This window comes from Schistocerca cancellata, chromosome 3 (genome assembly GCF_023864275.1).
Source record: "Schistocerca cancellata isolate TAMUIC-IGC-003103 chromosome 3, iqSchCanc2.1, whole genome shotgun sequence".
NCBI classification, from domain to species: Eukaryota; Metazoa; Arthropoda; class Insecta; order Orthoptera; family Acrididae; genus Schistocerca; species Schistocerca cancellata.
This window is the reverse complement of record NC_064628.1, coordinates 463,785,553-463,929,731: the sequence shown is the minus strand read 5'-3', so window position 1 is coordinate 463,929,731 and position 144,179 is coordinate 463,785,553.

The window sequence follows — 144,179 nt, the reverse complement described above, 5'->3', positions numbered from 1 at the left end:
ACGATTTAGATGTGGAAATATTTAATATGATGATACGTTGTTCTTATAAAGTGTGCAAAATATTACATACTTATATTATAAGAAATATTAAAATTTTCTTTTGCTTCAATTTTCGTTGCGATATGTATTAATACTTGACTACTACAATAAGCATCCTACAAGTGAGATTATTTGTGTGTGTTGTCCTCTAAAGCCGCGCGGAGTGGCCGCGCAGTTCGGGGTGTCATGTCACCGACTGCTTGGCCCTTCCAGCCGGAGGTTCGAGTCCTCCCTCGGGCATGGTGTGTGTGTGTTGTTATTAGCATAAGTTACTTTAAGTTAGTTTAAGTAGTGTGTAAGTCTAGGGATCGATGACCTAAGCAGTTTGGTCCCTTAGGAATTCACACACATTTGAATATTTTTGTACTGTATAAATCCTTAAATATTATGAAAAACATATGCATGTTAGACGTCTCCTAAACAACTCAGCCGACTCAGTACATACATCACCTGTTTGTAAAAAGTCACTATGGGGTAACAACCACCTAACTAGCAAACGAGTGGGGATGGAAGCGAAAAAGGATTGCAGTCCATGAGGCACGAATACCAAGACTTGATTCATCCAATATTTGGGATTGAGTGCACTTAATGACTTGCAACAAACTTTGCCCATAATTTCAAATCCTTAAGGGAGCTTTGCTAGCATACAACCCCCTCAAGATAATGGAAGGAAAAATGTTCATCGCTTACAACGTTTTTGCTGTTTATGCAGTAAAACTGCAGCATCAGGCATGACATTTTAATTTATTACCTCTTTAATACTAATTGTGTCCGCAACAAATTTTGCAGACAGTGTTCACATACACTACTGAATGTAGGTGCAAAAATACTTCATTGCACGACGTATAATTCACGAGACATAACTTCATAAAACTGAGATGAGTGAAAACACTGCTGCATTAAGCATGACGTTTAAATTTAGTACTTCTTTGGTACTAACTCTTATATATAACACATTTCATAGATCATATGAACATATGCTTCTGAATGTCTCTACAAAATTGTATCATTGTACACTACATAGTTCAGGAGATATGACCTCGTTAACATTGAGCTACATGAAAACGAAACTGCACTTCGAAATTCGCTAGAAATTTAAGTAAACTATAGGTACAAATGCGTGTGAAATATATTCAGTATGTGTGAAATATGTATGAACAAGAAGGAGTAGAAGGAGAAGGACTGAGGGGAGGGGGAAATGGACAGATTGGGAGATGGATAGGGAAGGGGAAGAGGAATAGATGGATAGCCAGAATTGAAAGAGGAGATGGACGGAAAAAGAACAGAGGAGGAAATGGACAGAGGGCGGAAGAGGTGGACAGAATGAAGACGGAGGAGGAAATGAGCAGAGAGAGTTGGGAGGAGGATATACTCCTTGTAAGTAGTGAAAAACTTGCGTTTGCTAACGGAGTACAACTAACGAATTAGAAATTATTTGTCAAACGTTAGTGAGGAGATACGGAACGGATAGGATGGGGAAGATTGAGTTAGAGGCGGAGGAGGAGATGGACAGAGGGCAGAAGAAGAAATGGGCAGAGAGTGGTGAGGGAGGAGGACAGAAGCAATGAGAGGGGGAGGAGCAAATGGACTTAGAGAGCGAGGAAGATACGGACGCTGGGGTTAGGAGCAGATGTACGGAGGGGGAAGTAGGAGATAGACTGGGAAGTGGAGGTGGGGAGGAGGGCATGGATAGCGAGAGGGGGAAGGAGATGGACGAATATGTGACTGGAATAAATACATACCAAGACAATGCCATGTACTCACCTAGTGATAAATAATTTTATCAAAGAACTTACTTTCGAGGTGTCGATCAGGGCATTGGCTTGAGATCTCTGTAAATATATTTCGTCGCGTTGTGTGGGGATAAACAAGGCTTCCACTCTCCAGTTTAAGTGGTGTAGCGTAATAAAACTTCTTTTTCTTCCTTTCTAAAATAGTGTTGCACTTTATATGATAAAAACTCCTTTCTGCTTCTGTACTAAAATCGTGTTTCACTATGTTGTGTGTGACTGAATGCGCATTTTCACATCGCGCATTTTTATTACATGTCGTTGTTGTTTAATAGTTGAGTGTAGGAATAACAGTCTCTAAAAGTTTAAGAGAGCCTTAGCACAACAGGCGATTGGTAAATATTGGAAACAGCATCGAAAATTTTTGTTGCACATAACCTACAGTAGGCCTAACCATTTGTAATGAAAGCAATAATTCCAAATTACAATTTTATTTCAGTTCTTAGACAAATATGACATGGTTTTCAATGTTATAATTTTAACTTAAACGTTTGAAGCTAGTTTTGCATAACAATGTTTATTATTCCGTGCTCTCCTCAAGCATACTACAAGTGTTACGTAAACAAGGGTAGTGCATTAGCTGTACGTTTCAATAACGTTCTGGGCAGCAGTGTTGCACTTCGTGTGTATATGGAGAATAACATTGACACACTTGATACAAATATTGTACTTTTTTGTTTTTCTGAACATTTTCCTAGAGATTTTATACTAGAAAAGAAAATTTTGTCACTTGACAAGAATCATAGATGTGGAAAATAATAATTTGAGGGTTTATTGTGTCCTAAAGTAAGCGGCGTATGCAGATCAAGGCATGACAGTGACCACTTGTTGGCGAGGACAAGCAGCAGGAACTTACAGCAGCAGTTGAATTTCTTTCGCCTTTCTGACGTGTTGCGGAATATTATTTGACGTAAAACTCGTCTTCGACAACTACATATCACTAATTCGTTAGTAATAGTGCATAAGCAAACGTTACGCTCTAAATATTTGTGGAGAGTGTATTTTTTATTCGTTGGCATATTCCATGGGAAAAAGCACGTTAGTTTAGACATGAAATCATGAAATTAGCATACTTTAAAGTTAAAACCTGTTTGCTGGCACACGCACAGACACACACACACACACACACAGACACACACACACACACACACACACACACACACACACACACACACACACACACCACCGACCGTGGAACGGGCCGGCGAGTCCCAGACACTGGACAAGCAGGCGTACACCAGCATGCAGCATGCTCATTGTTCCAACAGCTGCACCTGATGATGGCCGAACTGTTATTTACCGAAATATCGTGGAACATCGGCGACTGGATCCGTCAGTACAACAGAGAACCTTAGAAGAAACAAGGGAGGACTTCATTATCTACGTGAAAGTTGAGTATCTCGAATTATATTAGAAAGTGGATGTAGACCCATCTCATCGATTGTGCCAACACCAGTCGGCTGAACGTTCGGATGGTTTCGGGAAAATTCCAAGTACTTTTTTCGTATGGTTGGAGAAAGTATGCGGGAGGATTGGGAGGTTTTATAATATTTTCTGGTACTGTGGTTACTTTCCCGTATTTATTTTTCTTCGAGTAGAATAGGCTTCCTTAGTTAATTCAGACGATTACACATATCATTATGCTTATCGCCAGGCACTATGGCCGTTTCCTTAGTCTTAAAGCTGACCCAACATGTAGCCAACTACATGCTGCCTTGTTACAAGAGGTGGGATGCTAGGTCCGGCATGAAATTTACATGGCGACGGAAGGTAACTGATACTGAGAGTCGAGAGTAGTTTCATGCAGAATAAAATTTTCTGGTACATAGAGTTAGCCCCTAGCATGCATTCAATGTTGTTGCTGTTGCGGTAATCGGTCCGAAGACTGGTTTGATGCAACTATCCATGCTTCTCCAGCCTGTGCAAGCCCCTTCATCTCTGATTAACCACAACAGCCTACATGATTCTGAATCTTATTACTGTTTTCGTCTCTTAGTCTCCCTCTACGATTTTCGTGCGCTATACACTATCCTCCAGTACTAAATTGGTAATCCCTTGATGTCTCAGGATCTGTCCTATAACTCGATCCCTTCTCTTAATCAAGTTTTGGCACAAATTTCTTGTCTGCCAAATTCTATTTAGTGCCTCCTCATCAAATGGCTCTGAGCACTATGGGACTCAACTGCTGTGGTCATAAGTCCCCTAGAACTTAGAACTACTTAAACCTAACTAACCTAAGGACAGCACACAACACCCAGCCATCACGAGGCAGAGAAAATCCCTGACCCCGCCGGGAATCGAACCCGGGAACCCGGGCGTGGGAAGCGAGAACGCTACCGCACGACCACGAGATGCGGGCGCCTCCTCATCATTTATGTGGTTTACACAATAAATTTTCAGCCTTCTTCTGCAGCACCACATTTAAAAAACTTCTGTTAATTTCTTGTCTAAACAGTTTATCGTCCACATTTCACGTCCATCTGTGTCTACATTCCAAACGAATACTTTCAGAAAAGGATTCCTAACGCTTAGGTCCATATCCGATGCTAAGAAATTTTTTTCTTCAGAAACACTTTTCTTGCAATTTCCAGTCCACATTTTATATCCTCCCTACTTCGGCCATCGTCAGTCATTGTGCTGAACGAATAACAAACCTCAAGATTCTATTTTTTAGAAACGCTTTCCTTGCCATAGCCAGACTATATTTTATGTCCTCCCTACTTCGACAGTCATCAGTTATTTTGCTTCCCAAACAGGAAAACTCATTTACTACTTCAAGTGTCTCATTTCCTAATCTAGTTCCCTCAGCATCGTATGAGTTAATTCGACTACATTTTACTATCCTTCTTTTGCTTTTATTGATGTTCATTTTACATCTTCCTTTCAAGGCACTGCCCATTCCGGTCAACTGCTCTTGCAAATCCTTTACTGTCTGTGGCAGAATTGTATGGTCACTGACAAAATTTAAAATTTTTTTTCGTCTCCTTGAACTTCAATTTCCACTCCAAACGTTTCTTTGGTTCCATTTACTGCTTGCTCAGTGCACAGATTGAATAACATCGGCGATAATCTGCAACCCCGCCTCACTCCCTTCTCAAATACTGCTTCCCTCGACACTTATGCGAGGGCAAATCAAGTCTGCCGTGTGGCTTCTGTACAAGTTGTAAATAGCCTTTAGCTCCATGTATTTTATCCCTGCTATCTTCAGAATTACAGAGAAAGTAGTCAAGTCAACACTGTTAAAAGCTTTCCCTAAGTCTACAAATACTATTGGCGTAGGTTTGTCTTTCTTTAACCTATCTTCTGACATGAGTCGTAGGTTCAGTATTGTCTTGCGGTTTCCTACATTTCTCCGAATTTCAAACTGATCTTTTTTGTGGTCGGCTTCTAGCAAGTTTTTCCATTCTTCTGTATGGAATTTGTGTTAATATTTTGTAACCATGAGTTATTAAACTACTGCAGTCTTAAAGGCTGTTAGGTATTTAGGGATACAGCTAAACTCATAGATGGACAACAGATAAGCAGGTGCACTTGTTGTTTAAAACATTCCTAGTGATGAGATTTTCAGGGGTATAGAACATACATCATTTAACGAAAAATACGTAACACATCTTAACGAAACAGGAGGTATGTCAATGTTCGTTTCACATATCCGTAGCGAAATAGGACTCAAGGACGTGGAATAGGTGAAAAACATGAAACAAATTTTCATTTAGAATTTAATGGTAATCGATCAAAAGCATTTGACTACATTAAAAATAATATGATACGTACTGTGACCGCATCACTGCACTGAAGTTGTGGAAATGTCAGATTTACGTTAACACTTGAGTTTATTCTATCAATAAGATATACGTCAATTCACCGTTGAAAGTGACTGTTTCACAATAATAGATACTTTTCTGCATCAAAGTAAGTGACCTTAATTGTTGTTCTCGTTTCTTATTCTTATTGTTAGCATTGCTTCCATGATCTGCGCTGTTGATTTGAAAGAGAGAGATATTAATTATGATAGATTTCATTAAGGGAATAATATGCAGGGAAGGAGTTGTTAGTATTCCAAGTTCTTGAATTCACTTGATATATTAGTGATCTTACATGGCTTGGAGTTCATAAAATTTACGATAAATTGATGAGTAAATCCAGAACGCGCTCCCATTGCTGTATTACCTTGTTATCGGAATTCGAGTACAATACAACACACATGCTCAGTGTTACACTGTAGTAAAACGAGAACAGAACAGCTGACCGTGCCGTCAATAGCCAGCTAAAACGAAGTCCACGATGAAGTTCAAAAAAGAAATATATAAACCAGATGCAGATCAAATGTAGGAGAAGGCACTGGGTATTGAGCGCTATGACGTGAGTCGGGAGAGTACATTTTATTGTACCGTGTATCGTACTAGAGTTTATAACCATTATGTTCATGGTATGAGAAGTATGACTCTCCTTAGCCCTCTGACCGAGCAACTGTTCGCTTAATTTTGTCAGCAGGTACATAAGGGTCACCTTTTCCTTGGCAGCGTCCTTCCGAAGATCCGAAAGGAGATCATCGTAATACTCTTTCAATTAGAAGCTACATTTCTTAGACACACACTGGGTTTCTTTAATGCATTGGTTTCCATTGCTATCTGCATCCATATGCCGTTGAAATTGCTGTTTCTTCCGAACACACGGTGCTTTGCACATCCGTCCCACATTTCGCCCTCTTTGAAAATTCCGATGGCAGAACGGAGCTAATTCCTTATATTAGGAATCTTCGGCTGCCATCGCTGATGATTTTTACCAATGATGTAAGTAGTGGCTAGGAGCCGATCGCGGGATCCACGATGTTTTGCTCGTTAGTCAAATGTACCAACCCTAGACCACGACATCAGGTCTACAGTGTGTAAGAAAATAATTAAAATTACGTTGTTGAATGTTTTAATTTCAATGGTCAGCTACTGATGCCACAAAGGGACCAATATTGTATGTGATTGGCTATTTAAAAGGAATGTACAGAAAGCACACATCTCCGTTCTTTCATCGCTTGTAATCCGAGCTGTATTTTACGCAAAAAATTGGCACCAGCTTGTAATACAAAGAGGAAATTTTAAACAGAGTTAAAATTCACAGAAATGTTCATCTAGAGTGGACGATGTGACTATATTTCCTGAAAAGTTTTTCTAGCTTGGACGATAAGAAGGTAGAAATTTACCTAAGAAACTAGGATATAGCTTCATTTTAAATACTCCATAAGACATACAAAATAGCATGGCAAGGCAATGTACTACTATATGCGAATTAAGGAAACATAGTCCTCATTGGGAAGCAACGTATACTTCAGAGGTCAAAGGCACTGTTAAATGTGGAATTCAAAGTAATAAGAAGACCAATCCCACGCTGATGTAAGCAATTGCTAGAGAAGTGAACAGGAACCTATCAGACTTACACAATGCCTTATAGATCAATACAGTATACAGTAGCTTATTGTAAGGGGATAATTAGTGTAGTATGTGGTACCAGAACAATAGTGGGATTAACAGGCTGCACAATGCATTCCATCAGATAAGCCACAATAACTTACTCTTAACAGTAATTTAGATAGGCCTCTTACAAGAAATTTGTAAAGTAAAAGATTAAAGCCACAAAGTTCTGTAAGACATAGCAGTCCATTATCAGTTTTCCTACTCATTTATCACATAGAAGATTTTGTTACTAAATTTAAACATCAAACTCCCGCCTATACTTGTGAAGAGCATACTGTCTCAACAGTACTCACATACCATGTAGGCATTACAATAAGAGAGGTAAAGCAAACACAGAGAAATTAAGGAGATGTCGGAAAATTTTCGTAACATAGTGATACAAATGTAAACGAAATTGTAACTAACATTCCGGCTAAAACAGATTTGGCTCTCAAACTTAGATAAAGGAGACAGAAAGTATCAAGTGACTGAGAAGAAATTTAAATGCGGCAGTGTATAATTGGAACATTCAGGTACGAAAAGTAGGGTCATTAATACAATAAAATAGGCGCAGAACTTCAAAAAGGATATGCAGAACGTATCTAGACATATATGCTCTAAGAAAAGTATTTTATTTCGCTAGTACCGAAAAAAAGATAATTTTAAACAGAAATATGAAATCAACGTTGTACAAGGCTGTAGGTATTGTGCCTAACTTTAAACCTGTAATTAGACTTGTAACCTAGCTAATGCATGTACAGCATAAAAAATAAAACTAGGTGTATCATTTAACCGGACAGAGAGGGGTGAATAGAAACGGCAGTGTTAGCCTTATTATTCATTTTCTTCTATCATTTCCCACACAAATTGCACATGTGATAATTCATTGAGTGAGTGTTTAGAATGAGTTTCGTAGGAAATATTGCAAGATGAGGATCTTTGACGATTGTGCTTTGCACAATAGCGCATGCTACGCGATTTTTAAATTAATGACTACGGTGTAGCCACTACCAGAGACACACTTAAAGAATGGGTAATGCCTGCAGCCGGTAACGTGAAAAATAAAAAGTTTTATACACAGTCTGGTGGAAGTATTTTGGACCTACGAGAATAAAAAACAAAATTGATCTGTTCTAAAAAGTTTTATTGAGTGCAAAAACTAAAAATATCGTATGGATTGCGTTTTATTCTGTTTCCTAAATGAAAATTGTTATAGTTATAATTACGTTATTGTAACATTTGATTGATGGACTTGGTTGGTTCGTTAACATGTTAAGTCGCTAATATATGGTATAGAATTTCGCTAATATTTTAATTCGTGCCAAATTTCATTACTCTAGGTCAAGGGAAAGTACCCTATAGGTTTTGAAGAGTGACGTTGTTAGTATAGCAATATGTAACGTAAGCAGCCGTATCTTTTGATCCTTTCACTCAGAAGCTTACATGTATTGCAGAACCAAGAGAAGATAGACCTCAGTATGTGATTAAAATTTCAATGTGATACGTCTACACTTTCCAGAGAAATAAGGAGTGTTAGCAGACGAACGGACTGACAGACAGATTACAAATGACAAAAAAAAAATAAAAATAAAAAAAAAATAAAAAAAAATAAAAAAAAATTGCCTGATGTAATTGACAATCAATAGTTTTCGAACAGTTTTCCTTTTCTTTTCCTGTGAAATCTTGCTTCTTGTCAAATTTCATGATTTTAGTAGGTCAACAGGAATTACCCTCTAGATTCTGATGAGTGTGTATGTGAGTATCAATATAAGTGACATAAACAGTTGTATCTTTTGACTGCTATGTTTTAGTAACTTCACTATTTCGAGTTTCCAAGGGACCGTAGACCTTAATACGTGACATAAATTTCAACTTGACACGTTTACCCGTTCCTGAGGAAAAGGGCTTTTGAACAGTCGGACAGACAGACAGGCGGCGAACAACAGCTATGTTTTTACTGACTGAGGTACGGAACCACAAAAATGATGTTTTTGAATCTACAGCCGCAAACGCAGTAGTAACGAAGAGCTAGCGGACAACGTCTCGTCAAGTAAAAAAAATGACCATATTTAAAAATAAATATGTTTAAATAGCCTTGTTGCCTGGTAGATAGTACACTCTCATGCATACAATCTAAATTACTGCTTACTTTTCCCCGTACTTCAATCACATCTTCGCCTGGGTTGAGAACTCTGACAACTGGTTCTTATTTCCCACATATTTTCGCTTTTCTTGTTCAGAAATACTGACGATCATTGTTTCTATTCCGAAAACCCAACGCCACATTTTCAATTAGCCGACGCACGGTCAGACTGAAGTATATTTTAAAATGAACTTTTGGTGAAAGAAGGGGACCTGCAAATTTGCCTACAATGCACTTACACTTAAAAAAAAGAAAATTCAATTGAGATTGGTACTTACAGATAAAGTTCGACATAAACAAATTCAACCGGCATCCGATGTTTGTCATAGGGTGAACAAAATATTAACTGACAGTGTCACAAAGTTTGAAAAATGTAAATTCCCTGTCGTAGTAGTTCACTAGCAAATTAGACAAACATTTGACTGATATTCCCATCTGCCTCCAAACACGATAGCATAGAATTTTTCTGGAAGTTTCGTTTCTGTTTACTCCATTGTCTCTGTTCACCCCGTCTTACGGTGTGCTGCCATTATCTTAGGAAGCCAGATAGCATGAGAATGGTCCGCTTGGAGAGGCGAAGTGGTTATGGTCAGGTTAAACACGGTCACCACCATCCCGCCCAGTAACATCACACGAAAGTACCGATTAGGGATAAACAGATGGAATGGCAAACCAAGATTTCCGCTTTTTTGGAATACCAGTTTCCTGACTGGCTTTTGCTCCCAATGAAAATGTTATGTGACTTCAAGGTGAAAGCAAATATATTGAGGACCAGTTAATAAAGACAGTAATACCTCACTGCCTTGGACATCTGTTCACGTGAACAATATGAGTTACCAAATTTAATCATTTATTCTTTTAGTATTGCTGAATGCAAGGTGACAATAAAAACAAGAAACTGTAGCACAACTACAATTCACGGAGATATGTCAAATTATGAACAAAGGTATGAGATGGAGACAAAAATAAGACTTCTCCCACTTTCACGGCTAGTGTGTTTTGTTTTTTTGTTAGTTTGTTTGTTTAGTTTTGTTATTTATATCGACTGGTTCGAATTAGAATATGAGTGGTGATCATCTTATACACTTCACATAACACAAGTATTTGGGCGTAATACTGAGAAGCTAAATGATCTATGATGATCATGCAGTCAGTATTAACGAAGGCGAGTGGGAGATCTAGGTTTGTTGATGCTTTCTGGAAAAATGTAACGCATCTGTAGAGGCAGTTCCATACAAGCCGCTGGTGCAACCAGTACTAGAGTATTGTTTCAACGACGGCCGGCTGGGCCGAGCGGTTCTATAGTGCTCAGAGCCATTTGAACCATTTTTATTGTTTCAACGTCTGTTACCGGTATCAAATGTGCTTTACAATAGAGGTCGATAAATTCGAAGAAGTGCTACTTGCATCACAACAGATCCGTGCATCGCGAAACTCTGCTGGATATATTTGGGGGATCTGTATTCAAGCCAGAGTGCGACTCTTCTCCTGCCACCAACGTATTCGTTTAATTGAGAATAAGATAAAAGAGATTAGGGAGCATTTAGAAGCAAATAGACAGTCGTATTTTCCTATCTCAGTGCAAGAATATATTAGGAAAAGAAATCCACAATTTGGATTCGATATACCATCCACTGCACACAATGGCATGCGATCTGTATGTACACTATGTGATCAAAAGGATCTGGACATCCACACGTAAGGGGGATTTGAGCATCAGGTGTCACGATAGGCGGATCAAATAGCATAAAAGGAGGCTGGGAGTGTTGTGATGTCCGTAGACTGGCAGTAACAGCAGAATGGGTCAGTCAGGAGAGCTCACTGACTGTCGAACGCAGGCTGCTTACTGAGCGCCACCTGAGTGAAAAACCCTCCAGGGACATTTCAACCCTTTTAAAGCTGCTCACGTACGCTGTTGACGTTGTGATTGTGAAATGGAAGCTGCTCAGGTAGACTGTTCATATTGTGATTGTGAAATGGAAGCCTGAAGGAACAACTACAGATAACCAAGACGAAGCAAACGCGTGTACTGAAGTACAGAGACCGTCGAGCATTGTAGACAATAGTTGTAATAAATACCATGAAATCGACGAAAGTAATTACTTGTGACTGCTGCCAGCAGTCCAGCTCCCACAGTGGTCATGTAAGAAGTTAAAAGCAATAGGATACAATGGTCGAGCGGGGCCTCATAATCTACACATTTCCGTAGTCATTGTTCAGTGACGCTTCAGATGACTTAAAGCGCAACACCTACGAGCAGTGGAAGACTTTATTTGCAGTGATGAATTACGCAGTACCCTGTGACGATCAGTTGTAAAGTTTTGAGTTTGGTGGATGCCTGGAGAGCGTTACCTGCCATCATCTGTAGTGCCAATTGTAAAGTATGGGAAAGGTATGGTGTTACACCATGGCGGTGTTTTAGGGTGTGGCCCCTTACACAAATTTAAGAAAACACTGAATGCAGACAGGTATGAACACATTTTCCTACACTGCTTACAACAGAGGAACAGTTCGGAACAACGATTGTTATAAAGCAGTATCTGTGAGGGAATGGTTTGTGGACAGTTATACTCCTGAACTGAAATAGCCTGGCTAGAGTCCCTACTGAACCAAATGGAACACTTTGGTCTGAGTACCAGCGTACAACATCACTACTTTGTTTGGTCTCGGCTCTTGAGGAAGAATGAACTGCCATTCCCCCACAGATATTCAGATACTTCGTTCAAAGTGTCCCCAGCAGAGTTCAGGGTGGACATACCCCGTGTTGATGTCCGCTAGCAGGTGCTCGGATACATTTGATCAGACGGTGTGGATGTAAATACAGACGGAAAATTTCTCTTCAACTGTTTACTGTTGTCCCTATTCTCCGGAGCATACGTCCCGCTGATCTGTCTCCTATTCTGGCAAAAAGTGGTTCAAAAGCTTATTCCGTCAGCTATATCTGTACCACTGTGTAAAGGCATGTCGCTGTCCATTATTCTCTAATTAACATTCAGATGGACTGAAGCTATATGTTTTTAAACAACAACAGGTTTTCTGTTAAAACGGACTGCAATAAAGAAAATGCTGTGCTGTGATCTGCTGCGCTTTGCAAATGTGCGGTTCCTTTATCTTCCTCGCAGTTTCAACAACAATAGCAGGGTTCTTAAACCATTAGAAAAAATTTTTCTCCCGTACATATTCGTTTTCATTATACACTGAAGCGCCAAAAAGCTGTCATAGGAATGCGTATTCAAATACAGAGATATGTAAACAGGCCGAATACGGCGCTGCGGTGAGCAACGCCTATATAGGACAATAAGTGTTTGGCGGCAGTTATTAGATCGATTACTGCTGCTACAATGACAGTTTATCAAGATTTAAGTGAGGTTGAACGTGGTGTTATAGTCGGCGCACGAGCGATGGGACCCAGCATATTCGAGGTAGCTGGAGCCGGGATAATATCTTTACTAGAATGGAACTAACGACGACTGAAGAAAACTTTTCAACGAGTCAGAATATCAACCCTTCCGTAAATTACTGCAGATTTCAGAGCTGGGCCATCAACAAGTGTCAGCGTGCGAATCATTCAACGAAACGTCATCAACATGGGCTTTCGGAGCCGAAGGCCCAATCGTGTATCCTTGATGACTGCGAAGCACAAAGCCTTAGGCCTCGCCTGAACCCGTCATCACCGACATTAGGCTGTTGATGAGTGGAAACATGTTGTCTGGTCGGACGAGTCTCGTTTCAAATTATATCGAGCGGATGGATGTGTATGGGTATAGAGACAACCTCATGAATCCATGAACCCTGCATGTCAGCAAGGTCTGTTCAAGGTGGTGGAGGCTCTGTAATGGTGTGGGGCGTGTGCAGTTGGAGTGATATGGGACCCCAGATACCTCTAGATACGACTCTGACGGGTGATACGTACATAAGCATATTGTATGATCACCTGCATCCAATCGTGTCCATTGTTCATTCCGACGGACTTGGGCAATTGCATCAGGACAGTGTGACACTCTACAAGTCCAGAATTGCTACAGAGTGGCTCCAGAAACACTCTTCTAAGTTTAAACAGTTCCGTTAGCCACTAAACTCCTCAGACATGAACATTATTGAGCATATCTGGGATGCCTTGTAACGTGCTGTTCAGAAGAGATCTCCACCCCCTGGTACTCTTGCGGATTTATGGACAGCCCTACAGGATTCATGCTGTCGATTCCCCCCCAGCTCTACTTCAGACATTAGTCTAGTCCATGCCATGTCGTGTTGCGCACTCCTGCGTACTCGCGGGGACACTAGACGATATGCGGTAGGTGTAGCAGTTTCTCTGGCTCGTCAGTGTATACAGTTTTAAACAAAAGTTGTATAAACGGTAGAGCGCTGTTTTGATGCTTAAAGCTTGTTAGTTGGCTTCCGCCTCAGTTCACTCAAATATTTCAAACAAATTTTTACCAGACTGAAGGTTGTAAGTGTCCCAAATTGCTTTTTGGAGCGGCACAATAGAGAAAGTGGAGTGAGGGATTTCAGATCATATATCGCTATTTTGATAACCGCTCTGTACTGTATGAATGATTGTAAAATATCTCGGAATGAATGCAAGCTCCGTCGTAAGGCAAGCTACAATGAACATTGAAAATTAATAATAAAATCACACTAATGGCGGATACGTGCCACATCGAAATGTTGGGTCTTACCCGCTTCAAAATCTGAAACATAGAGTTGTAACACAATAGATAGCTAAATGATAAGGGATCTATCTTTCTATGTATTCGCAGCACATTACACTTGTCTGCATTGAGATTCATTTTTCATTTCCTGCACAATGCGTCAATTCGCTGCAGATCCTCCTGCATTTCAGTACAGTTTTCCATTGTTACGACCTCTCGATATACCACAGCATCATCCGAAAAGAGCGTCAGTGAACTTCCGATGTCATCCACAAGGTCATTTATGTATGTTGTGAATAGCAACGGTCCTACGACCCTCCTCTGCGGCACACCTGAAATCACTCTTACTTCGGAAGACTTCTCTCCATTGAGAATGACATGCTGCGTTCTGTTATCTAAGAACTCTTCAATCCAATCACACAATTGGTCTGATAGTCCATATGCTCTTACTTTGTTCATTAAACGACTGTGGGGAACTGTATCGAACGCCTTGCGGAAGTCAAGAAACACGGCATCTACCTGGGAACCCGTGTCTATGGCCCTCTGAGTCTCGTGGACGAATAGCGCGAGCTGGGTTTTACACGACCGTCTTTTTCGAAACCCATGCTGATTCCTACAGAGTAGATTTCTAGTCTCCAGAAAAGTCATTATACTCGACCATAATACGTGTTCCAAAATTCTACAACTGATCGACGTTAGAGATATAGGTCTATAGTTCTGCAAATCTGTTCGACGTCCCTTCTCGAAAACGGGGATGACCTGCGCCCTTTTCCAATCCTTTGGAACGCTACGCTCTTCTAGAGACCTACGGTACATCGCTGCAAGAAGGGGGGCAAGTTCTGTGTAAAATCGAACTGGTATCCAATCAGGTCCAGCGGCCTTTCCTCTTTTGAGCGGTTTTAATTGTTTCTCTATCCCTCTGTCGTCTAATTCGATATCCACAATTTTATCATCAGTGCGACAATCTAGAGAAGGAACTACAGTGCAGTCTTCCTCTGTGAAACAGCTTTGGAAAAAAGACATTTAGTATTTCGGCCTTTAGTCTGTCATCCTCTGTTATCCTCTGTTTCAGTACCATTTTGGTTACAGAGTGTCTGGACATTTTGTTTTGATCCACCTACCGCTTTGACATAAGACAAAAATTTCTTACGATTTTCTGCCAAGTCAGTACATAGAACTTTACTTTCGAATTCACTGAACGCCTCTCGCATAGCCCTCCTGACACTACATTTCGCTTCGCGTAATTTTTGTTTGTCTGCAAGGCTTTTGCTATGATTATGTTTGCTGTGAAGTTCTCTTTGCTTCAGCAGCAGTTTTCTAACTCGGTTGTGTACCACTGTGGCTCTTTTCCATCTCTTACGATCTTGCTTGGCACATACTCATCTAACGCATATTGTACGATGGTTTTGAACTTTGTCCACTGATCCTCAACACTATCTGTACTTGAGACAAAACTTTTGTGTTGAGCCATCAGTTACTCTGTAATCTTCTTTTTGTCACTTTTGCTAAACAGAAAAATCTTCCTACCTTTCTTAATATCTCTATTTACGGCTGAAATCATCGATGCAGTAACAGGTTTATGATCGCTGATTCCCTGTTCTGCGTTAACTGTTTCAAATAGTTCGGGTCTGTTTGCCACCAGGAGGTCTAATATGTTATCGCCACGAGTCGGTTCTCTGTTTAAGTGCTCAAGATAGTTTTCAGATAAAGCACTTAAAAAAAATTTCACTGGATTCTTTGTCCCTGCCACCCGTTATGAACGTTTGAGTCTCCCAGTCTGTATCCGGCAAATTAAAATCTCCACCCAGAACTATAACATGGTGGGGAAATCTACTCGAAATATTTTCCAAATTATCCTTCAGGTGCTCAGCCACAACAGCTGCTGAGCCAGGGGGCCTATAGAGACATCCAATTACCATGTATGAGCCTGCTTTAACCGTGACCTTCACCCAAATTATTTAACATTTCGGATCTCCGTCAATTTCCTTCGATACTATTGCACTTCTTATCGCTATAAACACGCCTCCCCCTTCATTGTCCAGCCTTTCTCTGCGGTATACATTTCAATCTGAGTTTAGGATTTCATTACTGTTTAGGTCCGGTTTCAACCAACTTTCTGTCCCTAGTACTCTATGGGCATTGTGACCGTTTATTAATGAGAGCAGTTCTGGGACCTTTCTATAGACGCTCCTGCAGCTTACTATTAGCACGTTAATATTGTTATTTCCTGTTGCATTTTGCCTACTCCTACCTTGGCGCGGCTCAGGAGGCGGCTTGTCGAGCCTAGGGAGGGAATTCTCTAACCTAAAAAACCGACATTTGCACTCCACACGTACTCCGCTACCCTTGTAGCCACTTCCGGCGTGTGTTGCACGCCTGACCTATTCAGGGGCACCCTACATTTCTCCACCCGATAGCGGAGGTCGAGAAATTTGCACCCCAGATCTCCGTAGAATCGTCTGAGCTTCTGGTTTAAGCCTTCTACTCAGCTCCAAACCAGAGGACCGCGATCGGTTCTGGGAACGATACTACAAATAGTTAGCTCAGATTCCACCCCGCGAACGAGGCTTTTCGCCTTCACCACTTCCGCCAACCACCTGTACGAACTGAGGATGACCTCTGAACCCAGACGGCAGGAGTCATTGGTGCCGACATGAGCAACAAATTGCAGTCGGGTGCACCCAGTGCTCTCTATCGCCGCCGGCAGGGCCTCCTCCACATCTCGGATGAGACCCCCCGGCAAGCAGACAGAGTGAACACTGGGCTTCTTCCCAGTCCTTTCCGCTATTTCCCTAAGGGGCTCCATCACCCGCCTAACATTGGAGCTCCCAATAACTAATAAACCCCTTCCCCCGTGTGCCTGCTCGGACCTTGCTGAAGGAGCAGCCACATGTCCACTCACAGGCAGAGCGGGCGATGCCACACGGCCCGCGTACACATTGACCCTCCGCCTCGTGCGCCGCGAACGCCGCTGAACCCACCACTCCCCTTAGGAAGAGGGTGGCCCAACCGCGCCCGGTACCCGCGAAGATGTCTCGACAGCAGGGACAGTGGGTGAAGCATGTAACACCTGGGGTGTACCATGCGACGCACCAGACTCCCCACTGCCGCTACACTCCGAGGCAGCAGCCTGAAGACGGCTGATTGCGGCCATTAATACGTTCAGCTGTTGACGAACAGTGACAAGCTCCTCCTGAGTCCGTACACAGCAGTCACACATCCTATCCATCCTATGAAATCAGTTTACTGTAGAATCAACTTTTAACTAGACTGCTAATTCACTAAAGGCGGCTGATAGCTCACTAATCTGTGGTTACTAGACACTTCTTGTTGAAAACAATGAAAATAAGCACTACCTGTCTCTGGACTGTATTCAAAGCAAACGCTAGCACTACTGGCACTACAGCTGACTAAAGGGACACTCTGACTGTATTCAAAACAAACACGAAATCTATGGAACACTATTACTAGCACTCGACAGTTAAAGCTTCCTAAAAGCAAAAACACACGGAAGAAGAAGTGACAAGTAAGAAAAATCAATGCACTAAATCTGAACACAAAAATAAACTTTTAAAATGGGCATTACAATGCCTTCTAAAACAGTACGAGACAGTTTGTTGCTTCATTGTGAGTATTCAGTATACATTTATACATTTGGAAAGAAAATTAAGAAGCGTACATTTCTTTTACTTGTTCGATAAGAACAGTTTCCGTAAGTGTACAATTCGTCCATTATGAATTCCTTGGCGCAGAGTTGTCTATTTGTATTGCACTGCATCGAATGCCTTTTCCGTATGAAAGTGGTCTACTTGTCGCCTCCACCTACTGTAAAGACACATGAGGAAATTTAGAAAAATTTTTTACTTGGAAACATGTAAAGCTGTAATTGAAAAATTGTCTAATTAATCGATGTTATCCAGCTCGTGGATGGCTATACGCTGATAGTATTGCAGTATTGCAGTAAAACAGAGAGAGTGCAGTGGATATACACTCCTGGAAATGGAAAAAAGAACACATTGACACCGGTGTGTCAGACCAACCATACTTGCTCCGGACACTGCGAGAGGGCTGTACAAGCAAAGATCACACGCACGGCACAGAGAACACACCAGGAACCGCGGTGTTGGCCGTCGAATGGCGCTAGCTGCGCAGCATTTGTGCACCGCCGCCGTCAGTGTCAGCCAGTTTGCTGTGGCATACGGAGCTCCATCGCAGTCTTTAACACTGGTAGCATGCCGCGACAGCGTGGACGTGAACCGTATGTGCAGTTGACGGACTTTGAACGAGGGCGTATAGTGGGCATGCGGGAGGCCGGCTGGACGTACCGCCGAATTGCTCAACACGTGGGGCGTGAGGTCTCCACAGTACATCGATGTTGTCGCCAGTGGTCGGCGGAAGGTGCACGTGCCCGTCGACCTGGGACCGGACCGCAGCGACGCACGGATGCACGCCAAGACCGTAGGATCCTACGCAGTGCCGTAGGGGACCGCACCGCCACTTCCCAGCAAATTAGGGACACTGTTGCTCCTGGGGTATCGGCGAGGACCATTCGCAACCGTCTCCATGAAGCTGGGCTACGGTCCCGCACACCGTTAGGCCGTCTTCCGCTCACGCCCCAACATCGTGCAGCCCGCCTCCAGTGGTGTCGCGACAGGCGTGAATGGAGGGACGAATGGAGACGTGTCGTCTTCAGCGATGAGAGTCGCTTCTGCCTTGGTGCCAATGATGGTCGTATGCGTGTTTGGCGCCGTGCAGGTGAGCGCCACAATCAGGACTGCATACGACCGAGGCACACAGGGCCAACACCCGGCATCATGGTGTGGGGAGCGATCTCCTACACTGGCCGTACACCACTGGTGATCGTCGAGGGGACACTGAATAGTGCACGGTACATCCAAACCGTCATCGAACCCATCGTTCTACCATTCCTAGACCGGCAAGGGAACTTGCTGTTCCAACAGGACAATGCACGTCCGCATGTATCCCGTGCCACCCAACGTGCTCTAGAAGGTGTAAGTCAACTACCCTGGCCAGCAAGATCTCCGGATCTGTCCCCCATTGAGCATGTTTGGGACTGGATGAAGCGTCGTCTGACGCGGTCTGCACGTCCAGCACGAACGCTGGTCCAACTGAGGCGCCAGGTGGAAATGGCATGGCAAGCCGTTCCACAGGACTACATCCAGCATCTCTACGATCGTCTCCATGGGAGAATAGCAGCCTGCATTGCTGCGAAAGGTGGATATACACTGTACTAGTGCCGACATTGTGCATGCTCTGTTGCCTGTGTCTATGTGCCTGTGGTTCTGTCAGTGTGATCATGTGATGTATCTGACCCCAGGAATGTGTCAATAAAGTTTCCCCATCCTGGGACAATGAATTCACGGTGTTCTTATTTCAATTTCCCGGAGTGTAGTTGATTCCAGAGATCGCGCACCGGCATCACATTCTGTTCGTTACATGAAGCTGTGTCAGCCATTACTTACAATGATTGCATCATTGCAGCATTACAAAACTGATGCATGTTTGTCTCGAAATACAGATCATGCTTAGATTGAATGGAGATATGAACAGTTCACTTTTTGCCACGAACCAAGGCAGTTAGTCTTGTAGAGAAGACGTTTGTTAAGTATTATTCGACCTGTGTGATAAGGCTAATTGCGCTTAGTGAATGTGGTTAGTAAGTTTTGAGCAATAATGCTCCCTTGGAATTTTGGTCTGTTCCAGGAAATTTGGTTGTGGTTATTGTTCGTAGGGAAGTTAGTTCTGAAATGCTTTTGCAACCACTAGGGAGAGCCATTATTTACATGGTGGTGAGAATAACTGAATTTGAAGGAACGAGTAATCTTATGTAGTAGCCCTTGAACCTTACTTGGTGGAGTATTAGTATGTGAATTTGTTTTTGTCGAACAGTAGATGCGATTGTTTCCTATAGGTAAAGCTGGTGGAACTTTTCGCCTGCTCTAAGGTATTTCAGTTATGTTTTATTTAGTAAGTGATCAGGACGTGTTATACCGGAGCGAGGTGAAGTCGCGAGGTATAGTGATTATTATTGATGTGGCAGTCTATAGTGAATCGTTTTCCGGGAACACTATTATTTTGTACTGCATAGAGCACCTAGTATTTGGAAGTTGAGATCTACCCTAGCGTATAAAACGACTTAGACCTTGCAAATTTGGAACCATCTTGAAAGACGACGGGCAGCTATTTTCTGATTTCGGGAATCAACTGTGACGAGTGAACATTATGAAATTAGTTTTTAGGAACGGGTTCATGAAAGTCAGCGTCTGAAGGGGCTGAGCTTTGATTTCCATTGTGCAGTGGTTAAGTGAAAGTGACAATGAGATATAGGGTTTTTGTTTTGTTTTCGTTGTTTGACGCGATTGCGATGAAGGGGATTATTTTTTGATGGCACTCGGTGACATTAATTATGAGAATATATGGTTACCAGATGAGTAATCAATAAAGTATAAAAAAAGGATAATCGAGGGCTGAAGTCAAAGAAAAATATAAAGAAATCATTTTCTCATTTTGTAGAAGGAATCATTACGAGTATTACGTGAAAGACGAGGGTTAACTAAACTGAGAGTAGGTGTTGTCTGTCCTATCCAACCGTAATTAATTAAAGACAAACACCATAGATGAATTGCCTCCAACGATACGACCAGCGTACACTATGAGTGGCAATGAATATTTAAAGTGAGAGCGAAAAACAGAAAGAAACCTTTTATGCTACTTGCAGTCTACATTTAATAAAAGAAAAGAGAGAAAAGGAAGAAAAGAAAGGAAGGGAAAAAGCTTTAACAGGTGCGTTCGTCCTAAAGAACAATGTTTAAGGGAAGTTGAAATCTTTCTTAAATCCATGACTGATAGACTCAAAGGAAATAAACACAAATGTAAAACGAGAGATTAAGAAAAGTTCAATTATGAAAACTAATTCAGATTAGGACAAAAAATATAACTTCAAATTATTTATTTGAAGACGCATTTAGAGATCACAGATAAGGTTGATAGACTACCGGAGGTGGTAAGCTACGCCAATAGAATCCCAAGAATAAATAGAGTCAGAGAAATACAATCCGCTGAAATAATAATGAAGGTAGAAAACAAGGGAGGTGTCATTACGTCCCAAACTTGTAGCCTACGCCCGGCATCTTATACATCCAAAAACATTTATACCTCCGTGGTTCACCACGATGGTGCTTCCCTGAGACGTCACTCTTGAAGTGCCCGTGCAGTTTCGACGGTTGTGGATATCTAGCGACTCTCGTGGTGGTATCTTAAACAACATCTGATGTTTTGATTGTGTGGAGACGTAGTTGTTTCGTCAAAAGTGCCAGCTTGCGTCAATTACGGGTGTGATAATCGATCCGATTGCAATTCCTTCCTCATTGCACACATTCATGGGATAACAAAAACCGCGTTAGTAAGTTTTTTGCAAACTTGAACGCTAAAGAAGCTGTGTCTACGAGTTGAAATCTTACAATATGACGAACAAGTAGTAACACCTGCAAGTTACTGAAACGAGCACTGCTTTCGCGTTCAGCTTCATTTACTATCGATACAAATACAGCAAAATTGTAATTAAATGGATTACGAAAGCATCCTTTTCACTATACATCCTTCTCTTCTTGGTTTTAGAAATACATCATCGAAATCCAAGTTACATAAAAGCGGCCAAATCTGTTGTATTACTAGAGCAAATACGCATTCAAGACCAGAAAAACGTTCGAAATTGTCTTCCTGACACTATGTTATTCATGTAAGCACTTTTAGTATTTAAAACAGGTGTTGCATACGACATAAATAATGAGCGAGAAGAAATCGTAAAAAATAGTCTGCTAATGTTTTGGGCTACTTAAATGGCGGAAGGCCCTGCCCACTCTGGATTCAAAACAACGTACGGCGTTAAGTCTACAGCGCCATCGAACTTCTTCTTTTGCTTCCATGAAAATAATAAGAGAAAAGAAATATCTGTGAGGCGAGCATTGCGTTCTGCGTATTTTGTCTACATTGTGCTGCAATTGTCACATGATTTCGGATCGACGCTGTTTCTTTAAGGCCAATTCACATTCGCTCTCACGTCACATGTCACGTCACGTCGAAACGTTCCACACTGCATTTCAAACGGCAGCGTTCACGTGACAGCACGTCAGGGTTTCTCGGTAAGAACGTTTTGACCATGAGTTAACCCATTTTTACCGCATTCACCCGTGTTATAGCAATGGAATTAGTGCTTTTGTTTCTTCGCAATCTTTATTTGATTACTGTTCTTTGTTTTCGTGGCAAATTGCAAATGTTCCATGACGACTTGGATATTTTCTGAATTGAGTGTTCTTACACAAGCGATATCAGCCGTCTGAAAGCGAAAAATTGTTCAGGTTTTAGAATAGGAGAGTAGAGTTTACATCCACAATGTGTACAAATAACGTAAGATGAAGAAAGAATATTCCGTTAAATGGCATTTTAGATGAAAGGATCATCAGCTTTAACAAAGGCAAAAATACAGTTGTTTGGAAAGTTATTAGTTACGTAAGCGGGGAGTGAGAGGGGTGGGGGGGGGGGGGGGGGGAGCGTAATGGATAAGGTAAACAGGCACCATTTGTTTCTTTACAACTTATTACATGTGTTTTTATGTATATCTCCATCAAATAAATGCCGATGCTTTGAAATGCTGTTTCACTTCTCAGCACTTTGCCAAACAAAATTGATCAGGTGCATACGTTATGAAGTTTGCTTTGCCCATTAATAAACTTTGTTGTAGCTAGTTCCTCAATTCCGATACCACACTCTGACTTTTTGTATCACAGATAGTGACTATAACCTCAGTTTCGCCGTTAGGTACTGGACTGCGTAAATTGACGTGACCTAGCAGACAGTGTAAATACACCTGTTGTGACGGTGTCGTAACGTGATTGCTGTTCATTTTGCTCTTCAAAGCTAAGAGTCCAATTTATGCCAAGTTATCAAACGCAGATTATATGAAATCCACAGCATCTACGAAGGGAATCTTACTAGCTATAAGGTGAAATTGAAAGTTCATAGGACGCATTCCGGACAAACTTACATTCTCCCAAGATAATGTGACCATGGTGACAATGTTTGTTGACCAGATCAGTTCTACGCACGTGCATGCTCACGCCAGAGATATGTCTACTGTATGGAAACGACTGAAGACTTTCTATACAAGTAGTGCAATCTTAAACTACGAACGTTATTTACTTTATTAAAGAAAGAGATGAATTTCACAAAGTAACTGAAAGAATATAAAAACGACTTATTAGTTGGTATATAGCTGAGAATTATTGATTATTAGCGACATGACATTCCTGAAGGATACAGGTATTCTAATCTTATACTTTTACTGTGGATTATTGTCAAAGTTTCACTAATAGTATTTACTGTGTAATATAATTTATTAAACGAATCGCGAGGCAATAAAAACGGTTTAATTTGTTTTTTGTTCAAGAAACTACTTTCGAGTGTGTAGATTAATCTGACATTCAAAAACAGCTGCAACTCGACAGTATCACGTCTGCCGTAGATACATTTCCTGATCGATATTGAAGGATATTAATTGATGTAAGAAGGGAAGTTTTGCACCATCTCGGTTCCGAGAGTTACGGAACCAGTATAGAAAATTTGAATAGAGATCAACATAATCATTTCCGCCGTGTTTACTGCTCATGAAAATCACAGCATGTTGTACCACCACACATCGAGACCTTCAGAGGTGGTGGTTCAGATTGCTGTACACACCGATACCTCTAATACCCCGTAGCACGTCCTCTTGCATTGATGCATGACTGTATTCGTCGTGGGACACTATCAACAACTTCATCAAGGCAATGTTGGTCTAGATTGTCCCACTCTTCAACGGCGTTGCGGCGTAGATCCCTCACGTCGTCCATAAACAGCCCTTTTCAATCTATGGGGGACCGAATTGTCGTCCATTAAGACGAATGCCTCGTCAATATGCTGCCGATATGGTCGCACTATCGCTCGCAGGATGGCATTCACGTATCGTACAGCTGTTACGGCGCTTTCTATGACCACCAGTGGCGTACGTCGCCCCCACACAATGTCACCCCAAAACAGCAGGGAACCTCCACCTTGCTGCACTTGTTGGACAGCGTGTCTAAGGCTTTCAGCCTGACCGAGTTTCTTCCAAACACGACTACGACGATTGTCTGGTTGAAGGCATATGCGACACTCATCGGTGAAAAGAACGTGATGCTAGTCCTGAGCGGTCCATTTGACATGTTGTTTGGCCCATCTGTACCGTGCTCCATGGTGTCGTGGTTGCAAAGACGGACCTCGCCATGGACATTGGGAGTGAAGTTGTGCACAGTTTGAGTCGTAACACGACGTCCTGTGGCTGCACGAAAAACATTATTCAACATGGTGGCCTTGCTGTCAGGTTTCCTCAGAGCCATAATCCGTAGGTAGCGGTCAACCACTGCAGTAGTAGCCCTTGGGCGGCTTGAGCGTGGCATGTCTTCGACAGTTCCTGTCTCTCTGTATCTCCTCCATGTCTTAACAACATCGCCTTGGTTCTCTCCGAGACGCCTGGACACTTCTCTGGTTGAGAGCCCTTCCTGGCACAAAGTAAAAATGCGGACGCGATTGAACCTTGGTATTGTCCGCCTAGTCATGGTCGAACTACAGACCAGCCGTGTACCTCCTTCCTGGTCATTCGACTGGAACTGATCGGCTGTCGGACCCCTTCTGTCTAATAGATGCTACTCATGCATGGTTGTTTACATCTTTGGGCTGGTTCAATGACATCTCTCAACAGTCAAAGGGACTGTGTCTGTGATACAGTATCCATAACCAACGTCTGTCTTCAGGAGTTCTGGGAACTGGGGTGATTCAAAACTTTTTATGATGTGTGTATTATCCTCAGCCTGTCCTATGTCGTAGTTATTAAACTGCTTTGTCAAGTATTGGTGCTCTGAAATAGTCAGGCACACGTATACAAATTAGTTGTTCAAATATTCTATTTTGGTGTCTGTTTTGCATCATATTGAGTGATTATCAGTGTTACTGTTTAGTGATACCGACATTAAAATCAGACTAGATACGTCATATGATCGCACTAAAATTAAGTAGGGCATAAGCATAGCACTCAATACTCAGGTCAGAAGGGCAAGTGACAGCATGTTTTACCATAGAGCATAAGCAACAAAACGTTCTGAGGCTGGGTATTGATTCCTAACACTTGTCAATTTTCGTACACAATGCAATGTTAACTCTGCGTCCATTGGAGGAGTGACATCAGACACAGATTTGGACGATGCAGGATTGTGGCGTCAGACACACATTGCATGACGTCAACCAGGTGGCGTCAGGTCGGCTGGTCTGATTTCTTCAGTACAGCCGCAGTCCACGCACAGGATGTGATCTTACTGGTTCTATTCATCATTTGGATTTGCAGCTCCTCGTGTTTCCCGTGTTTGCTGTTAAAATTGTAGGATGTGTTGTCCACCAGATATGCAAAACACCGTTCTTTCATGTACCCAAATATGTTTCAGCACCACTCTGCCATCATCAGTGTATTTCCGTTTTATTTAATCTTAACACTTGGTGTGCATGATTTTTCAAGACCATTTGTATGTTTTCATGTTTTCGTGTGGCAAGCCCTTTTGTTCTAAGCATCATGGTGAGGTGTTGTGTTGCACACGGGAATGTAATACGTATTTTCGCAAATGCATCACGACACCTCACCATGATGCTGAGAATAAAAGGGCTTGCCACATGAAAACATGACACGCTACCTGTAATAAATAACCCACATGTGATCCTGAAAAATCATGCACATTAAGTGTAACGACTAAATAAAACGGAAACCCACTGATGATGGCACAGTGGTGCTGAAACATGTTTGAGTACTTGAAAAAACGGTATTTTGCATAACTAGTGGACCTCACATCCTACAATTTATTACTGATTCTCCCTTAAGTGTCTGCTCAAATATTTGCATCACTGCTGATGTTCCATGATACATGAAACATTTGTTCCGTGACATCAGTCTTTTGAAAGAATGCTCTAATATATTGCACATACAGATAAAATTTACAGATAAATACATACACAACATATAAAAATTTGTATTTGTTTCTTAAGAAGAGATAAGAATATAAAGTCAGGATGTACAACTAAAAATTCTTTCATCAGATTTCTGTTGACTGTAAAGACATGAACATTGCACTTTGTATAAGAGTAATGTAAACTCAGACAAAGGTGGAAGTTCGTCGTTGTTTGGATAATAAAATGCTTATTTAAAAAGATCAAAATTTGTTAAATTCACACAAATATCAACGTGTGCATAATTTTGTTTACTTACATGCATATGAGTGTCTGCATATGAATGTTCAATAGTGTGCACTGTACAGATGTCCGGCGACAATCGTATTTTACTTCTAGCAAGCCCATGGCTTCGTTTAGACGTGACCTTTGGATGTGGCACTCCGTGTTTATACAATATGTGGAGTTTTCTCATCAAGGATTGATGGTGTAGACGCAAATTGATTTCTTGTGCAGTGGAATCCACTGACACTCCTTTGGTAGCACACCCTCTTGGAGCAAAGAGATTTAGTTTTTTCATCAGGTAAGTACCCACCTTTGTAGCTGGCAACGACTCTGTTTACTTATCCTGATGTTCGTTCAGAAACCTACCACGAATCAGTATTACACACAATACACTAATTCTCCACACAACTGGCCGCTGTTTATCATATGCACATCACTAGTTCGCTTTCCACCATAGAAGGAGTCTAGTTACATTCATAAATAATTTCTTATTTACTAAGGGATTTTGTATTTAATGATCTCTGTTCAAGTCGTTTAATCTACTAAAATTTTTCCATCAGCGTCACATATTTTTACAAACTTCACTAAACTTACATTCAATCTTTAAAATATGTTGGAATCTGGGCGTAGGATTCATATATCATGAAGTAAATATTGTATCTAATTATATACGCATGGAAGTTAGGTCAGAGAGAAGTAGCTACAACACATCACTACCCAAAGTACGTCAGTGCAAAATAGCAAATTACGTACTTTCAGAAATGATTCACCTACAAAACTAGCAAATGCTTAACCAAAAGAAGCAGAAGCAAGAAACTTCTAGTTACAAGTTTCACGTCAGCAGTATACTACCATTGACATTGCTTAGGAGTATTTTGTGTGAGCGTGCCATTGATGTTTACTTTGTGGATAGGCTAATACCTTACGTACATGCGTGTGATTTTGTTGCGTTTGGATGGTACATGGCAGAAAGTGCGGTGTATCTGCATAAATGTTTTCATTTATTGACAGGCCATCATTCTCTGACATTTTATCATTCGCTTATTTTTATCACTTCATGGCCATCTTTAACTCTCTCCATTGAATAAATGTCATAGTATTAAAACGCACTAAGCAGGGAAGGTGGTCAGTAATCATGCAGTCTGAGGTGCGCCTTTGTACACAGAGAATACAGGCTTATACATACACAGGTGAAAAAAAGTAGCAATTTGATAATCATAGAAATACCACAGATAAAAGTAAGCTGGTGAAACTGCACATCTTCAAATTAATGAATGACAGACAAGTACAACCTCCAGCTAAACCAAATCTTGTGTCACTGATCAATAAACTACTGGCCATTAAAATTGCTACACCAAGAAGAAATGCAGATGATAAACGGGTATTCATTGGACAAATATATTATACTAGACCTGACATGTGATTACATTTTCACGCAATTTGGGTGCAAAGATCCTGAGAAATCAGTACCCAGAACAACCACCTCTGACCGTAATAACGGACTTGATACGCCTGAGCATTGATTCAAACAGAGCTTGGATGACGTGTACAGGTACAGCTGCTCATGCAGCTTCAACACGATACTATAGTTCATCAAGAGTAGTGACTGGCCTATTGTGACGAGCCAGGTGCTCGGCCTCCATTGAACAGACGTTTCCAATTGGTGAGAGATCTGGAGAATGTGTTGGCCAGGGCAAAAGTCGAATACTTTCTGTATTCAGAAAGGCCCCTACAGGACCTGCAACATGAGATCGTGCATTATCCTGCTGAAATGTAGGGTTTCGCAGGGATCGAATAAACGGTAGAGCCACGGGTCGTAACACATCTGAAATGTAACGTCCACTGTTCAAAATGCCGTCAGTGCGAACAAGAGGTGACTGAAACGTGTAACAAATGGCACCCCACACCATCACGCCGGGTGATATGCCAGTATGGTGATGACGAATACACGCTTCTAGCGTGCGGTCACCGCGATGTCGCCAAACACGGATGCAACCATCATGATGCTGTAAACAGAACCTGGATTCATCCAAAAAAATAACGTATTGCCTTTCGTGCACCCAGGTTCGGCGTTGAGTAGACCATCACAGGCGCTCCGGTCTGTGGTGCAGCGTCAAGGGTAACTGCAGCCATGGTCTCCGAGCTTATAGTCCATGCTGCCGAAAACGTCGTCGAACTGTTTGTGGAGATGGTTATTGTCTTGCAAACGTCCCCATCTGTTGACTCAGGGATCGAGACGTGGCTGCACGATCAGTTACAGCCATGCGGATGAGATGCCTGTCATCTCAACTGCCAGTGATACGAGGCCGTTGGGATCCAGTACGGCTTTCCGTATTACCCTCCTGAAACCACCGATTCCATATTCTGCTACCAGTCATTAGATCTCGACCAACGCGAGCAGCAATGTCGCGATACGATAAACCGCAATCGTGATAGGCTACAATCCGACTTTTATCGAAGTCGGGAACGTGATGGTACGCATTTTTCCTCCTTATACGAGGTATCACAACGACGTTTCACCAGGCAACGCTGGTAAACTGCTGTTTTTGTATGAGAAATCGGTGGGAAACTTTCCTCATGTCAGCACGTTGTATGTGTCGCCACCGGCGCCAACCTTGTGTGAATTCTTTGAAAAGCTAATCATTTGCGTATCACAGCATCTTCTTCCTGTCGGTTAAATTTCGCGTTTGTAGCACGTCATCTTCGTGGTGTAGCAATTTTAAAGGCCAGTAGTGTACATACATACATACACACAAATGGTTCAGATGGCTCTAAGCAGGATGGGACTTAACATATGATGTCATCAGTCCCCTAGAACTTGAACTACTTCAACCTAACTAACCTGAGGACATCACACATATCCATGCCCGTGGCAGGATTCAAACCTGCGACCGTAGCGGTCGCGTGGTTCCAGACTAAAGCACCTAGAACCGCTCGATCACTCCGGCCGTCCACACACACACATGTGTTGCAAATTTGATGTTCATTAGGATGTGTGATGTTTGATGTATTTTAGTTTATTCGGCAATCAGTGTGACGAATATTCTCGTAGCTGATACATTTTGGAGTATTTATTTAATGGTTTGGTGTACTTTGAAACTTCTTCAGACTCTCTGTGGATACAAACCTTGAATCCTGTTGATTATAGGATTTTTGAGCAAATAGCAACTTAAATGTGGAATGCTTGGTGACACCAGGTCGTTCATAAAGTGGCTCCCACTTGCTGTTGTTTTTGTTTGAGTTACGGATATCTACGAAGATCTGCAGTGAGCTGTGAGTAAAACACTTTGTGTGCTTCTAACACTTCATTTATACTGCGATTTTCTAAGACACGGTTGATGAATGAGTGCAAGTAACACGATTCTTATCTTTTCTTGAAAGATTCTGATTGTCTTTGAAATTTCGGAAGAGGGTCTACCAACTCGTTGCTTTATTGGACATTCAGTATCAAGTCTGCATGAATATGGTTCACTATCTGCTCAAACAAATTAAGATACTGCACATACCACATGTGTTACTTGTGTATATGAATGTGTATGAACATGTCTAACGCGCGGGATACCCATCTGTAAGGATCTGCTTGGGATTTAAAGGGTGATATTAAAATTGTTTTTATGCCACTATTTTACAAGAACTGTCCCATTTATAAGCAGTGAAGTAAGATGCTTTGTCTGTTAGCAGTGACTTTGATTTTCCTCCTGTGGGAATATAAACATTTGAAATTCCTTTGATGATTACGGCCGCCTTAGAGGACTTAGCATATAAGTTTACAAACTTGAAAAAAATGTCTTATAATGAAGTAACACATGTGATACCTCGACGGATGGTTGGGTATGGACCAAAAATATCTGCACCTACGATTTCACATGGTTTGCTAGGCAAAATAGAGCAAAATTCAGGCTTAGTGGTTTTGCTTTTAAAATTTTCTTTCTGATAGAGGACACATGTGCTTAGTTATCGATGTACTTTTTGTCGCATATTGGCAGAGTAGTTAAATAGGAACGGGAATTCTATCACTCCATTTCTTAGTCACAAGAACCTGCTTCCTAACCTCACATGACTTAACGCTTAGATGCGCTCAAAATGCGGCATTTCGCTACAAGAAAATATGGAATCGGGCTTAATTCCTTCATTCTCTTACACAAATTGTGTTATCTAGCACGTATTACTGCTCTCGAATTTATGACAATTGTGGTTGGTACACCACCTACTACAGCGTGTACTGTGACTTGCATCATTTCATTCTTTGGGCCATGACATTTCGTATTTTCTTCGTTTAACTCGTTACGAAGATCTATGTTTTCATTGCACCTTAATAAGAATACAAGATGTACGTGATTAATATCTAGTGTGTTCTGGTTCTTGAAATAAACTTTCGACAGGGTGTTGCCCCCATTACTGTTACAGTTGAAGCATATAATGTGTGATACTGTGACCATATAATGATATTTATTTTCTACTAGCCGTGGATTGGTGACACTGTCTGCTGCAGTTCGGAATGTAGCAGAGTGCAATGTTGTCAGAATGAAAGCGGAAGTCCAGCTGATACTGCCTATTCTTTCTTCTTCTTCTTGTAGTCAAACGGGCCATGAGTTATTCACGTATGATTGCAACATCATCTAGGAATAATGCTGTTTGAACTTCGTTTCAGATCTGAACAGTTAATTAGATGTGTTTGATCAGAATGTTGTGGAGCATGGAAATATGTGGAAGTGTCATTACTATCCGTGTACTATGCAACAGATGATAGGAGAGTGTATGTTAATCCTCTTGCCATGCGTGCTGTTTGGTTGGTTGATGTCTTGTACAGCGGTAACGGAACATGAACTTATTGAAAAAACAAGAACTGCCCACAGATCGTGGATCATGTTGTTAAAAGATACATTTCCGTATAACATATCACTATAATGCTTGGTTTCAAAATAGTCTACCGCGTTTAGTAAAAAATTATGGAAATTTGGGCGCACAGTGTCGAACTGACTTAAGTTAGGACTTGGACCAAATCAATTTTTTCTGTACTATCGATATCACCTGGCAATTCATTTGTGGCCAACGGTAGGATAGAGAAGTCATTTCTGCTACTTTCTACGATATGTTCACTCAGCTATTCAACACTTTCAAAAGGTAATAAGGAGAAGTCACGTATAGTGTTCCCTATCTGTTTGTTGCGATACTTTTCTTTACTACAATGACCACTGAGGTCATTCCATTTTAGATATCATTATTAAGAGTAGTCATATCAGTTCCAAGCATGGACATTTTATATTAAGAGTGGATATCTTATCTTTACTGGTCGTACTAGTTACTATTTCTTGAACATTTATCGGATATCAAGTTGGCTAGAAGCTCCCATTGGTGGGAATGCAAGGTCGGCTGAATGTCGAACCATTGCCTTCATGATCTGTGATGGTTGAATATCTGGCCGAAATGTGTCATAGTCAGACTGCATATTGGTTTGCATAATGGAGTAATGGAGAGAAAGGGTGGAGTTTCTGGAAGTGGCTGACAAGGGAAACTCTCCATTGCAACCTCCCTCCCCCAACCACTCAACCCCACCCCTCAGATTTAGTGGTAAGATGTCCCAGTGGATATCCCGTCGAAAACTGAACGCAGATCAAGCGTGAAAACTGGAAGGTGTACTAAACTGTGACGCAAGAAGCAAAATAGAGTGAACGGTCGTAGCTGATGAGCAACATCGAGAAAAGTGCAAGATCAGTTGCGTCGTGTTGTGTGGTTACGGTGTTGGAATGCAAAGCGGGAGATCCGAGTCTCCCTGGTGCCTTTTTTTTCCATAAAATTATGAACTGTCCTTCCGGTCACTGACGCGTCTATTCGCTGTATTCAAATCTGTCTCTGTGTCACGGTGTAACGTACATTTGCAACAGCGAGGTGTAAGAAAGGGACCTCCAGACGTACGTACCTCCCATTTATTCCAAGTATTATGACTCTTGCGTCCATTTTGGACGTTTTGACTCTTGATTCGTTTCTTGTAATATAGCTCACACCTATTTATTTGTTGTTTTCATTTCTGTGAGTGGTGTATGTGACATCTCGCCTGTTCTCAGTAGTTATCACATTTACTTAAGACGGTAATATATTCTTACCACATAACTCATAGTCTATAACAAATGCACAGTGTGACAATGGCCAAGATTACAGAAGGAGAACATATACGTTAGTTGACCGGACAGACAATTCATAAATTTGTGAAAAAATGTAATATAATAAGGAATGAGGAACTGTGGCATAAGCTGAACTCGCTGACATCTAAAATATCAGGTCACGATCTGTAAGCATACATGGCTGAGATCCATTCAAGGTTACTTAAGGCCCTGACAGCCATCTCCCAATCTCTACATCTTTCGTGACACAGCAACACAGCCCCAGTGAATGCTGAGTTGCACCTAAGCGCGCTGGGGCCTAACTATTCACACAAATGAGAAATCCAACTTGGATCTGACACCAATCACAGTAGTGCTGTGTATTGTAGTAATGTGAAGTGTATTGTTGTATAGTAGTGTAGTTCTGCATGATTAATTACAAAAGTAGTAATCTGCCAATGCTGAATAGAGTAACAGACCAGTAGTGTGTGCCTACTGGATTCCGAATGAACAAATATTTGTGCGCCAGATGGCTAAATCGTGATATGCAGACTTTTCGATTTTCATTTTCCATTTTAGTTACTTTTATTGTTTTCTAGGCATTGTGTGTAGATTTTTCCACCTTAAATAGTGTAATGCATAGCTAGTACTAACACAGCTGAAATTATGTTAAAATATGATGCGCTATACTCATGCAAGTTTAAGTGCAACATTCGGTTTGCCTTTTTATATAGACAACACACTAAAAGAAAATAGCAAATAAATAAATCAATCATGTTTTCCCTCATAGCAGCATTAATATGCCTCATGTTTAAATTAATTGTACCTCATCAATTATTTCGGCTGAAGATGAGTTACAAAAATTCGTTTCTGAAATTTTTGGTTTTTTATAAATTTTGACCATAATAATGAAAGACTGTTGAACCACAAATGAACCGTTTTATTATAAATGACATTAACTGGCATTAAGCCCGCCTGGTTAGCCGAGCGGTCTAACGCACGGATTTCCGGAGAAGGAAGGAGTGCCTGGTCCCCGACATGAATCCGCCTGGCGGACTTGTGTCGAGGTCAAGTGAGCCGGCCAGTCTGTGGATGGTTTTTAGGCGGTTTTCCATTTGCCTCGGCGAATGTGCGCTGGTTCTATTTATTCTGCCTCAGCTACACTATATCGGCGATTGCTGCACAAGCAAGTTCTCCACATATACACATATACATACACCACCATTACTCCACCACGCAAACATAGGGGTTACACTCGTCTGGTGTGAGACATTCCCTGTGGACGAGGGGGTCGGTGGGGGGGGACTTCCACCGGGGGCCAACCGGCACAATACCCCTGGAACCCTGGGTTCGGTGTGGGGTGGTAGAACGGTGAAGTGGACTGCGGTAGTTGTCGTGGGGTTGTGGACCACTGCGGCTGCGGTGGGGATGGAGCCTCTCTGTCATTTCTAGGTCCCCAGTTAACATACATACATACAACTGGCATTATCTGAATGGACACAGAACTAATGGCCTCCACTTTAACTACTGAGAATGCCATTACGTCCCAGATCAACATGATCGTCCATCTTGGACTACACTGCGTTTGTATAGTTTGTTACTGTTAGCTGTACCGCCCTGTATGGAAACAGTTGACTAAATAGGAAGTAATGTACTGCTGAGACATTTAAATGAATTTACCTTAAATTCTTCCATCTTGGTCGCGCATTGTTATTGTTTTCTTTCCATATTTCCTTGCTTTTTTTCATCTCTGTCTGACGACTTCCAATTTCAGGTTTCCCTTTACTATTTGGGCATAAAATGGTACCGTGAGCAAACGCTCGACTACAAAGAAAAAGTAAACACCTAGAACAATTAAAACAACTTCAGTTTCGTACAATAGACGTTATTCAATAATTGTAGGGGCCAGGTCACCCGTGTGAATTGGCTTCCACCTCAGGTCACTCAAATATTTGAAATAAAACTTTACAGAGTAAGTGCCCCAGATTTAATATTGGAGTGGTGCAACAGAGGATGGCGACCGTTTGAATTTTAGAGAATGTAAATGGCACATCGCGCTTTGATAACCTTTGTATACCATGAGATTGCTTATAAAAGATCTCTGACTTCTCCGAACGACTGCAGGGTCAGGTCGCACGATAAGCAAAAATGAAAATTGTGAATCCGCCAGCAGCGGATCGTTGCCACATCGAAATGTTGCGCCTTCCCCAGGAGAAAATCTGAAACATATAATTTGTAGCACAATAAATATTGGCATGAACATGTTATCTAATGGATGAATCAAGGTAAAATATGTTAGTAAGTTAGACTTCTCCTAGCTCCTCTCTAAGAAATTTAAAGATCTCGTCTTAGTAGTGGGGTAAGGGAGATTCTGTGCTTCTTTTGAGATCAAACTGATGTCGTAATTAATTAAATTGATGATATAATCCATTAACCTATTGCTATGGTAATTGACTTATGACACCGTGGGGTTGATTTATGACCCTCTAGAGATAATACATCCTTCTGAGAAACCCTACACCTTCCTTTATCCCTCCCTCCTCCTTCTCTCCCACCATTCTGTAAAAAGGGATACTAATCCTGGGATACTTTTCTTGCCAACCCCTCTACTGTTTAGTTCTGAGTCACTTTTACCCTGCAGGAAATCTTGCAGCCTTGCTCCCTCTCTACCGCTGCCTTTTCCACAATTGGTAAATGGTCCATTTTAACACGGGTAATGTATCATGAAGCAAATACCGTTCGCACTGGCGGAATGTTACGTGATACCACGTACTTGTACGTTTGAGACTATTACAGTGCCATCTATCACAAAGGGAAAAAAGTGGTCCAACTAAAACTTTCAAATTTCTTTACATACTACACGAATATGTAATAAAAATGGGGGTTCCTGTTAAAAAAAAAACTAGTTGATATCCGTTTGACCTATGGCACCGCCATCTAGCGGGCCAACCATAGCGCCATCTGGTTTCCCCTTCAAGCTAGACAAGTTTCGTTCTTTGTAATTTTTTCGTTTGACGCATATTTCGTGAGATATTTGGCCCAGTCACGATCAAGGGACCACCCTGTACATATCTTAGCAATGGTACTGTGTGTATGCAATATGCTGCTGATATTTAGCGGTGAACGAGTTTGCTATATTTTATTTTTGTTAAAAAATTTCTTTCTAAAACTTCATTATAGTGCTGTATAACCTAAATATATTATTAATTGGTGAACAGTGTGCCTGAAGCACATTCCCTGTTGTAGATGATTTCAAGGACCAGGAGGAGGGAGGGACAGAGGTTGTTATACGATCCACATTATAGTTATTGTGTAAGTTTATATTGTAAAAAAATTTATCTACCCCACAGCTATCTGTGTTTGTACATTTTTTTTATCAGTATGTTGCAGGTGACGTTGGGGAGATGGATCGATGGATCCATGATGGTTTGGGTGATAATGCCGAAATGGGTGGAGGAAATGGAAGGGAACCAGTGTCACTGTAAGGAGACGTGAGAGATGATTCCCAATGACCTGAGGGATACATCATCAGAGCAATGGGGGAGATTTATAATACATTCATGCTCTGCTGTCATATAATGATCGTTCTTTCTTTCCTTCAGGTAGCAGTAGCCAAGATCTGGAATGTTGTACTTACTCTTTTTCCTCGTAATTCTTCCAGCACTCATATCGGTGGGAGGAGAGCCATCTCCACAATACGCCATGCCGTGACTACTGGGCGTCATGAAGGAAAAGCCATCTAGACAAGTACCTGTTCAGTATACCCTGCCGTGTAAGATGGTCAACGTCACTGGGTGGGAAGCCTCAGCCACAGACACCACTGCTGCCACCAGCCCACTAGCTCTCCAGCAACTGGATCAGGGTTGCAGCAACAGCTGCAGCCGCAGCCAGGCTGCACAAACTAGGGCAAAGCACCATCTCCTCCCACAAGTTCTCGCCCAAACTGCAGGATACACTGCGGTTGGTCAGTCAGTGCGCTCCCTGCCGCCGTTGGACAAGCAGCTGCAGCAGCAAGTCGTATACTCCTAGCTCACTCATTTGTTACATAGTTTAATTCTTAATTTCTTTGCGTGTTTTTGGTACTTGCATTGTTTAATTCGTAAATTTCGGGCGTATTATAGTATTTGAGAGTTGCAGCATCGCGTTTTAGTACCTAAATAGTGTAAATTCGCGTAGTCGTCTGTCTTCTGTTTTTGTTTTGAACGGCCAGTGTCGGTTGGTCAGTCAGTGTGCTCCCTGCCGCCGTCGGATAAGCAGCTGCAGCAGCAAGTCGTATACTCCTAGCTCACGCATTTGTTACATAGTTTAATTCTTAATTTCTTTGCGTGTTTTTGGTACTTGCATTGTTTAATTCATAAATTTCGGGCGTATTATAGTATTTGAGAGTTGTAGCATCGCGTTTTAGTACCTGAACAGTGTAAAATCGCGTAGTCTCCTTCCGCCGCCGAGCAGTGTGTCAGCAGTGCACAAGTGGCAGCATTACTGCATTTACTATGCAATCTTGTATTTTAATAACCGTTTAAATTTTGTGTCGATTTGCTTGCGCTCTCTGTAGATTACTTCAGACGTTCTTTGCACAACAGTTTTTAGCATGGATAGGGACTGCAACTGCTGTGTTCGGATGCAGGCTGAGTTGGCATCCCTTCGCTCCCAGCTTCAGGCAGTGTTGGCTTCGGTCACACTGCTTGAGGCTGTTGCCAATGGTCATCACTGTGGGGGTCCGGATGGGGGTTTGTTGGGGACGGCCAGCTCGTACCACGCATCCCCCGATCGGACTATGACTGTGGTTGCCCGGGATACTGACCGCATTGAGGCAGATCCCTCACCTGTGGTAGAGTGGGAGGTCGTCTGAAGGTGTGGCAGGGGGCGAAAGACATTCCGGAGGGCTGAGCGGAAGGCCTCTCCAGTTTGTCAGACGAACCGGTTTCAGGCTCTGTCTCAGGCTGATACTGATCTTCAGCCTGACATGGCTGCTTGTCCTGTTCCAGAGGTTGCCCCTCAGTCTGCAAGATCCGGGCGGTCGCAGAGGGTGGGCTTACTGGTAGTTGGGAGCTCCAACGTCAGGCGTGTAATGGGGCCCCTTAGGGATATGGCAGCAAGGGAGGGGAAGAAAACCAAAGTGCACTCCGTGTGCATACCGGGGGGAGTCATTCCAGATGTGGAAAGGGTCCTTCCGGATGCCATGAAGGGTACAGGGTGCACCCATCTGCAGGTGGTCGCTCATGTCGGCACCAATGATGTGTGTCGCTATGGATCGGAGGAAATCCTCTCTGGCTTCCAGCGGCTATCTGATTTGGTGAAGACTGCCAGTCTCGCTAGCGGGATGAAAGCAGAGCTCACCATCTGCATCATCGTCGACAGGACTGACTGCGGACCTTTGGTACAGAGCCGAGTGGAGGGTCTGAATCAGAGGCTGAGACGGTTCTGCGACCGTGTGGGCTGCAGATTCCTCGACTTGCGCCATAGGGTGGAGGGGTTTCGGGTTCCGCTGGATAGGTCAGGAGTCCACTACACGCAACAAGCGGCTACACGGGTAGCAGGGGTTGTGTGGCGTGGGCTGGGCGGTTTTTTAGGTTAGATGGCCTCGGGCAAGTACAGAAAGGGCAACAGCCTCAACGGGTGTGGGGCAAAGTCAGGACATGCGGGGACCAAGCAGCAATCGGTATTGTAATTGTAAACTGTCGAAGCTGCGTTGGTAAAGTACTAGAACTTCAAGCGCTGATAGAAAGCACCGAAGCTGAAATCGTTATAGGTACAGAAAGCTGGCTGAAGCCAGAGATAAATTCTGCCGAAATTTTTACAAACGTACAGACGGTGTTTAGAAAGGATAGATTGCATGCAACCGGTGGTGGAGTGTTCGTTGCTGTTAGTAGTAGTTTATCCTGTAGTGAAGTAGAAGTGGATAGTTCCTGTGAATTATTATGGGTGGAGGTTACACTCAACAACCGAGCTAGGTTAATAATTGGCTCCTTTTACCGACCCCCCGACTCAGCAGCATTAGTGGCAGAACAGCTGAGAGAAAATTTGGAATACATTTCACATAAATTTTCTCAGCATGTTATAGTCTTAGGTGGAGATTTCAATTTACCAGATATAGACTGGGACACTCAGATGTTTAGGACGGGTGGTAGGGATAGAGAATCGAGTGACATTATACTGAGTGCACTATCCGAAAATTACCTCGAGCAATTAAACAGAGAACCGACTCGTGGAGATAACATCTTGGATCTACTGATAACAAACAGACCCGAACTTTTCGACTCTGTAAGCGCAGAACAGGGAATCAGTGATCATAAGGCCGTTGCAGCATCCCTGAATATGGAAGTTAATAGGAATATAAAAAAAGGGAGGAAGGTTTATCTGTTTAGCAAGAGTAATAGAAGGCAGATTTCAGGCTACCTAACAGATCAAAACGAAAATTTCTGTTCCGACACTGACAATGTTGAGTGTTTATGGAAAAAGTTCAAGGCAATCGTAAAATGCGTTTTAGACAGGTACGTGCCGAGTAAAACTGTGAGGGACGGGAAAAACCCACCGTGGTACAACAACAAAGTTAGGAAATTACTGCGAAAGCAAAGAGAGCTTCACTCCAAATTTAAACGCAGCCAAAACCTCTCAGACAAACAGAAGCTAAACGATGTCAAAGTTAGCGTAAGGAGGGCTATGCGTGAAGCGTTTAGTGAATTCGAAAGTAAAATTCTATGTACCGACTTGACAGAAAATCCTAGGAAGTTCTGGTCTTACGTTAAATCAGTAAGTGGCTCGAAACAGCATGTCCAGACACTCCGGGATGATGATGGCATTGAAACAGAGGATGACAGGCGTAAAGCTGAAATACTAAACACCTTTTTCCAAAGCTGTTTCACAGAGGAAGACCGCGCTGCAGTTCCTTCTCTAAATCCTCGCACAAACGAAAAAATGGCTGACATCGAAATAAGTGTCCAAGGAATAGAAAAGCAACTGGAATCACTCAACAGAGGAAAGTCCACTGGACCTGACGGGATGCCAATTCGATTCTACACAGAGTACGCGAAAGAACTTGCCCCCCTTCTAACAGCCGTGTACCGCAAGTCTCTAGAGGAACGGAAGGTTCCAAATGATTGGAAAAGAGCACAGGTAGTCCCAGTCTTCAAGAAGGGTCGTCGAGCAGATGCGCAAAACTATAGACCTATATCTCTGACGTCGATCTGTTGTAGAATTTTAGAACATGTTTTTTGCTCGAGTATCATGTCGTTTTTGGAAACTCAGAATCTACTATGTAGGAATCAACATGGATTCCGGAAACAGCGATCGTGCGAGACCCAACTCGCTCTGTTTGTTCATGAGACCCAGAAAATATTAGATACAGGCTCCCAGGTAGATGCTATTTTTCTTGACTTCCGGAAGGCGTTCGATACTGTTCCGCACTGTCGCCTGATAAACAAAGTAAGAGCCTACGGAATATCAGACCAGCTGTGTGGCTGGATTGTAGAGTTTTTAGCAAACAGAACACAGCATGTTGTTATCAACGGAGAGACGTCTACAGACGTCAAAGTAACATCTAGCGTGCCACAGGGGAGTGTTATGGGACCATTGCTTTTCACAATATATATAAATGACCTAGTAGATAGTGTCGGAAGTTCCATGCGGCTTTTCGCGGATGATGCTGTAGTATACAGAGAAGTTGCAGCATTAGAAAATTGTAGCGAAATGCAGGAAGATCTGCAGTGGATAGGCACTTGGTGCAGGGAGTGGCAACTGACCCTTTACATAGACAAATATAATGTATTGAGAATACATAGAAAGAAGGATCCTTTACTGTATGATTATATGATAGCGGAACAAACACTGGTAGCAGTTACTTCTGTAAAATATCTGGGAGTATGCGTGCGGAACGATTTGAAGTGGAATGATCATATAAAATTAATTGTTGGTAACGCGGGTACCAGGTTGAGATTCATTGGGAGAGTCCTTAGAAAATGTAGTCCATCAAGAAAAGAGGTGGCTTACAAAACACTCGTTCGGCCTATACTTGAGTATTGCTCATCAGTGTGGGATCCGTACCAGATCGGGTTGACGGAGGAGATAGAGAAGATCCAAAGAAGAGCGGCGCGTTTCGTCACAGGGCTATTTGGTAACCGTGATAGCGTTACGGAGATGTTTGACAAACTCAAGTGGCAGACTCTGCAAGAGAGGCGCTCTGCATCGCGGTGTAGCTTGCTCGCCAGGTTTCGAGAGGGTGCGTTTCTGGATGAGGTATCGAATATATTGCTTCCCCCTACTTATACCTCCCGAGGAAATCACGAATGTAAAATTAGAGAGATTAGAGCGCGCACAGAGGCTTTCAGACAGTCGTTCTTCCCGCGAACCATACGCGACTGGAACAGGAAAGGGAGGTAATGACAGTGGCACGTAAAGTGCCCTCCGCCACACACCGTTGGGTGGCTTGCGGTGTATAAATGTAGAATGTAGATGTAGATCCCTGCTCCTCGTTGCAGCCAGCATCAATATCATCATCATCTATTTGCACTTATACTAATAGTAGTAGTAATAACCCTATGGGTAGCCTGAGTCCCTCCCCCATATTTTTAGTGAAGGACGTCAGACTAGTATTACTATACTGCAGTTAGAATACTTGGTGACTGCGGGTGCCTTTGAGAAGCGAATCTCGTTCACTAGGATCGAAAACCAAGCAGGAGGGTTCTGTGACCCAGTTGGTTTCTGAAAGCGTGGCTACCTGTCGTGGAAAAGCTCCTCTGGGTTGTTAATTATCAGTCGTATCCCGCCATTAAATGTAGAACTGTGCTGTGCATCGAACTGTCGCATCCCTCCAAACAGGCCTCTGGCATTGAAGAGATAAGTCTTCATTAACTTAGGAGAGAAAATGACGTGATATAACAGAGCACATCAAAGTAGTTTCGTGAGTCCTCCTTGAGTGATAGTCTGGACCGATTTTCTGGTATGGAAGTTAGAGAGTGAGCAAAAGCACTCAGCCAAATGCTAAATCTTGACATTCATACACACGTCTATGATTCAATAAATGGAGCGTCAAGATTTATCAAGTTTCCTATGGATATAACTGGTAACAAGACATATATTAATGTCTAAAATAAATCTAACGATGCTTAATTTTGCCTTGTCAGTAGTGTCTTGTGAAAGAAATTATAATTTCAAGGAATATCCGCCTCATCCACTTCGATATGTCATTGGTATTGACATTCGTAGATGTTATACCTCTGAGTGTATTGAGTTCCCCATTACGCTCCAAAACATACACAAAATTGAGCCGCAGAATACCAGAATATCGAGTCATTTTTATGGCCTGGAGAAACGCAAGTGAGATAAGCAGAACAAGCAGGATAACGTACAGTCGTCGGACACTTCCATTTCTCGAAACGTTCTGTTGGGTATAACATGCTTGTGAACATGCTGCTGTTCTCAGATGGAGAAAATAAGAAGAAAGACAATTACTGTTACTGCTGGATTAGGGACATGTTCCGCCTCCTTTCCTCCCAGCTGAGTACACACAAGTGTAAAAACAATATTTGTTTAAAGTGTTTCTATTCCTTTTCCTCAGAAAGCATCTACTTCATTGTGCTTCAAAGGACCTGGTACGAGCTACTATGCCTACAGAGGAAAGGAAATTTATAACGTTTAAGAATCCTCACCACCAGGAGCGTTGCCCCTAGATGGTGTACGCCGATGTAAAATGCCTTGTCGCTACTGTGGTATTGTTCCAAGTAGTATCGTCGTATCATTCGATTCTTAACCAATACAAATATTATGTCTGCGGGTAATCCTGCAGTTTGGCTTCTCACTAAGCTTGAAAATATATCGTGGGAGGTTGATAAGCTTTATGGTGACAACATTCCCATGACCAAATCGAAGCAGAATGAAAATTTGTACATGAAGGCGGTTGACTGGCATACTTGTGGGCTGTCGTTCGAAATAAAAAACTTCTCACAGGAACCACTGTTATCATTCACGGAAGTTCTCTGGCGCAGTGCACAATATATGAAACTTGAAGTATCAATTACCATGACACATACCCGTTTCCTTTCATGATTTAAGCGGGTACGACACTCACTTTCTTGTACAGCGTTTGGCTAATTTATGTATTGTGAATGATCAGGTCAGTGTCCCGCCTGAGAATATCAGCCACTTCGGACGATATGTCTAATTATTCACCGTGGCACTTCATTAATCCATGTGGATTGCACCCCTCCATCCACTAGATGAAGCTATCTGTATCCATACGAAGTATCATAGGATCTGCGGAAACAATGTTCACAAAATGAGAACGGAATCGTACATGTGGAGCTTGGCCAGTATGCACACGCCAACATAGATAGGTTTCATAAAGTCTGTTGTTGTTTGTCTTGGCGTGCCTATGGACACACTGCCTAAGTTCTACAAGGATCTCTCGTCCAAAGAAAAGAAACAAGTCAGCATCAGTCAGTATTTCTATGCTGCACTTCCTTTTTTTGCGAATAGTGTCATAAGACAGGTGATGCTTAATAAAAGGCGGCTTCCAGAGAATATGTGGTCATGAATAGACTCTGGCATTTCTCGAAAACATCCAACAGCAATTGCACGTCTGTGTCCATGTAAGGCTGTGTGTTCCCTCCTAAAGTGGAGGTTCACGTCATGTACGTACTTTGCATCCGTTACAGCATCGCCTGTAAGGTTGCTGGAGAATGCAATTATGTTGGCCTGTTTGAGTTTTGCCGCACCATTCAGATACTCGTATGCGAAAACCCCTTCGTTTTCAGAATTTGAAACTTTTCCTCATTGGGAATTGCAGCTGTAGTGTTGTGCGTATCTTTCTGAGGCAGAGTTTCAAGTTTCTAGGCGGTGCCTGCATAAAACGTCGTCCTTGGAATCGTTCAGTTGGAGAACGAGAGGTATTTCTCGACGCTGTGAGGCGGGACACGGTCGTCCATCATACAGGAATTAGTCAAGTGCTTTAGAAGAAAGTGGAGCGTCATACCCGCTTAAATTATGAAAGGAAACGAGTATGTGTCGTAGTAATTGACATTTCAAGTTGCATGTATTGTGAGCTGCGCCAGAGAACTTCGTAGTAAGGTGACAGTGTTCCCTATGAGGAGTTTCTGGTTTTTTTTATCTACCGTCAGCTCCCAAGTATGGCAGTCAGCCGCCTTCATGTACAAATCTTTATTCTTTTTCGACGTGGTCATGGCAGTGTTGTCACCATAAAGCATATCAACCTCCAAATGAAATGTTTTTAAGCTCAGTGAGCAACTAAATCGCAGGATTACTCCCGGCATACTGCCTGTATCGGTTAAGACTCAAATGATTGGACGATACCAGTTGGTACACTGCCACATATGATGATGATGATGTTTGGTCTGTGAGGCGCTCAACTGCGCGGTCATCACCGCCCTTACAAAGTCCCAATTTTTTCATAGTCCAATTTTTTCCACGGTCCAATCTAGCCACTGTCACGAATGATGAGGATTATTATGAAATGATGAGGGCAGCACGAACACCCAGTCCCCGGTCAGAGAAAATCCCCACTGCCGCATATGGTAGTTGCTTTTCTGTGAAGGGAGTATGCGAGGCTGAAGGATCAGTTTCCTTGTGCGCCACAGGGGGAGGAGGCATTTGAAGTCAGCAGAAATCACAATGGAACATCGCTCTTTATGGTGAGCATTCTGAAAGTTTATGAACTTATTTTCTCCAGTAGGCGTAATAACACCAACTGCGTCTTTGGAAGTGCAGTGTACTAGGCGCTTGGCTAAGAACTTGTTTGAGGAAAACGCATTCAGACATCTTAAGTAAATATGGTTTCTACTCTTGTTTTTACTCATGGGAGGAAACGCTTCGCGGTGTATTTTGCAGCATCAGGGGATGCAGCAGTAATGATAACTGTCATTATTTTCGTCATCTGAGAATAGCAGCAAGTTCACTTGCACTTTACTCTCACCGGCAAACTTTTAGAGATGGAGGGGTTCGACGACTATACATCCATTGGTTCTGCTCATCTGACTTGCGTTTCTCCAGGGCCTAAACGTTAGTTGATATTCCGGTATTCTGCTGTTCCAATTTATGTATGTCCTGAAGTCTAACGAGGAACTCGATAGCATCAACGTTATAAAACTTATGAATGTCAATACCTACGTGGCATCCAGGTGACTTTGCGGTTGAGCCTTGTGATTGTAATTTCTTTCGCAAACCATGATTGACCATTCAAATACAGCCTGTCGGTTTTATTTTCGGCACTAATACATGTCTTCCTATGAGTTATCCTTAGGAAGCTTGATATAGTTCAACCATTCATTTACGGGATCACAAACATGTGTGTGGATGTGAAGGTGTAACATTCGGCTGAGTGCTTTAGCCAACCCTCTAACTTCCACCTCAAAAAACAGGTCCAGTATGGCACTCTAGGTAGCCTCACGAGACCACTCAGCGATTGATGTGCTCTGTGATATCACTCCATTTTCCCCACACCAAAGAGAGTGTAGACTTGTCTCTTCAATTCCAGAGGCCTGTGTGGGCGTGGGTGCGACTGATAGACTCTCTTCACACCGCTACATTTAATGCCATGATACCGCGGATCATTAACGACCTCGAGTAGCTCCATTTACAGAACAGGTAGGCACCCTTTCGGGAACCATAAACGGTCACGGTGACCTCTTGCTAGGTTCTCGACTTTGTTGAACGAAACTCGCTACTTAAAGGCGCCCGCAATCACTGAGTATTTTGATTGCCATATGGAGTTACTAACCTGATGCCCTTCATTAAAAAGACAGGAAGGGAACTCCCACTAGCCACAGGATCACTATTAGTACTACTGCCATAGCTACAACTAGATAACTACGATGTTGATACTGGCTGCGACGAGGAGCAGGGAGGTGCACGACCCTTGCAATTCAGACGAGAAAGTGGGATGAGGAGATGGTGCGTTACCCAATTTTGAGCAGCCTGGCTGTGGCTGCAGCTGCAGAGATGGTTGTTACCACAACCATGAGCCAGTTCCCGGAGGTGGGGTTGCACATGGACGCCAGAACAGAGCTGGTGTGGTGGCAGCGGCAGCGGGGTCTGATGTGGCTGCAGCTGCGGCTTCCCGTGCAGTGACGATGTCGGTCTTACATGACAGAGCGTGCCGCACAGGACCTGATTTGGATGCTTGTTTCTACGCCACCTACGATATCCACGCCACGGCGTACTGTCGGGATGCTTGTTGTCCCAGAGGCGCAAGTGCTGGAAGAATAACGAAGCACAACGTTACTGCTGCCTCAAGGAAAGAAAGAAAACTGATTATCCGTAAGCAGAGTGAATATGTGTATAAATTGCCTATACAGGGTGAAAAGTATTTAAACCGACAAACTCTAGGAGTTTGTAGGGGACATCAAAACAAATATTTTTCCCTGATGTCATTTAAACCAGTGGAGGTCATATTAAGCTCTTCAGTTGCTAGAGGCCGTATTACGGTTGTTAGAGGGCGTATTACGCTCTTCAGTTGTAGGCAACTCCTGTTCACCAGTGTAGTAGTGCAATGTCTCTGTTTACTAATGGATCGATACACCTGGAGTGAGTACACTGATATGATTGGTGAGTACTACGTAGCACACCACAACGGACGAGCTGTACAGCGGATTTATCAACAACAACATCCTAATCGTCGTATCCCGCATCATAAGATCTTTGCTGCTGTGTACCAACGTCTGCGTGGGACCGGGTCATTTAGCAGATTACCTGGATAGGGACGCCATCGCACGGCAAGAACGCTGCAATTTGAGGAAGCTGCTGGAAGATGTCTCGCTCGCTACAAGACAACACATGTGGTTCCAACACGATGGGGCGCCGGCACATTTCAGTCGTCGTGTGCGCCGATTCCTGGACCGACCGTTCCCAGAAACGTGGATTGGCAGAGGTGGTCCTGTATCATGACCTGCTCCATACGCCTCTGGACTTTTTTGTGTGCGGAGAGACGCGCAACCTTGTTTAAGCAACTCCTGCTGCATCAGACGAAAGGTCTGGTTGCCTGGATAGTACCAGCAGCAGGAACAATTCAAGATACTCTTGGGGTTTTTGCCAGTGTCAGACATAACATGATCCGACAGTTTAACCTTTGTTTACGTGTCAATGGAGGCATTTTTGAAAATCTACTGTAGGTGAAATTGGGTAGTGTTAATGTGTTGTCTCTTGGTCATAAAAAATGGAGAACTGTTTGTTGGTTTAATTAATTTGCCGCCAGATAAATCTTCCTCTACCGGTTTAAATACTTCTCATAGGAAAAAATGACGTTAGGGAAAAATATTTGTTTTGATGTCCCCTACGACCTCCCAGAGTTTGTCGGTTTAAATACTTTTCACCCTGTGTACTCTGGCTCGTGACATACACTATTGAACCAAAATATTATGACCACCAGGTTAATAGCGTCTCTGTCTTTGGGGCGAAATACATCACAGATTCTGTGTATCGGAGATCAAACACAATGTTCATAGGTTTGTGGAGGGATGTGGCAGTAAATTTTTACACACAAGTGTTGTAATTCGCGTAAATAACGGGCCAAGATGGGTTCCATAGGATTTACCTAAGGCGAATTTGTTCGCCGAGACGTCAACGTGAGTTCACTATAAAGCCTCTCAAACCACTGTATTGCGTATCTGGTTCCGAGACACGGACAGTTATACTGTCGGAAGATGACAATGCGGTCAGGGAAGACATCAAGCATGATGGTATGCAGGTGGTTCGCAGCTGTCACCGTGTTTTCGGTTACAACCCCAGGTGTGATGTGAGCGTGGGAAAATGTGTGTCGTAGCATAATACTGCTCCCAGCAGCCTGTGCGCATGGCATGCCATACGCTCCGAGCCGCCGTTCACCATAATGACTGCGTTTGTGGAGACGACCGGTTGCCCAGTGTAGCAAAAATGTGATACGCACGAGAAGCCATCACGTTTCCATTGGTCGACCGTCCAATTGCAATGGTCCCGTGGCCATTGCAGTCGTAGCTGACAATGTCGTTGGGTCAGCATGTGAACACATAGGGGTGGCCTGCTGCGGAACTACATGTTCTACAATTTTCGACGAACGGTGTGCTCCGAAACAGTTGTGTGTTCACGAACACTGTGTTCTGTCGGCCGAGATGCCACAGATCACCATCTAATCTACTCTACGGACCAGACAAACCTCCGAACCCCACGTTTTGTGAAGAGTTGTGGACGTCCAACTGTTTAGCCCCTAGTGGTAGTTTTGCTGTCCTACCTCTTTCCTTAGGTACTGTCGACAGTAGCACATGAACATAGAACCATCTTCGCCATTTTCGAGTTACTTGTTCACAGGCTCTGCGTAAAAATAATTTGCCCTTTGGCAACATATCTCCTCTAGGGTTACTTCCATTCGTGTTTGCTTCGTTTACCTTCTTTTTTTAACAGTCACCAGGTGATATCCAATGTTGCGGTGGGCCATCAGTGTATCCCTCAGGTCGTTGGGAATCACATCCTGAATCTCCTCACTGCGACGCGGATCCCCATCCATTTCCACCACCCATTGCGGCATCTCATCATTCACGCTGAATGACCGTGTATCTATCGATCCAGCCCCCCTACTAACCTATAAAACAATAACGTAATAAAGAAAAACTATACACAGTACAGATCAGCATATATACTACTTTACAGACCAGACAAACCTCCGAACCCCACGTTCTGTCAAAAGTTCCTATGAGGAACAGAAATTTTAGAATATGCACTTAAACTATAGCTGTGATGTGGACGAAATTACACCCTCTGTCTCTCCATGCTCAAGACCCTCGAAATCATCTACAACAAAGAGAATTTGTCTCAGATCTGTTGGTTGCGAAATAACAGCAACATATTTCGTCAACAGCGTACTATGATGAAATTTTAGAAATTTTTTAATGAATACAGTATGCTTCAGAGACATTGAACACTAAATAACAGAATCATACTACGTATACACAGTAGAACGACGAAGAACAATACGTATACTTACGATGATACACTCATGGAAATGGAAAAAAGAACACATTGACACCGGTGTGTCAGACCCACCATACTTGCTCCGGACACTGCGAGAGGGCTGTACAAGCAATGATCACACGCATGGCACAGCGGACACACCAGGAACCGCGGTGTTGGCCGTCGAATGGCGCTAGCTGCGCAGCATTTGTGCACCGCCGCCGTCAGTGTCAGCCAGTTCGCCGTGGCATACGAAGCTCCATCGCAGTCTTTAACACTGGTAGCATGCCGCGACAGCGTGGACGTGAACCGTATGTGCAGTTGACGGACTTTGAGCGAGGGCGTATAGTGGGCATGCGGGAGGCCGGGTGGACGTACCGCCGAATTGCTCAACACGTGGGGCGTGAGGTCTCCACAGTACATCGATGTTGTCGCCAGTAGTCGGCGGAAGGTGCACGTGCCCGTCGACCTGGGACCGGACCGCAGCGCCGCACGGATGCACGCCAAGACCGTAGGATCCTACGCAGTGCCGTAGGGGACCGCACCGCCACTTCCCAGCAAATTAGGGACACTGTTGCTCCTGGGATATCGGCGAGGACCATTCGCAACAGTCTCCATGAAGCTGGGCTACGGTCCCGCACACCGTTAGGCCGTCTTCCGCTCACGCCCCAACATCGTGCAGCCCGCCTCCAGTGGTGTCGCGACAGGCGTGAATGAAGGGACGAATGGAGACGTGTCGTCTTCAGCGATGAGAGTCGCTTCTGCCTTGGTGCCAATGATGGTCGTATGCGTGTTTGGCGCCGTGCAGGTGAGCGCCACAATCAGGACTGCATACGACCGAGGCACACAGGGCCAACACCCGGCATCATGGTGTGGGGAGCGATCTCCTACACTGGCCGTACACCACTGGTGATCGTCGAGGGGACACTGAATAGTGCACGGTACATCCAAACCGTCATCGAACCCATCGTTCTACCATTCCTAGACCGGCAAGGGAACTTGCTGTTCTAACAGGACAATGCACGTCCGCATGTATCCCGTGCCACCCAACGTGCTCTAGAAGGTGTAAGTCAACTACCCTGGCCAGCAAGATCTCCGGATCTGTCCCCCATTGAGCATGTTTGGGACTGGATGAAGCGTCGTCTCACGCGGTCTGCACGTCCAGCACGAACGCTGGTCCAAATGAGGCGCCAGGTGGAAATGGCATGGCAAGCCGTTCCACAGGACTACATCCAGCATCTCTACGATCGTCTCCATGGGAGAATAGCAGCCTGCATTGCTGCGAAAGGTGGATATACACTGTACTAGTGCCGACATTGTGCATGCTCTGTTGCCTGTGTGTATGTGCCTGTGGTTCTGTCAGTGTGATCATGTGATGTATCTGACCCCAGGAATGTGTCAATAAAGTTTCCCCTTCCTGGGACAATGAATTCACGGTGTTCTTATTGCAATTTCCAGGAGTGTACTGTAGTTGCTGCTGCTGCAGCCGTGATGTCTCTCCGTTTCTAACTGATTGATGATTTGGTGGATATATGCTGAAATAATAATATGGCATGTTTTAAATACTAGGAAATTCTTAGTGAGAGAATTGTGAAAGAAAGTTCCAGTAATCGATTTGAATATGCACTTACCTGGCAATTCCTATTCTTCCGATTTCCTAGGGAATTTGCCACTGGAACTGCTGCTGTTGTTTGCTGAACGCTTCCATCATCCAACAACTATTTAATAAAGTTCAACAGTTAGTGCACAAGAAAAGAGACAACTGCAGACCATGGTAGAATGAGTACGACTGGGATGGGTAGGTTTTATATGCCTCCACAGCTTCAGCATTATCCAGTAGGAACGCAGCAATATGGGAGGATAATGAGTCGCTCTACGGGTTTGTCGCTCAGGTGTTACACCAGAAAATAACCACTAGAGAGAGAGAACGGGAGAGAGAGAGAGAGAGAGAGAGAGGGAGAGAGAGAACATATTTTTCGATAGGAATATCCCAATCGAATATCAAAGGGTAGCCACCATCCTCTGCTTTCCCGAACAGGATGTAACCACTTGAGAGAGCAGACTGTTCCAAAACTAGACACAAATATCAATTTCCCAGGTATCAAATTTCAAAGGGATGCCGCCATCCGATGCATTGTTCAGGGTCACAATATAAAAGGAAGCCGACATCCACTATCACGCATTCCTCGTGTGGATTAAGTCGTGGGCTGGCTGGGGGGGGGGGGGGGGCAGTCATAAGGAATTTAGTTTGTGCCCTCTGTTGTGGGGACAGCTCTTGCCAGTGACGCTCATGGCGCACTCTGGGTGGCAGAATAGCGAACTAACCATTATGCTGGGCGAGCGGTAGCAGAAGCAAAATGTGTTGTTTGCATTACGAGCAGTGCATGGAGGAGGGTGACTGCGCCCGCATACGTCGGTGCATACAAGACCTCATTTATATTTGCCCTATGGTGAGGGTTTTTTATTTCGAAACTTAATTATGTGATTTGCAAAATGTGTTTGTGATTCTCTTGTGTGTATTTTATTTTGATATCCTATGGTGAGGTTTTCTTATTTCGAAACTTAATTATGTGATTTGCAAAATGTGTTTGTGATTCCCTAGTGTGTATTTTATTATGATATCCATTGTTTATGAGTAGCGTTTTTTTTCCATTTCGGTGTATAGTTAGAGCAGTGAAACATTTCCCATCACTTGCGGTAGTATGTGTTGAACGATGATGTGTGTCTGAAGCACCAGTACTGTAGAGTAATTGTCAGTTCCGCTACGAGTGGTAGGAGATTTTTAAACTAATGATCTGTGAGCTTTGCCTGCAGATTGGTATGAGAGACGAATGCTGTGTTCCCGCCAATTCTGAGCCGCTCATAACTGGCGGCCATGGCGCGCGGAGCCTACGGGAAAGGATGTGCTACCCCAGGCCTCTCCCGGCCGCCCCAACCACGGTTCCCGTCACTCCTGCCGTCAGTGGAGGACGGCACAAGCAATGAAGAGAATGTGTGTTTGTCTTTTTTTTTTCGCTAAGTGTGTTTAGTGGCGTTGAGTGTTTTAGTCAAACAAATAGTCAGTAGTCAATGAAATAGTCAATCAATTTAATGAGATAATTCCCACCAAATATGCAAATGAGGTATAGCGATCAATCCAGTCAAGACCATCAGTAAAAACGGTGTCAATTTTTCCAGAATTAGGTTGGGACGCAAGGGATTGTTAGATTGAGACAGTAAAGGATTTTGACCTAACTGCACCATTATCCACGAACAGGTATTAGTGGTGGTACCGCACTTGAGCTATTTCCCACCAATTTTTTTATATCAGAATTGGTGCAGGGTTTCTGGGAGGGAAGAGGGAAGGGTGCTTTGGGAGGAAGTCGGGGGTATTACCTGGAGAGGGGTAAGTGTTTCACAACTGTACTGGGGAGGAGCGACATAAAAGTGTCCCAGGAGCGATATCTCCTTTCCCAGAGGAGTAGGGGAGAAGAAGGGGAGGGGCAGGTTTAGTGGGGGGTTTCATTAGAGAGACAGTGAGACACCCTGCTAAACCCACAGGACAGGACAGGACAGGTAGTTTAAGTTGTGGAAAGGGGCCAAAATAAATGGCCGTCAGTTACACTCGAACGTACAATCTTTTATTCGATCAAACATAACAAGAGCCAAGGAATTTTTTTTTAAACACACAGCTTTAGTTTTGGAACTTAATTAGTGGCTGAATGCGCCTTTAATCTCATGCCTAAAGGGCAAGACCACTTTAATTTAAAAACGGCTGAAAGCCAATAACTTAAAGCTAAACCACAATCAGAAATTTAAAAGCAAAGCCTTATCTTAAAACAGTTCCTTAATTAGGCTAAACGACCAAACCATCTGAAGCTTAAGAGCAGAACATCTTTAATTCAAAATAGGCTCACACTTTGAGAGCAAAACAACTTAAATTCAAAATCGGCTAAAGGCCCAACACTTAAGGCTCAATAACATTAATTCAAAAAATGCCAAAGGCTTGACGTAAAACAGTTCTTCAACTAGGCTGAAGGCCCAAAAGATCTGACGCCTTGAGGGCAAAACAACCTTAATCTAAAAATCGGCTAGAAGCCATACAAGTACAAACTACAAGAACAAACAAGAAAAGGCAGTACACCCAAGGGCGCTCAGAAGTTCCGAGGGTCGGCCTGGAATTCAAACACTAATGCTCACTTGGGTGAGACAGTCAGTCAGCTCAACCATTCTCGATCCGACGACAACCCAACCGACAGACAGTCAACGGACGCACCAACAAGATATCCTCCACTTCACCCGACCAGCACACAACAGGGACTTCAATGGAACAACGTCGGAGGTATTGGCGCCCACAACCAATTATATACATTGAGCAGTCAAACTACAAACCGTGCTGGACAGCAAGAACACGATGAGGAAAATACACTACCTGAAGTTATGTCAATGGCCAGGGCAGGTAACCGGAACGTTAAGAGCCACAGGGCAGAAGATACCTCTGGTGCACTTCAATTCAAATAACCAACTACAGTAAAACTACACCAGAGGTTGCCTAAAATTTGCTAACTTCAGAACACACGTTGTTGCTCGCGGGAATATCAAAACAGCCGACAACGAACTCCAAACGACACAATGTGAACAGTCGTGACTTGCTGGTAGATTGAGTCAAAATTCAACTTTCATGTCCAGGATCAGTGAGCCACAAACCTCGTAGCAATGGGAACAGCACCACACATTCCGACACTGCATAGAGGGCACCAGTGGGCCCGGCCAAACTACCTCGCTGCTCCACGCGAACCGACCAAGTGCCCGCACACAGCCCAGCCGCAAACTATAAGCGCCAGGCCAAAGATAGTCCAAGGGGCGAATATCTATATACACTGCTGCAGCCACCTGCAGAAAGAGAGGATAACAGCATAATCGCGATAACCGCGGGAGACTAAACACAGATAGTAACCAAGGCTTAATGCAACACATATCGCCCGCATCTCGTGGTCTTGCGGTAGCGTTCTCGCTTTCCCCGCCCGGGTTCCCGGTTTCGATTCCCGGCGGGGTCAGGGATTTTCTCTGCCTCGTGATGGCTGGGTGTTGTGTGCTGTCCTTAGGTTAGTTAGGTTTAAGTAGTTCTAAGTTCTAGGGGACTGACGACCATAGATGTTAGGTCCCATAGTGCTCAGAGCCATTTTTTGAGCCAACACATATCATGAGCCAGCCACGGCTCGGACATTTTATCCCCAGTGAATCATAAGTCAACCACCAGGAAGTCTTAAATCAGTAAGCATAACAATAGATTATGGGATTACACCATCAACTTAATTAATAAGCATAACAATCTGATAACAAAAGTGGTGCCCAATCCCCTACCGCATTACTCGCTTTGTTATATTATACAAGGATTTACGAAATTTGATCAGAACATGAACTTATTTTTGTAGAGAGGTGTATTACGAACTCTTCCGGGTATTGTACCACATCTTTGTGTAAAGCACTTTAATTATAAACTACAAAACTACGAAGATGACATTGCTGTTCAGGAAGACATGGGGCATGAAGGGATGCAGGTGGACTTCCTCAGGTAAGCTCTGATTTTGGCCATGGAATATAACAGACTAGACATGGCGAAAGGGAGACAGTAAGAAAGAAACTATTTATGGACTATCAGTCTTGTCAGTGATTGGCGACAGTTTGAAAATCAGCACTTGGCTTCTGGTTGGCATGTTTTCTTTCTGTTGTGCACGGAATTGAACTCACAGTTCCTCAGTAGCTGTTTATTTAGGCTGTAGCATTCCTGCCCATAAAGTAATTTACACCATGAATAAGTGCAACACCCGCAAGAATTTTTATCATCGTGACACCGGCTGTGGATGCCTACATAGTACGTCAATGTGTTGTTTTGTTTTCTTCCTCACATACGGTTTTAACAGAAAATATGAAAGTGGCTTATTGGCTTATGATTCGAATGCTACTATGGAATCTGAATCGTCTGAAACTTGGGAATCTTACCAGTGTTCATATTAAAACTACGTAAAATACTGTCACTGTAGCTACTATCCTCACAGAACAGCTGAAGAGATCTCTCATTCATAACCCCTGAACCAATGATACGAATCGATTTACCCATTCATTTTAAGCTACTCTATTTATCAATCAAGTTGTCGTTTGCAATAACAATAAACAAGGCTCAAATTTAGAGAGAGAGTGTAAGAGGAGGTGAACAGAGAGTGGGGAGCGAAATGAACATAGGGGGAGTGGGGGAAGACGGACAGGGAGAGGAGGGAGGAGGACGAGATGGACAAAGTAACAGGGGAGAAAGACACGGTAGAGGGAGGACACAGAAGCAAATCAGAACGTATTTCCATTACTCGTACGTGTTATCAAACACACGGCACTACTGGGTTCTCTAGTCTAACATTTATTCATCTGATACTTCATTGCTCTCTAATAAACTTATTAAAAAAGCTCCCGTTTACTTATTTCCATATTTCCACTCCCCATATTTATTAATAATCTTTTCCTCAATTTGATGTCAATATTCTGTAAATATGAATCTCTTTTGCTCTAAATAGCTTTACCATGTGTGCTAACGAGCTCATGTTGTCTCCTGTGAACGTAAAACTTGAGTTATCTTGGCAGCCAGTTCCTCACTTGCTGTGTCACTTTCCGTATTTAGACTTATAGCAACTCACTTTTCACTTTCCCAGTACTCTTATTCGTCTTCGTCATACTTTTACTTAACACGATTCTTATTTTAATCCGATTGCCAGCTCTAAAATTTTTACAATGTCTCCTTTATTTACAGGGCTACATGAAATCGTATATCTTTGCGATCACAATGGACTTCATTTATTCCCGAGTGGGATCGAGTTTTTCTTTCTATTCGTTTATCAGTTTTCTTCATATATGTGCACTGACGATCATTTAAATTATACATAGCTACCGTACTGATGAAAGACTGGGAGTACGCTTCTGCTGTCACAACATGTGACGCTCCCTATGCTGTCTGTCGGCATATTAGTCGAGGGCTTGGTAGGGAAGACAATGGATATCAGCCATTTGAATTGGGGATAGAGCACATGTGCCCGACGCAATGGAGCATTTCATCTCACAAACTGTATAGACTCTGGACCAGCGTGTCAGCCGTGTATCTTTGACTAAAGGAAAATGGTCCCAGTGAGAATCGCCTGCTGTGCTTAACAACTTGTTGGTAGGGATCGCCGGTGTCTGTCATTGACTGAATCAGTGGTAGACAGGAAATAGTATAGCAACTTGTGAACATCAACCACTGGTTAGCGGCTACACCAGCCAGAAAAACAACTCCTCTGTATAGCGTACAGAATCCACCACCGTCATTCTATACCTCAGCTCACCGCACCTCACTGGACATGGAAAATGGTTCGGATAAAGGACCATCTCGACTGAATACTCCAAGCATGGTAAAATTTCTTCTGTGATGATAAATCGCATGACAAGTCGGTGCACGAGGCTGGCAGGGTGAATGTACCACTGCGCTTGAAACTAGGAGCACATGAGGCAATGGCTTCTCCTTGCAAAAGAAGTCGCTGTTCACATTTACTGTCGACTCTTAGGATTTTCTTGGGGAAATGAGGTGGGGTAGGGGAGGGGAGAGACAAAATATTTATATTTTGTTTTGGATTACATCGTCTATTTTCTTACCAATTTTCTGCTCAGCTGTGTTTGATGTTTAGTTATTGATTTTTTACTTCATGTTGAGACACTTGACTGCGCGTAAGCGCTAGAAGACGTTACAAATCTCTGATCGATGGGGTATTACGTTACAACACTCCCTTAGCGTTCGCAAGACATGTATCACTCTCAATTTGCACTAGAGCGATTGTACACAGCGATGTCGTCATTGGCGATGTGCGTGTTCGTCACATCTCGCCGTTGTTGATATCAAATCTACTAACTTGCTTCTTTCAGATTATGTCCCTTTCGCTGTAGTCGAGGCGCTCGTCGTGGTGTCGTCAGATCCAGTTATGGCGATATGACTGCAAAGGTGAATTGAGAATGGGATTCTCAATTGCTGTTGTTGGCGGTAAAAAGCGTACAACGACTGAAAAATTTATGCCGCACAATTATCCTGTTATCCTGTAGTGTCTTCATATAAACTGCATTCTACACTTAATTCGTCACATTTTAATACCCTACTCTGCAACTGTGGGGAGATTACACAGACGACTCTTGTTATGCACGTACGCTACTTCACAATAACTGACCGTAAACGTGTAAATACGTGTAAACACCAAAGTGACTATAATTACCGAGAACACTTCCGATTTATTGAGGCCGCCGATGCCGATTCCACTTTTAATGCAAGAAAATCAATAATGAATTAAATGAGCAGGAGGCAGAATCGACACACGTATTCTCGTTATGGCTTCGTGACTAATTTGCCAGGTCTGACCTTAAAGCTTCAACACAAGAGCGAGATCTGCTGCCTTGTTTTTCGGCCAATAAGCGCCTCCAAAATTTTGTTTGACTATATACATTGCTCCCTAGCTCAGCCGACACCGCTTTTCTACGTGCTGATGACAACCCGCATCACCCAGGTGCCACGCAGGAAATGTCGCGCCATCCAGCGAAATCCTTCCTCTGTCTCTCTCTTACAATGGGCTGGTATTGTACACCATTATAGAATAATACCTACCATTTATTTTACATAGATGTTACACTGTATGTTAGAGAACAGTGCAATATGAACCTAGGCGTGAGGTTTTGTAAACGTATCAGAGCATGTACACAGACTTTTCCCGTAAAACAGAATCCACCTTTCCAATCCAGCACAACTTTTGCCGAACACGGCAGCCGCATAACATCAACAATGGCTCTTGGAAATCGATGATGACGGTGTGATCGTTACCCAATTCCCGTGTATCATGTCATGGCTTTTGAAGAAAATGACCAACATTTTCTTGGTCCTAGACTTTACGAGGAGACACTTTGTGGACGTCTAGAGGCCGGTAAACGAACTTCCACTCATTGTTTCATAGACTGTGGGTCGCACTAGTAATATGGTTTGTAGAATAAATTAATCTTGCCCACTGATTTTGAAAAATCTTCATCAGTTTTTATCCACGTTGCGTTCTACTGTTCAGACACTTTCCTCACCACATCTCCTTATCCAGACTTTTTTGATGAAGAACAGAATCAGTTGATTCGCAAAAGATCGTCACAGAAATCTCAGAACTCATAAAATGACAGGCAGGAACCTGTCCACCTCCCCCCTCCTTTAACAAATGAATATATTCACTTCATAAACGTTTATTCAAGCTTACGGCAGTTGGACAAGAGCAAGGATTCGTTACTTATGTTCAAAGGTTGCTATGCTGTTAAAAATCTTATGCCTACAACCACTCCATGCTGTACATCTAATAACTGAACAGAATTGTATTTAGACTCTTGAATAATAATATAATTTATTCAATATAGTTGATGTTTATATCACTTACAGCAATTATAACACGTCTAATTAAGGTCACTTCTTAGTTAAACAACACAATTGTCACTTAGCCCTGTAGTTAAGATCCTTTCATTAAGTTCGTGTAGGGAAAGTATTGTTTCGACGTCTGGCATTAATTTGTTTAAGAGTTCTTCCAGTATCCAAGATTTTAAACATGGTCACCTACGAAGCATATAAGTTTGCATGTGGAACCAATGGCCGGCGCAGGTACATCGCTTCGCGGTATATTGACAATAACTCAGTAATCTCCACAATTATTTTCATAAAAATACTTTCTGTGAAGTCTGTATTATCTTTACGACTCGAAACACTTCTTCTCATCACCTATAATCTTTTCCTTCCAAGAAATTAACATTTTTTACGCGAGCATCTAGGCCAGAGCCTGGCAGCCAGACTTGATTGATCATCATCAACTGTCTTTCTTCGCCGAATAAACGTGTACGCAGTCCACTAAGGAATTTCCGATCGTCTACAGTCGAGAACCATCTAGAATATCAACGACATCGCAGCCCCGGAAATGAGCTGCTATTATCGGTTGTTACTGTTTCGATAAAGGTGGCCTAACGAGACACTTAAAGAGAGACGTCAAGTATCCACGGAAAGCCTTTCTGAAAATTTTCAAGACCCATTGTTAAGTTAGGACTCTTGTATCGCATTGCAGTCGTTCTCGTACCACTCTCATACAGACCGAAAAAAGATAAGACTATTCACAGCGTGCACAAACGTACCTTAGCGGTCATTATCACCGTGTATCATAGACAAATGGAACTTATAATTGATACAAAGAGAAAAGTATCCTGTGCCATGAACTTTACAGTGTAGAGTGCGGATGTAGGTGTCACTTGTCAGTCAACAGTCAGATACGGTGTCAATGTCGAGTTGATACCTGGGAAGATAAAATCTGCATTTTCGTATGATAGCCTTATGAAGACATCAAGTATTTCCTTTAGATGTATGTGGAAGAACATAGCTACTTTCGAACCGTATTGACCATGATGACGTTGACGGCAACGTTGGAGCGTTGGAATTTACTTTCACTGCTTCTGTCGCCTCTTCTCAAAAACATAATTGTGTGTTAGTGTCATAACAGTAACCGCTTCTAACTGCAAATAATACTGTTGCACTTTAATATAGGGCAGATATTATGCAAACTATTTGTCTTCGACACTAATTACATCTTCAGGAAGAAGAGTTCGTCGTCACATCATGTCAAACAATCGCTATACGCCAACAAGGTTGTTTGCCAATCAGTGAGCCACCCGACGCTTCACTATACCAATAACTGCACTAAACGCAGCTTTACAAAGGCACGGCACCATTTCTACTGAACTCGACTGGTGTATCTACAGGGAAAAGCCTAATTCAGCATGGCAAACTCAGGCGCCTCTAATGGATGACTGCTGAGGGTGGCAGATAAACGAATATCACCGTTGCAGTAAGGGACCTAGGATTGATCTTTCACGGGATGTGCTGTAAATATGCTTGTTGGAGCTCAAATACATTCGTTGTAGGAGGTCATTTGACCGTTCAATGCTGATGTAAGTGAAGTGGAGTAGGTACTCCAGTCGGTTGTACAGAATCTGCACCGTAGGATGGGTAGGCATGGAGACGTGACAAGAGGTCTACCATCTTTGGACGTGCCCACTGCAAGTGGCCTTTGGACTTGCCCATTACAGTGAATGAGGTTTCACGGTAAGCGGAAACTGTGTCTCACTAGCAGCCATATAATTCGATGTAAGAACAGTGTCACTCTTTTCCAGCTCGACATTAATTGCTGCTGTCAGTGATTGCAGGTCTATCTAAATCACTCTCGGAACGAAAATTGCGAAGCGTACACAATTGATAGTCGGATCCGGGTACCTTGCAAAAGGCCATTGTTCACAGCTTCAAGTGAATTTGTACGTATTCAATTGACGAAACAACACAGGTACTCGACAGCAGCTCTCTGGAGGCAGTCGAAAAGTCACGAATCTTCTTGTTTTTACAAAAGAAGCAATGCAACGAGTGCCTCAACATTCCCGGATGTTCGGGACACCCGCCCAAGTACCGAATCGAGATTAGCGAACGGGAATGACGGGGTGTACAAGCCGTACTGTCAACATCCCTGAAATTTGGTTGCCCTAAGGGTTCATTTAATCAGTTTATGGTTTTAGATGGAAACTGAATACCCGAAAAAAACCTTTTTGTCGCCATATCATGGCCGTTATCAAGGACAGTGCGGAAGTTACAGTGTCATAGCGTTCTCTCTTTTGTCGACGACTAATTTTTTGTGCTTAGACAAGACACGTTCCGTAGGGAATGTGTATGACGAAATCGCTGTCGTTACAGGAGCATCGAGGTGACGTCGTGTTGTGGTGCTGGCTGTTGCAGTATCAGAACGGTCTGAAGTAACGGTGGCGACAGCCCGCCCACACACGGCTCGCAAGTCCACCGCGGCCAGTGCTTTCCTCAGGCACTGCTTGTCGCGGCTCAGAACATGTGCCGAGGTCACCGCTGCCTATTCAACTCCCAACACTCCGGAACTTCCAAAATGCCGCTCTTTTGGTCTATGGCCTGTATTGAAGTGGCAGGCGCCGAACCGAGAGGACGTGCAGCTGATAAACAGTAAATTAATTTAGTCTTTGCTTTTTTTCACGTGCTTTTGCAAGGAAGTGAACTATACGTGTGTATTTTACTGCGTAGACTAGTGGTTAGAAAATTAATCGAGGTTTTTGTTTTTGCTTAAGTCTTGTGAATATCCTTGTGTAGGGCGGCTTCCTTGTGTCAGAAACTTCGTCACGCCACTAAGTTTTAATTGTGTGCTAGTAGACAGCATACAGTTCAGATCAGTGCATTCTAATTTGAATATTTATCTCGTGCAGTAAGTTTTCGATAAACAGGATTTCAAATAACAGGTACCTGTAAATACATCATCTTCAGTACAGAAATTTATTTCTGTTTAATAGCTTGCGGTTTCAGAGTACACTGAGAAATCTGTACAACTTTTAGTGTTACTTTATTATCCTTTGGTATATTCTGTACACATTTGAAACTCAGTAGCGCCATTTGAGACCTTATATCTATTTTATACACAGTACGGTATGACTAGGAACTGTGGTTGTTGTCAGCGGACACAGAGTCGGCTGCTTTCCTTAAACAGATGTAAGCTGCGTTGACGGCCGTCTACAAGCTTCTAGCTAATGTTCAAAGTTGCTGCGATGTCGGGGCGCCAGTGACGAGACCTGCGACACCTATGCTGCTAATGAAATCCCCTGGTAACCCGGACGTCGCTGTGGCTTATGATAAGCAAAATGTGATAGGTCCGTCCTCACTCCAGAGTGGGTGGCACACAGTAGTGGGTTCACATGTCACTGGGCGGAAGGCGAAAGAGGGGCCAGGCAGTGCGTCTGGCTCCCTTCGTCTTAGCAACACGTGCGAGATGCTACCCAGTGTTGATGATAACTCTGAGCCAGCACTGGATGCCTCTCCTGTTGGGCCAGCGGTCGATTTTCTTGCTCAGTCCGGACAAGCACAGAGGATAGCTATGCTAGTCATTGGGAGCTCCAATGGTAGGCGGGTATTGGAGCCCCTCCTGGAGATAGCAGGCAAGGCAAGAAAGGATTCCAATGTGCATTCAGTATGTTTGCCCCGAGGTAGAATCCACGATGTGGAAGAGGCCCTGCCGGCGGCTATCGAGCACAGTAGGTGCAACCGGCTGCATGTCGTGGCACGACTCTGCGACTGTATCGGATGCTAATTTCTCGACCTCCCCTTTCGGGTGCAGAATTGTAGGGTTCCCCTCAATAGACCGGGCGTGTACTGCACGCAGGAAGCGGCTACTAGGGTAGCGGAGAACATGTGACGTGCACATGGTATTTTTTTAGGTTAGATAACCCCTCACTTGGGATCAAAGACAATTTGCCTGTTAAATCATCCACAGTGACCTCAGAGAATCTTGGTCCTTGCAGATCAGATATAGAAAAGATAAATATGAATTTAGTGAACGGCAGGAGCATCCAAGGATGGGTCTCAGAATTAGTATCGCTTACTGAAAGTTACAATGCACAGATAGTATTGGGAACAGAAAGCTGGTTGAAACCAGACGTCAATGACAACGAAATCCTAAGTTAAGAATGGAATGTTTATCGTAATCATAGATTAGTCGCCAATGGTGGTGGCCTGTTTATTGCAGTAAAAAATTCGATTAAATCTAGCAAGGTTATCACGGATGCCGAATGTGAATTGGTTTGGGTGACATTAAGTATGAAAGAATGGTTAAAAATGGTGATAGGATGCTTTTATACACCACCTGGGTCAGGATCTGTAGTTGTAGAGCTCTTCAGGCACAAATTGCAGAATATCATTAGTAATGTTCCCGATAATGCCGTTGTAATAGGGGGTGACTTCAACTTACCAGCCGTAGATTGGGAGTGTTATGACATCAAAACTGGTGCAAGAGACATGTGGCATTGTTCTGGATGTCTCGTCCGAAAATTACGTTGAACAGACAGAGAACCAACTCGTGAGGGTAACGTCTTAGACTTCCTGGCAACAGAACTGAACTGAACGAATCAGTTAACATAAAGGAAGGTATCAGTGATCATAAGGCTGTGACAGTATCTATCAGGATGGGTCCTACAAGGAATGTTAGGAAAGGTAGGAAGATATGTTTTCTCAGAAAGGATCATAGGATACAAATTTCAGAATATCTCAGCAATCAGCATATTCGGCTATGAGGACGATTATGTGGAGAACAAATGGAAAAAGTTCAAAGGCATCATTCAATATGCACTAGACAAGTAGTTCCGAGTAACGTTTTAAGAGATGGGAAGATTCACCATAGTTCAATAGCCGTGTTAGAAAAGCGCTAAGCATACAAAGAGCACTTCATATCAGATTCAAGAGAGGTAAAAACCTAGCTGACAAGCAAAAGCTGAACGAAGCGAAAATGAGCGTAAGGAGAGCAATGAGAGAAGCGTTCAATTATTTTGAAAGTAAGACGCTTTCAACCGACCTGAGTAAAAACCTTAAGAGATTTTGGTCGTATGTAAAATCTTCTTTCCATCGTCGTACGAATGTCGAAACGGCAGATATTGATATAACCGATGGCGGAATTGAAAAGCAGCTAGAATCGCTTAGTAGCGGAAAGGAGTCAGGACCAGATAAGATACCTATAAGATTCTATAAAAATTATGCTAAAGAACTTGCCCCGCTTCTAGCAGCAATTTATCGTAGATCGCTTGAGCAACGAAATGTACCTAATGTCTGGAAAAAAGCGCAGGTCATTCCCGTTTTTAAGGAAAGCCATAAGACAGATCCACACAATTACAGACCTATATCATTTGCGTCAATCTGTTGTAGAATTATGGAACACGTTTTATGCTCAAGAATTATGACGTTTTTGGAAAATGAACATGAAAATTTAGAGAACCGGAATTTGATAGTTACTGCTGAACGATCCTATTGCCGTTAAATTGCATTTCATGTAGGGGCCACGAACGTAAGATAAGAGAAATTAGGACTCGTATGGAAGAATATAATCGTTTTACCGTCCTTGCGAGTGGTACGACGTACATTCCGTCACGTACGATATGTGGCTTGCGGTTTATGAAAGTAGATGTAGAGTGTTTGGTAGCATATGAAGAAATCCATCTATATTTTCACGGCCAGAGACAGACAAGTTTTATGAAACTTCGGAAAAAAGTTAAGGAACGATTCTCCAAAAAAGTTCTGTTCAGTACACAAAATTTCAAAAATGGTTCAAATTGTTCTAAGCACTATGGGACTTAACATCTGAGGTCATCAGTCCCCTAGAGTTAGAACTACTTAAACCTAACTATCCTAAGGACATCACACACGCTCTTCCCAGAGGCAGGATTCGAACCTGCAACCGTAGATTCGAACCTGCAACCGTAGCGGTTGCGCGTTTCCAGACTGTAGCGCCTAGAACCGCTCGGCCACTCCGGCCGGCAAAATTTCAAATTCATTGCATCAGTAGCACTTATTCGATCCAATACAGTGCTATGACAATGTGACAACGGACCACTACGTCAACGAGTGGCTTTAAGTTACAGGAAACGATTCAGTATACAAAGCAGTAAAACAATATTATACATCCGACATCAGTAGCATATTTGGAAAAGCTACCTTCTGTCGTGATTTTGCCAATACGTGCTGTAAGGTAAAAAAATATATATTAAAGGTCTCTCGGACAGAATTCCAAGTAGCTAGTAATGGAGACAAAACCTCAATTGTAATCTGCAACGAATCACTTTACAACGGGTTGTACACTGTTCTGAAACTTCCTGTCAGATTACCTCCGCCATTCGTGGGCGATGCTCTTGCTAACTGCGCTGCAGAGACGCACGGTATGTCCTGACTCGTAGCTTCCGTCTGCCAGCTCTCCCCATCTCTATTGCTTACAAGGTGAAGAACTCGCCCACAAGCGAAACAGGAAAAGTGCAGTAAATGGCAGGCTAGAGGACAAATTTTATCTGTTTCATAGAGAAGAAGTCTTTAGCAAACTCCGCTGTGTGTGGATGACTGTTATCACGTTTAAACATATATACATACAGAATTATATTCGCGGTAGATTATTAAGCCACTTCCACTAATTTCCGTAATTTTACGTCTCCTTTGAGATTAAATACGAGGGGGTGATGAGAAGTAATGCCTCCGAATTTTTGTAGAAGCTCTTAAAACTTTTTAAGTAGAACAAAGTACATCTTTATTGTTCACATCTACCGGGTGATCAAAAGGTCAGTATAAATTTGAAAACTTAATAAACTACGGAATAATGTAGATAGAGAGGTAAAAATTGACACACATGCTTGGAATGGCATGGGGTTTTATTAGAACCAAAGAAAACAAAGTTCACAAAATGTCCGACTCATGGCGCTGGACAGCAAAACTTCAGTAACTGCTACCGTGACGGGTGAGAGGTACGCCGATATGTTACAGAATCGCATCACCCCCAGCCCGGCTGATAAACGCCTGCTGTAACGTACGATGTTTATGCAGGATAGCGCTCCACCCCATATTGCTAGACGCGTGAAAGATCTCTTGCGCGCGTTGTTTGTGATGATCGTGTGCTCAGCCGCCACTTTCGTCATGCTTGGCCTCCCAGGTCCCCAGACCTCAGTACTTGCGATTATTGGCTTTAGGCTTACCTGAAGTCGCAAGTGTATCGTGATCGACCGACATCTCTGGGGATGCTGAAAGACAACATCCGACGCCAATGCCTCACCATAACTCCCGACATACTTTACAGTGTTTTTCACAACATTATTCCTCGGTTACAGATATTGTTGAGGAATGATGGTGAACATATTGAGCATTTCCTGTAAAGAACATCATCTTTGCTTAGTCTTACTTTGTTATGCTAATTATTGCTATTCTGATCAGATGAAGCGCCATCAAAATAAAAAATGGCTCTGAGCACTATGGGACTTAACATCTGAGGTCATCAGTCCCCTAGAACTTAGAACTACTTAAACCTAAGGACATCACATACATCCATGCCCGAGGCAGGATTCGAACCTGCGACCGTAGCGGTCGTGCGGTTCCAGACTGTAGCGCCTTTAACCGCTAAGCCACTCCGGCCGGCGTGCGAAGGTAACAGTTCGTACCAATAAATGAAAAGTCTTTTTTGAATTCAACTAAATATAACTACGAATAACGTAAATTGAAACTGTCGACTAGATAATGTTCTGGAGAAAGCTATTCAAAGACTGCGATTTAATGGCAGAACACTTAGAAAATTCCGATAACGGCCTTGCCGCAGTGGAACCGTTTCCCGTCAGATCACCGAAGTTAAGCGCTATCGGGCATGGCCGGCATTTGGATGTGTGACCAACCGGGCCACCTTGCGCTGTTGCCATTTTTAGGGGTGTACTCAGCCTCGTGATGCCAATTGAGGAGCTACTCGACCGAATAGTAGCGGCTCCGGCCAAAGAAAACCGCCATAACGACTGGGAGACGCCTCTCCTATCCGCATCCTCATCTGAGGATGACACGGCTGTGGGATGGTTCCGATGGAGCACTTGTGTCCTGATGACGGAGTGCTTTAGAAGATGCTAAGGGTCTACTGAAAATTCTGCCTACACTTCACTTGTCCTTTCTCTTCTGGAATACTGCGCCGTGTACGATCGGCATCAGATATTATAAACAGAAGACATGATAAGGTCCAAAGAAGAGCAATTTCATTACACAGTCCCGAAATATTGGCTGTGGAATAGTGACCAATACAGTACTGAAAAAATATTTATTCGTGCCTACAGCCGCAGTTTATTTATTTTGACTACCGGCTACCGGTTTCGATACATGGTACCATGCTCAGGCCTTCCCCAATTTTGACACACCAACGCAGGAAGCAAGTGTGACGACTGTGTGCCAGGGAATTACCCGAGGATGGTACTTCGTACCGAAACCGGTAGTTAAGGCTCAATAAATGAACTGTGGCTGTAGCCAGAAAGGTATATGTTTCCAGAAGGGTTGTTCGTTTTGTGTTACCGCGAAATAGGGGAGAGAGTGTCACCGAAGTGATAAGCGAGTTGGGGCGGCAGTCATTAAAATGAAGGCATTTTTAGTTGTTGCAGGATCTTTTCAGGAAAATACAATCACAAACTTTCTCTTCCGAAAGCGAAAATGTTTTGTTGCTGCCCACCTACAAGAGCGAAACGATTAGTGCAATAAAATAAGAAAAATCAGAGCGCGGGGATCGAAAATGAAATTGTAGATAAGCAGCTTGAAGATGGTTCGATGTAGAGAGCCGATATAAGGAGAGAATGGCCAATCGGCCCGTGGCCGCCATGTTTTTAACAGAGTGCGCGCGGGTAAGGTAACGACACAAGCAGAAAGCTAGGCACTTCACGAGTAAAATAAGGGATGTGTTTGACGCATGAGACCAAAGCAGATCTTCTAGCTTAATACTCGGTACATGATTAAAACAAATGCCTTTCGTCTATGTTTATAAAGGCCTAATAAATTTGTGAGCAAATGGAAATATCGTGAAGCAGTGTGTATGTCTGCCGAATTTCAACAGCTGTATTTTATGATGCTATATAATCATTGACAACTGATTAATAAGAAAAAGAAGTTTCATTTAATGTATCTCAGAGTACGTGATGCTATTTCGGATTTTTACTTGCGGATATTCATCGCTGAAATTGCTAAACTCTTGTCTCTTTCCGTCCCCACATAATGCATTTTAAGGGTGTGTCGATCTTATAACATTATCTTATGCTGGCAAAACACTTCATTCTGTTCGCACTTTTACTAACTCTATACCACAGAAAATCAGAAAAATATCAATACTTAGGTACTCTACTGAAACAGCAGAAAGAAATTCAAAATAGGAAACTGAATATCCACACGATAATTATAATTTACAGGAATGTGAATAGCCAAGACTACAGAGCCAAGTGCGAGGCGCCAGTCGGAGGTACGTAGACTTAGGGTTCTGTACACATGTTAAAACACATCGTGGAGCATGAATTGTCACTCAAGAACCATTAAAAGTCTAGAAAATAACGTTTAAAAAAGTAACAAGAAAAGTAAGCAGAACTAAAGAATAAGAGGACAACAATATGGCTAATTATGCAACTTTACTATTCTAATGAGCAAGGATATTTATGCACACCTATGGATATTTGTGTGTATTTTACTGTATAATGTTGCATTACAAAATGCTTGTAATTATTCTTACAATTAAAAAGAAACTGAACTACTTACATGCCAGTTCATTTTATTGTTCGTATAGAAAGGCACTATTTAAGTAAACAGCCTGGGAACCTTCCAAGTAAAACAAAATGTTATTGCTTGCGCCTTACTAACGGCATATCACAGGAGAAAATTACTTTCTTCACACAGAAAGGAATAATTTGTTTTTTCCCATAAGTCGCCTTTACGATCCCCGCCTTCTCGGTTGACTTTCACTGCTCACTGTTTACGTCTTTCTTCATTTCTTGGGAAAACGAGCCTCATGTATCCATCTTCACTTCGTTTTTTGAACCCAACAGCGGAGCAACCAGGCATTCATCTTCACTGTCCTTGATGATTTTGTAACTCATATTATTAGTCACACTCAGTAAACCGCTTTAAATAAAAATTTTGCCTCTAAAATTGCTGTGAAGTTCAAAAAGTATCGTCATAGATCCGAGCAACAGAGTGACCGTAAGGTAATTTACGTAAATAGAGCCGGCCGATGTGGCCGAGCGGTTCTAGGCGCTTCAGTCTGGAACCGCGCAACCACTACGGTCGCAGGTTCGAATCCTGCCTGGGGCATGGATGTGTGTGACGTCCTTATGTTAGTTAGGTTTGAGTGGTTCTAAGTTCTAGGGGACTGATGGCCTCAGATGTTAAGTCCCTTAGTGCTCAGAGCCATACGTAAATAGAACCGACAGAGAACATGCAAAAGTCCTTCAATACCTACCGTATTACAACCTGTACCTAATTGTACAATGGAACTTGCTTTCGAAGCGTTGAAGAGAACCAATAGTACACAATCACACACAGTATCTATTTATACTCGTACCAAGTCAGCGTCAGTTTCGTTAAAACATGGCGTCCTCGGCTATCAGCCAATCAGCGACGCTGTCAGCAATGGCCACTCTCTCCCCCTATATAGGCTCTCTAGTTCAATGAACCCTCTGGGATGTACTTAATTGTAAATTGTGGAGTAGTCACGTAGATATAGATGCGTCTATGTCGCAGCTTGTGATGGCAGAATATTGACTCTCGCGAGAATTTGATTGCTAGTGTAACCGTTGGTATTTTTTCGCTGGACAAAGTCAAAAATGGTTCAAACGGCTCTGAGCACTATGGGACTTCTGAGGTCATCAGTCCCCTAGAACTTAGAACTACTTAAACCTAACTAACCTAAGGACATCACACACATCCATGCCCGATGCAGGATACGAACCTGCCACCGTAGAGGTCGCGCGGTTCCAGACTGTAGCGCCTAGAACCGCTCGGCCACCCCGGCCGGCGCTGGACAAAGTCCTCTCATTTGAAGAACACCAGGAGCTTTCTGCGCAGTAACGCCTGCTACTCATCGGCAGTCCAGTCCGATATGCCTCGCCTACGTGCTGACGTTCCAGATTGGCTAAACGGCAGACATTAGCGTGACATTAGTGCGGCCGGCCGCCGCAGGCTCGCTCACGTGAGCGCCCACACAAGCCGTACCGCGAGGGCCGCTGCTTGCCGCAAGTGGCTGGCGTTATGGGCCGGAACGGCAGCGGCTATTGCGGACCCGACACAACAACGGCGCCGCGTCCTTTTTACCATTGTGCACAGCCCCGCCGTAATTAGCGGAAGAGCTGCCGCACAGTAGGTGGGTGGTTTGGGGCGCTGCGGAGCGGTGCGGTACGGCGGCGTCCGAGTTTCTGGAGGCGGCCAGCGCCGGCGGACTTCCCGTCGTTAGGCCGCAGCCTGCCTGCAATTAGCGCAGCACGGCCCTGCCTGGCTCCGGGCAGCGCCCCAGCGCCCCCTGCCGTCCGCCCCTCACAGAGTCCACGGCGACGCTACGACAGGGGCGCAGCTGGCAGCCGGAGGGACGCCCCACTTGCTGCCGCTCCCACCTCAACTTCAGGAACAAGCTGCGCCCGAACCTCGGCAGCACGCTCTCCATCTACGCCATGTGGCCAACAGTCACTTGAAACCCCAGTGAAAGCGCGCCGTCGAACTTCGGGCCATGTTTTCGGGGCTGTATAAAAGAAGGGCAGTGAGTCCACATTAGAATGCAATGATGAGCCGATGGAAACAGTTCAGCGAATTCCGACAGGGTATATCGACCCGGCTCTAAGCAAAGAAGGGAAAGCAGAAAGGTGGAAGGAGTATATAGAGGGTCTATACAAGGGCGATGTACTTGAGGACAATATTATGGAAATGGAAGAGGATGTAGATGAAGATGAAATGGGAGATACGATACTGCGTGAAGAGTTTGACAGAGTACTGAAAGACCTGAGTCGAAACAAGGCCCCGGCAGTAGACAACATTCCATTAGAACTACTGACGGCTTTGGGAGAGCCAGTCCTGACAAAACTCTACCATCTAGTGACCAAGATGTATGAGACAGGCGAAATACCCTCAGACTTCAAGAACAATATAATAATTCCAATCCCAAAGAAAGCAGGTGTTGACACATGTAAAAATTACCGAACTATCAGTTTAATAAGTCACAGCTGCAAAACACTAACGCGAAATCTATACAGACGAATGGAAAAACTGTTGGAAGCCGACCTCGGGGAAGATAAGTTTGGATTCCGTAGAAATGTTGGAACACGTGAGGCAATACTGATCTTACGACTTATCTTAGAAGAAAGATTAAGGAAAGCCAAACCTACGTTTCTAGCATTTGTAGACTTAGACAAAGCTTTTGACGATGTTGACTGGAATACTCTCTTTCAAATTCTAAAGGTGGCAGGGGTAAAATACAGGGAGCGAAAGGCTATTTACAATTTGTACAGAAACCAGGTGGAAGTTCTAAGAGTCGAGGGTGGTTGGGAAGGGAGTGAGACAGGGTTGTAGCCTCTCCCCGATGTTATTCAATCTGTATATTGAGCAGGCAGTAAGGAAAACAAAAGAAAAATTCGGAGTAGGTATTGAAATCCATGGAGAAGAAATAAAAACTTTGAGGTAATTCTATCAGAGACAGCTAATGACTTGGAAGAGCAGTTGAACGGAATGGACAGTGTCTTGAAAGGAGGATATAAGATGAACACCAACAAAAGCTAAACAAGGATAATGGAATGTAGTCTAATTAATCGGGTGATGCTGAGGGAATTAGATTAGGAAATGAGACACTTAAAGTAATAAAGAAGTTTTGCTATTTGGGGAGCAAACTGATGATGGACGAAGTAGAGAGGATATAAAATGTAGACTGGCAATCTACATCTACATCTACATCCATACTCCGCAAGTCACCTGACGGCGTGTGGCGGAGGGTTCCTTCAGTACCTCTATCCGTTCTCCCTTCTATTACAGTCTCGTATTGTTCGTGGAAAGAAGGACTGTCGGTATGCCTCTGTGTGGGATCTAATCTCTCTCTGATTTTATCCTCATGGTCTCTTCGCGAGATGTACGTAGGAGGGAGCAATACACTGCTTGGCTTCTTGATGAAGGTATGTTCTCGAAACTTCAACAAAAGGCCGTACCGAGCTACTGAGCGTCTCTCTTGCAGAGTCTTCCACTGGAGTTTATCTATCATCTCCGTAACGCTTTCGCGATGATCCTGTAACGAAGCGCGCTGCTCTCCGTTGGATCTTCTCTATCTCTTCTATCAATCCTATCTGGTACGGATCCCACACTGGTGAGCAGTATTCAACCAGTGGGCAAAGGCAAGCAGTGGGCAATGGCAAGGAATGCGTTTCCGAAGAAGTAAAATTTGTTAACATCGAGTATAGATTTAAGTTTCAGGAAGTCGTTTTTGTAAGTATTTCTATGGAGTGTAGCCATGTATGGAAGTGAAACATGGGCGATAAATAGTTTGGACAAGAAGAGAATAGAAGTTTTAGAAATGTGGTGCTACAGAGGAATACTAAAGATTAGATGGGTAGATCACATAACTAATGAGGATGTACTTGAAAAAAGAGACAGCATTGGTCGTATATTTTTTACTATTGCAAAATCGATTTTCTGTCACTGAGTGACCATCTTCAGTGCTATATTGTATAACTTAAATTAAGATGCACTGTTGTCACTAAGCTTACGGCAATCACATAGACATGGTCTATGTGATTGCCGTAAGCTTAGTGACAACAGTGCATCCTAATTTAAGTTATACAATATAGCACTGAAGATGGTCACTCAGTGACAGAAAATCGATTTTGCGATAGTAAAAAATATACGACCAATGCTGTCTCTTTTTTCAAGTATACCTGTTATCTGGTCGTAGTGCAAAAGGCAACATGGAGTCGCCAATCAATAATGAAGGTGTATTGAATAGAATTGGGGAGAAGAGGAGTTTGTGGCACTATTTGAGCAGAAGAAGGGACCGGTTGGTAGGACATGTTCTGAGGCATCAAGGGATCACAAATTTTGCATTGGAGGGCAGCGTGGAGGGTGAAAATCGTAGAGGGAGACCAAGAGATTAATACACTAAGCAGATTCAGAAAGATGTAGGTTGCAGTAAGTACTGGGAGATGAAGAAGCTTGCACAGGATAGGGTAGCATGGACAGCATCATCAAACCAGTCTCAGGACTGAAGACCACAATAACAACAACATATCTGCAGGGCTCTTACCGGCATTCCAAGAGAGAGATATCGCGTGACTAACTTGTGCCAACAACCACCGTGTCTTCCTCTTCATTTCAGATATTATACAAATTTCTTGTTGCAGTGCTCATCTCTTGTATAGCATTCCTACATTTCTTCTTACAGTACATTTGTGATTGATTGCCTTTAACATCTTTTTCCACAAATGTGGTCTACATGTTGTTTCCATTTTCTCATGCCGTGACGGAGAACAAAGAGCGAAACGAAAAACTAATTACTGAACCGTGATGAAATTTGGGGAATACATTTGTCTGGGAACATTCAGGTGATTTACATTGCAAGATCACACGTCAACGTAAGACCGAGATCGGCCATTGCTTATGTGAAATGCTGGTACATTAGTAACAGGTGTAACCGCCAGAATGTTGAGTGCAAGCTTGCAGATGCGCATGCATTGTGGTGCGCAGATACCGGACGTCAGTTTGTGGGATGGAGTTCCACACCTGGCGGACTTAGTCGATCAGTACAGGGACGGTTAATGGTGTTTGTTAATGATGATGGAATTGTCGTCTGATGATGTTCCATATGTCCTCGCATGAAACAGATCTGGTAATAGAGCAGGCCGAGGCACCATACTGACACACCGTAGGGCGTGATGGTTTATAACAGCGAAATGTGAGCTGGTGTTCTCTTGTTGGAAAACACTACCTGGAATGCTGTTCAGGAATGGCAGCACAACAGGCCGAATCACGACTCTGGCGTACAAATTTGCAGTCAGGGTGCGTGGGATAACCCCGAGAGGCACCCCAGACCATAACTCCACGTGCACGTCCATTATGTCCAGCTTGCAGACAGGTTGGTTGCAGGCCCTCTGCTGGTCTCCTTCTAATCAACACAGTCATCGCTGGCATCGAATCAAAACCAACTTTCATCAGAAAACAAACAGACCTTTACCCTGCCCTACCCAACAATAAGCTCCTGCTTGAAGCCACAAAGTTGCAAATGTCGACGGTTTCGGATCAGTGGAACCTAAGCTATAGAGCGTCTGGCTCGGAACTGTCCTCGAAGAAACCGATTTGTAACAGTTCAATTATCAATGTGGTACTGACTGCTCAAATTGCTGTTGAAGATGCAGTACCATCCTCCGGAGCCATAAGTCAAACACGATGGTCTTCCGTATCGGTAGTGTTTCGTGGCCGTCCGGAGCCCAGTCTTTTTGCCACCGTATGTTCTAGTGACCACCGCTGCCAGTAGTCATATACCGTGGCTGACAACCCTTTATGCAGTAACGCAGAAGAAATATCCAGCGTCTCGTACCCATGTTACACAACCTCGATGAAACGCAGTGAGGTGATGACAAAGACGTCTTTGTCACCTTAAAAGCATTCTCGATTAACATCAACTCACCAACTCCATCTCAAAGGTAAGTAACGCTCACGAATGTTACAGGATGTATTTAAACCAATGTGACTTGCATCTTCAAAGTGGCACCACTAACGCCACTCTTATGTGACTGGCTTCAAATTTTTCAGATGTGGAATCACTCCAACCAACTTTCGTTCATATCATACGACTCCTTCTGTGTGTTGCAATTTTTTCCATCACTATACCTTACATAAGTTTTTCGTTTAGATTATATAGTGGGGTCCAAAAAAATGTATCCACTGTTTAAAAGTCCATAACTGGATAACTAATTGACGTAGTTGTCTCATCTTTCGTAGTGTAATAGTTTGTAGTTCCGGCAATCACCACACAAGCGTTGTATTGCGTTGTTTTGTTTTGCCAGATGACAGTAACCAGACAGTCAGTGTTTTGTTCTTAGTTGCACCTAGTTACTCGAGTAAACATGGCTGGCGCAAGGCTTACATTCGATGAAAGGAAGTCAGTTTTGAGGTGGTATTTCAAGTACGAAAACAATGAGGTTCAACGGCAATGGCAAAATGTGTAACAAACAGAGCCACCGACATGTTTAACGATTCGTCGCATTCGAGACAAATTTAAAACCGAAGGCTGTGATAAAGATGTACACAAACAACGATCTGGACGACCTGTAACAGTAACAAGTCCAGCTAACTCCCGTCGTGTGTACAACAATTCACTCGCTCACCACAGAAGTCCGTGAGACAGTGTGCTCGTGAAACTGGAGTGAGTCGCTCAAGCGTTCGGCGAATTTTGAAGACAGGAAAGTGGAAGTGCTACATCCCCCGACTGCTACACGCAGTGAACGAGGACCACCCAGATCGTAGAATGGAGTACTGCGAGTGGTTTACTAACATGGTGCACAACGATGAAGAGTTTGCAGAGATGATTGTGTGGTCTGATGAGGCACAGTTCAAACTCACTGGTACAGTAAATCGCCACAATTGCATCTACTGGGCCGCCGAAAATCTGAACGTCCATGTTGACAAAGCCGTGAATTTGTCAGGAATAATGTGTGGTGTGGTTGTCTCACCGCGGCTTCATTGGGCCATTCTTCTTTGACGGCACAGTTCCCGGTGAGGTGTATCTTCAAAAGCTTCAGACATCCATTTTACCTGCCATCCGAGACTTGTATGGAGACGGAAGTGTTTGCTTTCAACAATATGGTGCCCCAGCCCACTACAAAAAATCGAGTTAGAGCATATCTCGACGAAAATCTACCAGGAAGATGGATAGGCCGTAGAGGTGCTGTGGAGTATCCACCACGTTCCCCAGACCTAACTCCTCCGGACTTTTACCTGTGGGGAACACTAAAGGACGTCGTTTATCGAGAAAAGCCAAGCACATTGGATGAACTTCGAGAATCCATCGTACATTCATGTGCAAATATCCAACTGAGCACGTTGCAGTCAGTAGTTCGTGCTGCAGTTCGGAGGCATCGTTTGTGTGTGGATGTTAATGGTGCCATTTCGAACACCTACAGTGATATCTTTAAGTTGGCTTTAAACTACACTTTCACTAAAAATGAGACAACTCTGTCAATTAGTTTGCACGTTATGGACTCTTAAGCAGTGGATACCTTTTTTTGGACCCCTCTGTATATTCCTAGATTTTCCTTTTTTTTTTCACCTCTGTTGCGATTTTCTGTTGTACATCCTTTTACACTTCTCAGAAATTACATTTCTTGAGACTATATTGTTCACCGTGCAACGAAAGTGGAGGATTACTTTGCCTCCCACTGTTACGCACAAGTTTAAAATTGGGCTCAAAATTGCCTACAACCTTCGTCTCTAAAGGTGCAAAAGCGTGGCCCCCATACAGCTCGGCTCGGCGACGCTTTAAACAGCAAGATGTCGGCAACGCTCAGAGGTTCATGTGAGCTGTAAGACGGGTTAATGATGTCGCGTTGGCACCAAACTTCACCGCAATCCTGGCCAAAGCCACAGAGGACCTACAGCAAAGGGAAAGATCGTCACACCCCTAAAACTTGCATTGTACTCCTTCGTTTCGCATCTCTGGGATAGAGGTTAGAGCCGCTGCCCTCAGCGTTGAATTCACTCTGTTTTCTTATGTGTGTGCGAGGGAAACATGTCGTATACAACGCCGCTCAGAATTGACACGAAAAGGTCTCACCGGTTGGCATAAAGGACATGAATGAAACCACCAGTACCTTGGGGACGTTGATTCCCATACATTTCGCCATCTGAAAAGACAGTGTGCAGTGCCGTGAGATATAGGGTAATGAATAAGCGGACATCACCCATTGGTATTTGTTTGTGATCTCTCGAAGGCCTTTGATTGTGTAAATCATGGAATTCTTTTAGATAAGCTAAATCATTATCGTTTGAGGGAGGCAGTGCACAAATGGTTTAATTCATACTTAACTGGAAGAATGCAGAAAGTTGAAATAAGTGGTTCATGTAAAGTTAAAACAACAGCTGATTTCTCAAACGGGGGGGGGGGGGGGGGGCTATCAAGTACGGGGTCCCACAGGGTTTGGTCTTAGGTCCTTTACTGTTCTTGATGTACATTAACGACTTACCGTTCCACATTGATGAAGATGCAAAGTTAGTTCTTTTTGCTGATGATACAAGTATAGTAATAACATGCAAAAACCAAGAACTAAGTGATGTAATTGTAAATGATGTTTTTCACAAAATTATTAAGTGGTTCTCAGCAAACGGACTCTCTTTAAATTTTGATAAAACACAGTATACACAGAGAAAAGTGCTGGGAATTTTGCATTAATATAAAGTTGTACTTGTGGAGTTATAATTAAAAACTAAAGATAATTCTCCTATTTGACCTATTCAGAAAACCTCATGAGAGAAGCTTACAACAGATAAAGAGATGAAACAGAGAAATTTTTGTAGAAATCTCTTCAATACTTTCTGAGGAAAAGGAACATACATTATTTTTTGAAAATAAAACTTCAAATTTCATCCAAAACGTTGAATATATATAATCAAAGGATTTTATATGTAAATGTTTTACTTTCATGTCAAGCGTGGTACAAAATTTCATTGACGTATCTCCAAAACTTTGTATTTGGTGCATTTTTGAAATAGTGTGTCTTTTTCATCAATGTCCCCTCTTAATGCGTTGCGACATTACTCTAAACCATAATGCGGCTGTAACAACACTGAACATGATCTACCTCTAAGGAGTGTAGTGGGACTACAGATTTTGCTCTGATATGCAGTGTGGAACCACTAAGGACCGTTCAAAAGCATTCGACGAAAGTTGAGCGTCATCCGAAGAAGTAAAGGAATGCTTTTTAAGAGCTTCTGTTTCATGCCTATGTGTGGCGTGATAATGGGTGGAGAGTTGGGGGTGGCATGGAGGGGGGGAGGGGCGTGGTACATTACCGTGTGCGGAAATAAAGGGGTAAAGGATTCTTCTAAGACCACCCCCCCCCCTCTCCCCCTCCCCCAGTTCGTCAGCAGCACCCTCGGTGCTGTCGGAAACTTTGACACTAATTTAATCTTACTGATGCTCTAGCTCCTGAAGATAGGCAAACCCTACCTAAAGCATGTCGCAAGGAAGGTGTGTCGAAGGGTTTGGCTAAGCCTCAGACATTAGAAAAACAATTCAAAATCATAACACATACATATAAGTTTTATCACTTTAAACTTTACGCTATCGTAAAAGCTGACGACACGGAAAATATTTTAAAGTGGGTATAACATGAACATCACAGTCGTTTTCATCGTCTTAAATGCAGATCCAACATAAAAGAAGTTGGTTCACAGTGACTTCCTCACACCCACTATACAGGTTGGTACATTGATCGTGACCAGGTCAAATATCCCACGAAATAAGCGTCAAACGAAAAAACTACAAAGAACGAAACTCGTCTAGCTTGAAGGAAGAAACCAGATGGCGCTATGGTTGGCCCGCTAGATGGCGCTGCCATAGGTCAAACGGATATCAACTGCGTCTTTTAAAAAAATAGGAAACCCCATTTTCATTACATATCCGTCTAGTACGAAAGAAATATGAATGTTTTAGTTGAACCACTTTTTTCGCTTTGCGATAGATGGCGCTGTAATAGTCACAAACATATGGCTCACAATTTAAGACGAACAGTTGGTAACAGGTACGTTTTTTAAATTAATATACAGAACGTAGGTACGTTTGAACATTTTATTTCGGTTGTTCCAATGTGATACATGTACCTTTGTGAACTTATGATTTCTGAGAACGCATGCTGTTACAGCGTGATTACCTGTAGTAACATCGGTAGAACATTACCTAGGAAATCAGTATACATTGCACCATTTAGATATCCATCGATAAAATGGGGGCCAATTATCCTTCCTCCCATAATTCCGTACGATACATTAACCCAACTAGGTCGTTGATGTTCCACTTGTCGCAGTCATTGTGGATTTTCCGTTGCCCAATACTGCATATTATGCCGGTTTAAATTACCGCTGTTGGTGAATGACGCTTCGTAACTAAATAGACGCGTGCAAAAATATGTCATCGTCCCGTAATTTCTCTTGTGCCCAGTGGCAGAACTGTACATGATGTTCAAAGTCGTCGCCATGCAATTCCTGGTGCATAGAAATACGTTGATGTAACATTCTCAACACCAACGTTTTTGTGATTCCCGATTCTCGCGCAGTTTGTCTGCAACTGATGTGAGGATTAGCCGCGACAGCAGCTAAAACACCTAGTTGGGCATCATCATCTATGGGAGGTCGTGGCTGACGTTTCACATGTGGCTGAACACTTCCACTTTCCTTAAATAGCGTAACGATCCGACGAACGGCCCGGACACTTGGATGATGTCGTCAAGCATACCGAGCAGCATACATAGCACACTCTCGTTGGCCATTTTGATCACAGTAGCCATACATCAACACGATATCGACCTTTTCCGCAGTTGGTAAACGGTCCATTTTAACACAGGTAATGTATCACGAAGCAGATACCGTCCGCACTGGCGGAATGTTACGTGATACCACGTACTTATACGTTTGTGACTATTACAGCGCCATCTATCACAAAGCGGAAAAAGTGGTCCAATTAAAACATTCATATTTCTTTACGTACTACACGAATATATAATAAAAAATGGGGGTTCCTATTTAAAAGCTAGACGAGTTTCATACTTTGTAGTTTTTTGTTTATTGCTTATTTTGAGATATATTTGGCCCGGTCACTATCAATGGACCACCCTGTATATAAAACAGAGTCATTAAATACAGTTGTGTGTGAACTACTAACTTATATCACTTGTGCCTCAAATTACCAACGGACCAATACTTCACAGAACCTTTACCTTTGAGAGAACAGAAGAATAGTATGTTTTCTTCTTTAGTCAGCTACAACCACCATCTTTGTGATAAAGATATGCGGCTCATACCGAATTGTAATTTTACGCTCGCTATTGCGGCCGAGCGGTACTAGGAGCTTCAATCGGGAACCGCGGGTCGCAGGTTCGAATCCTGCCTCGGGCATGGATGTGTGTGAGGCCCTTGGTTAGTTAGGTTTAAGTAGTTGTAAGTCTAGGGGACTGATGACCTCAGATGTTAAGTCCCATAGTGCTCAGAGCCATTTGAATCATTTTTGTGTAATTTTACATGGTGTGTACAGTTACTGCTACCTACACAGCCTATAGGGAAAGCTCACGTTCTGAACCACTTTTTTTCGGAACACAGAAGATTTACCTTTACTAGTTAAATATCTTCACACGGTATAAAATTTTACGGCTGCCCAGAAGAGCAGCCTCAACAACAAGTGCTTGCCGTACGGTTTATCTGCAGTCCTTCGCCCGCATGTGTTACTGTCACAGATTTTACTTCGTTACGATGATGAATTATTCAGACGTCCAGAACTTATACGGCAGCAATGCTGTTAAGTTAAAGTTCAGTCGACTGTTACTAACTTTTGTCGCTATTCTAGCGTTAAATCATTAATAATGCAGAGACGCTGCCGCTGGAGTTGCGTGCTCAACGTTTTGAAGTCAGCTCTCTGGCAATCGTGGGTGGCCTCAGCGGTGGCCTACATTTAAAAATAACGAACTCAGTGGCGACCGAAGCCCCGCAGATTTAGAGAATGGCCAACGCAGGATACTTGTCCTAGCCCGGAACGCTTAGTAGTGAGCTCAAACGACAAAGAGATATAGTTGCTACATGTATACAGCCCAAGACGAGTCTTTTATATCTTGTGGCTCCTTGACATAAGTGTATATTCACTACAAGACTGGAGCCTTCTACTTACGAGAACGAGCTGAAAGGTAGTGCCTCTAATTTTTTTCATGCGAAACCTTCTACGGCTTTTTAAAGAAGACAAACATTATTAACATTCTACATGTTTATTTTACATTTCTACATATTTATTTCTCACTACCGTCACCCTGACGACGAAAACATTTCATCCAAAGGGATACCAGTTGCTGACACCGTCACCGCGGAATATTTGACTCTGTCAGCGGAGCCATAACCTCACCTCTGCCTACACCGCTTCATCACTATCAGAGTGAAGTCCTCGAAGGTGGTCTTTAAGTTTTGGAGACAGATGACGATTGAATGGGGCCAAGTCGGGACGCTATGGAGAATGATCGATGACTGTGAACCCAAGGCGTCAGGTTATTGCAGATGACGTAGCGCTAATGTGTCGTTTGGCATTGTCATGCTAAAGGAGAGGGTGTTCCATGCGTAGAAAAACTCTTGGAATTCGAACATCGATTATAGCTCACTGTTTCTCGCGCTCCGTTATAGTTGCGTTATGCACCGCCATGTTACAAGCTAGAATTCGAAGCCCTCTAGCGGCAACTGGTTGCAAATTTGTAGACATGACGAATAAAAATGTAGAATGTTAATTACGTTTATTTTATTTAAAAACTATTACTTTTCGTATTAAAAATTTGGAGGCATTGCTATTCAAAACTCCATCGTGTTTACGCATCATTCCGGATGCTATGGGAATTAAGCTTATGTGAAAGAAAATTAAAAGCAGAAGAAACGAATTGTCGTTAGCATTACAGGAAATACTCTAGAAGGATGATGAACCGACATATTTCGTGGAGCCTGGAATCGCAGAAACGCATTGTTTCGGCGTAGAAAATTGACATGGGCACTTATTATCACTCTGTTGTGTGCCCTAAAACCAACATCGATCCGCCCTTCGCACCATGATAACCTGAGCCTGCTCTAATCCGCCGTTCAAGATGGTTTCCCACACAAGCAGCCTCTAATAGAGATCTATTTCAGCATTGAAGAGCAGCGTAACATAACGTGGGGCACTATGTACTGAATGAAGAACGTGACAACGTACCGCTTGTGCGGCTGTTCCGTCTTGGCAAATGGTCGCTCTGTCACCGAGTTGAGAATAGTAGCCTCAAATAAGTTATTAAAAGGCAATATCTCTCTTGTGTCACTACAGCATGTACTTCTCTCTATTATATCCTACAGCATAAAAGTAAGCAATTTTAAGGCATCAGTATTTACCGGCCGTCAAGTACTAACAAATCCTAAATCATCAGTTCGTTGTAGCTCGAAAAAATACTTTGGTCTATTATACCTACAACAAAAAATAAACACTTTTGAGGCTACAGTAGTTAACGGTCATCAATCATTAATAGAAATTACGGCAGCAGGTCTTTGTAGCCAGAGAAACGTCCACAAGAATGTACACAAAATAAAAAGGAACTGATCCTGGAAGTTAAATTGGTTCGGTATCTAGCACAGGGTGCAATAAAAGATATTTGATAATTGGGCAACGCAAGTACAGTGGAACACCAATGGGGCGACTCCCGCGGAGCAGAGCAATTTCGAATATAGAGATATTGCCATCATCGTAGCTCCCCAAGAGGCCGTCTTGCATAAGGTAATTTATTCACTTGTGGCGGGACGGTTGAACCTAAAACCTCCACGGACTCTACAATCGTTGCTTAGACGGCAAAGAAAAACACAATAAAGAGACCAGTGAAGAGGACGCTACTACATACGAGCAAAGAGTCATCGCGGAAGCTATAGGTACGTCTGTTTGCATCATTCTTACAGCCTCAGTTACCAACTCTGGCCAGATAACCACACTAACAAAGACGCAGATGATGTTCTTCGCTAGGACTTTACTACTCGTGTTGCGGATGCTGCAGGATACCTTCCCCTTGCTCTGCTCCTCAACCCTGTGGTCCCTTTGGTGACTAATCCAGTGACAGAAGGGCAATTCTTCAACAACTTTTCTGAAGTAAGGAAAGTGAAAAAGTACAGAGCAGTGTTCAATTAGTATTTTCCCTGCCTCAGTTGGTACTTCAACAGCTCTAGCCGTTTTCTGCATCTCATGCCTAATGCTACGCTCAGCTGACTTTCTAAAGGAACAACTTCAATAAACGTATTAAATAGAACATTATTCAGAATAATTTACGATGCAACTGTTGATGGATTAATATCGATAGGCATATAATTTACAAGAACCCGCCAGGGTAGCCGAGAGCGCAATAGACGGCCTTCGGCCGTGGTCGCGTGCGGATGGGCTCCGCCCGCCGGACATAGCACCTCAGTTGTTTAGTTCCTGGCCGCGGTATTTCGTGTTGTGTAGTGTTCATTACTACTGCACCTCATGGCGCACTGTTACCGCCGAGCGACACTTAAAGTTACATTCCAATCCGAACATCCACGACCACGCGCTTATGGAATTGAACAATTCATTCTCGAAGAGCTACGCCCAGAACCCCAGGAAGTGATAGGTATTCACTTCTCTATCACTGGCAGTATCGTCTATATTAAGATGACGACGGAGGAAGCTTGTGCTGAGATAGTTCGACAACACGCACACAGACTCAAGTTCAAACATTCTGACGGGCATATTGGAGAGGTAATCGTAGATCAGGCTGGTTTCGGTCTTCGAACAATTTGGGTCTTTGAGCTCCCTTTCGAAGTGCCACAAGACGTGGCCGTCGAAGCTTTCCGGCTCTACGAAAAATGGTTCAAATGGCTCTGAGCACTATGGGACTCAACTGCTGTGGTTATCAGTCACTTAGAACTACTTAAACCTAACTAACCTAATCACATCACACACATCCATGCCCGAGGCAGGATTAGAACCTGCGACCGTAGCAGTCGCACGGTTCCGGACTGCGCGCCTAGAACCGCGAGACCACCGCGGCCGGCTTCCGGCTCTACGGCAATGTTGTGGGTCACACCGCGGAAAAATGGCAGACGTTCACGACATACCACGTGTTGAATGGTCTCCACCAAATCAAAATCGAACTCTCCAAACATGTACCATAGTGAATGAGATTTTCAGTCTGCAGTGGAGTGTGCACTGATATGAAACTTCCTGGCAGATAAAAACTGTGTGCCGGACCGAGACTCGAACTCGGGACCTTGCCTTTCGCGGGCAAGTGCTCTACCAACTTTTTTTTTTTGCGTGTACCTCGACCGAGAATCGAACCCGGGATCTCCTGCTTACATGGCAGATGCTCTATCCATCTTTCTTTTATGGCCCTTAGGATTGACAGTCTGTCGCGCTGACCACTTTTTTATTTTTATTTTCGCAGGCAAGTGCCCTACCATCGTTTTTTTATTTTTGTTTTATTTTATTTTTTTCATTTTTAAGGGAACTCGGAGCACCACAAGATTGTGCTGTCTGCTAGACTTTTTGTTTTTTTCTCTTTTTGTGTTTTTTTATTTTTTATATTTTTTAATTGTAAATTATTTTCTCCGCCAACTTTTTTTATATGGAAAAAGGCGTCTTTCAGTTACGACCAACAAAATTAGAATGTACATCCGTAGCAACAACAGAAAAAGAGTTCCTTCTAAACTATGAAATAGAATTTGAAGCTAATAGTGTGATGATAGGTAATAAGAAAGAAAAATGCAACCAAATACCGCACGCCATTCTATGTGCATGGCCCATCTGCGTACAGATTCCATGTTCCAATTTGGTACAACATTGCGCAGCGTGTGGAGCCTCATGAAGGCGGTCGTCCTCTGCCCGGTACTCCCCAACTGTGAGGCGGGTTATCGAAGACACTGCGCAAATAGCTCGCAAATAGTTGTTGGTATCGGGGAGTACACACAAGTGTGCTATGACTGTCCAGGAGAAATGGCCAGTAATCAAGCACCATCTTCTCATCATCTCGAAAGTGGTAGTATATGGACATGCCTTTAAACCAAGTGAAACCGTGAGTCTTCGCAGGTGGGAAATAAGTATCCTCTGGACAAAGGAAGAGCCGTGGCTCAATTGTGCGAGGCCGCGATACGTAAGTAGCAGGCGAGGATCTTGTGCACTAGCAGCCATACCTCTAACGCCGATCCACATGTTAAACGGTGTTCGTCAGTATCCACCAGATGGCAACGTGGTCAAAGGGGAGAATCCGTCAACCCAATAGCGTGCAGCCTTTGTCGTGGTACAACCTTTCCGTTCACCATCTGGTACCACGCGGCTCGTATCCGCGTAGGGAGGAACGGCTTCTGGACCGCTCTCCACACTGCAGGCCATAGGGTCGTAGGCTCTTCCTCTCAATCACATTGCGAGGGATGGGCCTTAGCAGCAGCCTGTAAAATTCTCTCGCCTTGGAAGTGCGAGTGTTGGGAAGGTCTGGGTGCTCATAACTATACTCAAGAATAAATGCCGAGAGGTGCGAGAATGAGGGTGTAATGTGCGCAACCGTGACAGGAGGCGGAAGAGACGCCGGCAGCAATTCCTCTAACAGACGTCCCGTGAGGGAAGCATCTTTGTGGGTCCACAATTTCATCATTGTGCACAAGTATAACGCTGTAGCTCTCGCTCGTACATTTATAAGACCCAGTCCGCCATCACGGGGAGGGAGTGTGAGTGTTTCGTAGCGGACTTTGAATAGGCGTCCGACGATAAGGTAATATCCAAACGCTGCTTGCAGTCTGTGTGCCATCGCTGTTGATATCGGTAGGACCTGGGTCATGTGGATCATCTTAGTCGCCACGTGAAAGTTGAGGTATTCCACACGCTGTAGGAGGTCGATTCGTCGAAGTAGGTTCCGGCGAACTTCTGTGCGTATTGGCTGTAGTAATCGTGCATAGTTCATGGCAGCCATGCGATGCACATCGTGTGTAAATGTTATGCCCACGCACCGGATCTTGTTAAGTAGTGGGAGTGGGGCTAAAGCGTCCTCCTGTAGACCTCTCCCAATGGGCATCGCAGCCGACTTGGCCACATTCATGAGGCTGCCCGCTGCCAATCCATAGCGATTGATCCATTGTATCAGCGAGCGTACCTCGTCACCAGATCTTACAAGTAATAGAAGGTCATCAGCTTATATCCTGCAGTGAAAGGTGTGACCCCTCAATGACATGCCCGAGAGCTGTTTTTCAGCCCTCCGACAAGTGGTTCGAGGGCGATCGCATAAAGGATCATGGAGAGTGGGCATCCTTGGCGAACTGACCGTCGGATCGGAAAGGGGCCCGCAGCTCCACGGAAAAGGCGCTGAAAGATCTCGAGAAAGTCAGGCGGGAAGCCCATGCGTGCCATAACGGACAGAAGGAACTTGTGGTGAACTCTGTCGAAGGCGTGGTTGAAATCAATGGAGATCAGAGCAACTCGAAGGCGACAGGATGTGGCGATGGCTGTTAAATCCCGGCATTCGCTGGTTGCCGTTTGCATTTTGGTCACTCCGCCCTGTGTCGTTTGCTCCACGGAGAGGAGCAGGGGTAGAACCTTATTTATGCGGCTGGCGAGTAGTCGGGCGAAGATTTTATAGTCCGCGTTGAGCATTGCAATTGACCTGCAGTTCTCGACCGTCCGACCTCTGGAAGGCTTGTGTATCGGTATAAGGAGACCTTCCACGAATGCAGGTGGCATGTGGGAACCAGGGGTCATCAGTTCCTGGTACATGATGATCCACCGGGGCATCATCAGATCGCGGAAAGTACGATAAAACTCGAGCGGCAGTCCGTCTGGCCCGGGAGATTTGTTGAGTGCTCCCTTGTTAAGTGCGTCCTCGATGTCATCCCGTGTAAGTCCAGCTAACAGCGTCGCCGCTGCTGTATTGTCGAGGATGTGCGACACTTGCTGCAGTATGTCGTGGTCGTCCGCGTCCTGTGTATTCACCTCGTCGTAAAACTGGCGATAGTGATCTGCAAAGGCTTCTGTAACCGCCGCCTGAATCATTACGACCCTACCACCTGGCTGCTGTCGGCGTCGGCGGCTGTCGAGCACGATGTGATGCATAGACGGGTTTTCTCCTTCCGCTCGGTCTTGACGTCGCGATCGCACGACGACCCCCTCCAAACTTTTCCTCTTAAGAGACAATATTTTACCTTTAATTCGGTAGCTTCCCATTTGTCGGTCGGGAGATGGTGGTTGGCTGGCGAGTTCACGGAGCATCGTGTAATAAAAGTCCAATGTGTGACGATGCCAAGCTGCGATATCTTTTCCGAATTGTATTAGCACACGCCGAAACGCTGGTTTTGCACATTCCACCCATCATGCTAGATTCTAAGGGTATCGGGGAAGACGACGTTCGGATTCCATGCTTGTGTTGGCGATAATCTGACGGCACTCCGGGGCTTGATGATGTGCCACATTCAGCTTCCAGGGTCCTCGGCTGCGCCATATCCGCTGCTGCTGTAGAGTGAGTGTGCATATGAAAGAGCTATGATCGGTGAAGGCAAGCGGCCAACGTTCGGCGTCCAATACTCCCGGCGCTAGAACTCGTGAGATATAAATGTGGTGTAGGCGACTGGCTGAGTGACTAGTAAGGTATGTCAGCCCGAGACGGTCACCGTGCACCGTCTCCCACGTGTCGATGAGAATCAGATCTCGAACCAGGAGTCGAAGTTCCTGACAAGTCGAGAAATGTGGGACTTGGATGGTTCAAAAATGGTTCAAATGGCTCTGAGCACTATGGGACTTAACTTCAAAGGTCATCAGTCCCCTAGAACTTAGAACTACTTAGACCGTAGCGGCCGCGCGGTTCCAGACTGTAGCGCCTTTAACCGCCTGGCCACCACGGCCGGCTGTGGGACTTGGACTTTTGGGTGGAGCACAGAGTTAAAGTCGCCGCCGAAGATATATTGATCGAAACGGCTGATAAAGAGGGGGGCGATATCCTCCGAATAGAACAGCGATCGTTCGCGGCGTTGATCAGTTCCTGATGGACCGTAAATGTTAATGATGCGCGTGCCCAGTGCTGTGATCGCCAGCCCCCTCCCTGACGTAAGGTAAGTCACTTCTTCCGTGGCAATTCCGTCGCGCACTGATATTGCCGTACCGCTGCAATTCCGGTCCGCCGGTGACATATATGTCACATAACCGTAGAAAACGGGGAGGGCCGCTATATACACTTCTTGTAACAAGGCAATGTCAACATACGAAGAACGAAGCATCTCACGCAGCAACTGGATCTTCACTGACGTTCGTATCGTGTTGAGGTTAAGCGTGGCGATACGATAAGCTTGTTGTTGTGGAACCGCAGGTATTACGTTATCCATTAAGACTGGAATTACCTATGACCCTTATGACTGTATTGACACCTCCGCATCCCCCCCAAACCTCACCTGCAGTCCTTTCTAGAGAGGCGGCGCCAATGGCATGGGCCCTGTTGGCGTAACTTGCATGGTTCCGTCGTAGTCGTGCTCATCCGTCCACGTCGGGGAACTCAAAGCAAGATCGGCTTCCCTAGCTTCCTCAGGACACGGCATGAGTGCTTGCAATCCAGAAGGTGGTGGGCAGCATCTGTCCTACATATCGGCATCCGATTTTGCCACTGTAAATACATGTGGTTTGTTCTCAGTTCCGTTAGGTCGTGCCACACTGCAGCAAATGGCGGCTGCCTCTGTGTTAGCGTCGTCATTGAAGGTGGAGTCGTCGTCCTCTGGAGGCTGTGGTGCATCCCGTTCGGAAGTTGCTCTACGCCTCCGCTTCCGTCGCTTCGGAGAGCGTTGCTTCCTGGTGTGTCCTTCTGTGTCAGACGATGGCAAGGATTCACGACGTCCCGGCACAAAGGCAGCCGTAGGCACAATAAGCGAGTCTGCGGCCATGCTATCGTCATGTACGTTGTTATCCGTCGACGGGGGCGGCGGCATCGGAGTTGAATCCGTAGCTTGTGGAACAGCTGTGTCGTAATCGCCCTGTATGTGGCAGCTGTCGTGAGGGCTGCTGCATAAGTCACGGGAAGCAGCGTCGGCTGCGATGGCGGGTCCGCGTCAGCCGGCGGCAGTTGAGTGATTCGACGTTGGATACATTCGGATCTGAGGTGTCCCTCCTTCCCACAACCAGAGCAGGTCTTCGGTTGCCCATCGTAGATGACGATGGCACGGCAGCCACCGATATTCAGATATGAAGGTACATGTCTTTTAAGTTCTATTCGGACCTGGCGGACTCCGTTCAGCACAGGATATGTCTGGAATTGCGTCCACTTTCCCGCAATATGATCATGCACCGTGCCGTAGGGGCGCAGCGCTCTCACGACGACCTCCACCGGTAGTTCGAAAGGAAGTCCGAAAAATCTGATCGTGCGTAGTCCCATACCAGAGAAAACGACGTGCAAAGTCCCCACATTGCCATCAGCATGGCAGAAACGGAGGCCCTGTTTCGTGTCCCGAAGGATCCGTTCACATGTTGCGTCGTTGATGATCTGGACATATACGATACTACTCACTATGGACAAGTGAATGCCGACAATGTTGGTCGCCGGGATTGTAACTTCTTCTCGTAGAAATCGTTCGACTTAGAGTGCTTTGGGCCGTGCAAATTCGTTGCGGAACGTAAATTTGAGCGTCGATTTTCTGTATTGGTGCGCCATAGTGATCTATATGCTGAGTACGGCACTCGCGAAACGGCCGAGTACGATGTAAACAACATGAGCGCTCGCTCCGCGGCAGGAACACAAACAGCGCGTCCTCACCGCAGCACAACCAAAGGCCAACTATCCAACTGAGCTACCAAAGCAGGACTCATGCCCCTTCCCCACAGCTTTACTTCTGCCAGTACCGCGTCTCCTACCTTCCAAACTTAACAGAAGCTCTTCTGCGAACCTTGCAGAACTAGCACTCCTGAAAGAAAGGATATTGCGGAGATATGGCTTAGCCACAGCCTGGGGGATGTTTCCAGAAGGAGATTTTCACTCTGCAGCGGAGTGTGCGCTGATATGAAACTGTGAGGACGAGCGTGACTCGTGCTTGGGTAGCTCAGATAGTAAAGCACTTGCCTGCGAAAGGCAAAGTCCCGAGTTCGAGTCTCAGTCCGGCACACAGTTTTAATCTGCCAGGAAGTTTCATATCAGCGCACACTCCGTTACAGAGTGAAAATCTCATTCTGGAAACATCCCCCAGGCTGTGGCTAAGCCATGTCTCCGCAATATCCTTTCTTTCAGGAGTGCTAGTTCTGCAAGGTTCGCAGAAGAGCTTCTGTTAAGTTTGGAAGGTAGGAGACGTGGTACTGGCAGAAGTAAAGCTGTGATGACGGGGCGTGAGTAGTGCTTGGGTAGCTCAGTTGGTAGAGCACTTGCCCGCGAAACCAAGGTCCCGATTTCGAGTCTCGGTTCGGCACACAGTTTCAATCTGCCAGGAACTTTCATGTACCATCCTATCTGCTGATAGGTGGCGTGCGAGCCATCGTTATGTCTGATGGTCAGCTGCGAACGTGTGCCGGTCGCGGACGAGAGGACCATGTTCGGTCAGACTGTCTCCGCCGACGTTTGCTCCAAGTTCCGACCAGTGACTCAGCTCCCAAAGCGACGATAATTTCTTTACCAGACAGGTACGCCACAGTCGTATGCATTACCAATGCGTCAGTTCAGGAAGCGCCTGTTCTTCCCCCCTGCACTCCCCACTGAAAATGACGGGTCTGCCACGGCGTCACCGTCACCGTCTCCTCCGACGGCTGCGACACCACCAATTCTCCGGAGTTCGATGACCAGCCCGCCCACTGCAACGGACATCGATTCGAGTGCGGTGGATACCTCTTCTTTTCTGCAAACGAGTGCAACCTCGGATATTGAACGTCCACGTTCTGATACAGAACAGCAGCTCCGAAAGCAGTGGTCGCCCCGAAAACGGAAGAAGAGAAGTCAAACGCTATCTGACGACACACTTCTTCATGTGGCATCACAGGCAGTGGAGCGGATACAAGACAGTGGTCTTCCTTCGAGCGCCCTGACGACAGGAGTGGCCACTCCTGATTCCCAAGCTGAGGAATGATACCACCTGACAGCAATGGATTACATGGAGGGAGAGTCCCTCGACCCCACAGCAGGGGTGTCACCACAACTCGCCATCGATGGGTGCGACAGTCACTTGCCCCCTGTTCCAGTCTCCTGGGCTGATGATGTTGACGATGAAACAGATCAAGATGGTGGCCCCTCCGTCAGTTAGTGCCCCTTGGAGGTGCCTGACCCACATTCCACCCAGTGATCGTGGCTACAGTGACTGCGCTGGATGTTACAGGCCACCTGGACGTCTCTGCCAGAGCTTCTGTGCCAATAGTGAGAGCTCACCTACAACTCTACCACATCGCGATGTTGAATCTGCCCACCAATTGGGCTTCCTAAAAATTGGCAATGAGAGATCATTTATGCTGCTGATGTCGACATTGCCCTCTTCCAAGAGGTGATTGTAGCTGATTTCTGTGCCCACACTGGCTACACAGCACACATCTCCCATACTTCTGACAACAGTAGTAGAGTCGCCATCCTCCTCCGTTCTGGACTCCCTCTTGAAGGTGTAGTGTACCTTCCTAACGCCACTTTTAGAGGGTCCTCTGGATGAAATGGTCGTCGGTGACGATTTCAACTCCACACAAAGGCCTGATGACCAACTTCGACATCATTCCCTGTGTGTGGCCCTCTCCATCATCATCGACAGACCTCAGGTTGTTGACACATGGACAAAGGTCCATGGCATCTATGCAGGTTTCACATACTATATGGTGCATTCATCCAGTCACCTCGACTGTATATACCTCACGTTCTCTTGCTGCCGACACTCGACATGCCGAAGTATGGCTTTTGGCTTTCTCTTACCACGACACCTACCATCGATATCGTCCTCACCCATCGACAGATGTGGCACAGCCGCGACCTGTCGAAATTAAACGTTTCCCACCTGTCTGTCCCTGATTGCCGACGAATAGTTGAGGATGCATGGGCCCTCGTCGTCGATGTCGCCCCGCATACACATCCACATTATCCTGGTGGCTATCCTGTGCAAAACCAGTTCTATGCAGGCCACTGATGGGATATGGCAAAGACTTTAAGGCTTGGCAGGCGATCACCATGGACTTTTATTATGCAGTGCTTTGTGACTGCACTTCAATGGCATTCTCTCCTGTCCATCAGACGATAGTACATAAAGCTAAAGGGCAGATCACTTCACTCATGCGAAGATGCTTGGAAGGGACCCTTGTCAGATCCTGCACCCATGACCATATGTCTCACATAAGGCAGACGGCAGACGTAGTCATTGAGCTCTCATCCATGACCTCACTGATGGAAAAGATGACGATGCACTACACAATGTGCCATTGATCATGCTTTCTGTTCTCATTTTCGCTGGCTGTGTGCTGCCATCCCACGTCCCCCGACCTTAATTGAGGAGGTAGCAGCACTGACTGTCAACACCATGCCAGAGGATGTGGCTCAAGAACTTTAGGAACAAGTGACCTCCGAGATGCTATCAAGGGTGGAGCTGCCAACAAGTCCCCTGGACCTGACGGCCTCCCACTCGCATCTTAAAAGTGTCTTAGCTATCTTTTGGTACCTACTTGGACATCCATCTCTCATGAACTGATGTCACCCACAATGACGATCCCAGCCATCTTCCTTGATGGGGTCATTATTCCCATTCCTAAGCCACATGGGCGATCATGGATCTGTGATCACTGGCCAGTCACTCTACTCAACAGTGACATGAAAATTTTTACCCATTTGTTGACCTCACGACTCAAGAGGGCAGCAAGATACGTCACCTCCCTTGATCAGACTTCAGTGGGTGGTGACATCATCCATACTGCCCTTTGCCGTTACAGGGACATGATCGCGCTGGCAACATTTACCTTCTGCATTAGCATCGCTTGTCTTCAGTCAGGCATTCGACCATGTTGACCATACCTTTCTGAAATCAGTCCTCCAACACATAGGTTTTCTGGCTCGTATGGTAACAGTGGTAATGCGGTTCTTGAGCGGCGCGACTTCAAGAATGCAATGGTCGCCTCGTCATACCTCTAGTGATCGAGCGCTCTGTTCGATGGGTTGCCCACTTTCCACAATACTGTATGCTTTGTCATTGGAGCACCTACTCCAGGGGCTTCTACAACGCCTGCTGGGACTGACATTGCATGGGCACCAGTTCTTTTGTACACCCTATGCTGATGATCTAGATCTCTACCTCGGCAATGAAGATGATTTTCATACGGCTCTGACTTGGGTGGCAACATATGGGGAGGCATCGTGCAGTTCTCTTAACATTTCCAAATCGAAGGTTCTTCTCATTGGTAAGGGTCTACCTGAGATATAGTTGCTGCTCTAAGTGTGGCCACCAGCGCCTGCTGTTTGGGCATTGATTTCATGAATGACCTCCATCTTTTAGTGGCAACCAACAGTAGACATCTCCTCCAAATGGTGTGGGCTGGCCTTGTGTACCACCGGCTTGGATACCTCGGCGTTTTACAGCATGCGCATTATGTGAATGTTTACTACGCCTCACGCATCCCCATGTTGCACAAGTGTTCCCAGTTCCGATTACCCTCGCACATTGTATGCTGATGGCGATGAGATCCTTTGTCTGTACTGAGATGTTATTTGAAGTTCAATATTCCTCCCCTACCCTCCCACGGGAGCTTGGTGGAATGGGCTTATTCCATGTGCCAGACAGAGTTACAGCACTTTTTGTTAGCTCCAAACTGAAAGTCTGGCATCGCTGCCTGACGAGCCTGACTGGACTGTTTTTACATGAATACACGCCAGACTACATGTCAGCCCCAGTCATGTTGTCAGACATCCCACCCTCCTTTTATCACTTAAGCCCTTATTTCTTGAATTGTGTTACATCCTGCACTCCTTACCTCTTCCACGTATACTCCAGACAAAAACTGTACATGACAAATTACAATTGTGTCGAATCCCCAACCCCATCGAACGCAAGTTTCCTCAGATCATTTGGTATGGTGTGTGGAAAGCGGTGTATTCTGGTTAACTCGACACCAGCGTTCAGTCCACCTGGTATATCACCATCAATGGCAAACAGGGCAACCAGTTTCGTTTGGACCGCATCTGCCTCACTGACACACCCCTCTGTGTTTACTGTGGTCTAGAGGACACAGACGCTTATCGATTCTCATGTAGTCCGTCGTCAGACGTCTGGAGGCTCATGCAGCGTGTCTTGGATTCCCTTACCCGACAGACACCTGCTCAGATCACTTTCCTGACACTTTTATTCCCAGATGTGATACATTACCCTGCAACAGAAACTAATGCTGTGAATTGGATATGAGGTCATTTGGTCCACTACCTTTTTGGCCCCAATGAGAAATCAGAACTAGGTTATTGGACGTACTTTAACGATCGACACTGTGCAATTGTTCGCAAATCCACACAAGCAGCTCTTTTCCAATTTTCTATGGAGTGCCTTTCACGACCTGCCTACCAACTGGAGCGTCCAAGGCATGAGATGATGATGCTCTTTTTCCGACATAATGTTCTGAATGCACTACAAATGGAATCTCCATTAACACTTCAAGAAGACACATTTGGATCTACCGCCAGTTGGAAGAAGGTAGTGACTCCTGGAATTTTACTACATAGACTAATTTAATAAAAAAATAAAAAAACAAGAAAATATAAAAATAAATAAATGAATACTGAAAATAAAAAATGCAATCAATTAAATTAAAAAAAACGAAAGCCTGTACACAACTACTTTAATTTTCATGGCTACTCTCTGTATTCTTCCCCCCTACTTTATTCCTTTCCTAGCTGTTTTGGGATAGGCGTAGATAGACGACAATGCCTGAAGAGGTGCGTTTTATTTTTTTGTGAGGACCCAAGTGGCAGTGGCAAGTATATTTTTCCTGTTAAGGGGCAGGGAAGAAAAGAGCGCTAATGTGCTGCTTACTGTATCAAATCCACCCAGCGGATTAACGACGAGGGCCGGTATGCCAGCCAGCCTGGATGCGGTGTTTTGATGGTTTTCCACATCCCACTTCCTGAATATTGGGCTGGTCCCCACGTTCCGCCTCAATTACACGACTTGCTGTTATCTGAAAACGTTTGCAGACAGCTGGGGTACAGTAATTCCCCTCCTGGGGGCTTTGGGGTGGCGACAGGGAGGGAATCCGGACACCCTCTGCCACTAACACCGCCAAATCCGTACAAACAAGGCCGACCCCGCGTTGAAGCGCGACAGAGGCAGCAAGAAACTGATGAAGAAAGGTGTTTAATTTACAAAGGTATATAAGTCGTTTGTGCATTACATTGAAAAGGTAAAAAAGTGTGAAACTTATTTTTATAGCTGTAAATGACTGTACTGCTCCAGCGGTGTAGTATATAAGTAAGTTTAAAACAAATATGTTACCACGAAACTCAAATATTCTGATTGGACGATTGGCTTGGCACACCCTGTGGTGATGGGGCAACTGTAGCAGGAATGAGAATGTATCGAGTCTTTGAAGTATGTGGATGCGTAGTCAATGGTCGCAGATGTAAAATTAATATTGTGGTGAATTGTGGGTCGAAACACTTCTGAAATGGATTAGGGTTTATTTACACACTAGTAAGTCGTCTCTGAAATTCTCAGCTCGCCGATGCTGGAATTTCCAGACTTATGACGCTTTAAAATTATGGGGCACTGGAACAATGACTCTGGAAAGTGTCACGTGTAGAAGCAGTATTGGCCACAACTTTTTCGGCGATAGAGATACAACGAGGGAAGACTTTCAGTCCGTTTTAGAAGAACTAAAACTGTTCCGAGTAACAGTCATAAAGTGCAGACATTAAACTGACCGGCTTAAGTTGACTTTATTTTAACATAGATACAATGCAAAACCATATTTTTGTGCAAAATATTGCAAATAATAACTGGTGCTAAAACTAATATCACAAAATTCGAATTTGTATACTCTGAATCTGACCCATTTCGATGTATGATAAAGTTATTCACATTTCATCGAAACTCAACTAAACCTCAAGTCTAGGCATTGACCGCCTTCACTGACGTAAATTTTGCAGAGTGGAAGTTCAGAATCAAGTAAACAATTTTGAAGAAATGATATCATAAAAGTTTTATGGATGGCTGCCTAAGAATAGCATCAGAAACAGCACTGTTTACTTCTACCTCAAATTTCTAAGTAAAATTGGCATTAACATAACTGACTAGTAATTCACACTGAATTCAGAGTTAATAAATTAAGTTACCTCTTTCAGAGCTTGACCACTATAAGAACACAGGTATATTATTTTTTCAGACAGTTTAATAAGGTTTATTTATTTATTTAATCGTATAGATATGGCCCCCCGTCGGGCAGACCGTTCGCCGGGTGCCGGTCTTTCAATTTGACGCCACGTCGGCGACCTAGAGTCGACGAGGATGATAGGATGATGATGAGGAAAGCACAACACGCAGTCCCTGGGCGGAGAAAATTCCCCGACCCAGCCGGTAATCGAACCCGGGCCCAGATGATTGACAATCCGTCACGCTGACCATTCAGCTACCGGGGGCGGATTGGTTAATGAGAAGAGTCACAGTTATATTTTTCCTGTGCCTGCAAACAGCAACTTTTCGACTGACGAATTTAATCACGGTGTAAAAACGACATCAAAGCTATTGCTTTGAAATACTTGATGAAATATAGGCCTTATATCCAACGGTTGCTCTGGAATCAGTAATCATTTGATTTCTTACTGTCTAACCAAAAGCCAGTCGGAACATATAGGTTCATAACGGAAAACAGTGTTATTAAAATCGTTATTTGCGCAAGTAATAACAGTGCAAATGCTCCACTGAGTGACAAGGTAAAGCTTCAACGTTAGCGAAAGACTGTTGCGAAGACAAATGTTACGATCTGTTTCATATTCGAGGTTGCCCGCCACGAGCGCGCCCAAGGCCGACGTAGCCTCCGATTTTGCGCGTAGAGGCAGAAGATGTGAAACGGGGCCTTTCGTGGCTCTGTATAAAAGATTTGGAGGCACTTGGCGTATTTAAACGATATCAATAAAAAACAGAGACCATCTGGTCGTGAGGCAAGAGTAATTTAGAAACCGATACATAATTAAGGTGACAAGGTTGTACGCAATTTGTCGCCACATGAAAGTCAAACTGGAATGACGTAGAATCACGAGGGATTGGTCACAGCATCCTCCTTGGTGGAACCTTAAGGTGAGAGCAGCGAGGCCCTTAAATTGAAATCTTCCAGAGCACGGTATACAAACGGAAAAATACATTCTACCAGTAGGGAGACCAACAAAAACGACTGCGAGAAAGATCAACGCGCGACTGCTGCAATTGCTTCAATGTGTTAAAAGACGTACACATACTGATTTGAAGATTTGAAGGTGCTAATGCGTGTGAATATCATCAAATCATCGGTTTGATCATTTATATTCAGCAAGAATGCTAACATTAATTATTTACAGAAGATAGAAAAGACCGGTGGAAGTCGATCTAAGGGAGGATCAGTTTGTGTTCCGTAGAAACGTACAAACATGTGAGACAACCTAAGGAAGAGGCGGAGCAAGGTTGCACAGTTGTAGGCACAATGGACTCAAATTCGGGATGGCGGCTGTTCGTATTCCCGTCCTAAATCGCTCCAGGAATGATTCCAGGATGCTTTCTTTGAATACGACATGGCCAGGTTCCATCCTCACGCTTTCGTAATCCGAGCTTGTGCTCTATCTCTAATGACTGCACTGCCGACAGGACATTAAAATCAAATCTTCCTTCTTCTTTCTTCGTACACAGGTTAAAGGAAGGCAAACCTACTTTTATAAAACTCTTCCTTTTAGAGAAAACTTTGTCAGATATGAATTGAACAAATTCTTTGAAATTCTAGCGGGAATTGGAACAAAATTCAGGCAGTGAAAACCAGACTGCAGCTAAAAAGAAGCGATGAACATGACGTGAAGGCAGTAGTAGAGAATGGAATGAGCCTTCGTTGTAACCCACTCCTGATGTTATTCGTCTGGAATGTAGAGCAAGCAGTGCTGGAATCTAAGGGGATATTTAAAAAAATAATAACTAACGTTCTGAGAGAAGGAATGTCACTGTAATATTTTCGGAGACGGAAATAGACTTGGAAGAGCAGTTGAATGGATTGCAAAGATGTTACAAGAGGAACTTTAACAAATCTGTAATAATTATAATGGAATTTGTTCACCCAAATAAAGAAATTGGACGCGGACAGTACTAGTTCACTTTTGTTACTACAGGAGAAAATTTGGCGGACAGGGTGGACAGCAATCTGCGGTCCTAATTGATCCATCCGCTAAGTCACAAAGCGGACGGAAGTGTGTGTTCAGCGACCGTGACAGAAGCTGAAGAGGATTGTGGCGAAAAATGAGAGGACGACAACTGTGAAAGTCACTGCAGAACGAAAGGTCAAACTCGCGAGTCCTCTCAGCATCACAACAACAAGAAGGGACTTCCATAAACAGCAGACTTCAGTGAGAGCTGGAATTTCAAAACCACTCATCAGTGATGTAAATGCTTGTAACAAGTGAAGGAGGTGCAGAAACCATAAAACCAGTACTATGGAGCAACGGAAGAAAGTCATTTGTTCGGATGAGTCTTGTTCCACACTGTTTCCAACTTCTGGTCGAATTTAGTGAAACGCGGCGGTGATTATGTGATGATTTTGGCACCCGTATCGTGGTATTCCGCTGACTCCAAGGCTACTCTGCAAGGTCGCATTCCCGTTAGGGATTGTGGGACCATTTTGGCTGATCAGGTTCACCCCCTGGTACAGTGTTCGTTTTCCAATGGCGACGCCGTGTTCTACGACGACAGCGCCCTGTCCACAGAGTTCGAATCGTCCAGTTCAGGCTTCGGGAGCACCAGCATGAATTATCCCATGTGCCCTGGCAATCAGTCAACAGTTCTCTAAATTACTGAGCCTTTGTGGTCTACTTTGAAGAGAAAGTTGCATTGTCGCTGTCCACCTCAATCAACAGAACCTGTACTTACCACTGTTTTGCAGGAACAGTCGTGTAAAATTTCGTATAAAATAAACCATTCAGGACTTGTATATATCCATTCCGTCACTGAATGTCACTTCGCTCTTCTTACGCAGTAGGTACGTAGGTGGCACTAGAATCGTTCTGTTTTCAGTCACACATGTTGGTTCTAGAAATTTTTTCAATAGTATTTCGCGCAAAGATCGTCTTCCAAGAGTGGTTTGCTCAAGTGTTCTATAGAAGACCTACACCTTCCTAGTATTCTCTCAAAAAACCGATGTCGGCCATCGCCCTGCCCTACAACCGACCTTCTGCGCTGGTTCCAGTTCGTGTCACTTTGCAACGTTATGCCGAGATATTTAATCGAAATGACTGTGTCAATCAGTACATTACTAATAGGGAATTCGAACAGTATTGGTTTGCTTTCCTTATTCATCTGCAATTCAGGGCGATAAGCGCAGGATCGTATCTACAAAGAAATGTTCATTTCATCTCGATTTATTATTATATCTCGAATATATCTCACCTCGAATAACAATCATTAAGGTTATTACTGAGGTTATGAGGCCTATTGTTTCGAAAGAAATATGATTCGTTATGGTGAAAGACATGTTTAGTGGAAGATGCAGAAAAAAACAAAGAATAAGGATAACAAGGAGACTGGCCCAACAGGAACTCAGTATTTCACGACACTATCCCTTCTCCAGGTTCTACTTTATTTACGACAAACCGTACAGGTCATATGGAAATATTAACAAATCTATCGACTATGAGAGAGCCTTAGCAGGTGAAGCATGAGTTGCTGGCCGGAGTGGCCGTGCTGTTCTAGGCGCTACAGTCTGGAGCCGAGCGACCGCTACGGTCGCAGGTTCGAATCCTGCCTCGGGCATGGATGTGTGCTATGTTCTTAGGTTAGTTAGGTTTAATTAGTTCTAAGTTGTAGGCGACTGATGACTTCAGAATTTAAGTCCCATAGTGCTCAGAGCCATTTGAACCAAATTGAAGCATGAGTTGTGTGTGATCAGCCTGTGAGACTCAGGGTAAACAAGATCATATAAACGCTCAGGGAGCCATAAGTTGCTTACACCCATTACGATCCGTATAGGGGCAAGAAGGCGCACGCTGCACACACGTGCTATCGAGTGGCCGCGGTTTGTATTAACGCCGAAAGAAAGTCAATACCGATGGCATTCCGTTTCTAACATCCACGCTTTACCCTGATTTTATTTCACAGAACAATTCCATACACATACGTCACAATAGTATTAATACACTGAGGAGCCAAAACATTATGACAACTGCCCACCGTTACGTTGGATGCCACCTGATGTCGCTGCGGGCGCGTGACGCGCTATCAAAAGTACACTCCTGGAAATGGAAAAAAGAACACATTGACACCGGTGTGTCAGACCCACCATACTTGCTCCGGACACTGCGAGAGGGCTGTACAAGCAATGATCACACGTACGGCACAGCGGACACACCAGGAACCGCGGTGTTGGCCGTCGAATGGCGCTAGCTGCGCAGCATTTGTGCACCGCCGCCGTCAGTGTCAGCCAGTTTGCCGTGGCATACGGAGCTCCATCGCAGTCTTTAACACTGGTAGCATGCCGCGACAGCGTGGACGTGAACCGTATGTGCAGTTGACGGACTTTGAGCGAGGGCGTACAGTGGGCATGCGGGAGGCCGGCTGGACGTACCGCCGAATTGCTCAACACGTGGGGCGTGAGGTCTCCACAGTACATCGATGTTGTCGCCAGTGGTCGGCGGAAGGTGCATGTGCCCGTCGACCTGGGACCGGACCGCAGCGACGCACGGATGCACGCCAAGACCGTAGGATCCTACGCAGTGCCGTAGGGGACCGCACCGCCACTTCCCAGCAAATTAGGGACACTGTTGCTCCTGGGGTATCGGCGAGGACCATTCGCAACCGTCTCGATGAAGCTGGGCTACGGTCCCGCACACCGTTAGGCCGTCTTCCGCACGCCCCAACATCGTGCAGCCCGCCTCCAGTGGTGTCGCGACAGGCGTGAATGGAGGGACGAATGGAGACGTGTCGTCTTCAGCGATGAGAGTCGCTTCTGCCTTGGTGCCAATGATGGTCGTATGCGTGTTTGGCGCCGTGCAGGTGAGCGCCACAATCAGGACTGCATACGACCGAGGCACACAGGGCCAACACCCGGCATCATGGTGTGGGGAGCGATCTCCTACACTGGCCGTACACCACTGGTGACCGTCGAGGGGACACTGAATAGTGCTCGGTACATCCAAACCGTCATCGAACCCATCGTTCTACCATTCCTAGACCGGCAAGGGAACTTGCTGTTCCAACAGGACAATGCACGTCCGCATGTATCCCGTGCCACCCAACGTGCTCTAGAAGGTGTAAGTCAACTACCCTGGCCAGCAAGATCTCCTGATCTGTCCCCCATTGAACATGTTTGGGACTGGATGAAGCGTCGTCTCACGCGGTCTGCACGTCCAGCACGAACGCTGGTCCAACTGAGGCGCCAGGTGGAAATGGCATGGCAAGCCGTTCCACAGGACTACATCCAGCATCTCTACGATCGTCTCCATGGGAGAATAGCAGCCTGCATTGCTGCGAAAGGTGGATATACACTGTACTAGTGCCGACATTGTGCATGCTCTGTTGCCTGTGTCTATGTGCCTGTGGTTCTGTCAGTGTGATCATGTGATGTATCTGACCCCAGGAATGTGTCAATAAAGTTTCCCCTTCCTGGGACAATGAATTCACGGTGTTCTTATTTCAATTTCCAGGAGTGCATGTACTCCGAGCGGACACGGGCAGGGGATCATTTTAGCGAACATATGGGCTGCAGATGGGAAATCCATTGAGATATGCAACTTCGACAAAGAGCAGAATATTATTACGCAAAGCCTGTGAACGAGTATCTTCAAAACAACGAAGCTGGTTGAATGTTCACGGGCTATTGTTGTGAAATAGTTGAACGGCATCGACTCTTGCCAGAACGTGGGTTTCTGAGGCTTGTCTTCTATATAAAGTAGGATTTATGGTGATGTCTGGCATCTCTGCCGAAAGAGCACACTGCTTGTCCGTGCACGAGTGTTTCGGAGCGCACTGTTCATGGAGTATATCGTTGAACATGGAGATCTGCAGCAGACCACTTCTACGTGTTCACATGTTGACCCAACGACATTGTCAGTTACGATTGCAGTGGGCACAGGACCAACGCGATTTGAGCGTCTATCAATAGGAACGTGTCGGCTCTTCGGATGTATCACATTTTTGATACATTAGTTCGCCTTCGTCTCTACAAACGCCGTCATTGAGGTGAACGGCGGCTCAAAACGTGTAGCGCGTGAAGGACGCTGGCTGGTGGAGGCAGTATTTTGCTAAGGTATACACTCTCCTGCTTATGCATGGGACTTGTGCTAGTAATCGAAGACACGCTGAAAGCTGCGAACGATCTGCATCCCTTCGCGCTTGCTGTCTTCCGCGATGTCTTTTTTCAGCAGTACATTTGTCCATGTCCCAGAGTCAGAACCGCCCTACAGTGGTTTGAGGAGCATTGTAGTGAACTCACGTTCATATCTAGGTGACCGAAGTCGCATGATGTAAATCGTATGGAACCCATCTGGGTCGCTACCGGGCGCCATCACCACGTACATGAATCAGTGGCCCGTTATTTAGACGAATTACGTAATCGGTACGCATACATATAATGCCACATACCACCACAAACCTACCAAGAAACTGTCAGATCTCTGATATGCAGAATTAGTGATTTATTTCGTTTCATAGATGGACAAGCAAGCTATTAAGCAGGTGATCATTATGTTTCGCCCCGTTAGTGTATCCAAATGGCCGAGTCACGTTGCCACGGTTCGCGCCGCTCCCCCCTGTCGGAGGTTCGAGTCCTCTCTCGGGAATGCGTGTGTGTAAGGCATAAGCTAGTTTAAGTTAGAGTAAGTAGTGTGTAAGCCTAGGACCCGATGATGTCAGCAGTTTGGTCGCATAGGAACTTACTACATATTTCCAAAATTTTCCCATTAATGTATGTTACGGAGGCAGAGGGATATAGGCAATTTACATACTATGATAACACGAAATAAAATGCAACAATCACCAAATATGACCAACGGTAAGTGGTTGTTAAATGAAAATAAGCCTTTTTAAATTTCAGTTACTGATGGTCGTGATTAATCTTTCAATTCTTGCTACCCCAAGGAATTATAGCCAGTGCCAAATAAGAAAAAGTAATACTAACACCATTCGTAAACAACAAGTAAGTAAAAGATAACTCTTGCACAATCTTATTAAACAGTCCCAGATACTAAGTTAAGAGCTGGTAATTTAGAATAACCACCCAATCATGGCAGATTTGACAAACTTTCTCTTATCCACAGGATGGATCAATATCAAATTAAGCTGAAACAAAGAATAGTGAATTATAATTAAAATTAGAAATCAAAAGCGTTGGCAATCAGAACGGAAATTATATTGAAATCTTCCTCAGCAGACCAAGTATACAGGGTGAGTCATAAATGAGGGAAAATATGTCATGCAAATTGTCACACACTGAGCTACAAACATAAATTCGTTTTCCTCATGTTCCTATGTCAATAAATGACAATGCAATTGAATGGTAAAAATCTGGAAATATGAAGTGGACTTAAGGGTGTTACTGGGCGCCGACATTCGCCAAGGGGACAGATCGGCAACATGGCACAGCATGCGAGTCTTGTAGGTAGTCTAGTCGCTCACGAGAAGGCGAGGCATGCTGCGCCAAGCGACGTTCTGCATCACACTGCGAGCAATGACAGCGCCCACATCAATCTCGTACCAGTTACGCTGGCCGGTATTATGTGTCGTGGCTGGTTGGCATAGGGAAAGGAACGTGAGGAGGGGCTGCAGTACTGTACCTGCATGTTTTATAATTCGGTTTTTGTGTCCCAGACTTAGTTTTAAGGAATGAGTACATACTGTAGATGCAGAATACAAAATACAACACAGGTATGTGGCAGTTAATACAAAGGAATACAATACAGCTGTAAAAATCGAAACTAACACAGAAACACATAACCAGAAACTGTGACCGTTTATAAGTACTGTTCGAAATGACGCCACGATGAGTGTGGCAAAGTTGATCTCTTCGCAGGAAGGATTGCTGAACACGATTCAACATGTCTGTAACTTGAATGAATTTTTCACTCTACAGAGGAGTGTCCACGGATATGAAACTTCCTGGCAGATTAAAACTGTGTGCAAGGCCAAGACTCGAACTCGGGACTTTTGTCTTTCGCGGGCATGTGTTCTACCAACTGAGATACCCAAGCACGATTCACGCCCCGTCCTCACAGCCTTAATTCCGCCAGTATCTCGTCTCCTACCTTCAAAACTTCACAGAAGCTCTCCTGCGAACCCTGCAGAACTAGCACTTCTGGAAGAAAGGATACTGCTGAGACATGGCTTAGCCACAGCATGGGGTGCTTGGGTAGCTCAGTTGGTAGAGCACTTGCCCGCGAGAGGCAAAAGTCCCGAGTTCCAGTCTCGGCCCTGCACACAGTTTTAATCTGCCAAGAGGTTTCATGTCTGTATCTCTTTGCGTAATATCACAGGCATGTTGTATTCTGCGTTGAAGGGTGTTGACATTAACAACCTCTCCTTCATAAATCACAGATTTCAGATGGCCCCACAAAAAGAAATCCAGTGGATTCAGGTCTGGCGATCTTGCTGGCCATTCTACAGGGCCTCCACGACCGATCCATTTCGAAGGGAAGTCATTGTCCAGGTGGCGTAGGACTGTGCCGCTGAAGTGAGCGGGGACACCATCATGCATGTACCAGTGGTTCATACGAGAGGCCAAGCTAACGTCTTCCAAAAATTCCGGTAATGTAGCATCCAGGAAACGTAGATACCGCTTTCCTGTAAGCCTTTGTGGTAGCACATGTGGCCCTGTGAGATGGTGATCAATAATACCACACTAGTTATTGACTCCTCATCGTTGTTGCTAACCTCGTTTCACTGTGCTGTGGGGGTTCTCTTCCGCCCACTCGTGCCAATTATACGAGTTCACAATATCCTCCTTCGTGAAATAGGCTTCGTTGGTGAACAGTATTGTTCGTGAAACATGCTGGTCGTGGGTCTGACGCCGTAGGATAAAGTTGCAGAAGTCCAGAAGTCAAGCCTCCTCTGGTACTCTTCCGGCAATAATGCCTGTACCTTCTGCACGCGAAAGGGATGGTAATGGTTTCTATGGAGTACTCGCATAACAGTAGATTGTGACATTCCGACCGCAGTGGCGAGAGACCTGATGCTTATTGTTCGGTCCTCCGCAACAGTTTGTAACACTTTTTCTTCGTCATCCGCACGTCAACGGTCGGCAACGACCACTAAATACAAGAGGTGTTACACATGCACCATACTCCCTCAAGCGTCCGTCCACAGAGTAAAACGTTTTTGCCGATGGAAGGCACCGGCTAGGAAACCTCTCGTGATACAGTTGCCTTGCAACGTCAACTCTTCCATCTGCAAGCCCGTATGTCGGCGTATTCCTCGTTTGTGAAACTTGCCTTGGTACTGTAGTAACACTGCAACGTGGCCGTTAGCAGCTGTCGACACGGCAAGTATCGGGCAGAGTAAGCAGCGCAGAGGTTTTGTAAACACGTCATGCACGCCACGGTTGTACTTACGCCGTTGACCACTCTTTCCGCTTACAGGGCACACATTCCCTAACATGGGACTGTACACTCTGTTACCACCGGCAACGTGTGATTCACAAATTCTGATACAATTTCAGAAACATTACGATGGGATTTGTTCTTTCACGTAACTTTCAAACGCTGACAGATACACATCAGCTCACTGGTGTGTCGTGCGTTGTATGTATGGGTGAATGACATGGCGTGATCGTAAGGCTCGTCAGTATATCGTTCAATGGATAACAGGTGTTTTTGTTTTACGTACACAGTATACCGAGGAGAACGAAATTAACAACGGTGCCTCACGTGATACCCATAGCAGCATGCGGTCGTCGACATATTTTTCCTCATTTATGACTCATTCTGTATATGCAAATATGTGAACAGCAAAGGAACTACCTCAAAATTTAATTATGACATCGCTCACATATAGCCTTTAGCCAGCATATTAAAGCAAGTACATAAGAACCTTAATACTAAAGCAATAACCGACATGCCTCGATCACAGCCGGGAGACACGTGCAGGGCACCACAGCAACAGGCGCTCGTGACCGGCAGCCACCGAATGTCGGCCTCACGCTTCACAAGGCTAAGAATCGGTGCTAACAAACACGTGAGGTAATACGTCAACAACAATCGTCACGTTCCTAAGGGATCATTGCTGTAAACTCAAAACATGCAACATAAACTAAGGGAGTAAATATTACTACTGCTAAAGGGAAACAGATTTTAAATCACTGCTAAGGGAGCATAAAATACAGGGTGATTCAAAAAGAATACCACAACTTTAGGAATTTAAAACTCTGCAACGACAAAGGGCAGAGCCAAGCACTATCTGTCAGCGAATTAAGGGAGCTATAAAGTTTCATTTAGTTGTACATTTGTTCGCTTGAGGCGCTGTTGACTAGGCGTCAGCGTCAGTTGATGCTAAGATGGCGACCGCTCAACAGAAAGCTTTTTGTGTTACTGAGTACGGCAGAAGTGAATCGACGACAGTTGTTCAGCGTGCATTTCGAACGAAGTATGGATGGAGCGCCACCACATTGGCACTTATCTGTCCGTAACTACCTGCACGTCAACTACCCGAGGCGATGGATCGGCCGCCAGGCAGCCCGTGACAGAGCACTTCATCACTGGCCTCCAAGAAGCCCTGATCTTACCCCCTGCGATTTTTTCTTATGGGGGTATGTTAAGGATATGGTGTTTCGGCCACCTCTCCCAGACACCATTGATGATTTGAAACGAGAAATAACAGCAGCTATCCAAACTGTTACGCCTGATATGCTACAGAGAGTGTCGAACGAGTTGGAGTATCGGGTTGATATTGCTCGAGTGTCTGGAGGGGCCATATTGAACATCTCTGAACTTGTTTTTGAGTGAAAAAAACCTTTTTAAATACTCTTTGTAATGATGTATAACAGAAGGTTATATTATGTTTCTTTCATTAAATACACATTTTTAAAGTTGTGGTATTCTTTTTGAATCACCCTGTATAATAGTTAACGCCTACGCAAACAAATCATGTAAACTATACACTAAAATTGCACAGCCAGGTGCTTACTTGAGTCAAACAGATGTAACAAGTGAATGATTAAGGTTACCCCCTCCAAGGGAGCCCTTAGTGAATCGACATTACAAACAGTGTTTACTTCAGTCAGTCCTCAGTCTTGACAACCTTCTGGAACTTAGTTTCAAAACACGCAAATTAATACAGGAAATTCTCCTTAAAATAATTAAAAGATCAAATTACAAACCTTAGAAACGTAAAAAAGTCTCAAACTCAATGAACAGGAATTATGCGATACGTCTGATGATCCAGAAAATTTCATTAAACACTAAAGATTAAAACTAAATTGCCATACACATGAGGTAAAAGTTAAGTTCCACAAGTAAAACACTGAATTTGGAAGTGATGCACGACTTATGTCCTTGGTAATCCACAGGTATCAGTGGTACACTTTATCGCCAGCACAGGAAAAGTCATTAATTTACACCCAGATTTCCACCAATGAAATAAATGAAAGGGTACGTTTCCTTTATCCTCCAAATAATCTGTTTTGCTACTCCTCTGTTCTGCAGGTCTTTCCAGACTTTGCTTCTACGTACACTACCATACGCTTTTTCAATGTCCTGGAAGGTCATTAGAAGATCTTTCCATATTCATAGTGCTGTTTCTGCAGTTGTCTCACAGCAAAAATTAGATCCACCGTGGACCTCACTGTTCTGAGGCCATGTTCAACAGGAAGGTCCACGATGGACTGTGATACATCCAACAAAATAACTGAGGACGTAGGTTTCAAGTGCTACTTTGACATAAAATGTTTGGCACAGTAGAGGAATTCGTGGCGGGTATCGTGAAATCAGTCTGAACATTGATGAGAAGAGAACCAGTGATCTAGTTGTATGTTTGTGGGCTGTGTGGAAAGAGAGATAGTGACTGTGATTGTGAAATATTGACTGAGAAAAGAATAAAATAGAAAAGCGTGTAATATGGCGGTGAGTAATGTAACTATATTCGTGCGTGAGACACAGCGTGCTTTAAGGGATTTTCGAATTCGCTGACTTTGTCCTCACATGGAGCACCCTCTTCAGTATGATGATTCCAAGACCACTCACTTAAGCTGCGCCATCTGCAGCAATCCGACGCCTTGTCTTCCCTGTTATAGGTCATCCTTCATGAAGTTCTGACTTGGGACATCCGATTTTAATCTTTTTCAAGAACTTATAGAACACCTTTGGGCGATTCACTTTGTCAGTGATGAAGCGGTGCAAGTAGAGGTGAAGTTCGTTGTTCCATCAACAAAGTCAATCATTTTACAGTGACGGTATCAACAAACATTTCTCTCGTTGGAAGAAATGTGTTCGTTTCCAGGGTGAACACGTTGAGAAACAAATATGTAGACAGGAAGAATAAAGGTGTAGCCCGCAATAACGTTTGTTTTGTTTAAAAAGCGTTTAAATTTTTATACAATAATTTCGAAAGCATTTCTTTCGACATGTCCTTCTTGTAATTTACTGTTTTACATTACTAGCTCTGTTCATTTCATTTTTATTGAGGTGCATTCACCACATTCAGGACAAGAAACACAATTTCAAGAAAGAAGCTCCGTTTGATTAATGGTGGTCAGGCGTTGCGTCCAAGAAGAAAGAAATGTTTTTTTTTTAAGTAAATTACATACAATACTTTTGAGTTTCAATTCACGAAATTTTAGCGTACATTGTGGGGCATGATGTAGCAGGAGTGGCATGTTACTACAAATAGACTACAAAACATTTGCTGGAACAACTATTTCGTTCTGTAAGACCAAGCCGAAATTAGAAACAATAACAGCTCACCTGATCGAATCCAGGACTGACGACCAAGGCAAATGGCAAGCTACATAGCCAAAGCAACTAGTAGAGTCTGTCACGCAAGGTTACCCAAAAAAGTACTAATATTCAACTATCCAACTGAAAGTTAAAAGTTAACAGTTAACGTCATCATCGATAGAGCACTTTCCATGGATTGTCAACTCCTGAATTATTCAACCTCCTTAAAGGGTGTACCAAAATGAGCATTCATATCCCCCCACCCACCCTCCAATACTTGTGGACCTCCGTGAACCCCAAAGGTGGAGTGTGGAATGAAGGGTAGCCACAAAAACCGGCTGGTGTCATGCTTCCAGATGTGGGAAAAAAAGAAAGAAAAAGGCACAAACCAATGTCTACACTCATATGTAGGAAGCCTGGTTACGTATCTAGCAGACAACGTCACGACCCTGAAAGAGTTAAGCGATCCAATTCTGTCTCTGAAACCTAAAACTCAACAACCTTAAAATGCATCTTTGGGTGGTGAAATAATCCCCCACCATATAATTAGGACTACATCTGGAGAAACTTCTGAACGCCGGAAAATACCGTAGTAAATATTGTAGGAACTGAATTGATTGGGGGACTGGTATGCAAGTGACCCTCTGCTGAATGTCCAAAAAGAAATGAATACGAATTGATTGAGGAGTATGTAAATGGCGCTTGGTTGTTTTTAAAATAAAATAACATATTCATAAATGTTAAATATATTCAAACACTTAAGTTTATTGTTGCTATCATTCACAGGTCAATAATACAAATACACAAACCATTTGATCAGACGAACATTTGCAACTGAGGAACTGATTTATAGAATAAAAATCCTCTTCAGTTGCCAGCGATTTACTTAATTATTTTCCGCGACCGGTTTCGCTGAATGCCAATACATAGGCCAAATAGACTGTCATTTATCTTAATGTTCAAGGAATATCAGGATCTCAGTAATCATCAGCCATCTTAGGCCCTGTAGACACTCAGTCTCTGACATCAACAGGAACCTCAGCATCCTGCACCACCACTGAAAAGAACGTATCCCTTACATGCTTCAAGAAATTGAAATCTTGCGCAGTCGTAACCAGAACAACGAGTTTACACTAAATGAACAAAGTACGCTTAAATACTAGTTTATTCTAAATAACTATGAATTTCTTTATCTCTAAATATGCTCACTTTTTCTAAGTCTGTTCCCCGTTCTTTATTAAAGGATAAATCGTTTTATCATCGACACTCCCATATTTGTAACATAAATTCCAACCATTTTACTTCAATGACTCTTTCATCATATTGATCCTATTATAGCTTAATTATAATGTTCTTATGTGCTACATGTAGATGTAGTTATTCACTAGGCTTAGTTCTAGTTTAGAGTCGCTTTTGCCTCCTTATTTTTATTATTTTTTAATTGTTTATGCAATGTGATGCACTGTCATGTTCTATATGTCTACATTGATATTCCTTTTATGTATATCAGTTTTATCTGGACTAACATTTTTGTACGTATTAAGACTCTGTTTGTGGCTCCTAAGGATGACGCCATACATGACTACCAATGTCAACAGTTGCCATTTTTTTCTGGCCACCCTTCAGCTGTCGTCATCTTACTGCTTGATTTTTGGCTATACCTTATGTATACCGTCAGTAATCCCTCCCAAAGTTAGGGTTTTTGTTCCGGCCCCATGTGTTTGTTTGACATTAGTGTTATCCACAATGACTAACTCGCCCAACCGCCACACATTGATGTTCTCATAAATATGTGAGTACATCATTTTCCACAACTGTGACTTTCATTTGAGTATGCCAACCCCATAGTAGTTGCATGGTAGTAGCTCCTCCTCTTGTTCACAATTGGTGGCACATGAACTTTTAAGCTACGAAACCGGTCATGAAACAAATTATGAAAATTACTGGCAATAGAAGCCATAAGAATGAACTCTCAGGTCCCTTTTTTTCTGGGCACAGAAACGATTCAATAATTGTGTAAGTAGGAGGGGGTGGGGGAGAGAGATTAACCAGTTCATCTCTCTCCTAGATAAAGGTCTGCATTACTGGCTGTTTTGTGTGACTGACATGTTGAAACCGTCTCATATGTTGTGGCAACTTGTTGATAGCGGCAGTACGTCTTCCACCTTCCACAGCTTTGAGGCGATGCCTTGGGCAGGTTAACTCTGCGCTTCTTCGCATTGCTTCAGATATTCTCTGTTTCTATATTTTATAAATTTATAAACCAGTCACAAAGATGTAAGATGTCAAAAAATAACACATCTTACATTCAGTTCCTGAAACAATTCCTGTTAACTCGATATGTCCCACTATAGTAATATGCAGATCCCATAAATAAGCAGGCATTCCGTAAATGCAAACCTCTAACACTCACACGAGAAATTGCACACAAGTAATTTCCCTGACCCGAGCTACAAGACACAGTTCTGAGGGAAGCAGAATTTTATGATGGCATGGCCGTCCCACATGGCTGCAACCGTCATCAAGGGGCACCTAACGGATACAATGAGATGCCAGTGCCACTGCATAGGCCGTCAGCAAAAACAGCCCATTGTCCCTGCTTTTAAAAATGTCCCTCTGGAAATCCTTTCTAAAGGAACATGCCGGAAGATGTCAGATAAAATGTCTGAAGAAACCCAACTAGAGAAATTGGCGACTCACTGTAGCCGCCTGCGTTAAAACTAACATGAAAGAAAAACTGTTTACCTCAGTATTACGTAGCAGAAGTTAAACTGTGCCCTATGAAAGAAACAACACCTGTAATAGGCTACAGAAACACTAGTGGGTGGAGTTATAACAAGTACAAATGCTCTGATTTGCCAGAAAAGAAAATGCATGGCCACCAGCTTTCATATAGGCAAATTGCACACAGAGTAATTCTCTTCTTGCCTTGCAGAAAAAGGCGAGTGGTTGAGCAAGGCGACTCATACGACGCTAAGACAATTGCGAGAGACATTAGATAAACACTGATTCACAGGCTCGTAAGGAGCTAAACTGCGAAGTTTCCTAGTACAGAGAATCGCAACAAGCACTGACAGTTAATGCTTGCAAGCGATTTGAGGGCGACGACGTACGCGATATTCCAGCCAAATACTGTGTATCATGCCAATTAAATTAGCCAGGAAATGACTAGGATTCCCGGCTTCACAGAAGACGTAGGAAATGTATCAAACTGATGTTTATATGTCGAGAGAGATTTAGAATAGAATCTCAGGTTTACAGCTCGCACCAACAGCCGCCACTGCCGCCACCAATGCAAAGTAATCACACTTGTCTATGTCTCTCCCAATTTTTGTACATTCAGCCATGACCTATAGCTAAACATATTCACGATTATCGGGATAAATTTAAGCAGAAACGTGAGGTATCCAATATAATGAAAAGAATTGATCAGCCACTGTGGAGTGCTTTATACTAAGGACTTTTTTAATTGTTTTCATTGTGTACTTCTTTTTAATTGTCCTTCACCGAACTCCATTCAATTTTAAGTATTTTAATTGTACATTTTAGCATAATCGATATCTGTGGCCCCAATTGTATTTAGTTTGTTTGTATTTACATCGACCGCCGGACATGGTCACCAACCATCTTACCAGTAAAGAGCCTTGTAATAGTTAGGGACTTCGTTTCACACTCAGTATCAATATTTTACCATCTTGTACGTAATCATGCTAACATTTCTATGTCAGGAAGTCATACTTGAAGTGAAAGTCAACCTTAATAATGAAAATATAGGGTTTTCATTTTTCTAACACATACTTATGCCTGAACTAGTACAGTAATTTCTGTTAGTGTTAACCTTCCATTTACAGGGAGTGTAGTGGAACCGACTTTGACATCAGTGTCTGAATACATCACCGTCCATACTGCTGCCCTTTTCTGAACTTTGCATGCGTGAGATGGTATCTTCCTAACTTGTAGGCTGTAGGTTCAACACCGAATTCCTAAAATACTCACAGTGCGTCCTTGAGCAGCTATGGTAGGAAGATAGGTCAGAACCCGTCTCACAGGTGTTAGATATGGCGGCCCTGTCGGGAAGGTAAAATATCATGGTAAGGTGGTCAACCATATGTAATTACGGACAAAAAAGAAAAATATCCACTTAAAATGTTTTCGTAATAACTTTTTTTGTGCAGTATCAACCAATGGTAAACATTAGATATTAGTGGCTACTGTCAAGTCAATCAGAACAGAGAAACGTGCAATGCACTGACAGATGTATGCGGTATCCCCATAGTATAGCTGTAACGCCATTGTTAGCTTTAAGTTTTCCCTGCAAGCGCACTGGTGGCTTACATAGCGATGGCAAGTTGGCTCCGTCCCAACTGGTAAGTGATGGTCGTACAGTTTTGTTATTGTGCCAAGGGAACTAGCAACACTAGAGAAAGGGTGATGGTAGTAAGTTTATGAAGCTAGTAAGCTCGTATGATTTCATGATTACGCGTAGTAGGGGCGCGCATCTCGTGGTCGTGCGGTAGCGTTCTCGCTTCCCACGCCCGGGTTCCCGGGTTCGATTCCCGGCGGGGTCAGGGATTTTCTCTGCCTCGTGATGGCTGGGTGTTGTGTGCTGTCCTTAGGTTAGTTAAGTTTAAGTAGTTCTAAGTTCTAGGGAACTGATGACCATAGCTGTTAAGTCCCATAGTGCTCAGAGCCATTTGAGCGTAGTAGGGAGCGACAGTTAAAATTGCAAAAACGGAATCACAGAGAGTAGCAATGTAAAATAGAGATCTTGACCGAAATGAGATTGACACCCAGCAAGATAACGTAAGGGAACCTCAGAACAAAACGACAGACGACACAATGCCACGAGAAATAGATCGGGGTGCAGCAGGACGTAAATAATGTGCAACAATGCTCCGTAAGCGGTGACCAATACATTGTATAGGTGCAAGAAGATGTTGAATACATAAAACCCATAGTACATGTAATAAGACCTTCCTCATAACCAAGTACAGGCAATACGACTCGGAGTGTGTCACCGCATGGTGCACAATGGTGCACCACAGACAGTTGCAGACAGACACGAGAATGTAAACACAGAACGAAGCACGTTGGGAGAATGTGTTACAAATTATCCAGCAATTAACGCGCACTATAACGATACAAAACAAAGAGGTAAAACGACAGATATGGGAGCAGAGTGAGCAGAGTGCGGGAACAGGGAGACAACTTCAACAACAGACATGTAAGCAGAGTGAACAGAGTGAGGGAAGAGCGAAACAGCAGCTACAACAGATATGTGAGCAGAATACGGAAACAACGAAACAACTGCGAGAAATTAGAAAACAGAACGTAAAGGTCAAAGAACAATTACTTCACATTGAGGAAGAGACAAAAGAATCCCGAGATGTGGTCTAAAAATTAATAATAGGTCACACGCAATTAAGAACTGATATTGACAAGTTCCAAATGGACGTGCAGATATTGCGGGATGACACCTACACCGAAATATAAATGTCACGTGACGACACACGGACAGAAATCAAAAAATTACTTGATTACTTGATGATACTCACGGTGAAATTGCGAAGATAACCAAACAGGTTAATGCAATTACACGCCAAGCAGCGGGCACAGCACGACAAATCGCTGAAGATAGTGTGCTGCAAAAACGCATCACGAAAGCAGTTCACAAGAGGTACGATACTTGTATCGTGAGAACAGAAGTGAAATCGAAAAATCAGTTCGAAAAAGTCAGAGAAGAACTGTTACGAACTATACAAGTTCAGACAAGCTCTTAATCCGTAAAAACTTCCAAGTCAATAACGCCTCCAGTAAGACAAGAAGTTTCACAAGCAATGAAAAAAGATGTCACGCAAATACAACTCCAGTCAGAGGCGGAGAAGAAAATCCGCGATAGCCGACCACCTGTGATGCCGCAGGCATGTTTCGAAATTTACGAAGAGCAGACGGCACTTCGAAGACATTAGGTAGCACAGGTATACTTTTCGGGACAATTTGTACTACATGATAAAGTGGAAAAATTTTCCAGGTAAGACACCGAGCAAATACGTAACAGGGAAATGCAAGGGCGCGACGATTATAGTGTAATGCATACTGACACTCACGCAGAGTCGATGGAAGAAAGTCGTTGCGCTCCATTACAACGATATCATGCAAGACTAGGCGAAAGTTGCAGTGGGCAATATCCAATGCATTTTGCACAGTGTGAAACACTGACACTTGAAATTATTGGGAAGTGGCGAGACTATAGAATTTCGTACAGTACAATGACAACGATCATTTCCACGCTGTAAGGAAGATTCAGCATTTCCTTGAAGGAAACTCACTGCATCCACGAACCATCATTGATCAATTCAGAGTAGGACTACCAGAACATGGAACATTAGCACGCAAACCAAACTCTATATGAGCCCATATGTCTCGAAAAGTAACAGAAACGATTCAAAACATAGCAGCTACATGCCGATTATACGAGGATTTCAGAGATAAGTTTCTCTCACGCTATTGGTCGAGTGAAGCGCAAAAGACGGTGAAGTATGAACTACTACAAAATCCATACTTCTAGAATTCCGGAGAGAACAGTCCTGTGGAATTCATCGAAGGAATGGCAAAGAAAAACCATGGCAAAGAAAAACCAATGTTTGGATGTGCCATACAGCGATGAAGAACTGATTAAGTAGTATACCATGAAGCTGCCACTAAAATACCAACATTCATTGGTAGGGTGTGGAGGAAAGCCTTCAAAGGAATTTTGAGAGAATTGTAATTCATATTCCCGGAAGATGAAGCAAGAAAAAAACGAATCCCGCGTGAAAACGTGAATGAGGACTGCGAAATGACAGGACCCCTCACTAAGGAATGTCAGCTAGTACGAAACCCGTGATAACGTCACGCCGAGAAATGACAATCGATGCCAACAGAGAAATGGGTATGGATATGGAACAAGAAATGGCAGTGCCTATCCACCGAAGAATGGCAATAATTACTACAGGGTAATAACGGTAATCGCAATGGGTATTGGAGGACAAACAGGCTGACAAATTTTCAGCAACGAAACCCGTGTGTCCAAGTCGAACAAAGACAGGAAGGACCGAAAGTAGACGTGGAGATAAGGCCACCAAACCCTGATAAACGTTAGAACTGAAGAGAGAGCGCCCAAATCAAGCAGAACAGCGCACCTACACAAGCTAGCAGCAGCAACGTAACGAAATTAATATGTACCCTACCACGTGAGGTGAAAGTTGAAGGAACAGAACGGCAGGGACCGAAAGAAGTCGAGATACCGCAAACATCGGGTTGGACAAGAATTAGTTGTGAGGATTTCACAAAAAGCGGACTACTGGAACAAAACGAGCTATCATAACGGAAGTCGACTTAAAAGGCCAAGTAATTTGTATTACAGAGTGGTTAAATACTGAAACCAGGGAGAGCAGATTCTAAGAGGATAACGTAGTGTCGAGTGAAATAAACATTTTGTCACGGCACGTAATAAATGAGGAAAAAGGATTGCAGGGACCAAACGAAGGCAGGAAAACAACATCATACTGGGGGGAAATTAATTGGGAGGATACCAACGAATGAACGAACTACCAGAGGCAGATACAATGGGAGAATAGAATAGGGACGAAGTAATTAGAATTCCAGAGTTATTTACGCTGAGACCAGGGAAAACGAACTCAGGCAGGATAATGCGCAATCTACGGAAGTTGAAGATAAATTGCAGTTGGGCACAGGTCTCAATGTGTACAATGATGGAAATTACAGAGATACCATAAGGGCATTTAGTTGCGATTATTTGAGAGTTTCCACAAAGAAAGAAGAGGCAGATTTATTGAGCTGAGGTAAGATAAAGTTAAATGAGGAAAATAACAAGTAAGAGGGAGCGAGACAGTGGGCGGGGCATATCCGACAGGAGGTTCGAATTCACAGGTAAAAATCCTGAAACGACTCACATATGATTCAATATATAATGCTTTAATGCAGGGAGATGAGGAAGAACATAGCAAACCGGTCGAGATTCAACCAGTTGTGGAGGCCACGGTAGCAAAAATCCCAGTGAATGTAGTCAAAGAGAGCAGAAGCGAGCTGACCACGATTTTGGAGAACTAATTTAACCAGTGCAGTGCTAATGAAGTATTACCTATTTTGAAAACGAGGAAGATTAAAGTGAAGTGTCCCATCAAAAATCATGCTGCGGTTGTCAATAAACAAACAAGGTTAACTCTTCCGTGCGAGGATCAAAAGATCAAAGCTAATTTCGATATAATACCGAAATTGACAGTGGAGATATTTATAGATGCGGATTTTCTGAATGAAAGACAAGGTGTGATAAAAATGTTAAAAGGTAGCGTCATCTTCGAAAGCATTACACTTGTCTTTGAGCCATGCCTGTACAGTGTCAAACATGGGTGGAAAAGCAAGAGCCTTCCGGACCTAAAGAACAATGTTCCATCATTCAGAAAAATTGGAATAGACAGAACAAGCCGAGCATAGAATGAGATTGGTTAAAGTTTAGGACTTCATCATATAAGCCATATTAAAAGGTATGATGAATAATAACTGGCAGGCATCAGTAAATAATATCAAAGAAGCCATGAAGTATGTTTCAGACAGGACGAGACCAGGAGTCAGAGGAAAAGATGAGACAGAAAAATGAGAAGTACCTTAAATTTTCACATGTAGCAACCAACACGACCTATAAATCAGCCAGCATTTCTTGAATAGAAACCACTAACACTCACACTAGTAACTGCACGCAAGTAATTTCCCTGAACTGAGCTACGAGATGCAGTTCTGAGGTAAGGAGAATTTTACGACGGCATGGCCATCCTGCACAGTTGAAACCGTCACCACGGAGCACCAAGCAGACACAATGAGACGTTGGTGCCACTGTGTAGGCCATCGGCAAAAGCTGTCCCTTGCTGCTGCATTTAACAATGACCCTTCGGAAAGCGTTTCTATAAGAACACAGTAGAAGATGCCAAATAAAACGTTCAGAGAGACCCAACTCGAAATATTTGTGACTCACTGTAGCCACCTGTGTTAAAACTCGCATGGAAGAAAAAGCTGTTTTACTCAGTATTAAGTAGCATAAGTTAAACTCTGCCCTATGAAAGAAACAATGAATGTGATAACTTACAAAGAATCTAGTGGGTGGAGTTATAATAAGTACGAATGCTCTGACTGGCCAGACGGAAAATGGGTGGCCACAGGCTTCGATATAGGCAAATTGCACACAGAGTAATTTTCTTCTCTTGCAGAAAATCGTCGGGTGTTTGAGCAAGGCGACTCGCGCCGCGCAGAGACGATTACGAGAGGCATTATGTCAACACTTGTTCACAGGCTCATCTTAACTCGTAAGGAGTTAAACTGCAAAGTCTCCCAGTATGGAGAATCGCTCTGAGCAGTGACGGTTAAAGGTTTCAAGCGATTTGAGGGCGACGACGTCCGCGCTGTTCCAGGCAAATACTGTGTACCATGTCAATTAACTAAGCCAGGGAACATCTAGGAGTCTGGGCTTTACCGAAGACGTAAGAAATGTATCAGACTAGTGTTTTAACTGTCGAGAGATATTTAGATTAGGTTCTCAGGCTCACAGCTCTCCCAGACAGCCGCCACTGCCGCCGCAGATGCAACGTAATCACACGCGCTCGTGCTACGCCAGCAAGTGATATTCAAATGACACTCAGACCTGCAGTAGTTTTCGTATCTCCTAATTTTTTTACATTCAGCCACGCCCTATAGTTAAACATATTCACGACTGTTGAGCTGAACTAAAGCAGAAACGTGAGATATCAGTTCTCACGAAAAGAATTGATCAGCCATTGTGGAGTGCTTTATACTATGGACTTGTTGAATTGTTTTAATTTTGTACTTCCTTTTACTTGCTCTTTACCGAACCCCATTAAATTTTGGATATTTTTACTGTGCATTTTAGCATATCTGATATCTCTAGCCACAGTTATATTCAATTTGTCTGTATTTTTATCGAATCCCCGACATGGTGATGAACCATCTTACCAGAAAGAGCCTTATAATAGTTAGGGATTTCGCTTCAAGTATCAATATTGTACCATCCTGTACGTAATTTTGCTAACATTGATACGTCATGAAGTCATATTTAGAGTAAAAGTAAACCTTAATAACCAAAGACCAAGATTTTCATGCTAACACATAGTTACACCTGAACTAGTACACTTGAAAGGTCTCTGTTGGATTCCTTTCATATAAATTTCTTAAACCTGTTGTCATTTACGGCATAAATTCCTCTTCTAAATTTACTGTGGCGTTTCTGACTAACTGGGAGGAGACTGAGTAGTGGAACGTGTTACTTTTACACACAAACAAGAACGATCTGTCACACTACTACACTTTAAAACACTGTTTATATGTAATTCATGTCACACAGTCTCATACGGAACCTACATCCGCTTTCTTTTATATATGGTATATGATAAGATACTGTCATCCCCCTTCCCTTTCGTGTGAAAGGATGAATGAGCAAATGTATTTCTGAAACTTCCTGGCAGATTAAAACTGTGTGCTCGACCGAGACTCGAACTTGGGACCTTTGCCATTCGCGGGCAAGTGCTCTACCAACTGAGCTACCGAGGCACGACTCACGCCCGGTACTCACAGCTTTACTTCTGCCAGTACCTCGTCTCCTACCTTCCAAACTTTACAGAAGCTCTCCTGGAGCTACTGTAACGTTTGGAAGGTAGGAGACGAGGTACTGGCAGAAGTAAAGCTGTGAGTACCGGGCGTGAGTCGTGCTTCGGTAGCTCAGTTGGTAGAGCACTTGCCCGCGAATGGCAAAGGTCCCGAGTTCGAGTCTCGATCGGGCACACAGTTTTAATCTGCCAGGAAGTTTCACATCAGCGCACACTCCGCTGCAGAGTGAAAATCTCATTCTGGAAACATCCCCCAGGCTGTGGCTAAGCCATGTCTCCGCAATATCCTTTCTTTCAGGAGTGCTAGTGGTGGTGGTGGTGATTAGTGTTTAACGTCCCGTCGACAACGAGGTCATTAGAGACGGAGCGCAAGTTCGGGTTACGGAAGGATGTGGAAGGAAATCGGCCGTGCCCTTTCAAAGGAACCATCTCGGCATTTGCCTGAAACGATTTAGGGAAATCACGGAAAACCTAAATCAGGATGGCCGGAGACGGGATTGAACCGTCGTCCTCCCGAATGCGAGTCCAGTGTGCTAACCACTGCGCCGAGTGCTAGTTCTGCAAGGTTCGCAGGAGAGCTTCTGTAAAGTTTGGAAGTTTAGAAGGTAGGAGATGAGGTACTGGCAGAAGTAAAGCTGTGAGTACCGGGCGTGAGTCGTGCTTCGGTAGCTCAGTTGGTAGAGCACTTGCCCGCGAAAGGCAAAGGTCCCGAGTTCGAGTCTCGGTCGGGCACACAGTTTTAATCTGCCAGGAAGTTTCAAATCAGCGCACACTCCGCTGCAGAGTGAAAATCTCATTCTAAATGTATTTCTAGTTGCATGCTTTAGGGTAGCAGACAAGCCTGTCTGCTAGAGAACAGTAGGACCAACGTCGGAACAGGTAGCTACGCTTTCTAAAAGCAAAGAGGTTTCTATCCATAGTATGGTCCTGTCCGTCGCTTGTCTTGTTGGTATAGGAAGCTGCCCCTCTGGCCACTTCCGTTTGTATTTGTGAGCCCCCCTCAGGAAGGGACCAGGTCAGTCTGTCCGTGGCGAGCGTCTGAAGTGATAAGATCTCTGGCTAAGCGCGTGTCTGCTAAGTCCGTAGGACAATGGATTTCTTAAGTTCAGCCTAACTGAAAATTTAATCACCTTTATTTCAGGTTTAGCTCTAAAATATCTAATGTTATCTTAAATTTCAACGCAGTGTAATTCGCGTGTGAAGTTCAGATTATTTTCCGGTAGTTGCTTTGTCACTACTTTGTGAGTAAAGTGGAACCACGTGTTGATCAGTGACTCTAACTAAGATCATCAATCTTAAATGCGAATGTGCGTGAGATTATAACGTCTCGTATTGACAGTATTTTTCAATATAGCAACTCTTCTTTATGTTCAACCCACATGGGGTGTACTTTGTGAGACCACTACCAAGTGCTTATATAATTGTTTGACCCATCAGGTTAATAGTAAGACGTTAGTAACCAGTTCGAGGTTTTTCTTTTGTAAATTGCTTTTCGATCTAATTTATTTTAATTATCAAAATTATTATGGAGTTACACGCTTTGTGTAAACCAAGTTGACCACGTGAAGCATGTGGTGTAATCATCAAAGTAGCCCTCAGCTATTCTTTTTGGGAAGATTTCACAGAGAGTTAGTATGAATTTAGTATACCAGTGTGTGGTAATTATATGACGGACAGGATTGGCTACGAACGTAATTTCTTTGGGTGAAAATTGAATCGGTTGTTTGTGGATAATTTCCTCTTGCATATGTTTCAACGTTCTTCGTGTGTTACTTTATGAATGCAGTGTTGTATGGAGTCTCCCAATCTTGGCTCCATATTTGATGTGTTCCGTAAGATTACAATCTCACATTTTCACAATCCTAAATAAGGCACCAGCTTAATTACGACTCAAGTTTAATATGCTGAAATTTCAATGATCAATGTTAAAATAAATTTCCAAATATAAACTGATTTATTTCTTTTTATTTAAATTCTCTTTTATATATCTATATCACCGGTTGTCGTATGACTATTAAAAGATTATAATTAATGTTAGTCTGGTTGGGAATTTGGTAAGCTAGACTGGATACCTGGTGAAACAGTTGCGCAGTAATGCAATGTTAACTTCCCCAGACAGCTCACAGCTTTCAAACCGCTTTTATTGTCTAGCAGCACCGCTTACACAACAAAATAAAGCAACAACGTTATACACTAATTTTTGTCAGCGATCAGGTTTCCCTTGCAGGGAATGTAAGGGAACCGACATTGAGATCACTGTCTGATTACATCACAGTCCATACTGCTGCACTTTTCCAAACTCTGCATGCATGAGGTGGTATCTTCCTACCTTGCAGGCTGTTGGTTCAGCACCAAATTCCTAAAACACCGAGCCTCCTTGCGCAACTGTGGTGGGAAGATAGATCAGAAACAGTCTCATACACGTTACATAGGATCAAGCGAGAGAAAATGGGATACATTAACTATGCTGAATCAACAAAGTGTACCATGAAGCTCAACTTGTATCAGTGTAATTTTTTCGTTTGTTTGTTTTTTATTATGGCGCAAAAACGACTTGTGTCGTATGCCCGTATGTCAGAACTGTAGAATATGAAGACAAAGAGAGGAGTTAAAAACTACTACATGCTAATCCCAAAAGACTGAAGAGAAGACAGCTAAAAACAGTGTCGTGGTGGAAGGTCCTTAAAATACGTCATAGAGAAACAGAGGTCCTGAACTAAAAATTAAGTGGCGTTCGCGATATTGCTACAATGGATAAAAAGTAAAACGTGGTCGATAGTCTTTGTGTCGTTCGCTAAAATGGCCGATAACTCAGACGACAAACACGAAAGAGAATGTAAGTGGTTAAGATAAGGGCATTCCGTCACGAAATGTCGGACGATCAAAGATTGAGGGCAATGATCAGAAAGTGGTAGGAGAGCACCACTGAACAAATAGCGGTGGCTAAAAAGACAATGCTCGATGCTCTATCCCTGAGAGAGGGTCGAGAGGAGGCCCTCCAAGCCACCTGCAGAGGCTTAATAATCCAGAGTTTGTTCCCATGAAGGGAGGACCAGTAGTGATGCGAAAGTGACACCATCTGGTAACAGACGGCAACACAGAGATCATCGGAGGGAATGTAAGAACTGGTGGGCTGAGGTACGAGGACTGCAGCCTTGGCAGCAGCGTAAGCAGCCTCGTTTCCTGTCAGATCGACGCGACCAGGAACCCACATATACATCACACTGGCTCTATCAGAGTGAATAAGTGACAGCGTTCCTGGACACATTGCACCAAGGGGTGGACAGTGTAAAGCACACAGAGGCTTTGAAGTGCACTGAGAGAGTCGGAGCAAGTAACACAATTGGAACACCTGAGGCGCTGAATGTACTGCGTGGCGTAAGAAGGGCGGAAGGCTCTGCTGTAAATACAGAGTAGTGTTGTGGAAGCCAATACCGAAAAACGAAATCACACCCGATACCACGATCAGTCAGAGAGCCGTCAGCTTACACAAACTTAGTATCGCGAAGTTCTGTGTGAAGGTCATGAAACTGACGGCGATAGAGCGAGGCTGAAGTGGTGTCCTTAGGAAGCGAATGAAGCCCAAGTTGAACACGTGCGCCTGTACGAAGCCACGGTGGTGAAGGGTTCACACGCACAGGGAAAGTGGCAGGTAGCGAGAAGTTAAGCTGCCGGAACAAGAGCCGAAAGCGAACTCCAGGAGGTAAAAGAGAAGAGGGACGCGCCCCTACTGGCGATCGAAGGAGTCATCACAGAAGGAGGCGTAGTATGGGTGGCCACGCACGGCAGACAAATGGTATGCATGTCTGCAAAGCAGAAAGTCACGGCGGTAGGACAGCGATAGTTCAGCAGCTTCTGCATACAGACTCTCAACTGGCCTGGTGTAAAAGGCGTCAGTGGCCAAACAGATGCCACAATGGTGGACAGTGTCAAGACGGCGTAAGAGTGTGGACTTCCCTAAACGAGACACCCGTAGCCTACTATGGAAAGGACAAGGGACCAGCAACTTAATTGCCTATGTTGTATTTACGATGTAGTATACCAGGTCTGTCATTACTCACTTCTCAGGCTAAATGGTTGAAGCCAGGTGCCAATAAACGAATAAATAAATAATTAATAAATAAAATAAAATATTCTGCGCTTACTGCCTAATCCATCTCCAGGCAGAGGAAGGAGACCTGAAAGCAGACGCTGTATTGCTGTCGATGTGCCTATTATCGATTGTCTGCAGTGATTGTCAGTGAGCGAGTTGGCACAATGATTAGCAAATAGGACGTATTTCGGAGGACGACGGTTCTGATCTGCACCCGGGAATCCAGATTTAAGTTTTCCCCGATTGCCCTAAATCACTCTAGGACTTTTGAGAGGGCGCAACCGCTTTCCCTCCCAATCCTTGAAACAATTCTAGTTTGTGCTCCGTCTTTAATGACCTCTATGTCCACGGTACTTTAAACCCTAGTATTCATGCTTTCCTCTATGTTGATTACCGAACGAGGTAGCGCAGTGGCTAGCACACTGGACTCGTATTCGGGAGGACGACGGTTCAATCCCGCGTCCGGCCATCCTGATTTAGGTTTTCCGTTATTTCCCTAAATCACTCCAGGCAAATTGCGGGATGGTACCTTTGAAAGGGCATGGCCGACTTCCTTCCCCGACCTTCCATAATTCGATGAGACCGATGACCACGCTGTCTTGTCTCCTCCCCCCAGACAATCCAATTCAATCCTCTACGTTGATTATTTCAGAAAGGTCAGGTCAGTTTACAATTTGGAAGCTGAGATCAGGCAAGGCATACACAGTCGGGTGATTAAAAACTCAAGCACAGGACCTCAAGGAAGCACATCTCATGGAATATAAAAAGGGGAGGTCGAAAATTGCGGCAAGCATTGGAATTAAAACAGGAACCTGATTCTGAAAACATAGACGATAATAAGCTCGCATGCCTCCAGGAGACATAGCTAGAATCTTTTATACCAAGCAGCACGCAGCTCACTGCTTTTCAGGCACTTTAGACCAACTCCTACTGATCCATCGGTCATTATTTTTCACTCAATGACTGCCCTGCTCTCCTGTTTTGTTCATTTTCCTGGCATGACTGATTAATGATGTCCCACCGGGTTTTCAGCAGAGTTTCTGTTTCCATTTTATGGACAGTATAGATTGTCTCAAATGGTACGCTACAACTTGAACGCGCTATTGCATCCAAATTAATTAAGGTATTGACACCAAGTTTGGCTTACGTGACAGGCAAACTCGCAAAGTTTTGTTTTTGTGTGTTCCACGTTGTAGTAAGGTTCAAGAAAGAGCCCAGTACGTGAAACGGTTTATCCCTACCACGTCGGACAGGCATGTTCAAAGGAAGTTCCAAACAGGGTATAGGAAGCAACTACCCTCATGGACGTCGATATGCCGGTGGTGCAGGATTTTTACGCAGATAAGAAGTGCTGATATGAAGCATCGTACTGGAGGACCTGTAGCAAAGTAAAGCCGACACAAGATGGATACGAGCGTAAGTGTTTTCGGAGGGCGCCGCAGGAGCTGCAGACTCTTAGTGTGATCATGCACTGGGTCCCTCTCAAACGTGTGTATGTGTATGCGTACCGACTGCAATTGTTCACGTATTTGAACAAGACGACAAGCCGTATCTTGTCCAATTCGCTATGGACGTTCTTAGAAGGGGATGAAATTATTCTAAAAGTCCTAGCATTATCTAATGAATAACGTTCTATGTGTGTGAAAGTTGAACAAACATAATGTTCGCGTCTGGGGCACAGCCAGTCCGCATAGTGACACGCAAGATGTACGTGACATGCTGAAAGTGAACGTGTATTATTGTTTGCTCTTTGAGCGCATTATGAGACAGTTCTCTTATTTTTCAGAAAAACCAGTTACTTCTAAGAAGCCGGCCCCGTTGGCCGTGCGGTCTAACGCACGGCTTTCCGCGAGGGAAGGAGCGCCTGGTCCCCGGCACGAATCCGTTCGGCGGATTTGTGTCGAGGTCCGGTGAGCCGGCCAGTCTGTGGATGATTTTTAGGCGGTTTTCCATCTGCCTCGGCAAATGTGGGCTGGTTCCCCTTATTCTGCCTCAGCTACACTATGTCGGCGATTGCTGCACAAACAAGTTCTCCATGTACGCGTACACTACCATTACTCTACCACGCAAACATAGGGGTTACACTCGTCTGGTTTGAGACTTTCCCTTGGGGGTCCACCGGGGGCCGAACCGTACAATAACCATGGGTTCGGTGTGGGGCGGCGGAGGGGTGAAGTGGACTGCGATAGTAGCCAGCCAGAGTGGCCGAGCGGGTCTAGGCGCTACAGTCTGGAGCCCCGCGACCGCTACGGTCGCAGGTTCGAATCCTGCCTCGGGCATGGATGTGTGTGATGTCCTTAGGTTAGTTAGGTTTCAGTAGTTCTAAGTTCTAGGGGACTGATGACCTCAGCAGTTAAGTCCCATAGTGCTCAGAGCCATTTGAACCATTTTTTGACTGCGATAGTCGTCGTGAGGTTGTCGACCACTGCAGCTGCGGCGGGGACGGAGCCTCTCCGTCGTTTCTAGGTCCCAGGTTAACATACAATACAATACAGTACAATACCTCTAACAATTACGTTGATAAGCTGGAGCCCTTTGCACTGCTACAGCCGGCCGACCGCTAAGACATACTCGTTTCCCAACGAGATGCTGAACCACCACATTGGGCTTTGACTGTGTGAGATGTTCTAGATTATGCGTTTCCAGGTCACTGGATTGGCAGGGATGGTCCAATTCGCCGTCCTCCTAAGACGCCTGACACTACGCCTGTGGGCTTCTTTCCATATGGCATGTCAGGACAGAGTCCATCAAATACCTGCTTCTACTTCACCGATTTAAAGAATCGACTCGCTGCTGCCATTCCCATAGTTCATGTGGATATGTTGCGTCGAATGTGGATAGAGCTTGAATGCCGGTTGGATGTTGTGAGTGCCACCAAAGGCGCACATGTAGAAATTGATTGAATGGCATACAACATGTGTGAGATAGTATGTGGAATGAGACGAATATGGAGTAAATACATTCATTAGTTTAGATGCTACAACACGTAACGTAACTTTCGAGATACGCTGTAATTTGCCTAACGACCAAGTCTCCTTCTTTAGATTCGACTAGCTGGAGTCCTGGGAGTGAGTACACTAATCACAAAAACTCCCAGCAGCTGAAGAAGACAACTGCGTCTCTTGTCGAAATATTGTGCATAAAATGGGAACAACATCTCCACTGAACACCTGGAAGCACATCATGCCGAGAAAATCAGAGATATCAAAGGCTGAACATCGTTCAGTTTTCAACTATCGGCCATCCGGGGACACCACAAGACTGTTGAAGAAGATTTCAGCTGGGAGGTCGAAACGTCGCGTAGGAGAGATCTAAATGAAAAATGACGCGGTCTGAGAATGGAGAAGATTTTACAATCAAAAATTTAGACTTTCATTGTTTAGTACTGCATCGTTTCGAGGGTATTTTCACTGAATAAATGGAATAATTTTTTTAATATTGTCCATAAGTTTGCAGCTATGTACGCGATTGTATTTAATACACAGGAAGTTTGACTAGAAAGGCCACCAGTCACAATTTCTTCGTGTATTATTGAACTACCCGATACATTTCATACTCTGTGGGTCCATCTTCAGGTGCAAAACGTTTAATAAAAAAATTGCATTTACTCTTGAGTGAGGTTACATGCATTTTGCTAACAAACAAAGAACAACATTTCTAACTTTTGAGGTCAGCATACATTGGTTTATTCATGAAGTCGTGGCTCCACACGTCATTCAAGGTGCACACTTGTTTAAAAAGTTGTAAGCTGATGTGCGCCATGAGTGACGACAGCATGAATAAAGCAACGCATGCTCACCTTGTTTTTTTATTTCGGAAAATGCATGGTATCTCACTCAACATGAAATGTAAATTATTTATTAAATGATTTGCGCCTGAAGCTTGACCCACTGGGACCGAAATGCATCGTGTAACTTATTGAAGCACACGAATCTTATGACTGGAGGCTTTTTTATTCAAACTTCTTGGAGTAGGTTTTAGTACTAGAAAAGCGGTTTTCATATTGTAACTCGTAATTGTAAGAAACATGACTTTGCAGAAATGTTGCTCTCTATTGGCAAACACTGTAATTTTCGGCACTATACAACGCATTCGGGTTTTTGTTTACCTACCCTAATGTCTCTCCTCCCTTTTTTAAGCGACTATGTTTATTTACCGCAGAGCTGGACGTTTTTTTATGTGTTTTGTTGGAGAGAGCGCATTACCTCCGGTGTCGGACACAGGTCTCGCAGAGCTAACACATAACATTAAGCCCGGCAGGTACACCGACCGGCGAGCAGTGGCGTGGTGTGCTGTAAGCTTCCTGTCGAGGGGATCCGCACAAAACGAGAGGCTGGCAGCGGGGAACCCATTATTTTCTTTTTCCTCTCTCTCTCTCTCTCTCTCTCTAACTCCCTTCCCCCCCTCCCCCCCCCACCGTCACACCCCACTCCGTCCCTCTCCTCCCTGTTGCCTGCATTGCTTGAGCGGGAACAAAGCTCATTGCAGGCAGCAATTCCCCTGATTAATGTACACTCCGTTCCCCGCGAGCTGTATCGCTGCCAAATGGTCGTATCGATAACCGATGCGCGCGGACGGCGTTTCACAAAAGGCCGTGCAGCACCTCGTAGGCGCGACCGGGCCGCGCCACGCCGAAAAGAGCGCAGCGTGCGGTCCAGCCGACACCGGCGCACGGCAGCACACAGCGGCTGCTGCTGCGAGAGCGCAGGTCGATAACAACCCGCCGGACGCCGGCAACTGTTTCCCCAGCGCGCTGCTCGTTTGTTTCTCGTCTACGCTCCAGGAGCGGAACTAGCCGCTACGGCGTCAAAGGGCCGCCGGAGCTACAAACGCACGGGCTATTTGGCACGCGAACCGCTTTGGGAACGCTGTGCGAGTTTGTACGATGGCATTTTAATAATGCACGGCGGGTTTACCTCTTTGTTTTGTTTTATTCCGGAAGTGCTGTTATTCAAATTAGTGATGTCCGTTAGCGTACTTTCTGTTGCCGAAGACACGTAAGTGGCTAACGCAGCTGTGTAATGCATCGCCTTTACCAAAGCTCAAACAGTGATGCCAGCTGAATTATTTGCAATCGGAGGGGTATTTGCGTTCTTTGTAAATTTATGTTTATGGGCATTAGGCCATGGCACAAGGCAAATTTCTCTGCCTAGTCTTTCTACATGTGCGCCTTTGGTGGCACTCACATCATCAGAGGCTATAAGGACTCAATTAGCGTTTTCAGACTTGAACAAGCTCAACAGTCCGAACTGTTTACACGTATCCACGCAACAGTCGGGTCGTAACGTCATCAGACCGATCCGTGAGATGGCAGAGTCGCGTCGACGTGTGCTATGGAGCCTGTACTGGAAAGGTGTTAGTACTGGTCCAATTATGTTGCACAAAGGTTCAAAACTTGTTTAATTTTAATCCTTCTTCTTTTGTGTTAAACTAGTGTATGTGCCTTTGAATTTCTAAGGCTTGGTAATAATTCGATATTGATAAAACCATAATATCACAGGAACTAATTTGGTGCTTTCCTGCCTTTGCACAAATTCTACTGTTGCCGAAATATCCGTGTTTTTCATATGGCAATTACTCCTTTATTCCTTAAGCCGGAGGGTAATGCTCTTTTCTCTCGTTCCTGTTTACAGTTCAGTGCATATGCAAATGATTTTATATACTAATGCTGTGGCAAATAGCAACTACGTCACTTGCAGTGTAAAAATATTTAGGCACAGTTCTTTTAATTTTAACTCTCTGTCAATACAGTGTGTACTGAGTATTCTGCTGATGCCATCAGTGAGACTTCTACAAATGGGAGTACAACTTTCCAATTCAGTTGGTTCTTCTTCACTGAAAACTACACTTCTTTTCGGATGTACCGATCTGTTTATCGTTCTGGAATGTTAGCCGTCCATCTCAGTGTAATGTTTAAATATGAAACTCTTCCTCCAGGTACTGTAGCTCAGGCGTGTACTAAAATGTCACGGAGTTTAGACCAACAATATATATATATATATATATATATATATATGGTGTTACAAAAGGTACGGCCAAACTTTCAGGAGACATTCCTCACACACAAAGAAATAAAATATGTTATGTGGACATGTGTCCGGAAACGCTTACTTTCCATATTAGAGCTCATTTTATTACTTCTCTTACCAGCGTCACCTCGAACACTTAGTTACAGGGAATGTTCAAAATGTCCTCCGTCAGCGAAGATACATGCATCCACCCTCCGTTGCATGGAATCCCTGATGCGCTGATGCAGCCCTGGAGAATGGCGTATTGTATCACAGCCGTCCACAATACAAGCACCAAGAGTCTCTACATTTGGTACCGGGGTTGCGTAGACAAGAGCTTTCAAATGCCCTTATAAATGAAAGTCAAGAGGGTTGAGGTCAGGAGAGCGTGGAGGCCATGGAATTGGTCCGCCTCTACCAATCCATCGGTCACCGAATCTGTTGTTGAGAAGCGTACGAACACTTCGACTGAAATGTGCAGGAGCTCCATCGTACATGAACCACATGTTGTGTCATACTTGTAAAGGCACATGTTCTAGCAGCACAGATAGAGTATCCCGTATGAAATCATGATAACGTGCTCCATTGAGCGTAGGTGGAACAACATACTGACGAAACTAAAATGAGCTCTAACATGGAAATTAAGCGTTTCCGGACACATGTCCACATAACATCTCTTCTTTATTTGTGTGTGAGGAATGTTTCCTGAAAGTTTGGCCGTACCTTTTTGTAACACCCTGTATATCAACAATGCAAAGAACTTAGATCCTCCTCTTGCCACAGCAGGAGTATTTAAAATTCCTTGCGCATGCAATCAAGTGTACACAGGAACTACGAAGAGGATCATTAGAGACTGGCTTAAGGAACATCGTAGCAATGTCCGCCAGAAAAACACGGATATACTGGTAATAGCAGTGCTCTTTTACTTTGGTAATAACATCGAAAGATAATCATCATTCTGTATACATTAGCCTGTAAGCTATATCAGTTGTGCCAATAAGCCAGCCACATGTGTCGTAATGTCAGTAGTAGGCAGTGATTTCAGTCAACACGCTGTTTATTTACACTTACAGGACTTTTATTATAAGGAGTTTACAATAAGACAAATCATAGATATATGTATTGCGTCAAATTGTTTATATGTTCTTGTCTACATCAGTTGACAACATTATCCCTGACCTGGTCATCCTCTAGTGGGGAACCACCAGATTCGAACATGCTATCAGTACTGCTTGTGACATGTGCTGCACTACCGTCCTTATTTTATTGTCTCTTCTCTCAGTACACATTGTTGTTTTCCCTTTCCTCCAGACACTTTGTGGACATTCATCCTCTTGAACTGAAGCCATGTCACCAGGTCGGTAGTCGATGCAGCTTGCAGGAGTGCCCCTAACTTCGCGAAAGTTCCTAAGCTCCGTAGTATATTTCTTACTCCATCCTTCTCAGACGCCGTCAGATAGCATCTACCGTAGCCTGAATTCTCTAGTCAGACTGTGTGTATCATCACGTTCTAGTCCAGTGAGTACATTAATTAATCCGTCACCGACCGGAAGAGTGCCGGCGTCAGACGTTCTACGTCATCTACAGGAGAAATAGGCCACGACATTATTGCAGCTTCGATGCTGACCAAGATGGTGCAAGGTTTTTCTGCGGTTAATCCTGATAGCCCCAACACATTCTGTAGGACTAGCTTGACGGTGTCCACCATCCTCTCACGTCATACTCTCCAATGAGACGCGTGAACGTCCAAGTAAGTCCGTTTTTGTCGAGAAAGCGATGGGTCTCTGAGGTGAACGGAGAGTGCCGTTAGCGGCTTGAATGGCCTTTGCGTTGCCGGTGTGGATGATATTTGGCAATCGATGTCTACTAGCAAATTTCTGTAAGGGCATACAGGAGCTGAATTCTAAATACACTGTGCTTTGTGTAGCATTAATAAAGAATGTTATACAGGTCTTTTCTATGAGCAAGGAAATATTCACGCAGGGAGGACCCGCGGCTTCTGTGCCTATGACACTAAAAGGCCTGGATAGCGTCATTAGATCTGCAGGTCGGAGTGCTTCAGTTTGTTGACCTCGTAGAGTGTTATTGCTCTAGCATGGTAAACATGCTGAGCAAGACCTTTCTAGTGGTCTGAAAACCTGTAAGAATTGAAAACTCTTTTCGCAGTTCGGATAACACAACCTAGACATCAAGATGACGAAGACCAATATGTGTTTGAAAGGTGACGAGTCTCGTAAAGTATGTGACCCATCATGGAACACTGAATGTCGTTGCTCAACGGTGCTGTCTGCAATCTGCTGTCTACCTCCCAGACGACGGAGCCCGTCTTCAATTATAGAATGAAAGCGTCCAATTTCAAAATCTAGCGGGATCGGTTTACCGGTCAGAAGTGCGTTTATTTTCCGGGTTAAAAATTGTAGTTGGACTATTCAGGCGTGTGTTAGCGAGCTCTACTGCTGCCAGCTCGCCAGCAAGTTTATCTTTGTTACGAATGTTACGTGTGAAGCGAAGGATCCAGGCGGTTTTGTGAATTAGTCTTCTGTAGGAAGCTAATTTGGAACAGTCTGTGAATGTGGGAGTCATAGTAAATGCCATCATGTTATTGTTATTGTGGTCTTAAGTCCAGAGACTGGTTTGATGCAGCTATCCATGCTACTCTATCCTGTGCAAGCTTCTTCATCCCCCAGTACCAACTTCAACCTCCATCTTTCTGAATATGTTTAGTGTATTCATCTCTTGGTCTCCCTCTACGATTTTTACGCTCCGCACTGCCCTCCAATACTAAATTGGTGATCCCTTGATGCGTCAGAACATACCCTACCAACCGATCCCTTCTTCTCCCCAATCCTATTCAATACCTCCTCATCAGTTATTTGATCTACCCATCTAATCTTCAGCATTCTTCTGTAATGCCATCATATATTTCATAATTCTTTTCTCTTTTAGGAGGCGATGCCCAGTACTGGGTGGCCAACATTTTTCTACGTGTACAAGAGACGCTGGTCCTTTCCCCCAGACATCGACAGATTTCTTTTGTTTGCCATGGAGGCCGCTTGTTAGGAGACCCGCTGGGTCATCAAGCACAGGACAATGCCTCCATTGATTCGAAGATGTATAAATGCCTCTCGCTCTGTTACTGCATCACTGCATATCCAACCTAAGGTCCACTACACTGCATGAGTATCGTCGTAACCTGTAGTTGTGTCGAAATATCTTAGTGATCCCACTCCTAGAAGTGCTGCTAGGAATTCGAGGCGCTGCAGTGTTATGTTTTTGACAGGTGCTTGTCTGTTTCTGCTACAGGCCAAGTGAATCATTGCGTTGCCATGAAAACCACTACGGACTCCCGAAACATCACAAAATTCATGAATCTGAGCTTCCTGACTTTTGTTGGTTGATGTCCATCGTGATATACGAATAGAAGTCAGTGTAGTTAATGTGAACACCCATGTATCCAATGGTGTTGCCAGATCTTTGACAGTATTTCGTTCCAGTCAGTTCCTCTACAACATGTTTCTTGGAATAAGAATTTTGTTATGATTGACACTGGAATGTAAGGTGCATCAAAAACGACCCTCCATTTTATTGTAATAAGTTTCACGTTCTTAAATGCCTCATGCGTAAGGTGAAACAGAGTATTACTTGGATTTCCATGACGAGCGTGTTCTACATGGTTCTTCGTAATGTAATCCAACACAAGACGGTGTCGGCCGTCCTTCAAGGAGTCATTGCTAACAAGCCTTTTATTTAAACTACGAAATCTACTTGCTACATTCAGTCAATTAGTGGAGAATGGAATAATGACTTTTCGATGATCTTGCACAAGATAATGTGCCAGAAATTCCTGAAGAAGGTCCAAAAATGGTCTCAGTTCGTCGTCTTTGGACATTTAAGTCTGAACTTCAAATTTAATATTGGCTCTGAGCACTATGGGACTTAACATCTATGGTCATCAGTCCCCTAGAACTTAGAACTACTTAAACCTAACTAACCTAAGGACATCACACAACACCCAGTCATCACGAGGCAGAGAAAATTCCTGACCCCGCCGGGAATCGAACCCGGGAACCCGGGCGTGGGAAGCGAGAACGCTACCGCACGACCACGAGCTGCGGACCAAATTTAATAACAACTAAATTCGCACAGATGGCAGATAAGCTCCCACTAAGGAACCAACCGGTTATGGTGAGAATCAGAATAATGACCTTCAGAAATTCGGGTCGGTAGACTAGCGATGACAATCGTCTAGTAGTAATCACTAGGAATTAAATCTCGATGGGCATGTGTTCTCGGGAATCTGTCCCTGGATCAGCCAACTGCAGGGTGCGGACATTTGACATATTCTTAATATCTTGTGGAACCCTGGGCCGAGGCGTGATGCAGTGATCACCGCCATACGAGTCGATGGGTTCAGCATGGAGCTAGTATGAAAACCGAATGGGCAGACACGGGCCGTTTCAGATCGTCTTTTAATGACTTCAACGCATATTAACCTGTCATACGGTTTTTTACAGATAGTAGATAATACCATACACGTGGAAAGCTTGGATGCAGAGATTGTAATCGATAAGTGTATAAATAAATTTCATTGTCTGGAAAGTGTATGGGCTCAACAGATTTAATAAAATCCAGGTGAACTTATATGATTATATTTTTATCGCCGTAGTGTGCTGTGAGAAATCTCTTGTGTCCTTCATATGTGTCAGAGATCAAAACGATATCATTAGCTCACTGCTTTGACTCCCCTTCTAAACAGCTACGCAAAAATATGTGTTTATGAAAGGTGGATATCGTGGAATCCTGATCAATAGATTTCTGGAACTGATATTAGCCGATGGAACAACTGAAGTGTCGATCGTAGCAGTTTATTTATCAATAACGCTAGAGTTAGGAGTGCGGTTCACCGGTTTCCCGTCTATTTCCAGTGACGTGCGTAAAACAGCGCGCTTTGTCACATTTGGATGCATCAGCCGCGTAATCAGCGTCACCGATAATGGAGAATTTGTCATCAGTGTCTGTTAGTGTACACAACAATTTCGGTGATCTATCTTTAGAATATTCGTATTTTTCAGCGGGGGTTTAGCCTTTAAAATGGTATACGTCGTTAAAAATGCCTGTAATGTTAGTTCTTCCTCGTACCTCTTTCTGTCGCTATAAAATATTGCTGGTATCGGCGTTTTCTGTGTCAAACAGTGTGAGGCGCTTTTCAAATATCTGACTTGTCCAAGGCATGACATAGTTTGATAAAGAACTAACAGATGGCAGCCCAGTCCTTAACAAGTTGTTTCACGACCGTTTTTGTCAGAACTGTCACGTACCATAACTAAATTTTAATATATTACAGTCAATCAAGAAACCTTTCTTCCAGTCGGTTTATCTTTGCACCACTTTCAACTTTTGTTTCAAATGGCTGCTGCTCCATCTTATGCATTATTTTGTACTAAAAGTGACAGTTTTATTACATCTGTAATTTCTAGTTAGTATTGCAGCTGTCTTTCCAACTTCCTACAAGATCTTAGGTTTTTGATTATCCCTTAATTTTTGTTTCAAATGGCTGCTGCTCCATCTTATGCATTATTTTGTACTAAAAGTGACAGTTTTATTACATCTGTAATTTCTAGTTAGTATTGCAGCTGTCTTTCCAACTTCCTACAAGATCTTAGGTTTTTGATTATCCCTTAATTGCGCTGGCTATGAAGCTTCTGGCGACAGTGTTTTAAGTTGAACAAAGCTAGGTCGATACAAACATCTTGATATAAGCCTGCAGTAGACCTACTGAAGTAATAATGTTTTCATTTTTACTTCTTGTTAACATTTGATTTCTTTCCAGCACGATCTGAATTTACCCGGAGTGTTAGATATGGGAAAACTTCTTCGTTTCTCAGGACTGATAAACTTATCCTGAATGACAATGTACGTTTGTACCCGTATTAAAACTGAGATAGTACTCAAATAGGGCGTAGTTAGTACACATTTCCACTTTTACAAGAACTCAGTAGCTGGCCTAGAAGAGACGCACCAAGAGCAGAAAACATGGAATAGCAGTATCACGGCGCCCTGCCCTCTGCTGGTAAACGCTAGACCTGAAGGAATACAGAGTTAGAAATCTCTGTATCGGAGTGAACAGGACACTGTCTGGTGATTTTGTGTTTAAAAAACACCAAGAACCGCAGCTGCCAGGATGACATCAAGTTATCTGCCTTGTTGCCGACTCTATTAAGAAGTGCTAAGAGCATATACCATTGGCTAAAATCAATAAAATCGGGTGTGTGTGTGTGGTGTGTGTGTATGTGTGTGTCTGTGTGTGTGTGTGGGTGTGTAGATGGCCTGGAATGCTAAAACACTAAAGTACAGACGTTAGGAGACAGGAAAAGCTTGTTTCTGAACTCCACCACTAACACCTAACACGAATGGGTAATTATATTTAAAATGAGCATGAAAGGGGAATTGTCGCAATATTTGAGTGGATCTGGTTGTTCCGCACTTGTAAGAACCACTGCAATTGGCGCCAAAATAATGCAAAAGTAAAAATACTACTTCTTTCTGGGAGTACTCTGTTGATAATACTTTCATCTGAGACTCGACAGAGGACGCTGCAACCGAGAGAGGTACTTCGATTCCGGGCTCCGAGAGAGTGCAGGCTTCAGTGAAGGTAATATGACAGGCTACTCAGCCATCACAACCACCAATCACACGCTCCGGTAACGCTAAGTATAGAGTCACTTTAGCGTCCACAAACACGAGTGATAAAATGTATGCAAAGTTTTCAGTCTCTGTTTCTAATTAAGTACATTTATTAGAAATTTAGAATTCAACAAGTGTTTAATCAAGATAGTGGGTGCATGTATAATTCTTTCTGTAGTTATTTTTTTCTGTTTACATTTGGGATTCACTGTGGGGCTTCCAAGAACTTACTCATTGCCCATGACGTTGGGTAATTTTAACATATTCATGTCAAACTGGTTACCAGGCAATTGCCAAGGTACTCATATTTCAGTTCCATTGTAGATGTGTTAATACATAATGAACATAATGATTTTGTGTACTTGTGCTAAACTTGAGGTCCACAGTAAATTGTAAGAAACAAGGTTTTTTAGCGACCATTGTTTTATTCGCTAGATGCTGAAACTCTCTATTTTATCATCTCGTAAGTTACAGTACCATGTCTCAAGTGTGCTAGGGCCACCCCTGTTTAATAAAGCAAATCTGTTAAGTTATTCATTGTATCTCACCTGTAATTAAATTCACGCGATTCTATGCAAGCGAGTTGGTTATCGATAAGGTCACCTGGTACTGCTCTTTCTCACAACCACAGGGGTATGTCGATGGAACAACAGTAACCTCACTTTGTGTTAAGATCTGAGTCTGATAATCCATTAAAGCAATAACAGAATAGCTACCATGGAAGTGTAGTCCACAGCAATGAAATAAAATGCGTTTATAAGTCCAAACGACAAAAATTGTTGCGTAAATATGCTGTTAGACTTAGCTGTCTGTGCGGTCGGGCGACGTTGTTGCTTGGCGTAACAAATCACTGAAGAGAGGTCTCTTGGTATTGCCTCGTCAAAAATATTCAAGAACCGCAATTCTGCAGCAGCAGTTGCAGAGAAGCTCCAGATTTTGGCACACTCTTTCATGTCGTGATATCAGTAGTAACCAGTGATTCCAGTATAAAATAACTATACCTTTTCTCCTTCGTTATTTCAGTTCCCCACGAAGGAGACAGGATGGCAGCGGATAAAACCGCTCGACAGTCACAGTTAACATGTATTTGAAAGATGGTTAAAACATATATAGTAAGATAACAATAAAAGATGAGTTTTGTAAAATACACATTGGTGGACTATATTTACGATTTTTGTTCTATGAAAGTAAATGAAGCTTTTTGTAAAAAAACACATAGGTGAAAAATAATGATGATTTTTAAATCTTGTTTGACTACTTCATATTAAATTTAAAAAGTTACTGATGATAACGTGAATGATTCCATGGTGTGACGGAGATGGTAGTGACACATGAATATGGTAATAGATATGATGAAGGTGGAATAATGAGTATGAATATGGAGCCCCATACTACCTCAACTAGCAACTGGAACTCAACAAAGTTGAGAAAGGGGAAGGAGAAAATGGAAGGATGGTGTGATATGAAGCGTTGTGATTAGGCTTGGAATGGGGTGTATCTCGGAACGGATTTAATTGTTGAGAAGTCGGAGTTGGTTGCAATTCTGGTGAGAAGGGATGGATAAGGCTCAAAAATGGTTCAAATGGGTCTGAGCACTATGGGACTTAACATCTGTGGTCATCAGTCCCCTAGAACTTAGAACTACTTAAACCTAACTAACCTAAGGACATCACACACATCAATGCCCGAGGCAAGTATTCGAACCTGCGACCGTAGTGGTCACGCGGTTCCAGACTGAAGCGCCTAGAACCGCACGGCCACACCTGCCAGCGATGGATAAGGCATGACTGTGCAAGAAATGTGGATTGATGTAGTTGCGCAGCAGGCTACCTGAATTCATGATTAGTGAGTGTGAAATTGGATGCCTGGACAATTTTTTGTGATTAATATATCGTATCTGAAGGTGCTCTAGGAGGAGAAGAAGGTGTGGACAGTGGATGGGGTGGTACAGGGTGCGAATTGGAGGAGGCTGTCAGATGAAGAAGGTGAGATAGAGTGCATGTCGTCCAAGGATCTCAAGGGACTTGCACACTTTATGGAATGTGGTGATACAGGTTACGTTGGAGCACGTGAGATTGGAGTTGATGAAGGATTTATAGGTGACAGCAATGGTACAATAGTGTACACCTCAGGTGCGGCCTGTTAATAGTAATAACATTTTTAGTCGGTTTGGGGCTGTGTGTTGTATGGTGAGATGTGCATTCCATGTTAGTTTTTTTCGTCAAGTGTTAATCCTAAACTTTTTACCGAGTTAGTCAGTGGGATGGGCTGATTGCAGACGAAGGTGTGGAAATCCGAATGGCCGAAACTCCGAGTGGTGCGGCCATAGGTGGTGGCTTGGCTTTTCTGTTGTTTTACGTAACTTGGGTAGTATTACACCACTCGACAAAGGGCTTCATAACGCTGGAGGCTGGTAGGTGGTATCGTTAGCATATTTCAGGAGGGCAGACATGTAGGTTGAGAGTAGCAGTGTACAGGATATGTGGGTGTAGTGAGAGGGCAGAGCCTTGAGGTACACTTGCAGTGGTGTGAAATATCCAGGAGCAGGTGTGGTTGACTGACAATTATGTTTGATGGTCTTTGTAAGAATCTACCTACTGCTGATACGTTTTTACGTTTAACACAACTTTATAGTGAAGGGTTTATTTGAATGATATAACTATCAAATGGGCAGCCGAGTGTACAGACATGGTGCAAGAATGAGAATTTCCTAGTTTCAGAGTTACGAAATATATTACAGATTGGTGGGATACTTGTGGGCAACGCTGTCAGCCACGACCAGGTGATTGCGTGCCTAGCTACTGGCGGTGTACAGCCGGCGGTTGGTCGAGGATGCTACTGACGCCAAAGACAAATCTTATCAACTGCCATCACGGAATATAAATGTAAAACGCATGGAGGTTAAAAGAGAATGGAGTTGTCATTGCGTCACAAACTTAAAGCCGACGCTGCCATCTTAGACAGCTTAAAACATTAGTAAGAATAACTTATATCGATACTGGTTGTATCTGACACCAGCGGCTATTAACTATTGAATAATAAACCAACAACAACAAGTCCTGGAAAATCTGGTACAAGCATCGTACAGCCAGTTTCAAATTTGCAAGAAACGATGTTCACGACGCAAGCCTAACCAAAGAGAACTGAGAAAAATGTGTAAGACTGTCTATGACAAGTTACAATACTCAGATAATAAAAATCTTACAACCGGACGCACTTCTCAGCAAGATGAGACCAATTGTGTCACTCACATCTGTTCTCCCCGCACATCCCGGTACTCAATCGAATAAATGGTCAATTTAAGACTAGAGCAAATAACGTTTAATTCAGACCACGGCAACAGCGACAAATTGTTAGGCGAACACAATTTAACGTCAAGCAATAAATAATCAACTCTTTTCAAGTCTGTCACCGCCAATAAAGCACACCAAGTAGGAAACTAACTTCAGACCAAGAGAGAGTGCAGTTCTGGCAAACAGCACTAAACCAGACTGGAGTGTATGTTACAGTCGGCTCCACGGCACAAATGCACAGCAGCAGGAAATATTCTGAAACTTTTTCGTTGAACAGGGCCTGTTCCAAGTGGTATCTGGTAAACAAACCTTCCATTTGTCGAACCCCGCCCCCTAACTGTTCTTTCGCCAGCTGTACGCCCATTCGCGTTCCCTCCTGTCTGCATTCTCTCATAGGCACGAGTGTCTGAACTGAAAAGACCTTAACTGAATTTTATCCATAGTGGATGCTGTCGAACTCCGTGACTGTTCCTTTATGGGGTGTAGAAAATTATCTACCACTAGTCACAATAAAAGTTTATTTATTTTCACACGACCGGTTTTGGGCTTGCGCCCATCTTGAGGTGTTTATACATTCACGTACATGTTTGTACTTGTGGAGATCACTTAATAAATACAAAAAATTTATTTTCTGGTGACTATACAGATACCAGTGGGACAATTGTAAGTGGTAAGGCAGCATTTGACGAAAGTATATCTGTACTTACATAATGATGAAGCACCATTATTACAGCTATGCTGTGGTGATAGTTTTGCCACTTAATGACAGACTTATGGTCATTTTCACGTCCATATTTCAGGTTTTCCAAATATAGCTTCCTATTACACTATTATGATGTGCACTCGTGAAATATACTATGTTTACATACAAACATGTGGGCTGTGTTCAAAGAACTTAGATGTAGCAGATGTAAAGATGTTGCTCATACAGAAACTTGTAGGTTATTGTCAAAGAACTTAACCACAGTAAGTGAAAGGGTGTTAAATAAATAGAAATTTAAAAAGTTATTATAAACTGTGACATTTCTTGATACACATTATGATTGTTCTTTGTCACGCAGTTGTTTTTCTTATTGCTGCGTCAAAGAGTAGTGTTATAATTCTAGCGCTGGTCCAGCAACAGAACCTAAAATTATCGTTAAATAAATTCCTTGCAGGTCAATTTACTGGAATCGAATATCAAATGAATATGGTAAGCGTTGAAAATGAGTTGTAGAGATATGTAATATAACCACGAGGTCAGCTTACAGCATTATTAGTGATGGAAACGATAAGTGATTTTATTCTAGGTTAAGAGCTGTTGATCCAGAATATGACACTGCCGCTTTTTGTATTTATGTAAACGGAGACACAATGGCTTTATTTGCTCATTCGTTTAATTATTTGAAATCGAAGCCCTGCAAGCGCGACAATTAAAAGAATTATATAAAATAAGAGACGTTATTAATGTTATGTTGTTTTACGTACTGTGGAAAATGTCTAATGGTGATGACATAGTCATTCGGCTGACAGGAAGGCACGTTAGTGCCTATGTCAATAACATTCTCGCAGGTGTGTTGTGCAAAACTCCACGTTGTAACTGATTATTATTTACCTTGATCTGTGTAATGAATGTAAGTATATTATCAGGTGAATGGAGTTACGTACGTAGTGAGTATCTATGAAGTTTTAAAATGTCAGTATTTATTATTATAGTAGACGTAAGTGCTAAAGAGAAGAGTGATCATGTGATTATAGTTGAGTATATAGTCTTAGAATGTCAGATTTCATAATTTTCCTATTAGTGCAAAACGAAAGAGCTGAACTGGCGTGAAAGAATATGTTTGCAAGTAATCGGTTATCGTGCGAATGAAATTATATTAGTACTCATAAAACGCGAAGTGAAATTTTGATGCACCTACCTAAATCCGAAGTAAATTAAATAATAGAAAAACGTTAAATTGTGTTAGATGTAAATAAATGAATCACAAATGGCGAAATTAAAAGATCGGAGCGGAAGATTTATTTCAGTTACCAGCCTACAATGTCAGAACAGAAAAACCAGTATCATGGACATTGTGTAATGAGAATAAATGGGTCAAGAAATATCGTAACGTGAAGAATGATATTTCTTATAGGGTATTTGACTTTTTTCTAGAAATTGTCTCAAATGATGGATTAATTCACTTTATGGTCCTAATATGCTTTTATTGCCTCTTGAATTTCAGTATTCTTTTATAAAAACGGAAATGAAATTCAAATAATTTGAAAGCCCGCTAAAATACTCCATTCGAGGCATGTAACAACTGTGACATCACTGGCTAGCCTGCGGCTCCTCCTGTCATAATGCTAATCCACAGTTATGTCTTGTCTGGTATTGGAATTTACGTTTCGGAAAATTGGTTATAAATGGTGTGTAGTACCACTCTGTACAAAAACATCTGTTTTTGAGTGTTCCAGAGAATTAGATGCGTAAAACGTGGTTGCACTGCATCAGCAAATTGACACCATGTCGACGCGTGAGTTCACTAACTTAACTAAAAATGTGTTAAAGGATTCCGTCGTTGAAAGAAATTAAACAACTAGTGCAAAGTGTCGTTTTAGTCAACTAGATCTCAATCATTCGGTAGTTTGGTTGTTTGAGCAGTAGAACGTCGAACTTTATAAGACGATGTCCATAGATCGGTGGTTCCAATCTAACCCGAGAGAACATTTTTAACTTATCTGTAAAACGACTCGACAGTCCTCTCGTATGAATACCAAATCACAATTACAAACCTTCACTACATCAACCAGAAACAGAATATTATTGTGTTTTCCTTGCTGTTTACATGTGCTTACATTTGCATTCGCTATTCACAAACATGATGTTCAGAAAGATGTTTTCTAGTTAATATGACCACACAATTTTACTCTGTTAGAAACAATGTTCATTTCTTCGTACTGTCCAGTTAGGATCCTTATTGCTTAAACTTTTGCAGTTTCGTCATCTTACATAAAGATAAAGTAAGTTTTCTTCAGACGTTAACATCAGTTTACAGTCACTAATATCGATGCCCCTACGTTTTGTAACCTGCATGTTGTACAAGCTTTATATCTCTCCGTATAAATTCATCGACCTGCACCTCGTTGTACTCAGACTAATACTAATGTGAAGCTATATATAATAAATCTCACAATCGAAACAACTGCTACATCAGCTCCCGCTAACGCTGTTTTCGCATCTCGTGGGAAACTTAAAAACATATGATCCTTCCAGGATTCAAACATGTGACCTCTCCATCTGCAGTTGGATTGTCTTCTAGAGAGGAAATAAGCAATAAGTTTTGCCAAGAATGATTTTATTGTGCTTTGAGCCATAGCTCATGACTGATAGTCGACAATCTAGTTACATTATACGGACCCATCTGCAAAAATTATATAATTCTTTTGTGTTGAGTGAGTTTAATGATGTTGCAGGGAGCAGGCAACGTTCCGTCGTTGCACATATCTCCGTTCTAAATGGGTGGAGCATAAACATGTCAACTTTCACAAGGCTTCCACTATCGGCGTTAGCAGGATTCCTTTCCATTGTTTCTTAAAGTTGCGACTGCGTTTTCCGTCACTGAATAGTTAAACTTTTTGTTGAAAGAGTACATAAAAACTTCGTGACTTGGCTAACGCTCCTCAAAAAACGTATAGCTTCGTCTCACTCCATCCTGTGATGTCACCAGAGTATCAGCCAATAACAGAGCATTTTCGATCACGTGACCGGATCTTGATATTTAATGGTTTTTAAGCTTTAATTACGTAAGAATAACAGATACTTTGTGAGAATATTGACCGTAAATGCTACTTATATATTATAATCAATCAGTATAACAACAATCCGAACCATGTTTTTAAAGTAGAAAAATAGTCTATTCGTATCAATTGTATCCTGTGTGAGAATTAGGTGAAGCATTAGTCAGTTATAGAGTGGCTAGGAGCCCCAGTCGTATCGAAAGTCAGTGAGTAAAGATATTTACGTTATTTGTGCACAGTTTTGAGAGAGATCATACTGTAAGGAATACGAAGATAAAAGAAGTAAATCCATATTAGTATAAATATTGCTTATGTTGATTTTAATATACTGCGAACTTAAGATCCTAAGGGAAATGAGAAAGTTTAGTCTTGAGTTTACAGCTAGATATGACAAAATGAGTTTATGAGAAAAGGCTGAATAGGACTAATTAGTGACATGGGAATAGCGTTTTCATTTATATGTTAAGTGCTTGTAAAATGAAGATCAGTTATTGAGAATGGTAATAGTCCTTAAGTAGTGAAATAAATGTTTTTATTTTATGGGAAGGGACGTAGGAGTGGATCAGAAATGAAGAGTCATGTACTGTGTTTCGTACAATAAAAAATGGATGCGGCTTTATAAATATGAATATGTTATAATATTAGCCTACAGGTGAAAACACATTAGTAAGACTTACGTTAAAAAACTGTAGAAGTTTAATGTTGTTTACCCTTGCGGTCCGTGTCTGTATAGTCATAGCGGCAATCAAAAGTCAACCTGACTCCAAACCAATAGACCGATATCCTATTAGGTTCCACGTAGCATTCTAGTGAAGGTATTGGCTGGATGAAGTAAGTGGCAAAGGGGCAGGTGAGTGTACAAACGTGGTCCAAGAGAAGGCATTTCCTTGTTTTAACGTTATGAAATACCTTTCAGTGTGGTGGGATAATTGTGAGCAACACTGCCAGTCACAACCAGGGGTTGAGTGTTTGGCCACTGTCGGCGAATAATCAACATCCGGTGGAGGAGGTTACTGACACCAGAGTGAAAGACTGTCGACGGCCGCCGTTGAAAATGAATATAAATACCAGAAATAAAGAACAGATCTGTTTGGCGTCACCATTCGTGTAATGTTCGAATACCGCAGAGATTTTCTGCAACGGAAACTTGATTGTTATCAGTGATTTTCAGAATAGTCAGGGATTTGATGGCGCACTTGTATGGCTACTGTAGAATATGCATGTTTTAGTATTAATTGTTCTTGGAAATGATTTAGTAGGTTATGCAGTAGGTCTACGGATGTCACTGGCTGAGCTGTGTTATCTGCTACGTTAGGGGCTTTTAATGCCGTTCTAATGAATTAACCCATAATAACTGAATTAATGATTAGTTCATGAATTACATTTAATTCATTCTGATAAAGCAAATTATTCCGTGACTGATACCTGACGTCTTGAGATCAGTTAGATACAGTAGGGCCTACTCACGATTAGCAAAAATTCGTTTGTTTGTAGCGATTACATTTTTGTAGCTTAACCGATGGTTGTATGGGTTCCCCCTGAGGCGATAATCATAACTAGAAGCTATCAAATTTCAAGTAGTTAGGAGTGTGGACAGAACAACTATGTCTGAAGTTAAAACTAAACCGAATGGTAAGGTAAGTGTCACATGGTGAAGACAGGAAGCTAAAAGGCAGACATAGTTTACTGGGTATGCATAAGTTTTGGCTGTGGCAACAGTCCAGAACGCTATACCCACTCAATGCCTTTTTATATAGCAGGGGAGACAAATATAGTGGATTTCAGTTTATTTAGTTGTTGGAGATAAGGTGAGTAAAGTAAGTAAGTTGTCGCCGATGGAGTGGTTGTGACGAAAGCCACGCTGGGTGTTGGGACTGTATAGTTTCGCTGCAAAGTGGTGATGGATTAGCTGGGTAAGCAGGGTAAACATTGTCTCAAATGTTTTGTTGAAAATAGGATGGCAGGTCTACAGCATGTGGTCTGTGAGGGTGGTTTACCATGTCTCAGGAAGAGGAGGAGACTGAGAGTTTTCCACTGCTCTGGGTGTAGACTACGGTATTCTAAACGACTGCAAGCGTGTCGTGAAAAGTTC